Raw genomic sequence first — 126346 nt, forward strand, 5'->3', positions numbered from 1 at the left:
AAGGGTGGGTTGAAGGGTGAGAGAGTTGGTTAAAATGGTTAAGAGTGAAGCATCTCTCGCCATACCTCAATCATGAGATGTTGAAAAACTGCGGGGGCATTGCACAAGCCAAAAGGCATCACCAGGTATTCGTAATGTCTGTCCCGGGTATTGAAAGCAATCTTCCATTCATCCCCAGGACGGATGTGCACCAGGTTATAGGCTCCACGAAGGTCGAGCTTCGTGAATACTTTGCTCCCTGCAACCGATCAAGGAGTTCTGGAATCAAAGGTAGCGGGTAACGGTCACGCCTGGTAATGGTGTTTAGTCCTCTGTAATCGATGCAGGGACGGAGAGTTCCGTCCTTCTTCCCTACAAAGAAGAACCTGGCCCCAGCAGGTGACTTGGAGGGTCGAATAAATCCTCGGGCAAGATTCTCAGTGATGTATTTTGACATGGCTTGTGTTTCAGGAAGAGAGAGCGGGTAAACCCTCCCTCGAGGTGGCGTGGTGCCAGGTAGCAAATCAATAGTGCAGTCAAAGGGACGATACTGGGGTAACAGTTCTGCCTGTTCCTTCGAAAATACGTCCGCAAAATCTTCATACTGGAAAGGTATAGCTAGCGAGGCCGATCAGGCAGATCAGGCCGATCAGGCAGACAAGTGTTGAAACAATCTGGACTCCATGCTGCTACTTGGAGAGTGTCCCAATGAATGGTCGGAGAGTGTTTCTGGAGCCAAGGTAACCCCAGTACAATAGGGTGGACCGCCCTCTCCAGTACCAGGAAGGTGATTTGTTTGGTGTGAAGAAGTCTAGTCCGGAGAGTCAGTAGCTTGGTGATGGAAGCGATGCATCCGGAGAGTAGAGTACCACGAATGGAAGTGATCCAGAGTGGTGGGTTCTGAGGAAGTACCAGAAGCTGAAGTTGCTGTACTAGATCAGCCAGGATAAAGTTCCCACCTGCTCCGAAGTCAATAAAGGCAACCGTGGAGAAGGTTCCCCCAGGATATTCCAGGGTTACCGGAACAGTACATTGAGGAGCAGGATTAACACAGCCTAGGGACAGCTCCCCTGTGGCGCGCCTAGGCTTTGGCGTTTTCCAAACGCTCCTTACACTGGGCCAGGAAATGCCCTTTCCCGCCGCAATACAAACAGAGACTCATGGCCCTTCATTGCCTCCTCTCTTCTGGTGTTAGAGAGCTGTGGCCCAACTGCATTGGTTCCGCCCCCTAGGGATCCGAACGGGGAGTTGCCAGAGACTGTAAAGGCATTAAGGGCTTGGAGAAAGCAGGAGCCAGTGATACCGACCTTCTAGGTGGGCGGAACTCTCGAGATCTTCGTTGTAGCTGGCGATCGACTCTCCCTGCCAGATCGATCAAACTATTCAGATCGTCCAGGAGATCTCTGGCTGCCAGTTCACCATTTATTCGAAACGCCAAGCCCTCAACTTGGAAGCCAGCGACCAGAATTCAATGGCACAGTCTGCCAATGAACGAGATCCTTGGCGGAGTTGTAGCAGCTCCATGGTTGTAGTGGAATGACGCGCTGGTTCGTCAAATATCTGTTTAAAGTTAAGGATAAACTGCTGAAAGTTGCCCAACATGGGATCATTGCGTTCCCACAATGGCGAAGCCCAGGAATGGGCCTTCCCATCCAGCAAGGAGAGGATGTAGGCGACTTTCACGGAATCCTTCGGGAATTGCTTAGGAAGCAAAGCGAACCGGATGTAACACTGGTTCAAGAATCCACGACATAGTTTGGCCTCGCCTGAATAGTGTGGCGGCACCGGCAACTGTGTAGGAGCTGTAGATTCGATGACGGGAAGTGCCGGAAGTACCAGTGGGGCCTCCACAGGTTGGTCATACAGACGATTGGCTAAACGTTTCACCGTGGCTGCCAGAACATCCAAACAGTGCTGCTGTTGTTGAAGACGTTGTGCCATTCTGGGAATGGCCTGTAGACCAGAAATGTCCGCCGGGTCCATGGCCATGCAAACTGTTATGACTGGTGTAGTGGACCCTTGGGCCGGCCATGTGGAGAGAGAAGGCAAGACGTGAAGAAGGCTCCGCAGAGATGGAATGGCCGGGAATTGGCACGGAGCCAGGAGACTGAACAGGAGCTTCGCCCTGGAAGCCCGAGGTCCCCCCAGGAGGACCCTGTGAGGACCCGGACCGCTGGGACATAGGAGGGGTCTCCCGGAACGGAGGTTTAGCAGCGTGAAGGACAGTCCAAGTTCAGGGCTGGCAGCGGACAAGGGAAACCAATAGACGAACCAGAGTCAGAAACCAGGAAGACAGTCCGAGGGCTAAGCAAGGCTAAGGATGGGACGGAGACTGGACGAGCGAAGACTGGATCAAGGCTGGAGCAGGAACAGCAACTGGATACTCACACAGGAGTGAACCTCGTTGCAAGGCGATTTCTTGGAGCAGAGCCTGAGTTTAAATACCCTGCCAGCGTCTGACGTCACTCTTGTGGCCGGCCGAGGTTTCCCGCGCTTGCAGCTTTAAAAGCTGCCTCTTCGCGCACGCGTGCGTACCCAGTGGGCGGGGCCAAGTCCCGAATCTCGGTGGCATCTCCCTCCCGTGGAGACACTGTGCAGTGAGAGGCCTGTGCAGGCCTAGAATCACGTTGGAGGGGCCGGCAGACTGTCGGGGCAGGCACGGGAGGGTAAGAGCCTGGTCGCGGGAGCCGCAACCGGGAACGCAACACTAAGTGATGCTAACTTCGCAGTCTGCACTGCCCTGGCTTTCCAGGAATGGTAAGATCTGCAGAGACAGCAGGAACGTTCATTTGAGGTTCAGCCTATTGTCTAAGGTAACCCCAAGAGACCTTGGGGTTACCTTAGACAATAGGCTGAACCTCAAAGAATTTGTCAAGAACACAACGAAAGAATGCTATTACAAACCACACATTCTGAAAAAGTTGAAACCTCTCCTACATTTTCAGGACTTTAGAACAGTCCTCCAAACAATTCTATTTTCTAAAATCGATTACTGCAACTCTCTGCTTATAGGCCTTCCAGCCATCACCACCAAACCTCTACAAATGTTGCAGAACTCCGCTGCCAGGATTCTTACTAACACCAGCAGAGGTGAACACATAACACTCATACTAAAAAACTTACACTGGCTCCCTATCAGATCCAGAATCATTTTCAAAGTGCTAACAATAACACACAAGACCATCCATTCCCAAACATCGCTTGATCTAAGCTGTCCACTTCGTCCACATGCATCATCAAGACCAATCAGAACCAGTTACTTAGGCACCTTACACGTACCTTCAGCCAAGTCCTCACTCAAGAAACGTGCATTCTCGACTGCCAGCCCCCTCCATTGGAATGCCCTCCCCACGGACATTCGTCTTGAAACCTGTACTCGAACATTCAAAAAGAAACTCAAAACCTGGCTCTTTACAAAAGCCTTCACTTAAAGTTTTCGCTCAGAGCCACGTCCCAGAACTAGACTCATTCACGCATTTCATAATCACGTTAACCAGATGTCTGATGCCGCAACTCTTAATTGTATTTCTTGGTCTCATATTCCCAATCGTTAAATTTACAGCATGCTACACCAATACCTTTTAAGTCAGATGTAACCTCAGCTTTGAAGTCTACAAACCTTGAAGATGTAACCGTTAGTTCTTGTAGATTTAAACATTATTCTGAAGATGTAAACTTAGATTTTGAAGACTGTAATCTGTAAGCATTTGTATTTATTGTAAGAATTTGTATTTATTATTTAGCTATTTATTATTTAGCTATTTACATTGATCTGTTACCACTTGGTCCTGTTCTCTCCTTTACCTCAAGTTCTAAGTTCCTACAAAGTTAGCCTTGTTATTTTATACCCACTTGTTTGATGTAATTTTCCAATATTGGTTCTGTGTAAACCGAAGTGGTATGTACTAGTACATGAACTCCGGTATATAAAAGCCTTTAAATAAATAAATAAATAAATAAATTTGATGGCTGACCAGGAGTGACCCCCAGCTTTGCAATAATTTGCACTTGTTATAATCCATCCCCTGAAGCCATGTTTCTCCATGGGTGAGCTCATAAGCAGAAAAAAACATCACTTGATATGTATCACATATTGCTTGAATGCAATATGTGATTATTAAGTTATTCTTGTAATCTGTTATAGATAATGTATGACTCTGAGCAATATGTGCGTGGGTTATTTTTTGCCACTGACAAGCACTTGTCAGTGCTTACCAATTGGTCTCAGTAAGATCCTGTCCTTTCAGAGACCTCTAGCAAAAAACAGACCACAGTGATCTCTGGCCACAGTTGCAAGTCATAGGCCCAGTAGACTATCCCAGTTTTGCCCTGTTGACTCTGCCAGCTTGGGTAGAGAGGCAATTTAGAACCTTCCAGATGTTGTACTGATCACTCTAGATCCTCCTTTTACTGCAGCAAGATGTAAAGATGCTACACCCTGGATGCTCCAGAACTACCCTCAATGTGGGGTCAAGACAATTCTGATTTTAAATACAGAATAAGGATTCCTTCATTGAGAAAATCCCTTGCCTCTGCCATTTAGTTGGGTGGATGGGCAGACTAGATAGGCCTTTTTCTGCTGTCACGTTTATCTATTTCTATTTATTCTGTCCCAAGTTATCCTCCAGGGTCTGCGATTTCTAATTAGCAGCTGGTGATTCTGGGATACCTGGAGGATCACTTCTCATCTCTGAGGGCAGCTGCTCAGCAGAATCAGACAGCATGAATAATGGAGAGCTGAGACAGACAGCCTGCTGATGCTCCTACAGAATCTGACAAAATAACTCCTTGTTCCAGGGTAGAATCAAAGACAGATGGGGCTGGAAGGGCTGAGGACATCATCTAGAGGTCCAAGAGCTCTCAACCCAGTCCTCAGGACACACCTAGCTAATCAGGTTTTCAGGATATCCGCAATGAATATGCATGAGATAGATTTGCATGCACTGCCTCCATTGTATGCGTCTATCTCATGCATATTTATTGTAGATATCCAGAAAACATGGCTTATTTGTGGCTCTCGCGGACTGGAATTTGCCACCTCTGCCCTGCATGTTAAGGCTGGTGCCCATGTCTTCCTCTTTCATCTCTAAGAAGTGAATCTGGGGTTTAGTATATTTACTGGTATGTCTAACATTGTTCCTGTCCATTAAACACTCTAGAACAGAAATCCTGATCAAAAAGCAGGTAGCAATGAACCTGCCTGAGTCTCTGTCCTCCACTCGTATAACCCTCTTTCCTTTCTCCACCAGATACTGAGTGCACCTTTTTTCCTGGAGTTACTCTGCCTGCTATAATGAAAGTGTTCCAGGTGTGAGTGGAGTCAGGTGACAGAAAAGCGTTCTGCTGCTGATGCAGTCTTGAAAAGTTCATGTCAGAATTCATCTGGCCATGTATCCAGTCCTGAGAGGTGTATGAGAGGTTCAGGCTGCAGCTCTGACAGTGTTCATGCCATTTGCCATTGTTGTGTGAGCAGCCAGCACTGACCCTACATGTGTGCATCATGATGGTGAGAACGCAGGTGAATGGGGGAGGATCAGAGAAGGTTTACAGCCTCTGTTGCCATGGAGCTCCATCCAGGATTTGCTTACATCACTGGCAGTCCTATCTCCTAATGGAAGTGATGGAGAGCGAGAGAAGCAGCCTCTGCTGTCATCTCTCTCTCGCTCCCATTTTTCAATCTGTGCATCCCTGTATGTATTTCTCCATTTAGAGCATTAATGAGCATGTGTGTGTACTGAGATTAAAAGCCCTGGCATTAAAGCCATGCACAGAACAAATGGGAAAAAGAGGGCAGTACCAACAGATGCACAGATTTTGGAGACAGTGACGTCTGCAATATCAACAAGACAGGAAAAACAGCAAAGAGAAAAGAGAAAGCGCAAGACAGAGGGAAGTCTGCAAATCCCAGAGCACTGCAGAGGATGCATTTCATGGGTTGAAGCAAAGTCCCAGGGGCTGCTTCTTTTCAATGGATGTCGCCCAGGATTTGTTTTGCTCAGAATTCCCTTAAGATTACTGGATTTCCAGAACTACTAGACTCCCAGAACTTGGGGATCTGAGCAGATAGCTTCCCACAGTGCAGAGGTGGGCAGGTTACTGCTGGAATGATCTGTAATTGGTGGGAGCTTCGGACCCAGGACAATCTCAAGATATGGAGGTTTTACTTTGGAATTTACTGTGGTGCTTCCAGATGGAACTTCTCTATGGAACTGGAATTTTCCAAAACCAGAGACCACTTCCCAGAACCAGAACAGTGAAGACACAAGATTTCCCACTATCCTCTTCCTTTCCCTCTGCATCCACTTCCACTTCAGTGCCAACATTTGAGCTGGATGGCATTGACCCAGAGAGCTCGGATGCTGCCATGAACTTTCTGTACTCAGGGGATGCATCAAGTCTTTCCTGGGCCAACTGTTCCCAGAGATTCGAGCTACAGGACCTTGAAGGAGAGCCTGCGGAAACCTTCCATTCTTTTGTTCGTGGGGCAATGGATACCTTGGTACAGGCCACAAACTTTCTGAACATGATCTTCCAAACCAGCGACATCAGGGAGTCCAGTGTGAGGGAGGACATGGAGTGGTACCACGCCTTAGTACGGAGCAGCATTGAAGGGGACCCCAAAATCTACAGGGCATTGTTGACCTTTGATGCCCATCCCATGTCCTCTAAACCTCAAATTATACTTCAGGCTACCAAGGAGATGAACGAGATTCACCTACAGGAAGTCTCCTTGGCTTCGGACAAACTGCGAAACCTGAGCTGGGACAATGAATGGTTCAACAGCCTGAAATTCCAGATGGCCCCATCTTTTCACAAGACCATTCTCAGTAATGACCTCAAGAGCCTAGACACCCCCAAATGGAACAAGGGAGACAGTTATGTCATAGACAGCAGCCATATTAAGTGGTCTTACCCCTTCCTGGAATGTACAGAGAACAAATATGTTCCCAGCTGGATGGTGACCCTGTCAGCTGCATTCTATGGACTGAAGCCTGATTTGAGCCCTGAATTCAAGTAAGTAACTATATCTCAGTAATATATATGACCTTATATATATATCTGCAGCCTGTTTTTGTTGTGCTCTTTTCTCAGCATCTTTGCACAATGCATATAACCCAATGTCTATACACAGTATATGTGTCTCCATGACATACATTTATTTATTTATATACCATCATTCTGTTAACAATCATAATGGTTTACATCACAAAATAAAACAGTGAAAATATTATAATCAATAAAATCATAAAAATTACATAAGACTCAGTTTATATACAGTGCACTTTCTTGTTACATATTCACCGACTATTCAGCACAGGGGCCAAATCTGCTAAGGGTTTTCCCTCATTTTGTGTCTAAGACAAAAAACGTTTTGTACACCTGGCTCTTTGCCAACTGTTAAGTAGAGACGTGAAAAAGAAGGCTCATGGTTTCCTAATCTGCACAGATATGGCTACATAAAAAACTAAGGTGATCAGCAGGACATCATAGAAATGTGTAATATACAGAGACATGCACCTCTCATTTCCAAAGGTGGGTATGGAGACAGCATGCCTCTAACACACCTAACTTTACACCTATGTTTCACTTGGCCTAAATGTACATGCATACATGAACAGCCAGAACGTCAGACTTCTTGTATTCAGGAACCTTGTGTTTGAAACGAGCATGATCTAGTCAACATTACCAAGGCTCGTGTGTTTCAATAGTTCGGCCCCTTACTGAAAAAATTGTACTTGTTTAGATCTCTGAACCACAGTTAAAGAATCAAGTCTAGCTAGAGCATGCAGATTGCCTTTTGCAGGCAGCACAGGCTGTCTGCCTGTATTAGTCTACAAGCAAGGAATCTTCACCCTCTGTATATAGATATAAATATATAGTGATATAGATATGTTGGCTTTTACCATTAAAAAGATTGGAGGTACTCAACAAATATAAATTAAATTATGAAAATAAGTAACACCATCAATGTTCTAAAAAATAGTACATGAATATTTTGAAAACTTTCAATATTTAATATTAGAAACAGTTGGCAATTTTCAAACAGTATTGCTTATCAATCTTATACAAAAATTATTTAAAAAATGCAACTTATTGGACCTTACATACCTAAACATTCATACTATGCAATCCCTCCTCTCATAACATAAAATACACAAGAAAATCTAACACATAAATTAATTTACATTTGAAAAATCATGTTTTCAAATGTAAATTATATCCCTCTTATATTTGAACAAAAAAAAAAACAACAGAAAGTGCTTATAAACCAGTTGTAGCTTAATGTTTTAATGCATATGCAGCTAAGCATCACAGTTCAACCCCATGTATATAGACCAGTTCAAACTTAAAGTTTTAATATTTAATTGTGTGTTCAGCTGAGTGTAACAGTTCAATCCCTACAAAGGCCTCTGTTTCGCTGAAGTGCCGGCTTCATCAGGGAAATGTATTTTATTGCAGAACAAGTTGATAATCTGTTCATATCGAAAAAGTTCAGTTTAATACTTATGTATCAAAGCATTAGATTTTAGCAACGTTCTTCACAAAATAACTAGAACAATTCATCACAGGGAATACAGACTGTCTATATATATGAATGTTTGTATATATACAAACACACACACACCTGTCCTTGCAAAACGATCTCTGTGATCTTGGATTATTTCTAATTTTAAGTTCTATGTATAAAGATGTCAGAGTCTGAGGACCAGTAAGCGGCTGAGCTCTCTCTCTGAAGATCTGGATGTAAGGGTGGCAATGTGAGAGGCGTGAGAGGCTGTGAAGCTCTGGGTGTAAAGGTGTCAGTGTGAGGAGGAGCAGTGAGGGGCTGTGCTCTCTCTGAATATCTAGGTGTGTCTGTATCAGGTTGCATGAAGGAGCAGTGAGGGCCTGTGCTCTGTTTGAAGCTCTGGGTGTAAGGGTGTCAGTGTGAGGAGGAGCAGTGAGGGACTGTGCTCACTCTGAAGCTCTAGGTGTGTGGGTATCAGGTTGCATGAAGGAGCAGTGAGGGGCTGTGCTCTCTGTGAAGCTCTGGATGTAAGGGTGTTAGTGTGAAGAGGAAGAGTGAGAGGCTGTGATCCTTCTGAAGCTCTGGGTATAACAGTATTAGTGTATGGAGGAGCAGAGAGGGGATATGCTCTCTGTGAAGCTCTGGGAATAAGGTTGTCAGGAAGAGGAGAAGTGAGGGTTTCTGCTGTCTGTGAAATTCTGGGTGGAAGGGTGTCAGTGTGAGGAGGAGCAGTGATGGGCTGTTCTCTTTCTGAATCACAGGGTGTATCAGTGTCAGTTTATAGAGGAGCAGTGTGGGGTTGTGCTTTCTCTGACGCTGTGGATGTAAGGATGTCAGTGTGAGAGGCTGTGCCCTTTCTGAATCTCTGGGTCTAAGGGTGTTAGTGTGAGAAACAGACGTGAGGGGCTGTATTGTCTCTGAAACTCTGGATGAGTAGGTGTCAGTGTGTAGGGAGATGCATTGAGCCACTGTGCACTCTCTGAAGCTCTGGTTGTAAACATATCATTCTTTGGAGGAGCAGTGAGGGGCTGTGCTCTTCTCAAGCTCTGGGTGTAAGGGTATCAGTGTGAGGAGGAGCAGCAAGGGACAGTGCTCTCTCTGAAGCTCTGGGTGTAAGGGTGTCAGTGTGAGGAGCAGCAATGACGGTCTTTCCTCTCTATTAAGCTCTGTTAAGGGTGCCAGTGTGTGAGGGAGACCAGTGAGGAGCTGTACCCTCTCTGAAGCTCTTGTTGTAAGAGTGTCAGTGGATGAACAGCAGTGATGGGATGTGCTCTCCCTGAATATCTGATGTAAGGGAGGAGCAGTGAGGAGTTGTGCTCTCTCTGAAGCCCTAGGTGTGTGGGTATCAGGTTGCATGAAGGAGCAGTGAGGGACTGTGCTTTCTCCGAAGTTCTGGGTGTAAGGGTGTCAGTGTGAGAAGGAGCAGTGTGGATTTGGGCTCTCACTGAAACATTTGTTTTAAGAGTGTCAGTGTAAGGAACAGCAGTGAGGATTTCTGCTATCTCTGAAGCTCTGCGTGTAAGGGTGTCACAGTGAGGAGGACTAGTGAGGGGCTGTGCTCTCTCTGAAGCTCTCTGGGTGTAAGGGTGTCAGTGCATGTAGGAGCAGTCAGGGGCTGAGCTTTCTCTAAAATTCTGGGTGTATGAGTGTCACAGTGTGTGAGGAGGAGAAGTGAGAGGCTGTGTTCTCTCTGAAGCGCTGAATGTAAGGGTGTCGGTGTAGAATGAGGCTGTGCTCTTTCTGAAGCTCTGGGTGTATTGGAGTCATTTTTTGTTACTTTTTCTGAAGATGTATATAGAGGATAGGCCACATGGATTCAGAGTTTTCACCCAGACACAGATTAGTTTGAAGGCCAGAGGCCAACCTCTGAGTGAACTCCTATTTACTATCTTACACTGTGAAATGTTTACGAACAGGCAAGAGTCTGTTTATTTAGTTATTCCACTAAGTCTATGATGTGAAAGCTAGAAATTAACTTATACTAAAGCCTGAGAGAGTGAAGTCCACACAGCTGAAATTTGATAAGAGCTTATACGCCACTGCTCCACAAGCATTTTGTGGTATATAAGCAGAAACAGTGAGAGAGAAGGGACAGAGCCCTGGATGTGATAGTACAGGCTGATCCTTTGGAAACATAAGCTTCTTATGTCTATGTAGCAATTGTCATTATGTCCCATTACTTCTTTTGTGTAATCTGATTTTATTTGTTCTATCCTCCTATTGCTCAAAGAATCTCACTTTCTTAAATACCTGGAACTGTGATGTACTGAATCAAAGTTTGTCTGTGGCCCTTTGTGTACGGAGTCGGCTCCTGGGTCCAAGCCCCCAGGTATAAACCACGTAATTCTGTGTGGCTATCTGTTCAGGGAATAAGCTCCTGGGTTCAAGTCATCAGGTATAATCCCAGTAATTGTGTGTGTTTATATGGGATAAGCCCCTCAGGTAGGCCACAGCTGTGGACATTAGTGAGATTAGCCCTCCCCCCACCACAGGTTAGCACCTCTGGAAGAATTCCAGTGGGCACAGTCTGAACCCGTAACAGGGTGTCAGTATGAAAAGCAGCAGTGAGGGGCTGTGCTATCTCTTAAGCTCTGGGTGTAAGGGTGTCAGTGTGAGGAGGGGGAGCAGTGATGCGTTGTGCTCTATCTTAAGCTCTGGGTGTAAAGGTGTCAGTGTGTGCGAGGAGCAGTGAGGGGCTGTGCTCTGTTTGAAGCTCTGGGTGTAAGGGTGTCAGTGTGTGGGAGGAGCAGTGATGGGCTGTGCTCTGTCTGAAGCTCTGGATGTAAGCGTATCATTGTATGGAGGAGCAGTGAGGGGCTGTGCTTTTTCTGAAGCTCTGGATGTAAAGGTGTCAGTGTGTGGGAGGAGCAGTGAGGGGCTGTGCTTTTTCTGAAGTTCTGGGTGTAAGGGTGTCAGTGTGAGGAGGGGGAGCAGTGATGCGTTGTGCTCTGTCTTAAGCTCTGGGTGTAAGGGTGTCAGTGTGTGGGAGGAGCAGTGATGGGCTGTGCTCTGTTTGAAGCTCTGGGTGTAAGCGTATCATTGTATGGAGGAGCAGTGAGGGGCTGTGCTTTTTCTGAAGCTCTGGGTGTAAGGGTGGCAGTGTGTGGGAGGAGCAGTGATGGGCTGTGCTCTGTCTGAAGCTCTGGATGTAAGCGTGTCATTGTATGGAGGAGCAGTGAGGGGCTGTGCTTTTTCTGAAGTTCTGGGTGTAAGGGTGTCACAGTGTGTGGGAGGAGAAGTGAGGGGCTGTGCTTTTTCTGAAGCTCTGGGTGTAAGGGTGTCAGTGTGAGGAGGGGGAGCAGTGATGGGCTGTGCTCTGTCTGAAGCTCTGGGTGTAAGCGTATCATTGTATGGAGGAGCAGTGCGGGGCTGTGCTTTTTCTGAAGCTCTGGGTGTAAGGGTGTCTGTGTGTGGGAGGAGCAGTGAGGGGCTGTGCTTTTTCTGAAGTTCTGGGTGTAAGGGTGTCAGTGTGTGGGAGGAGCAGTGAGGGGCTGTGCTTTTTCTGAAGCTCTGGGTGTAAGGGTGTCTGTGTGTGGGAGGAGCAGTGAGGGGCTGTGCTTTTTCTGAAGTTCTGGGTGTAAGGGTGTCAGTGTGTGGGAGGAGCAGTGAGGGGCTGTGCTTTTTCTGAAGCTCTGGGTGTAAGGGTGTCAGTGTGTGGGAGGAGCAGTGAGGGGCTGTGCTTTTTCTGAAGTTCTGGGTGTAAGGGTGTCTGTGTGGGAGAAGCAGTGAGGGGCTGTGCTGTGTTTGAAGCTCTGGGTGTAAGCGTATCATTGTATGGAGGAGCAGTGAGGGGCTGTGCTTTTTCTGAAGCTCTGGGTGTAAGGGTGTCAGTGTGTGGGAGGAGCAGTGATGGGCTGTGCTCTGTCTGAAGCTCTGGATGTAAGCGTATCATTGTATGGAGGAGCAGTGATGGGCTGTGCTCTGTCTGAATCTCTGGGTGTAAAGGTGTCAGTGTGTGGGAGGAGCAGTGAGGGGCTGTGCTTTTTCTGAAGATTTGGGTGTAAGGGTGTCAGTGTGTGGGAGGAGCAGTGAGGGGCTGTGCTCTGTTTGAAGCTCTGGGTGTAAGTGTATCATTGTATGGAGGAGCAGTGAGGGGCTGTGCTTTTTCTGAAGCTCTGGGTATAAGGGTGTCAGTGTGTGGGAGGAGCAGTGAGGGGCTGTGCTTTTTCTGAATTTCTGGGTGTAAAGGTGTCAGTGTGTGAGAGGAGCAGTGAGGGGCTGTGCTTTTTCTGAAGCTCTGGGTGTAAGGGTGTCAGTGTGTGGGAGGAGCAGTGAGGGGCTGTGCTTTTTCTGAAGCTCTGGGTGTAAAGGTGTCAGTGTGTGGGAGGAGCAGTGAGGGGCTGTGCTTTTTCTGAAGCTCTGGGTGTAAGGGTGTCGGTGTGTGGGAGGAGCAGTGAGGGGCTGTGCTTTTTCTGAAGCTCTGGGTGTAAAAGTGTCAGTGTGTGGGAGGAGCAGTGAGGGGCTGTGCTTTTTCTGAAGCTCTGGGTGTAAAGGTGTCAGTGTGTGGGAGGAGCAGTGAGGGGCTGTGCTTTTTCTGAAGCTCTGGGTGTAAGGGTGTCAGTGTGTGTGAGGAGCAGTGAGGGGCTGTGCTCTGTTTGAAGCTCTGGGTGTAAGTGTATCATTGTATGGAGGAGCAGTGAGGGGCTGTGCTTTTTCTGAAGCTCTGGGTGTAAGGGTGTCAGTGTGTGGGAGGAGCAGTGAGGGGCTGTGCTTTTTCTGAAGCTCTGGGTGTAAGGGTGTCAGTGTGTGGGAGGAGCAGTGAGGGGCTGTGCTTTTTCTGAAGCTCTGGGTGTAAAGGTGTCAGTGTGTGGGAGAAGCAGTGAGGGGCTGTGCTTTTTCTGAAGCTCTGGGTGTAAGGGTGTCAGTGTGTGGGAGGAGCAGTGATGGGCTGTGCTCTGTCTGAAGCTCTGGATGTAAGCATAGTCCCCCCCCACCACAGGTTAGCACCTCTGGAAGAATTCCAGTGGGCACAGTCTGAACCCGTAACAGGGTGTCAGTATGAAAAGCAGCAGTGAGGGGCTGTGCTATCTCTTAAGCTCTGGGTGTAAGGGTGTCAGTGTGAGGAGGGGGAGCAGTGATGCGTTGTGCTCTGTCTTAAGCTCTGGGTGTAAAGGTGTCAGTGTGTGGGAGGAGCAATGAGGGGCTGTGCTCTGTTTGAAGCTCTGGGTGTAAGGGTGTCAGTGTGTGGGAGGAGCAGTGATGGGCTGTGCTCTGTCTGAAGCTCTGGATGGAAGCGTATCATTGTATGGAGGAGCAGTGAGGGGCTGTGCTTTTTCTGAAGCTCTGGATGTAAAGGTGTCAGTGTGTGGGAGGAGCAGTGAGGGGCTTTGCTTTTTCTGAAGCTCTGGGTGTAAGGGTGTCAGTGTGTGGGAGGAGCAGTGATGAGCTGTGCTCTGTCTGAAGCTCTGGATGTAAGCGTATCATTGTATGGAGGAGCAGTGAGGGGCTGTGCTTTTTCTGAAGCTCTTGGTGTAAAGGTGTCAGTGTGTGGGAGGAGCAGTGATGGGCTGTGCTTTTTCTGAAGTTCTGGGTGTAAGGGTGTCAGTGTGAGGAGGGGGAGCAGTGATGTGTTGTGCTCTGTCTTAAGCTCTGGGTGTAAGTGTATCATTGTATGGAGGAGCAGTGAGGGGCTGTGCTTTTTTCTGAAGCTCTGGGTGTAAGGGTGTCACAGTGTGTGGGAGGAGAAGTGAGGGGCTGTGCTTTTTCTGAAGCTCTGGGTGTAAGGGTGTCAGTGTGAGGAGGGGGAGCAGTGATGGGCTGTGCTCTGTCTGAAGCTCTGGGTGTAAAGGTGTCAGTGTGTGGGAGAAGCAGTGAGGGGCTGTGCTTTTTCTGAAGTTCTGGGTGTAAGGGTGTCAGTGTGAGGAGGGGGAGCAGTGATGTGTTGTGCTCTGTCTTAAGCTCTGGGTGTAAGTGTATCATTGTATGGAGGAGCAGTGAGGGGCTGTGCTTTTTCTGAAGCTCTGGGTGTAAGGGTGTCACAGTGTGTGGGAGGAGAAGTGAGGGGCTGTGCTTTTTCTGAAGCTCTGGGTGTAAGGGTGTCAGTGTGAGGAGGGGGAGCAGTGATGGGCTGTGCTCTGTCTGAAGCCTCTGGGTGTAAAGGTGTCAGTGTGTGGGAGGAGCAGTGAGGGGCTGTGCTCTGTTTGAAGCTCTGGGTGTAAGCGTATCATTGTATGGAGGAGCAGTGAGGGGCTCTGCTTTTTCTGAAGCTCTGGGTGTAAGGGTGTCAGTGTGTGAGAGGAGCAGTGATGGGCTGTGCTCTGTCTGAAGCTCTGGATGTAAGCGTAGCCCCCCCCCCACCACAGGTTAGCACCTCTGGAAGAATTCCAGTGGGCACAGTCTGAACCCGTAACAGGGTGTCAGTATGAAAAGCAGCAGTGAGGGGCTGTGCTATCTCTTAAGCTCTGGGTGTAAGGGTGTCAGTGTGAGGAGGGGGAGCAGTGATGCGTTGTGCTCTGTCTTAAGCTCTGGGTGTAAAGGTGTCAGTGTGTGGGAGGAGCAGTGAGGGGCTGTGCTCTGTTTGAAGCTCTGGGTGTAAGGGTGTCAGTGTGTGGGAGGAGCAGTGATGGGCTGTGCTCTGTCTGAAGCTCTGGATGTAAGCGTATCATTGTATGGAGGAGCAGTGAGGGGCTGTGCTTTTTCTGAAGCTCTGGATGTAAAGGTGTCAGTGTGTGGGAGGAGCAGTGAGGGGCTGTGCTTTTTCTGAAGCTCTGGGTGTAAAGGTGTCAGTGTGTGGGAGGAGCAGTGAGGGGCTGTGCTTTTTCTGAAGTTCTGTGTGTAAGGGTGTCAGTGTGAGGAGGGGGAGCAGTGATGTGTTGTGCTCTGTCTTAAGCTCTGGGTGTAAGTGTATCATTGTATGGAGGAGCAGTGAGGGGCTGTGCTTTTTCTGAAGCTCTGGGTGTAAGGGTGTCACAGTGTGTGGGAGGAGAAGTGAGGGGCTGTGCTTTTTCTGAAGCTCTGGGTGTAAGGGTGTCAGTGTGAGGAGGGGGAGCAGTGATGGGCTGTGCTCTGTCTGAAGCTCTGGGTGTAAAGGTGTCAGTGTGTGGGAGGAGCAGTGAGGGGCTGTGCTTTTTCTGAAGTTCTGGGTGTAAGGGTGTCAGTGTGAGGAGGGGGAGCAGTGATGTGTTGTGCTCTGTCTTAAGCTCTGGGTGTAAGTGTATCATTGTATGGAGGAGCAGTGAGGGGCTGTGCTTTTTCTGAAGCTCTGGGTGTAAGGGTGTCACAGTGTGTGGGAGGAGAAGTGAGGGGCTGTGCTTTTTCTGAAGCTCTGGGTGTAAGGGTGTCAGTGTGAGGAGGGGGAGCAGTGATGGGCTGTGCTCTGTCTGAAGCCTCTGGGTGTAAAGGTGTCAGTGTGTGGGAGGAGCAGTGAGGGGCTGTGCTCTGTTTGAAGCTCTGGGTGTAAGCGTATCATTGTATGGAGGAGCAGTGAGGGGCTGTGCTTTTTCTGAAGCTCTGGGTGTAAGGGTGTCAGTGTGTGGGAGGAGCTGTGAGGGGCTGTGCTCTGTCTGAAGCTCTGGATGTAAGCGTATCATTGTATGGAGGAGCAGTGAGGGGCTGTGCTTTTTCTGAAGCTCTGGGTGTAAGGGTGGCAGTGTGTGGGAGGAGCAGTGAGGGGCTGTGCTCTGTCTGAAGCTCTGGATGTAAGCGTGTCATTGTATGGAGGAGCAGTGAGGGGCTGTGCTTTTTCTGAAGCTCTGGGTGTAAGGGTGTCACAGTGTGTGGGAGGAGAAGTGAGGGGCTGTGCTTTTTCTGAAGCTCTGGGTGTAAGGGTGTCAGTGTGAGGAGGGGGAGCAGTGATGGGCTGTGCTCTGTCTGAAGCCTCTGGGTGTAAAGGTGTCAGTGTGTGGGAGGAGCAGTGAGGGGCTGTGCTCTGTTTGAAGCTCTGGGTGTAAGTGTATCATTGTATGGAGGAGCAGTGAGGGGCTGTGCTTTTTCTGAAGCTCTGGGTGTAAGGGTGTCAGTGTGTGGGAGGAGCTGTGAGGGGCTGTGCTCTGTCTGAAGCTCTGGATGTAAGCGTATCATTGTATGGAGGAGCAGTGATGGGTTGTGCTCTGTCTGAAGCTCTGGGTATAAAGGTGTCAGTGTGTGGGAGGAGCAGTGAGGGGCTGTGCTTTTTCTGAAGATTTGGGTGTAAGGGTGTCAGTGTGAGGAGGGGGAGCAATGATGCGTTGTGCTCTGTCTTAAGCTCTGGGTGTAAGTGTATCATTGTATGGAGGAGCAGTGAGGGGCTGTGCTTTTTCTGAAGCTCTGGGTGTAAGGGTGTCACAGTGTGTGGGAGGAGAAGTGAGGGGCTGTGCTTTTTCTGAAGTTCTGGGTGTAAGGGTGTCAGTGTGAGGAAGGAGAGCAGTGATGGGCTGTGCTCTGTCTGAAGTTCTGGGTGTAAGCGTATCATTGTATGGAGGAGCAGTGAGGCGCTGTGCTTTTTCTGAAGCTCTGGGTGTAAGGGTGTCGGTGTGTGGGAGGAGCAGTGAGGGGCTGTGCTTTTTCTGAAGCTCTGGGTGTAAGGGTGTCTGTGTGGGAGGAGCAGTGAGGGGCTGTGCTTTTTCTGAAGTTCTGGGTGTAAGGGTGTCAGTGTGTGGGAGGAGCAGTGAGGGGCTGTGCTCTGTTTGAAGCTCTGGGTGTAAGCGTATCATTGTATGGAGGAGCAGTGAGGGGCTGTGCTTTTTCTGAAGCTCTGGGTGTAAGGGTGTCAGTGTGTGGGAGGAGCAGTGATGGGCTGTGCTCTGTCTGAAGCTCTGGATGTAAGCGTATCATTGTATGGAGGAGCAGTGATGGGTTGTGCTCTGTCTGAAGCTCTGGGTGTAAAGGTGTCAGTGTGTGGGAGGAGAAGTGAGGGGCTGTGCTTTTTCTGAAGCTCTGGGTGTAAGGGTGTCAGTGTGTGGGAGGAGCAGTGATGGGCTGTGCTCTGTCTGAAGCTCTGGATGTAAGCGTATCATTGTATGGAGGAGCAGTGATGGGTTGTGCTCTGTCTGAAGCTCTGGGTGTAAGGGTGTCAGTGTGTGGGAGGAGCAGTGAGGGGCTGTGCTATCTCTTAAGCTCTGGGTGTAAGGGTGTCAGTGTGTGGGAGGAGAAGTGAGGGGCTATGCTCTTCTCCGAAGCTCTGGATGGCAGTGAGGGAGGAGCAGTGAGGGGCTGTGCTTTTTCTGAAGCTCTGGATGTAAGCGTATCATTGTATGGAGGAGCAGTGAGGGGCTGTGCTTTTTCTGAAGCTTTGGGTGTAAGGGTGTCCGTGTGAGGAGGGGGAGCAGTGATGGGCTGTGCTCTGTCTGAAGCTCTGGGTGTAAGGGTGTCAGTGTGTGGGAGGAGCAGTGATGGGCTGTGCTTTTTCTGAAGCTCTGGGTGTAAGGGTGTCAGTGTGAGGAGGGGGAGCAGTGATGGGTTGTGCTCTGTCTGAAGCTCTGGGTGTAAAGGTGTCAGTGTGTGGGAGGAGCAGTGAGGGGCTGTGCTTTTTCTGAAGATTTGGGTGTAAGGTTGTCAGTGTGGGGAGGGGGAGCAGTGATGCGTTGTGCTCTGTCTTAAGCTCTGGGTGTAAAGGTGTCAGTGTGTGGGAGGAGCAGTGAGGGGCTGTGCTCTGTTTGAAGCTCTGGGTGTAAGCGTATCATTGTATGGAGGAGCAGTGAGGGGCTGTGCTTTTTCTGAAGCTCTGGGTGTAAAGGTGTCAGTGTGTGGGAGGAGCAGTGAGGGGCTGTGCTTTTTCTGAAGTTCTGGGTGTAAGGGTGTCAGTGTGAGGAGGGGGAGCAGTGATGGGCTGTGCTCTGTCTGAAGCTCTGGGTGTAAAGGTGTTAGTGTGTGGGAGGAGCAGTGAGGGGCTGTGCTCTGTTTGAAGCTCTGGGTGTAAGCGTATCATTGTATGGAGGAGCAGTGAGGGGCTGTGCTTTTTCTGAAGCTCTGGGTGTAAGGGTGGCAGTGTGTGGGAGGAGCAGTGATGGGCTGTGCTCTGTCTGAAGCTCTGGATGGAAGCGTGTCATTGTATGGAGGAGCAGTGAGGGGCTGTGCTTTTTCTGAAGTTCTGGGTGTAAGGGTGTCACAATGTGTGGGAGGAGAAGTGAGGGGCTGTGCTTTTTCTGAAGCTCTGGGTGTAAGGGTGTCAGTGTGAGGAGGGGGAGCAGTGATGCGTTGTGCTCTGTCTTAAGCTCTGGGTGTAAAGGTGTCAGTGTGTGGGAGGAGCAGTGAGGGGCTGTGCTCTGTTTGAAGCTCTGGGTGTAAGGGTGTCAGTGTGTGGGAGGAGCAGTGATGGGCTGTGCTCTGTCTGAAGCTCTGGATGTAAGCATAGCCCCCCCCACCACAGGTTAGCACCTCTGGAAGAATTCCAGTGGGCACAGTCTGAACCCGTAACAGGGTGTCAGTATGAAAAGCAGCAGTGAGGGGCTGTGCTATCTCTTAAGCTCTGGGTGTAAGGGTGTCAGTGTGAGGAGGGGGAGCAGTGATGCGTTGTGCTCTGTCTTAAGCTCTGGGTGTAAAGGTGTCAGTGTGTGGGAGGAGCAATGAGGGGCTGTGCTCTGTTTGAAGCTCTGGGTGTAAGGGTGTCAGTGTGTGGGAGGAGCAGTGATGGGCTGTGCTCTGTCTGAAGCTCTGGATGGAAGCGTATCATTGTATGGAGGAACAGTGAGGGGCTGTGCTTTTTCTGAAGCTCTGGATGTAAAGGTGTCAGTGTGTGGGAGGAGCAGTGAGGGGCTTTGCTTTTTCTGAAGCTCTGGGTGTAAGGGTGTTAGTGTGTGGGAGGAGCAGTGATGAGCTGTGCTCTGTCTGAAGCTCTGGATGTAAGCGTATCATTGTATGGAGGAGCAGTGAGGGGCTGTGCTTTTTCTGAAGCTCTGGGTGTAAGGGTGGCAGTGTGTGGGAGGAGCAGTGATGGGCTGTGCTCTGTCTGAAGCTCTGGATGTAAGCGTGTCATTGTATGGAGGAGCAGTGAGGGGCTGTGCTTTTTCTGAAGTTCTGGGTGTAAGGGTGTCACAGTGTGTGGGAGGAGAAGTGAGGGGCTGTGCTTTTTCTGAAGCTCTGGGTGTAAGGGTGTCAGTGTGAGGAGGGGGAGCAGTGATGGGCTGTGCTCTGTCTGAAGCCTCTGGGTGTAAAGGTGTCAGTGTGTGGGAGGAGCAGTGAGGGGCTGTGCTCTGTTTGAAGCTCTGGGTGTAAGTGTATCATTGTATGGAGGAGCAGTGAGGGGCTGTGCTTTTTCTGAAGCTCTGGGTGTAAGGGTGTCAGTGTGTGGGAGGAGCTTTGAGGGGCTGTGCTCTGTCTGAAGCTCTGGATGTAAGCGTATCATTGTATGGAGGAGCAGTGATGGGTTGTGCTCTGTCTGAAGCTCTGGGTATAAAGGTGTCAGTGTGTGGGAGGAGAAGTGAGGGGCTGTGCTTTTTCTGAAGTTCTGGGTGTAAGGGTGTCAGTGTGAGGAAGGAGAGCAGTGATGGGCTGTGCTCTGTCTGAAGCTCTGGGTGTAAGCGTATCATTGTATGGAGGAGCAGTGCGGGGCTGTGCTTTTTCTGAAGCTCTGGGTGTAAGGGTGTCTGTGTGTGGGAGGAGCAGTGAGGGGCTGTGCTTTTTCTGAAGCTCTGGGTGTAAGGGTGTCAGTGTGTGGGAGGAGCAGTGAGGGGCTGTGCTTTTTCTGAAGTTCTGGGTGTAAGGGTGTCTGTGTGGGAGAAGCAGTGAGGGGCTGTGCTGTGTTTGAAGCTCTGGGTGTAAGCGTATCATTGTATGGAGGAGCAGTGAGGGGCTGTGCTTTTTCTGAAGCTCTGGGTGTAAGGGTGTCAGTGTGTGGGAGGAGCAGTGATGGGCTGTGCTCTGTCTGAAGCTCTGGATGTAAGCGTATCATTGTATGGAGGAGCAGTGATGGGCTGTGCTCTGTCTGAATCTCTGGGTGTAAAGGTGTCAGTGTGTGGGAGGAGCAGTGAGGGGCTGTGCTTTTTCTGAAGATTTGGGTGTAAGGGTGTCAGTGTGTGGGAGGAGCAGTGAGGGGCTGTGCTCTGTTTGAAGCTCTGCGTGTAAGTGTATCATTGTATGGAGGAGCAGTGAGGGGCTGTGCTTTTTCTGAAGCTCTGGGTATAAGGGTGTCAGTGTGTGGGAGGAGCAGTGAGGGGCTGTGCTTTTTCTGAATTTCTGGGTGTAAAGGTGTCAGTGTGTGAGAGGAGCAGTGAGGGGCTGTGCTTTTTCTGAAGCTCTGGGTGTAAGGGTGTCAGTGTGTGGGAGGAGCAGTGAGGGGCTGTGCTTTTTCTGAAGCTCTGGGTGTAAAGGTGTCAGTGTGTGGGAGGAGCAGTGAGGGGCTGTGCTTTTTCTGAAGCTCTGGGTGTAAGGGTGTCGGTGTGTGGGAGGAGCAGTGAGGGGCTGTGCTTTTTCTGAAGCTCTGGGTGTAAAAGTGTCAGTGTGTGGGAGGAGCAGTGAAGGGCTGTGCTTTTTCTGAAGCTCTGGGTGTAAAGGTGTCAGTGTGTGGGAGGAGCAGTGAGGGGCTGTGCTTTTTCTGAAGCTCTGGGTGTAAGGGTGTCAGTGTGTGTGAGGAGCAGTGAGGGGCTGTGCTCTGTTTGAAGCTCTGGGTGTAAGTGTATCATTGTATGGAGGAGCAGTGAGGGGCTGTGCTTTTTCTGAAGCTCTGGGTGTAAGGGTGTCAGTGTGTGGGAGGAGCAGTGAGGGGCTGTGCTTTTTCTGAAGCTCTGGGTGTAAGGGTGTCAGTGTGTGGGAGGAGCAGTGAGGGGCTGTGCTTTTTCTGAAGCTCTGGGTGTAAAGGTGTCAGTGTGTGGGAGAAGCAGTGAGGGGCTGTGCTTTTTCTGAAGCTCTGGGTGTAAGGGTGTCAGTGTGAGGAGGGGGAGCAGTGATGCGTTGTGCTCTGTCTTAAGCTCTGGGTGTAAAGGTGTCAGTGTGTGGGAGGAGCAGTGAGGGGCTGTGCTCTGTTTGAAGCTCTGGGTGTAAGGGTGTCAGTGTGTGGGAGGAGCAGTGATGGGCTGTGCTCTGTCTGAAGCTCTGGATGTAAGCATAGCCCCCCCCCCACCACAGGTTAGCACCTCTGGAAGAATTCCAGTGGGCACAGTCTGAACCCGTAACAGGGTGTCAGTATGAAAAGCAGCAGTGAGGGGCTGTGCTCTCTCTTAAGCTCTGGGTGTAAGGGTGTCAGTGTGAGGAGGGGGAGCAGTGATGCGTTGTGCTCTGTCTTAAGCTCTGGGTGTAAAGGTGTCAGTGTGTGGGAGGAGCAATGAGGGGCTGTGCTCTGTTTGAAGCTCTGGGTGTAAGGGTGTCAGTGTGTGGGAGGAGCAGTGATGGGCTGTGCTCTGTCTGAAGCTCTGGATGGAAGCGTATCATTGTATGGAGGAGCAGTGAGGGGCTGTGCTTTTTCTGAAGCTCTGGATGTAAAGGTGTCAGTGTGTGGGAGGAGCAGTGAGGGGCTTTGCTTTTTCTGAAGCTCTGGGTGTAAGGGTGTCAGTGTGTGGGAGAAGCAGTGATGAGCTGTGCTCTGTCTGAAGCTCTGGATGTAAGCGTATCATTGTATGGAGGAGCAGTGAGGGGCTGTGCTTTTTCTGAAGCTCTGGGTGTAAAGGTGTCAGTGTGTGGGAGGAGCAGTGAGGGGCTGTGCTTTTTCTGAAGTTCTGGGTGTAAGGGTGTCAGTGTGAGGAGGGGGAGCAGTGATGTGTTGTGCTCTGTCTTAAGCTCTGGGTGTAAGTGTATCATTGTATGGAGGAGCAGTGAGGGGCTGTGCTTTTTCTGAAGCTCTGGGTGTAAGGGTGTCACAGTGTGTGGGAGGAGAAGTGAGGGGCTGTGCTTTTTCTGAAGCTCTGGGTGTAAGGGTGTCAGTGTGAGGAGGGGGAGCAGTGATGGGCTGTGCTCTGTCTGAAGCTCTGGGTGTAAAGGTGTCAGTGTGTGGGAGGAGCAGTGAGGGGCTGTGCTTTTTCTGAAGTTCTGGGTGTAAGGGTGTCAGTGTGAGGAGGGGGAGCAGTGATGTGTTGTGCTCTGTCTTAAGCTCTGGGTGTAAGTGTATCATTGTATGGAGGAGCAGTGAGGGGATGTGCTTTTTCTGAAGCTCTGGGTGTAAGGGTGTCACAGTGTGTGGGAGGAGAAGTGAGGGGCTGTGCTTTTTCTGAAGCTCTGGGTGTAAGGGTGTCAGTGTGAGGAGGGGGAGCAGTGATGGGCTGTGCTCTGTCTGAAGCCTCTGGGTGTAAAGGTGTCAGTGTGTGGGAGGAGCAGTGAGGGGCTGTGCTCTGTTTGAAGCTCTGGGTGTAAGCGTATCATTGTATGGAGGAGCAGTGAGGGGCTCTGCTTTTTCTGAAGCTCTGGATGTAAGGGTGTCAGTGTGTGGGAGGAGCTGTGAGGGGCTGTGCTCTGTCTGAAGCTCTGGATGTAAGCGTATCATTGTATGGAGGAGCAGTGAGGGGCTGTGCTTTTTCTGAAGCTCTGGGTGTAAGGGTGGCAGTGTGTGGGAGGAGCAGTGATGGGCTGTGCTCTGTCTGAAGCTCTGGATGTAAGCGTGTCATTGTATGGAGGAGCAGTGAGGGGCTGTGCTTTTTCTGAAGCTCTGGGTGTAAGGGTGTCACAGTGTGTGGGAGGAGAAGTGAGGGGCTGTGCTTTTTCTGAAGCTCTGGGTGTAAGGGTGTCAGTGTGAGGAGGGGGAGCAGTGATGGGCTGTGCTCTGTCTGAAGCCTCTGGGTGTAAAGGTGTCAGTGTGTGGGAGGAGCAGTGAGGGGCTGTGCTCTGTTTGAAGCTCTGGGTGTAAGTGTATCATTGTATGGAGGAGCAGTGAGGGGCTGTGCTTTTTCTGAAGCTCTGGGTGTAAGGGTGTCAGTGTGTGGGAGGAGCTGTGAGGGGCTGTGCTCTGTCTGAAGCTCTGGATGTAAGCGTATCATTGTATGGAGGAGCAGTGATGGGTTGTGCTCTGTCTGAAGCTCTGGGTATAAAGGTGTCAGTGTGTGGGAGGAGCAGTGAGGGGCTGTGCTTTTTCTGAAGATTTGGGTGTAAGGGTGTCAGTGTGAGGAGGGGGAGCAATGATGCATTGTGCTCTGTCTTAAGCTCTGGGTGTAAGTGTATCATTGTATGGAGGAGCAGTGAGGGGCTGTGCTTTTTCTGAAGCTCTGGGTGTAAGGGTGTCACAGTGTGTGGGAGGAGAAGTGAGGGGCTGTGCTTTTTCTGAAGTTCTGGGTGTAAGGGTGTCAGTGTGAGGAAGGAGAGCAGTGATGGGCTGTGCTCTGTCTGAAGCTCTGGGTGTAAGCGTATCATTGTATGGAGGAGCAGTGAGGCGCTGTGCTTTTTCTGAAGCTCTGGGTGTAAGGGTGTCGGTGTGTGGGAGGAGCAGTGAGGGGCTGTGCTTTTTCTGAAGCTCTGGGTGTAAGGGTGTCAGTGTGTGGGAGGAGCAGTGATGGGCTGTGCTCTGTCTGAAGCTCTGGATGTAAGCGTATCATTGTATGGAGGAGCAGTGATGGGTTGTGCTCTGTCTGAAGCTCTGGGTGTAAAGGTGTCAGTGTGTGGGAGGAGAAGTGAGGGGCTGTGCTTTTTCTGAAGCTCTGGGTGTAAGGGTGTCAGTGTGTGGGAGGAGCAGTGATGGGCTGTGCTCTGTCTGAAGCTCTGGATGTAAGCGTATCATTGTATGGAGGAGCAGTGATGGGTTGTGCTCTGTCTGAAGCTCTGGGTGTAAAGGTGTCAGTGTGTGGGAGGAGCAGTGAGGGGCTGTGCTATCTCTTAAGCTCTGGGTGTAAGGGTGTCAGTGTGTGGGAGGAGAAGTGAGGGGCTATGCTCTTCTCCGAAGCTCTGGATGGCAGTGAGGGAGGAGCAGTGAGGGGCTGTGCTTTTTCTGAAGCTCTGGATGTAAGCGTATCATTGTATGGAGGAGCAGTGAGGGGCTGTGCTTTTTCTGAAGCTTTGGGTGTAAGGGTGTCCGTGTGAGGAGGGGGAGCAGTGATGGGCTGTGCTCTGTCTGAAGCTCTGGGTGTAAGGGTGTCAGTGTGTGGGAGGAGCAGTGATGGGCTGTGCTTTTTCTGAAGCTCTGGGTGTAAGGGTGTCAGTGTGAGGAGGGGGAGCAGTGATGGGTTGTGCTCTGTCTGAAGCTCTGGGTGTAAATGTGTCAGTGTGTGGGAGGAGCAGTGAGGGGCTGTGCTTTTTCTGAAGATTTGGGTGTAAGGTTGTCAGTGTGGGGAGGGGGAGCAGTGATGCGTTGTGCTCTGTCTTAAGCTCTGGGTGTAAAGGTGTCAGTGTGTGGGAGGAGCAGTGAGGGGCTGTGCTCTGTTTGAAGCTCTGGGTGTAAGCGTATCATTGTATGGAGGAGCAGTGAGGGGCTGTGCTTTTTCTGAAGCTCTGGGTGTAAAGGTGTCAGTGTGTGGGAGGAGCAGTGAGGGGCTGTGCTTTTTCTGAAGTTCTGGGTGTAAGGGTGTCAGTGTGAGGAGGGGGAGCAGTGATGGGCTGTGCTCTGTCTGAAGCTCTGGGTGTAAAGGTGTTAGTGTGTGGGAGGAGCAGTGAGGGGCTGTGCTCTGTTTGAAGCTCTGGGTGTAAGCGTATCATTGTATGGAGGAGCAGTGAGGGGCTGTGCTTTTTCTGAAGCTCTGGGTGTAAGCGTGTCATTGTATGGAGGAGCAGTGAGGGGCTGTGCTTTTTCTGAAGTTCTGGGTGTAAGGGTGTCACAGTGTGTGGGAGGAGAAGTGAGGGGCTGTGCTTTTTCTGAAGCTCTGGGTGTAAGGGTGTCAGTGTGAGGAGGGGGAGCAGTGATGGGCTGTGCTCTGTCTGAAGCCTCTGGGTGTAAAGGTGTCAGTGTGTGGGAGGAGCAGTGAGGGGCTGTGCTCTGTTTGAAGCTCTGGGTGTAAGTGTATCATTGTATGGAGGAGCAGTGAGGGGCTGTGCTTTTTCTGAAGCTCTGGGTGTAAGGGTGTCAGTGTGTGGGAGGAGCTGAGGGGCTGTGCTCTGTCTGAAGCTCTGGATGTAAGCGTATCATTGTATGGAGGAGCAGTGATGGGTTGTGCTCTGTCTGAAGCTCTGGGTATAAAGGTGTCAGTGTGTGGGAGGAGAAGTGAGGGGCTGTGTTTTTTCTGAAGTTCTGGGTGTAAGGGTGTCAGTGTGAGGAAGGAGAGCAGTGATGGGCTGTGCTCTGTCTGAAGCTCTGGGTGTAAGCGTATCATTGTATGGAGGAGCAGTGCGGGGCTGTGCTTTTTCTGAAGCTCTGGGTGTAAGGGTGTCGGTGTGTGGGAGGAGCAGTGAGGGGCTGTGCTTTTTCTGAAGTTCTGGGTGTAAGGGTGTCAGTGTGTGGGAGGAGCAGTGAGGGGCTGTGCTTTTTCTGAAGCTCTGGGTGTAAGGGTGTCAGTGTGTGGGAGGAGCAGTGAGGGGCTGTGCTTTTTCTGAAGTTCTGGGTGTAAGGGTGTCTGTGTGGGAGGAGCAGTGAGGGGCTGTGCTGTGTTTGAAGCTCTGGGTGTAAGCGTATCATTGTATGGAGGAGCAGTGAGGGGCTGTGCTTTTTCTGAAGCTCTGGGTGTAAGGGTGTCAGTGTGTGGGAGGAGCAGTGATGGGCTGTGCTCTGTCTGAAGCTCTGGATGTAAGCGTATCATTGTATGGAGGAGCAGTGATGGGCTGTGCTCTGTCTGAATCTCTGGGTGTAAAGGTGTCAGTGTGTGGGAGGAGCAGTGAGGGGCTGTGCTTTTTCTGAAGATTTGGGTGTAAGGGTGTCAGTGTGAGGAGGGGGAGCAGTGATGCGTTGTGCTCTGTCTTAAGCTCTGGGTGTAAGTGTATCATTGTATGGAGGAGCAGTGAGGGGCTGTGCTTTTTCTGAAGCTCTGGGTGTAAGGGTGTCACAGTGTGTGGGAGGAGAAGTGAGGGGCTGTGCTTTTTCTGAAGTTCTGGGTGTAAGGGTGTCAGTGTGAGGAAGGAGAGCAGTGATGGGCTGTGCTCTGTCTGAAGCTCTGGGTGTAAGCGTATCATTGTATGGAGGAGCAGTGAGGGGCTGTGCTTTTTCTGAAGCTCTGGGTGTAAGGGTGTCGGTATGTGGGAGGAGCAGTGAGGGGCTGTGCTTTTTCTGAAGTTCTGGGTGTAAGGGTGTCAGTGTGTGGGAGGAGCAGTGAGGGGCTGTGCGGGTGTCAGTGTGTGGGAGGAGCAGTGAGGGGCTTTGCTTTTTCTGAAGTTCTGGGTGTAAGGGTGTCAGTGTGTGGGAGGAGCAGTGACGGGCTGTGCTTTTTCTGAAGCTCTGGGTGTAAGGTGTCAGTGTGAAGGAGGAGCAGTGAGGGGCTGTGCTTTTTCTGAAGCTCTGGGTGTAAGGGTGTCAGTGTGTGGGAGGAGCAGTGAGGGGCTGTGCTTTTTCTGAAGTTCTGGGTGTAAGGGTGTCAGTGTGTGGGAGGAGCAGTGAGGGGCTGTGCTTTTTCTGAAGCTCTGGGTGTAAGGGTGTCAGTGTGTGGGAGGAGCAGTGAGGGGCTGTGCTTTTTCTGAAGCTCTGGGTGTAAAGGTGTCAGTGTGTGTGAGGAGCAGTGAGGGGCTTTGCTTTTTCTGAAGCTCTGGGTGTAAGGGTGTCAGTGTGTGGGAGGAGCAGTGAGGGGCTGTGCTTTTTCTGAAGCTCTGGGTTTAAGTGTGTCAGTGTGTGGGAGGAGCAGTGAGGGGCTGTGCTTTTTCTGAAGCTCTGGGTGTAAGGGTGTCTGTGTGGGAGGAGCAGTGAGGTGCTGTGCTTTTTCTGAAGCTCTGGGTGTAAGGGTGTCAGTGTGTGGGAGGAGCAGTGAGGGGCTGTGCTTTTTCTGAAGCTCTGGGTGTAAGTGTGTCAGTGTGTGGGAGGAGCAGTGAGGGGCTGTGCTTTTTCTGAAGCTCTGGGTGTAAGGGTGTCTGTGTGGGAGGAGCAGTGAGGTGCTGTGCTCTGTCTAAAACTCTGGGTGTAAAGGTGTCAGTGTGTGGGAGGAGCAGTGAGGGGCTGTGCTCTGTTTGAAGCTCTGGGTGTAAGTGTATCATTGTATGGAGGAGCAGTGAGGGGCTGTGCTTTTTCTGAAGCTCTGGGTGTAAGGGTGTCAGTGTGTGGGAGGAGCAGTGAGGGGCTGTGCTTTTTCTGAATTTCTGGGTGTAAAGGTGTCAGTGTGTGAGAGGAGCAGTGAGGGGCTGTGCTTTTTCTGAAGCTCTGGGTGTAAGGGTGTCAGTGTGTGGGAGAAGCAGTGAGGGGCTGTGCTTTTTCTGAAGCTCTGGGTGTAAAGGTGTCAGTGTGTGGGAGGAGCAGTGAGGGGCTGTGCTTTTTCTGAAGCTCTGGGTGTAAGGGTGTCGGTGTGTGGGAGGAGCAGTGAGGGGCTGTGCTTTTTCTGAAGCTCTGGGTGTAAAAGTGTCAGTGTGTGGGAGGAGCAGTGAGGGGCTGTGCTTTTTCTGAAGCTCTGGGTGTAAGGGTGTCAGTGTGTGTGAGGAGCAGTGAGGGGCTGTGCTCTGTTTGAAGCTCTGGGTGTAAGTGTATCATTGTATGGAGGAGCAGTGAGGGCTGTGCTTTTTCTGAAGCTCTGGGTGTAAGGGTGTCAGTGTGTGGGAGGAGCAGTGAGGGGCTGTGCTCTGTTTGAAGCTCTGGGTGTAAGTGTATCATTGTATGGAGGAGCAGTGAGGGGCTGTGCTTTTTCTGAAGCTCTGGGTGTAAGGGTGTCAGTGTGTGGGAGGAGCAGTGAGGGGCTGTGCTTTTTCTGAAGCTCTGGGTGTAAGGGTGTCAGTGTGTGGGAGGAGCAGTGAGGGGCTGTGCTTTTTCTGAAGCTCTGGGTGTAAAGGTGTCAGTGTGTGGGAGAAGCAGTGAGGGGCTGTGCTTTTTCTGAAGCTCTGGGTGTAAGGGTGTCAGTGTGTGGGAGGAGCAGTGAGGGGCTGTGCTTTTTCTGAAGCTCTGGGTGTAAAGGTGTCAGTGTGTGGGAGGAGCAGTGAGGGGCTGTGCTCTGTTTGAAGCTCTGGGTGTAAGTGTATCATTGTATGGAGGAGCAGTGAGGGGCTGTGCTTTTTCTGAAGCTCTGGGTGTAAGGGTGTCAGTGTGTGGGAGGAGCAGTGAGGGGCTGTGCTCTGTCTGAAGCTCTGGGTGTAAGGGTGTCAGTGTGTGGGAGGAGCAGTGAGTGGCTGTGCTTTTTCTGAAGCTCTGGGTGTAAGGGTGTCAGTGTGTGGGAGGAGCAGTGAGGGGCTGTGCTTTTTCTGAAGCTCTGGGTGTAAAGGTGTCTGTGTGGGAGGAGCAGTGAGGGGCTGTGCTTTTTCTGAAGCTCTGGGTGTAAAGGTGTCAGTGTGTGGGAGGAGCAGTGAGGGGCTGTGCTTTTTCTGAAGCTCTGGGTGTAAGGGTGTCAGTGTGTGGGAGGAGCAGTGAGGGGCTGTGCTCTGTTTGAAGCTCTGGGTGTAAGGGTATCAGTGTGAGGAGGGGGAGCAGTGAGGGGCTGTGCTCTGTCTGAAGCTGTAGGTGTAAGGGTGCCAGTGTAGGAGGAGGAAGTACTTTATCAGTAAATTAGAGAAATTTAGATCTTTTCCAACATACCTGATTTAGGAATGAGGTTCATCCCTGTCAAGGCATGTACAAAATAAACCCATTTGGAGAGATTATCCCATAAATGGTGGTTGGTGGGGGGTGAATTATCATGCTGAAGTGTCAGTCTTCCAATGTACCTGTTGCTTTCCACTTAGATCACCCACACCCCCCATGTCAATACCTCCTGAGTGCAACTACCCCCTTTTCCAGCCATGTCCTGGGCCATCACTCTCTCTGGCAGTCTCTATGGGCACAATATCTTTCCTCCCAAAGTCGAGCATTGTTACCACTGTAAATTTCTTTATTACCGAGCCTGGAATTGATTTATTTAGGTTCGGTTATCCAGTTTTTTTGAGGCCACTCAAAGCAGATAGCAACAAAAATAAAAGTTACATAAACAATTACACCCATCCGGTCCAAACCCAAATAGGTCATCCTCATCAAACCTCCCTCCAAGAAAAATCTTGTTACCAACCGTTCCTCTAAGAAAAGTATTTGACATGAAATCTTGTATATCAACCCCATCTTAACAACTCATCCATCCAAAATATCTAGCAAATTCTCATTGTATCGGTGAAATCCTCTCTTCACCTACTCCCTTGCCTTTCCCCCAGCATAGCTATCTCTCTCTGGCCCTAAATGTTGCCACTGACATATGTCTCTGCTGATTTCCAAACCATTTGTATCTTCATATTACACTTTTAGCCCAAAATACAAGAGGTGCTAAAGATGGGTCAGCAGCTGATAATATTGTTTATGTAGGTAGGTGTGATGTCACGAGAGCTGCAAGAACAGATCACGTCTTATATTCACATTTAAATTTGCACCTCTTTATCTGCTGCATTTGTTACTTTCCCTGGGTAGGTTATGGTCTGCAAAGTTTTTGAGGGCTGGGGGAAGAGAAGGGCTTGTTGGGTTGGGAACAGTTGTTTAGAGCATTATTATCCCAGGGTATGAGTGCATTTTTCCAACCATTTCTTTCTTGTTGCAGGGGTGTGGTCAGGCTGGATGTGAAGTTACAGACCTTGGCTATTAATCAGTGTGACAGCAGCCCCGGGTGGTTCACAGGCACCCATCAGTGTGATCTCAACAGTACAGAGGTAATTGGCATCTTCTCCCCATCCTGGCAAAGTCTCCTTTGGTGTATGGAGCCTCAAAGCCTCTGATCTCCCCTACAGGACTCACACCAGGGATTCACTGAAGCTGTAGAGAAAACATGATGTAACATCAAGCCCTTTGAATTCATCTCAGTGGTTTTTATATGTTCTGGCCATCCTGGGGGGTGAGCTAAGGGGACAAATAGGGTTGAGCGCCCTTGGCCCAACAATTTCCTGTCAGCTTGGGGACGGACCCATACATGTCAGCCTTCCAGAGCCACGTCCTTAGCTTCTTGAGAAAGTGAAAACCAAGGATGCACGGGGAGATATTGCTTCCCCTTCCTTGTGTAGTCCTGTGCTAATGGTACAGCCCTCCCCCCATCTCCCCAGCCTTTATAATAAATGTTGAGATTACTTACCTGATAATCTCCTTTTCCTTAGTGTATGCAGATGGACTCAAAACAAGTGGGTATAGTGTGCTCATGCTAGCAGTTGGAGACTGATCTGACATCAGCACGGGTACATATACCCCCACAGGAAGTGTAGCAAATCAGTAATCTTCCTTGCAAAAGCTTTTATGGATATATGTGTACTGACCGATCGATTAAATGAACAGGATTACCCTGACCAACTGATGGTAGCTGGAGACCGCCAGTGTACTCAGCCTGAAGGCGTCGACACGCGGCAGGGTGGATGCCCTATATAAGAAAACATGGCTTACCGTGAGTCGGCGAATCCCCATGTATACCGGCAGCCGGGGGGGATGCTGAGTCCATCTGCATACACTAAGGAAAAGGAGATTATCAGGTAAGTAACTCTTTACTGCTTGGTCTACCCGCTAACACTTTGAAACCACTACAATTATTACAAAATGCCACCGCGAGGATTCTAACCAAATCCAACAAAAGGGAACATATTACACCCATCTTAAAGAACCTTCACTGGCTCCCCATCAATCAGAGAATCTTCTATAAAACCATAACAATAATCCACAAAGTCATCAAAAACTCTTCTCCAATTGAACTCACTATCCCTTTACAACTACACACCTCTTCCCGTCCATCGAGGCTAGCCCAGAGAGGCACGCTAAAGGCCCATCCGCTCAAAACTTCACTTAGTAAAAGAGCTTTTTCCACCGCTGGACCTAAACTCTGGAACTCTCTCCCTCCTGACCTGAGATTGGAACAATCGACTCCCACCTTTAAAAAGAGACTCAAGACTTGGTTGTTTAATCAAGCATTCTCCTAATCCCAATAACTATTCTGAACTTTTCAATATTCGACCTCAGGCCCGACTGTCAATTCCGAATATATATTCTCCTATATTATATTGTATTTAAACTGTACTTTCCTTGCTCCGTTGAAGTTATTTATTGCTCTCATTAAGTTATTTTATTTATTTCCAAGTTAAATCTTCCCTGTTCTCTGTAAGACATTATTCTACATTCTGTCAATTTTATTGTTACAATGTACACCGAATTGATTAGCAACTTTGTTGCTAGAACTTCGGTATATAAAACTGTTAAATAAATAAATAAATAAATAAATAAGTAATCTCTACATTTCCTAGCATGTAGTAGATGGACTCAAAACAAGTGGGATGTACAAAAGCTACTCCTGGACTGGGCGGGAGGCTGCCAGAGGACCGTGTAGGATTGCCCTCGCAAATGCTGTGTCCTCCCTGGCCTGGACCTCCAGACGGTAGAATCTGGAGAAGGTATGGAGGGAGGACCACGTCGCCGCTTTACATATCTCTGCAGGCGACAGCATCCTAGTTTCTGCCCAAGAGGCCGCTTGAGCTCTGGTAGAATGAGCCTTGACCTGTAGAGGCGGTGGTTTTCCCGCCTCTACATAGGCTGCCTTGATAACTTCTTTGATCCAGTGGGCGATGGTTGGCCGTGAGGCTGCTTCCCCTTGCTTCTGCCCACTGTGAAGGACAAACAGGTGGTCCGTCTTTCGTACTGCTTCAGACATTTCCAGGTATCTGGACAGTAGTCTGCCGATGTCGAGATGGCGTAGCACTCGACCTTCTTCAGACTTCTTCAAACCTTCCGTGGTAGGCAAGGATATGGTTTGGTTGAGGTGAAAGTGGGAGACCACTTTGGGTAAAAAGGATGGAACTGAGCGAAGGTGGATAGCCTCTGGAGTGATTCTGAGAAACTGATCACGGCAGGACAGTGCCTGTAGCTCTGAGATGCGGCGTGCTGAACATACAGCCAGCAAGAACACCATCTTCAAGGTCAATAAACGGAGGGACAGGCCTTGAAGGGGCCTGAAGGCTGATCCCACTAGAAATTCCAATACTAGGTTGAGGTTCCACAAGGGCACTGGCCACTTCAGTGGCGGGCGAATGTGTTTGACTCCTTTCAGGAAACGTGAAACGTCTGGGTGTTTGGCAATGGTAGTGCCGTCACTCCAGGGACTGTAGCAGGACAGCGCTGCTACCTGAATCTTGATGGAGCTGAGGGACAGACCCTTCTGAAGTCCATCTTGTAGGAAGTCCAAAATGATAGGAATCTTAGCGGCATGTGAAGTGGTGCTGTGAGCGTCGCACCAGGCTTCAAAAACTCTCCAGATCCTGATATATGTTAGTGATGTGGAGAACTTACGTGCTCGGAGGAGTGTATCTATTACCGGCTCCGAGTATCCTCTTTTCTTCAGTCTAGCCCTCTCAATGGCCAGACCGTAAGAGAGAATTGAGCTGGATCCTCGTGGAGGATGGGGCCTTGCCGTAGTAGGTCCTGGTATGGAGGCAGAGGTAGAGGATTCCCTGCCAGTAGTCTTCTCATGTCTGCGTACCAGGGTCTTCTTGGCCAGTCCGGGGCCACTAGAAGAACTAGACCTCTGTGTCGCTGAATCCTGTATACAATGGCACCCAGCAGGGGCCATGGAGGAAAGGCGTATAGCAGGATCCCCTGAGGCCACGGCTGTACCAGGGCATCGATCCCCTGAGCTCGAGGATCCCGCCTGCGGCTGAAATATCTGGGAACTTGAGCGTTGGACCTGTCTGCTAATAGGTCCATGGCTGACGTCCCCCAGTGATCCACAATTATCTGAAAGGTTGTGGGTGACAGCTGCCACTCTCCCGGGTTTAGGCTTTCTCTGCTGAGGAAGTCCGCCGTAGTGTTGTCCTTCCCGGCGATGTGGACGGCGGAGATGTCCTGGAGATTTGCTTCTGCCCAAATCAGGGGAGTTATTTCTAGGGACACTTGTTGGCTTCTGGTTCCGCCCTGTCTGTTGATGTATGCCACCATGGTGGCGTTGTCTGACATCACTCTGACTGCTCTGTTGCGAAGTCTGTGGGCAAATCGCAGGCACACTAGCCTGACTGCCCGTGCTTCTAGTCAGTTGATATTCCACCTTGACTCTTCTCTGGTCCACCGCCCTTGGGCGGTGAGTTCCTCGCAGTATGCTCCCCATCCGTTCAGGCTGGCATCTGTGGTGAGCAGAATCCAGGTTGGGGAGGACATTTTTGACCCCCGGCTCATGTGGCCGGGCTGTAACCACCAGCGTAGTCGATTCCGCACTCTGGCTGGTAGAGGTAGGTATATGGTGTAGTTTTGTGATCGTGGGCTCCATCGAGATAGAAGGGCGCGTTGCAACGGTCTCATATGAGCCCGCGCCCATGGCACCACCTCCAGAGTGGATGCCACGAGGCTGAGGACTTGTAGATAATCCCGAGCTGTGGGCCGGCTGGCACTTAGCAGGACCTGCAGATGATTCTGGAGTTTTGACTTTCTCTTGGAGGTCAGGCTGACCTTGTCTTCATGGGTGTCGAATCGGACCCCTAGGTATTCCAGCGACTGGGACGGCTGTAGAGAGCTCTTGTTTATGTTGACTACCCATCCTAGGCTTTCCAGAAGAGCTATAACTCTGTTGGTTGCCCGGTGGCTCTCCTCCGGTGACTTTGCCCTGATCAGCCAATCGTCCAGGTAGGGATGGACGAGAATTCCTTCCTTCCTGAGTGCCGCCGCCACTACTACTATGACCTTGGTAAAGATCCGCGGCGCAGTGGCTAACCCGAAGGGTAAAGCACGGAACTGGAAGTGCTGATTCAGGACTTTGAAGCGTAAATAGTGCTGGTGATCCCAATGAATTGGGATATGCAGATAAGCTTCCGACAGATCTAGGGAGGTGAGAAATTCCCCTGGCTGTACTGAGTTCTTGACAGACTGCAGAGTTTCCATGCGAAAGCTGGGGACCCGTAGGTGTTGATTGACTGACTTGAGGTCCAGGACGGGCCTGAAAGTGCCCTCCTTCTTGAGTACTATGAAATAAATGGAATAATGCCCAGAATTTCTCTCTCCTGCAGGTACTGGGATTATGGATTTTAGGGCCAGGAGCCTCTGTAAGGTCACTTGTAGTGCCGCTTTCTTGAGAGGTGAACAAGGAGATTCCACAAACTTGTTCGGCGGAAGCCGAAGAAAATCCAGGTAATAACCTTCTCGGATGATGGCGAGGAACCACTGGTCCGAAGTGATCTCGACCCACCTGCGGTAGAAGAGGGTTAGCCTGCCCCCTATGGCTGCTACCCCCGATGGGTCGGCTGATTGTCATTGTGGGTTGCGGCCGGGGCCAGAACCCGAGCCGGCTCTCTTCTTGTTGTGCTTAGCCCGAAAGGGCTGGTTCCTGGTCTGAGAACGAGGTGCTTGATAGCGAGTCCTGTAAGGGTTGAAGCGCTGAGAGTTTCTACCTCTAGATGGTCTAGAAAAAGAACGCTGGCTCCTCCTCGACCTGTCTTCTGGTAGACGGGGTAATGGCGAGGCACCCCATTAGTCGCCCAGTTCTCGAGATCGCTGCCGAATAGTAGGGAACCCTTAAAGGGCATTCTTGTGAGGCGTATTTTGGAAGAAGAGTCGGCCGCCCAATTGCGTAGCCACAGCTGTTTTCTGGCTGCCACTGAGGAGGACACTCCCTTGGCTGCTGTACAGATGAGGTCGGAGGCTGCGTCAGTGAGAAATGCGAGAGCTGATTCCATATCTTCTCCCGGGGTGTTGTTTCTTGCTTGTGATAAACAGGAACGCGTCACCACGGTGCAGCAAGTCGCGATTCGTAGGGACATGGCTGCTACCTCAAAGGCCTGTTTCAGAATGGTGTCCATGCGTCGGTCATGGGTATCCTTGAGGGCCGCTGCCCCCTCAACCGGAATGGTCGTGTGCTTCACGGTTGCGTTGACTATGGCGTCTACCTTGGGGCACGCCAGCAGTTCCTTGGACGCCGGATCCAGAGGGTACATGCCTGACAAGGCCCGACCCCCTTTGAATGAGGCCTCCGGTGCCTTCCATTCCAAATTGATTAGCTGCTGTGCAGCTTGTAGGAGGGGAAAATGGTGAGCCGTTTGGCGCAGGCCCTCTAACAGGGGGTTCATCTTGGGGTCCCCTGGCGTATCCTGGCCCGGAATGGCCAGTTCTGATAGGCATTGTGAGACCAGGCCTGGAAGATCCTCTTTCCGAAAGAAGCGTCTCATGGTCCGATATGGTTCTATCTCCGAGGGAAGTTCACCCTCCTCGGGGGGCTCCTCATGCTCCTCGGAGTAATCCGAATCCCCATACCCGGGGCTGTCGGGTGGTGAGTAGCCGTGCCTAGGTCTCGAGGGTCCAGGGGCCGGGTCAACCGGGCCCATTCGAGGAGCAGACTGCATCTGGACAAAGGCGTGAATCCCCTTGAATAATTCCACCCAGGAAAGCGAAGCCGGATCTGGCCGTAGGGGCACCAGGTCTCTCGGGGTCCCTGGCTGCTCGCTGCGGCCTGCTAAGTCCGGAGTGTTCCCTGAGGAACCGCTGGGCTGGGACCGGTCCTGTCCAGGAACTCCCATGGCCTCCTCACATTGGGCACATAGTGAGTCTGCCTCCTCGCTCTGTGTGGCTCTGAGGTTGCATGCCGAGCAGAGGCTTAGAGCCTTCATGCCTGATTCTGGAGGTGCTGGCTCTGCGGACACCTGGGCTCTCTTATGCTCCATTCGCCTAAATTCAGTATCGCCCAATGATGTGCGCTTAATAAGTGCGTTCTAACAGCATGCGCCTATAACGGGCGTCTTATAATGGGCGCCTATGAACGGGCGTCTTATAAATGTGCGCCTATGAACGGGCGTCTTATAAATGAGCGCCTATTCTAATAGTGTGCGCTAAAAAACGTGCGCTTATCAATGTGCACTAACAACGTGCGCCTATCGCGTGCGCTTAGCAACGTGCACCTATCGCGTGTGCGCCTAGCTGGCGAAGGCAAGTAGGCAGGCAAAATGGCAACCTCCTTGGCGGGCTGGCCTCGTAGGCAGGCCCAATCAGTCCGCACTTCCTCTGAGACCAAGTAAAAATGTACGCCTTACCTTGTCTTTGGCGTTTCCCGGCTGCGACCCGGGCGGTCTCCGGCTGCAGGGGGAGAGGGTGAGTACCTTCACCGCCGCTCTTAAGGAAGTGCTCCCGCTGCCTCTAGGCCGCGCCAAAACTCGTCTCGCTCGGGGGCCAAGCCGCGCCCGAGCCCTTCTCACTCAGGGGCTAGGTCCCTGCCGCGAACCGGCCACCGGACCGAGGCTCTTACCTCCGAGGGACCACGGAAGTCAGCTCGGGAAACTCAACTGGGTGAGTGACCACCTGGTATCACCACAGGAGTGCGGGGCTCGTCTTCAATAGATTTCTGTAATAAATTTAGTTGTTAAGATTTGGAAACACGCTCAGCAAGCGTGAGGTAGCTCCAAACTGCTTTGGAGATGGAAATTACTGAATTGCTGCACTTCCTGTGGGGGTATATGTACCCGTGCTGACGTCAGATCCGTCTCCAACTGCTAGCACGAGCACACTATACCCACTTGTTCTGAGTCCATCTGCTACACGCTAGGAAATATCATTTTATCTGATTAAAGCTGGAAATATGGTGGGCTAAATCCTGCATTAGCTCTTGTGAAAATGTGAAAAATACACATCCCAGAAAGCAAGAAAACAGCTCAGGAAAGTCAGAAATGCTTTGTGTGCTGATAAAACTGTCCTTTTTACAATTCTTCCAAAGAAAGGAATAAAGGAAGAATTGCAAAAAAATTCAGCCCTGCTTCGACTGCCTCTTTACAATTATTGGAGTGCCTGCAGGACACGGCTGGGCCCTGGGCTTTCCACAAGGCTAGAAAGTCTCTCACTGCTAGATGACCACCTTGGGTCACTCCCTCCAGTAAGCCATTTCCACCAGAAAGCTAACTGCTCGCCTGCATGTCATGAGCTGCTGGTGTCCACATCACAAAAAGTCATGCTCCAGTCTCTATTGGGCACCCTGGCTGGCAGTCTCTGCCTGAATGAGCCCCTCCCCGCCCATGGGCAGTGTTTGCTGCAGAAATGGAGGCATCTGGTTTCCAGGACTGGCTATGTGGCTCCTTTCATTGGCATCAAATACAATAGAGCCTCCACCCCCTCTGAGCAAAGAGGAGTTTAGCACCATTCGTAAAATTACAGAAGGTAAACATAACTCAAGCCAGGAGCTATCGTGAGGCTCGCCCCCGTCAGAACAACACTAGTTGCAGAAATGTTACAAAATAAATGATAATACAATAGAAACTGTGGCTTAAAAAGCCCAGAGGAAGTTCACAGTTTCTAGGTAAAATAAAGAGTACTAATAATCAGGAGAAGTGGAAAATATCATGAATAAACCCCAGAAACCGCCAAAATATCATGGTCTCCATGACAACTAGCAGTCCTAACTATAAGAGCACAAATGAGTCGCCTAACTGCTGACATCATATCACAGACACCAAGGATGGTCCATCCCAGAGAGAGAGAGGCTGAGGGTCAGAGAATGAGGGTGCAGGTTAGAGAGAGAGAGAATGAGGATCAGGAAATAAGACTGAGGGTCAGAGAGAGAGAGACTGAGTGTCAGAGAATGAGGGTAGAGAATGAAGGTGCAGGTCAGAGAGAGATTGAGAAGCTGGGAAAGTAGTCAGGAAGAAAAAAAAAGCAAATATGGTAAAACAGGGGAGGCAAGATTTTGTTTTTAGATACGTTAGTAATAAAAGGAAATACAAAAGTGATACAAAGGTGAAGGAGAGAAATATATATTTCCCTGTACATACCCGGATCAGTCCAGGACAGCTGGGTTTTGCCTCCCCACCAGCAGATGGAGACAGAAGACGACTTCGCGGACTCTGTCCTATACCCCTGAGGTGCCACCTAGTGTCTGCCAGTATTCTTCTGTCTCCAGCAGATGGTGGAGGTGCAAAGCCTAGTGTCTCTTGGTGGTGCTAAGTTAGGGGTGTTTTGGTCTTCTTAGCTTAGTGCTGCTTTTTTGGTTTGTTAGGGATCTTGGTCAGGATTCCTTTAAATTTAAAAAAAAAAAAGGAAGATTTCGGCAGCAGGCAAGTAGTGCAGCGTATAGCCTCCCAGGGAGTTGTCAGGTCCTGGTGGGACCATCCCCCCTGGTAATCGAGGCTGCAGAGCAGAGGGTTGGGGACCCTACTTCTGCTGTGGCTCAGGGTGATGCCAGGGGTCTCGGCCACTCATCCTCGGCCAGCCTGGCGTTTTTCAGGTAAATGATAAAATTTAAAAAAATTTTCTAAATTCTTTTCAAAACTTGCCTGGAGTTAGAGCTTCCTCCGGCCGGGTGTTCGCTCCGTTTTCGCCGTTTTTTCGGCCCGTGGGGGACCGGGAAATCGCGCCGAATGCCGCAGTTCTTTTTTCGGGCAGCTAAAAAATCGAGCCCGGAGATATGCCGCGTGGTGCGGCCTGCTCTGCCTGTGGCAGTGCGCGTGCGCAGATTTCCCGTGCTGGGGTTTGCACGGCCTGTCTCTCTGGGAGGGGAGGGCTCCTCACAGGATTTGCTTGGTAAGGAGCCTGGGCAAGGCTCCAGATCGCGTCGGGAGCCCCAGAGGCCCGATTGTAGGGAAAAGGACCCGGCTCCATTCCAGCTGAGTGCTGGTTCGGAGGCTTTGTTAGGGACCTTCCGAGACCAGGAAAAGGCAGCGCTGAATGCACTGGGTGAGGGGTCTTCTCCTCCTCCGCTCTCCCCGAGGCCGGCTGCTCCTGGCGGGGGCATGGTGCTGACGGCTCCAACCGGGGTTTCCTCAGATGAGGAGGATCCGGAGTCTGATGGTTCTTCTTCCTCGTTCTCCCATTTTGTGGACATGATGCGCAAGTTCTTCAAAGCTCGTAAGTCGGGAAGGAGGTCACGCTCCAAGTTGCCCTGGGAGTCTTCAGCACGGAAACGGTCTAGGCAGTCGGAGGGGGCGGATGCCCGCAAGCCGAAGCGTCCTCTCCGGTCTCGGTCAAAGCTGATGGAATCTTCTCAATCGGGCTCATCGGAGGACGATCCAGCGCCCCCGTTGGCTCCAGGCGACGGGCAGGAAGAGGATCCTGAGCTTCACCCTCAGCCGGCCAAGCCGGGGGCAGTCCAGGCGGCGGACGGCGATGATCCCAAGGTGGTGTGTGCCTGTTTCGAAGGGATGAGCTGGGGCCGCTGATACCGGTCATTCTGGAGGAGCTCGCTATTGAAGACCCCCCTGAGGATTCCAGGGTTGGATCTATGGACCCCGTCATGGTGGGTCTTCGAGGTCCGGCTCGTTCCTTTCCCTTTCACTGGTCGGTCACGGACTTATTGTATAAGGAATGGGACAATCCAGAGCTAGGTTTGAAAGTCGGACGAGGGATGGAAAAATTGTACCCACTCCCAGAGGACGCGTTGGAGCTCCTCAGGCTTCCCAAAAATGATTCTGCGGTTGCCGCGGTCACCAAAAGGACCACTATTCCGGTAACAGGGGGGTACAGCCTTGAAAGACCTGCAGGATCGTAAGCTGGAGCTGCAGCTTAAGAGGATTTTTGAGGTGTCGGCCCTCGGAATCAGGGCAGCTATGTGTACCAGCTTCGCCCAGAGGGCTGGTCTCCGCTGGGTTCAGGATTGGCAGGCTGAGTCCGACCTATCTGGCGCGGCAGCAGATCGAGCTAGTCGGCTGGAAGTGGCAGTTGCGTACGGCGCTGACGCCCTGTATGATCTCCTGAGGACGTCTGCCCGGAGGATGGTCTCAGCGGTTTCTGCCCGCAGGCTCCTATGGCTCAGGCACTGGGCAGCGGATACGTCTTCAAAAGCGCAGCTGAGTTCCTTGCCATTTAAGGGGAAGCTCCTCTTCGGACAACAGTTGGACGATTTGATTAAGTCTCTGGGTGAGAACAAGGTTCACCGATTGCCGGAGGATAGGCACCGGTCCAAAAGTACCTTTCCTCCGCGAAATCGTTCTCGGGGGAATCGTCGATACTGGTCTTCTCGGTCCACCGGGTCGTCCTTTCGTCAGAACGTGCCCCGACAGGCTTCTTGGAATCAGTCCTTTCGGGGCTGTCGCCCAGCCAGGGACGGTGTCCCCCAGTCCCATGGGGGCTCCAAGGCTACGCAATGAAGTGCGGCCGGCCCACCCTTCCGTTCCAAAGATCGGGGGATGGTTGTCTCTTTTCCGGGAGGCATGGGCCCAACTGACGTCCGATCAATGGGTCCTAGGCATAATAGAGCACGGCTACGCCTTAGATTTTGCACTGCCAGTCAAGGACCATTACATAGTGTCCCCTTGCGCATACAGCCAGAAGCGCAGGGCGGTACAGGTCACCCTGCAACACCTGCAAGATCTAGGGGCCATAGTTCCAGTGCCCACAAGGCAGCTGCGGTGTGGGCGCTACTCCATCTACTTCGTGGTCCCAAAAAAAGGACGGGTCCTTTCGGCCCATCCTCGATTTGAAGCGAGTAAATCATGCTCTGAAGGTGCCCCGGTTTTGGATGGAAACGCTTCGCTCAGTAATAGCATCGGTGCACAATGTTGAGATTACTTACCTGATAATCTCCTTTTCCTTAGTGTAGACAGATGGACTCAGAACAAGTGGGGTATAGTGTGCTCGTGCTAGCAGTTGGAGACGGATCTGACGTCAGCACGGGTACATATACCCCCACAGGAAGTGAAGCCACTCAGTAATCTTCCTTGCAAAGCTGTTATGGATATATGTGTACTGACCGATCAATTAATTAGTGAAACAGGATTCCCCTGACCGATTGATAGTAGCTGGAGACCGCCAGCGTTCCCAACTGGAAGACGTCGACACCTGGTAGAGTGGACGCACTCACGTAAGAAGTGATAAGGCTTACCTTGAATCGGTGAAACCCCTGTATACCGGCAGCTGGGCGGGATGCTGAGTCCATCTGTCTACACTAAGGAAAAGGAGATTATCAGGTAAGTAATCTCAACATTTCCTAGCATGTAGCCAGATGGACTCAGAACAAGTGGGATGTACAAAAGCTACTCCCGAACTGGGTGGGAGGCTGCCTGAGGACCGCGTAGGACTGCCCTCGCAAATGCTGTGTCCTCCCTGGCCTGGACATCCAGACGGTAAAATCTGGAAAAGGTATGGAGGGAGGACCACGTCGCCGCCTTACATATCTCCGCGGGCAACAGCATCCTAGATTCTGCCCAAGAGGCCGCCTGCGCTCTGGTAGAATGAGCCTTGACCTGCAGAGGCGGTGACTTCCCGGCCTCTACATATGCCGCTCTGATAACTTCTTTGATCCAGCGGGCGATGGTGGGCCGTGAGGCCGCTTCTCCTTGTTTCTTCCCGCTGTGAAGGACGAACAGATGGTCAGTCTTTCGTACTGCTTCTGTCATTTCCAGGTATCTGGGCAGCAATCTGCCGATGTCGAGATGGCGTAGCAAACGCCCTTCTTCTGAATTCTTCAAACCCGCCGTGGTTGGCAAGGATATGGTTTGGTTGAGGTGAAATTGTGAGACTACTTTAGGTAGAAAAGAGGGAACCGTGCGAAGATAGATAGCCTCAGGAGTGATTCTGAGAAAGGGATCACGGCAGGACAGCGCTTGTAGCTCTGAGATGCGGCATGCTGAACACGCTGCCAACAGGAACACCATCTTCAAAGTTAGCGAACGGAGAGACAGGCCCCAAAGGGGTCTGAAGGTGGATCCCGAGAGGAAATCCAAAATGAGGTTGAGGTTCCACAGGGGCACTGGCCACTTCAGTGGCGGACGAATGTGCTTGACTCCTTTCAGGAAGCGAGAAACATCTGGGTGCGTGGCAATGGTCTTGCCATCCCTCCTGGGACCGTAGCAAGACAGCGCAGCCACCTGAACCTTGATGGAGCTTAGTGAGAGACCCTTCTGAAGCCCATCCTGCAGGAAATCCAGAACAATAGGGATAGTATAGTAGTCGCATGTGGATTGGTGCCATGAGTGTCTCACCAGGCTTCAAATACTCTCCAGATCCTTATGTAGGTGAGGGATGTGGAAAACTTGCGCGCTCGAAGGAGTGTATCTATCACCGGCTCCGAGTAACCTCTTCTCTTCAGTCTAGCCCTCTCAATGGCCAGACCGTAAGAGAGAATTGAGCTGGATCCTCGTGGAGGATGGGACCTTGACGCAGCAGGTCCCTGAGCGGAGGCAGGGGAAGAGGCTCCCCTGTCAGTAGTCTTCTCATGTCCGCGTACCAGGGTCTTCTTGGCCAGTCTGGTGCCACTAGAAGAACTAGGCCCCTGTGCCTCTGAATCTTGTCTATAAAGGCGCCCAGCAGGGGCCATGGAGGAAAGGCGTATAGCAGGGTCCCTGGAGGCCATGGCTGAACCAGGGCGTCGATCCCGTGAGAGAACGGATCTCGCTTACGGCTGAAGTATCTGGGTACTTGAGCATTGGACCTGTCCGCTAGTAGGTCCATGTCCGGAGTCCCCCACTGATCCACGATCATCTGGAAGGCTGTGGGGGACAGCTGCCATTCTCCCGGATTTAGGCTTTCCCAGCTGAGGAAGTCTGCCGCGGTGTTGTCCCTTCCGGCAATGTGGACGGCGGAGATGTCCTGGAGATTCACCTCTGCCCAAGCCATCAGCGGGGCTATCTCTAGGGACACCTGTTGGCTTCTGGTTCCGCCCTGTCGGTTGATGTATGCCACCGTGGTGGCGTTGTCGGACATCACTGACTGCTCTGTTCCGCAGTCTGGGAGCAAATTGCAGGCAGGCTAACCGGACTGCCCGTGCCTCTAGACGGTTGATGTTCCACCCCGCCTCTTCTCTGCTCCACCGCCCCTGGGCGGTGAGCTCTTCGCAGTGTGCTCCCCATCCGCTCAGGCTGGCATCTGTGGTGAGCAGAGTCCATGTGGGGGAGGACATCTTCGACCCCTTGCTCATGTGGTCGGACTGCAACTACCACCGTAGCTGGGTCCGCACTCTGGCTGGTAGAGGTAGATGCATGGAGTAATTCCGGAAGCGTGGGCTCCATCGAGAGAGAAGGGAGTGTAGTAGTGGTCTCATATGGGCCCGCACCCAGGGTACCACTTCCAGGGTGGATGCCATGAGACCGAGAACCTGCAGATAATCCCAAGCTATGGGCCGGCTGGCTCCCATCAAGGACCGTAGACGCGTCTGGAGTTGAAATCTTCTCTTGGTGGTGAGACTGACTTTGTCTGCCTGGGTGTCGAACTGGACTCCCAGGTATTCCAGTGATTGGGAAGGCTGTAGGCAACTCTTGCTCAGGTTGACTACCCATCCCAGGCTTTCCAGAAGGGCGATCACTCTGTTGGTTGCCCGATGGCTCTCCTCTCGGGATTTCGCCCTGATCAGCCAATCGTCTAGGTAGGGATGGACAAGGATTCCTTCCCGTCTGAGCGCCACTGCTACCACTACGATCACCTTGGTGAAGGTCCGCGGCGCCGTGGCTAACCCGAAGGGCAAAGCCCGGAATTGGAAGTGTCGTCCCAGAACCTTGAAGCGTAGGTAACGCTGATGATCCTGATGGATCGGGATATGCAGGTAGGCTTCTAACAAGTCTAAGGCCGTGAGGAACTCCCCTGGCTGTACTGCGGTTTTGACTGAGCGCAGAGTTTCCATGCGAAACCTAGGGACCCATAAGTATCGGTTGACTGACTTGAGGTCTAATACGGGCCGGAAAGTGCCCTCTTTCTTGGGCACCATGAAATAAATGGAATAGTGCCCAGAATCCATTTCCCATGCAGGTACTGGGATTATGGCTTTCAAGGACAGGAGCCTCGCCAGGGTAATTTCTAATGCTGCCTTCTTGTGGATTGGACATGGAGACTCCACAAACCTGTCCGGAGGGGTGTGATGGAAATCCAGATAATAGCCCTCTCGGATGATGGCGAGGACCCACTGGTCCGACATAATCTTGACCCATCTGGGGTAGAAGAGGGTTAACCTGTCCCCTATGGCTCCGTCCCCCGGATGGATCGGCTGATTCTCATTGTGAGGCGCGGCCGGGACCTGAACCCGAGCCGGCTCCCCTCTTGCGCGCTGCTTGGTCCGAAAGGACTGGTTCCTGGCCTGAGAACAAGGTACCTGGTAGCGACTCCTGTAGGGAGTGAAGCGTTGGGAGCTTCTACCTCTGGAGGGCCTCTGAAAGATGCGCTGGTTCCTCTTGGACCTGTCTTCCGGCAGTTGAGGTACTGGAGAGGCGCCCCCCATGTGCTGGCCAGTTTATCTAGGTCGCTGCCGAACAGGAGAGAACCCTTGAACGGCATTCTAGTGAGACGTGTCTTAGGAGGAGCATCGGCTGACCAATTCCGAATCCCGAGCTGCCTCCTGGCTGCTACTGAGGATGAGACCCCCTTGGCTGTTGTACGGACTAGGTCGGAGGTGGCATCCATAAGGAACGAGAGAGCTGACTCCATGTCCGCTGCCGGAGCATTGTTCCGGACCTGTGAAACAGGAACGCGTCACCACTGTGCAGCAGGTTGCGATTCGTAGAGACAGAGCTGCCATCTCAAAGGTTTGTTTCAGGATGGCGTCCAGGTGACTGTCATGAGCCTCCTTGAGGGCCGCCCCCCACTCCACTGGAATGGTAGTGCGCCTGACCACAGCGCTAACCAAGGCGTCCACCTTAGGGCACGCCAGCATATCCTTGATTGCTGGGTCCAGGGGGTACATGCCGGACAGGGCCCGACCCCCTTTGAACGAGGCCTCCGGCGCATTCCACACCAAATCTATCAGCTGTTGCGCCGCTTGCAGGAAGGGGAAATGGCGGGCTGTGGGACGAAGATCCTCCAACAGGGGGTTCTGCGTAGATGCTTCCATGGTGCTGGGGCCTGGAATAGCCAACTCCGTCAGGCACTGAGAGACCAGGTCGGAGAGATCTTCCTTGGGAAAGAACCGCCTCATAGTTCGATATGGCTCTATCCCCGAGGGAAGTTCCCCCTCCTCGGGGGGTTCGGACTCGTCCTCCAAGATATCAGGGTCCGCATGAGCCGGACTGCCTGGAGGCTGGTGCTCACGATAAGGGCGAGAAGGTCCGGGGGCAGGGTCAGCCGGAGCAGCAGCGGGTCCAGGACGAGAAGCCGACAGCATCTGTACAAAGGCGTGGATCCCCTTAAATAAGTCCACCCAGGAAATGGAAGCGGTCTCCAGCCGTCGGGGTACCAGGTCCCCCGGGATTCCTGGCTGTTCGAGACGGCCCGCTAGATCAAGGGTGGCCCCTGGGGAACTGTCGGTAAACCTCGGTTGAGACTGGTCCTGGCCCGAGGCTCCCACTGCCTCCTCACATTGGGCACAAAGGGAGTCTGGCTCCTCGCTCTGCGTGGCTCTAAGCTTGCACGCTGAGCACAGGCCAAGAGCTTTCACGCCGGAATCAGGAGGTGCCGCCTCTAGAGACGCCGGGGCGTTTAAGTGTTCCTTGGCGCCGGCGCTTATGCTGTCAGCAATATGCGCTCAAGAATAATATGAGCCCAAGAACAATATGCGCTCAATAATATGCGTTCAGCAGTATGCGCTCAATAATCAACAGTACGCGCTCAATAATATGCGTTCAGCAATATGCGCTCAATAATATACAATATGCGCTCAATAACATACTCTTAGCAATATATATGCTGCGTTGTGCGCCTATCCACAGGCGCCTATCCATGTCCGCCTATCTGTGGGCGCTCAATACCTGAACCAGGCAGACAAAATGGCGACCTCCACGGCGTGCTGCATGCAGGCAACACCGCCGATCCTCGTACCTCGGAGACCAAAAAGTAAGAGATGTACGCCTTACCTGATCCTCGGCGCTTCCCGGCTGTAACCCGGGCGGTCTCCGGCTGTGGGGGGGGAGAGGGGAAATACCTTCACCGCCGCGCTCGAGGAATTGCACCCGCTGCCTCTAAGCCGCCGAACTCGTCTCGCTCGGGGCTAAGTCCACGCCGGGACCGAGGTGCCTTTCAGCCAGGCCCGAGCCCTTCTCGCTCGGGGGCTAGATCCCTGCCGCGATTCGGCCACTGGACCGAGGCCTAAAACCTCCGAGGGACCACGGAAATCACATCGGGAAACTCGACTGGGGGAGGGACCCGAGGGTATCACCGCAGGAGTGCGGGGCTCGTCGTCTGAGAAATTTGGAAAGTAGAAAGTAGTATTGGAAAACACGCTCAGCGAGCGTGCAGGCTCTCCAAACTGCTTTGGAGACGGAAATTACTGAGTGGCTTCACTTCCTGTGGGGGTATATGTACCCGTGCTGATGTCAGATCCGTCTCCAACTGCTAGCACGAGCACACTATACCCCACTTGTTCTGAGTCCATCTGGCTACACACTAGGAAAGGGGGAGTTCTTAGCTTCTCTGGACCTGTCGGAGGCGTACTTCCACATCCCCATCCGTCCGGACCATCAGAGATACCTGCGGTTTGCGGTCCTGGGGCGCCACTTTCAGTTCTGTGCCCTTCCGTTCGGTCTGGCGACGGCTCCCAGAGTATTCACACCAAGGTGATGGTGGTGGTTGCGGCCGCATTGCGACAGGAGGGGATCCTGGTCCATCCGTACCTGGACGATTGGTTGGTTCGAGCGAAGTCAGAAAGTCTCTGCAGGGACGCGGTACAGCGGGTCCTCTGGATGTTGGGCTCCTTGGGATGGGTGGTCAACCCCACGAAGAGCCATCTGACCCCCTCTCAGAACTTGGTATTCCTGGGGGCTCATTTCGATACGGTCTTAGGGAAGGTCTTTCTGACGGAGGAAAGAGTCTGGAAGCTCATGCAACAGGTGACGGATTTCCAATCTCTCTCTCTTCCTATGGCCTGGGATTATTTGCAGGTCCTGGGCTTCATGGCCTTGACCATCGATCTTGTGCCGTGGGCATTTGCATCAATCGTCAGGGCGGCACCAGGAGCCATCCGGTGGCTGCGGAAGCACAGCTTTTGATCGCTGGGCGGAGACGCATCTTTACCGGATAGTGGCGTCTCACATTGCCGGCGTGGACAACGTCCAAGCGGATTTCCTCAGTCGCCACCAACTGGATCCCGGGGAGTGGGAACTCTCCAACGACGCCTTTCATTGTCTGTGCGACCGGTGGTCCACGCCAGCTATGGATCTGATGGCGATGCACCGCAATGCCAAGGCCCCTCGGTTCTTCAGTCGTCGGCAAGAACCAGGGGCATTCTCCTGTACGTGTTCCCCCCATGACTGTTGGTGGGCAAGGTCCTGCACTGCATTGAAAGGCACGCTGGAAAGATGATTCTCGTGGCCCCGGAGTGGCGAAGGCGCCCGTGGTTTGCGGATCTTTTGGCTCTGGCAGTAGACTGTCCACTGAGGTTTCATCCGTCTCCCACTCTACTGCGGCAGGGGCCCGTCTGTTTCACAGAGGCAGTTCGCTTTTGTCTAGCGGCATGGCTTATGAAAGGCGCCGGTTGAAGAGTAAAGGTTACTCTGATGCGGTGGTGGCCACGCTCTTACGTTACCGCAAGACTTCTAAGTCTATGGCGTATGTCCGAGTCTGGGGAGTGTTTGAGTCCTGGTGTATCGACCACTGTGTGCAGCTCGCCAAGGCGTCTATTCCAGAAGTTCTGGATTTCTTACAGGCAGGCCTAGCCAAGGGTTTGGCATTCAATTCGCTGCGGGTGCAGGTGGCGGCCCTGGGCAGTTTTCGAGGGAAGGTGCAGGGGGTGCCTCTAGCCTCTCACCCGGATGTGGTTCGCTTTTTGCGGGGCGCTAAGCACCTTCGCCCTCCAGTCCGGAGTCCTTGTCCTTCATGGAGGTTGAACCTGGTACTCAAAGCGCTTTGTTCGGCTCCTTTTGAACCCTTGCGACGGGTGACCTTGAAGGATCTGACCTTGAAGACGGTTTTTCTGGTGGCGGTTTCTTCCGCTAGGTGGGTGTCCGAGCTGCAGGCCTTGTTGTGCAGGGAACCTTTCTTGCGGATCTCCGAGGCGGGAGTCTCCTTGAGAACCGTTCCCTCTTTTCTCCCGAATGTGGTGTCCTCTTTTCATGTGAACCAGTCCGTGGAACTTCCTTCCTTTGCGGGGGTGGACTCTTCTTCTCCAGAGGCAAAGGAGTTGCAGAAGTTGGACGTGAAGAGAGCTCTGTTGTGCTACTTAGAGGTGACAAACTGTTTTCGGCTTTCAGATCACCTTTTCGTGCTGTGGAGGGGGCCCAGAAAAGGGCAGAAGGCGTCTAAGTCAACGATTGCCCGATGGTTGAAGGAGGCGATTTCCTCTGCTTACCTGGTTCAGGGTCATCCACTTCCTTCTGGCCTTAAGGCTCATTCTGCTCGTTCGCAGTCGACTTCTTGGGCGGAGTGCCAGCAGGTGTCGCAACAGGAAATTTGTAGGGCGGCCACCTGGCGGTCTCCGCATACCTTTGTAAGACATTATCGACTTGATGTCCGGGCTCCGGAACCCGGTTCCTTTGGGGCCAGTGTGCTCCAAGCGGGACTCTCTCAGTCCCACCCTGGTTAAGAAAGCTTTGGTACATCCCAGCTGTCCTGGACTGATCCGGGTATGTACAGGGATAGGAAAATTGGTTCTTACTTGCTAATTTTCGTTCCTGTAGTACCACGGATCAGTCCAGACGCCCGCCCGGGAAAAAGATGGAGAGCCCGCTCGGCTGGTGGCTGGTCAACTTCTATGCACGTTTTATTGTCTGTCCCTTTTGGGGCTCCATCTGTTGTCAACATATGTTATTCGTTACATGTGGTTTATGTAGTGTTTCATATCCTCTGCTCTGCGAAGGAGGTGGTTTTTTATGGTAGGTAGTTATGGTTTTTTGTATCTGTATTTCTGCTTGGGTACTGAATCATACTGGCAAACACTAGGTGGCACCTCAGGGGTATAGGACAGAGTCCACAAAGTCTTCTTCTGTCTCCATCTGCTGGTGGGGAGGCAAAACCCAGCTGTCCTGGACTGATCCGTGGTACTACAGGAACGAAAATTAGCGGGTAAGAACCAATTTTCCTTTATTTTATTTATTTAAAAATGTTTACATACCACCTTTACAAGCAAGATGATCAAAATGGTTTAAGAATAAGAAATAAAATATAAATGTAAAACATAAAAATAAAACAGAAGAAAAATTTACATAAAAATTGAGTTAATATAAAATAAATACATTAAAAGTAAAGTTTTTTTTTTTAAATCTTTTACCAAAAACAAGAGAAAGAAAAGTTAGTGCCTAAAAAACTGTTTAGGGCACATTTTATTTTGTTTTCATTGGATTTCTTCATTTAGTGGAATATTGTAGGCTATCTGAAAGAGGTAGGTTTTCAGAGATTTTTTTGATTGCTTTCTGTTGGACATCTGATGGAGTGAATTGGGTATGGAATTCCAGAGAAGAGGACCTGCAACTGAGAATGCACGCTTTCTTGTAAAATGTAATCTGGTAAGCTTTGGCGATGGGATTTCCAGAAGGTTTTTTGACATTGACCTAAGGTGTCTGGCTGGTTGATAGATGCGGAGGGTAGAGCAAAGCCAAGTAGAAGAAGAATTATAAATAAGCAAGTGAATGATTGTTAAAATTTTATATTGAATTCTAGATTTTATGGGGAGCCAATGAAAAGATTGAAGTACAGGTGATATATGATTTCGTATGGATGTACCTGCTAGAATGCGAGCTGCTGCTTTTTGAATCAGTTGTAATGGTTGCAAAGTAGAGTCTGATAAACCTAAAAAGAGAGCATTATAATAATCTAAACCGGAAAATACTAAAGACTGAAGAACAGTTCGAAAGTCAGGTTTGAAAAGAAGTGAAGTCTTTTTAATAAATGAATTTTATAAAATTATTTTTTTGTAATTGATGAAATATGATGGGTCATGGATAGATCAGATGTAGAGGCTGATGAGGAAAAAGGAAAATTGCTTAAACAGAAATATTTAATGTTCACTGTGGAAAGGCCTGGAGCAGAACCACATGAAACAAATACAAACAAGTTTGGAAGTGAGGTAAAACTCAATCGATTTTCAGAACGCATCCCAGCCATGGTAGGCCCACACCTGGGCCTACTCACCTCAGGAATCCAGCTGCCAGCTCCGGTTCACCTTCGCTTGAGGCGGTGGGCAGCCGTCTCTGCCCCTGAGCGCCTGCAGCCACGTCTGCCGCTTCTGACTCCTGCGCGGTTCCTCCATGCACCCAGAGGGTCTCCCTGCGCAGGCCGCAGAGTGACGCCGCCGTCCTGCTTCCTCTGGGCCCTGGCTTAGGTGCGCATATGTGCGCAACTTGCGCACTCTTAAAGGGGCCGCAGCAGGAAAGTAGCCCGTGGCCGCGGATGATGACATCACTGGGCCTCTGTATAAAAGGCAGGGCCCAGCTATGTGTTCCCTGCCTTGGCAACAGGTCTCCATGATTACTCTTGTGCTCGTTGCTCGTTCCTGTTCCTGTCATTGTTCCTGGTTCCTGTTCCTGCTTGTACCTTCATCTGCTCCTCATACCCTTGGACTGATTCTCTGGTATTGACCCCTGCTTCGTCTGGACTACGCTTGGACTGATTCTCTGGTATTGACCCCTGCTTCGTCTGGACTACACTTGATCTGATCTCCTGGCTCTGACCTCAGGTCTACTTCTGGTACTGTGCCTTCCTGCCACCTGCCCTGACTCCAGCTTGCCTTGGACTCTCCTTTATATCCTACGGACCTGTCCTCTCAGGCTTCGGTCTGTCTTTACCTGGATGCCCCCTGCTCTCCTCTGTTTCTGTTGACGTCTGGGTCTCTGGAACCCTGCCTCATCCGGACCATCCTCAGTCCTCCAATACCTCTGCTGGTTCCTGGCATACCCTTGTCTACATCAATTGAGCGTCATCACACGGAGGCCCACCTAAGTCCAGCCGGCTCCGGCACCCAAGGGCTCAACCTAAGGGGAACATGGTCTGGTATTGGCGAAGCTCCAGTCGGCCTCCGTCACCTCGCCTGCTCCGCTCCCAACATAGAAACATAGAAACATAGAAATGACGGCAGAAGAAGACCAAACGGCCCATCCAGTCTGCCCAGCAAGCTACGCACTTTATCCATTTTTTCCCCTTTTTTTCTCTCCCACCTGTTACTATTGGCTTCCAGTACCCTCCAGCCCTAATTCCCCTCCACCCCACCACCAATTTAGAGAGCAGCGCCGTATCTGCATCCAAGTGAACGTCCAGCTCAATTAGGGGTAGCAACTGCTGTAACAAGCAGGCCACACCCTTACCCCATACTCTTACCCACCCCTGTTTTTATTTTTTTGTTTGTTTTTTGTTTTCTTTTGGAGATAGCAGCCCTCCATCCTTCCGCTCCGTGAAGGTGGAACACCAACTACTGGCCACTGGCATCCCGCTCCGTGAATGCCTTTGTGGCTACTGCCGCTCCGTGCAGTGTTTTGCTGCCTCCTCTTTATTTACGCTCTCTAGACTTGATGGATCCACAGTGTTTATCCCACGCCCTTTTGAAGTCGTTCACAGTTTTAGACTTCACCACTTCCTCCGGAAAGGCATTCCAGGCATCCACCACCCTTTCTGTTAAGAAATACTTCCTGACATTAGTTCTTAGTCTTCCTCCCTGGAGCCTCAGCTCATGACCTCTGGTTCTGCTGATTTTTTTCTGACGGAAAAGGTTTGTCGTTGTCTTTGGATCATTAAAGTTTTTCAAGTATCTGAAAGTCTGAATCATATCACCCCTGCTCCTCCTTTCCTCCAGGGAGTACATATTTAGATTGTTCAAATTCTCTTCGTATGACATCCGATGAAGACCCTCCACCTTCCTGGTCGCCCTTCTCTGTACCGCTTCCATCTTGTCCTTGTCTCTTTGTAGATACGGTCTCCAGAACTGAACACAGTACTCCAGGTGAGGCCTCACCAAGGACCTGTACAAGGGGATAATCACTTCCCTTTTCTTACTCGATATTCCTCTCTCTATGCAGCCCAGCATTCTTCTGGCTTTTGCTATCGCCTTGTCGCATTGTTTCGCAGACTTCATATTATTAGACACTATAACCCATAGGTCTCTCTCCTGCTCCGTGCACATCAGCCCTTCGCCCCCCATCGAATACAGTTCATTTGGATTTCCACTCCCCATATGCATGACTCTGCACTTCTTGGCATTGAATCTCAGCTGCCATATCTTCGACCACTCTTCCAGCTTCCTTAAATCCCGTCTCATTCTCTCCACTCCTTCCGGCGTGTCCACTCTGTTGCAGATCTTAGTGTCATCTGCAAAAAGACAAACCTTACCTTCTATCCCGTCCGCAATGTCGCTCACAAATATATTGAACAGGACCGGTCCCAACACCGATCCTTGCGGTACACCACTTAAAACCTCCCTCTCTTCAGAGAGCGCTCCATTTACCATCACACATTGTCTTCTGTCCATCAACCAGTTTGCAATCCAGGTCACCACCTCGGCACTCACTCCTAAGCTTCTCATTTTATTCACCAGTCTCCTGTGTGGGACCGTATCAAAGCTTTGCTGAAATCCAAAGTAGATGGACATCGAGCGCTCTTCCTTGATCCAATTCCTTGGTACCCAGTCAAAAAAGTCAATCAGATTTGTCTGACAGGATCTTCCCCTGGTGAATCCATGCTGCCTCTGGTCCAGCAATTCTCCCGACTGTAGATAGTTCACTATTCTCTCTTTCAACAGTGACTCCATTACTGTAGTTGCTGTAGTTACCAGCCTCCTCTCTGTTCCCACTCTTGTGAAGCGGAACCACCACAGCTCTTCTCCAATCACTCGGCACCACTCCCGTTTCTAGGGATCTATTGAACAGGTCACACAGCGGACCCGCCAGCACATTTCTGAGCTCCCTCAGTATCCTGGGATGAACCTCATCAGGTCCCATGGCTTTGACTACTTTCAGTTTCCCCAGCTCTTCCCATACATTTTCTACTGTAAATGGAGTTACATCTACTCCACTCCCCTCCAGTATCTTGTTAACTAGGACGGTCCTTCTCCAGGGTCCTCCTTAGTGAACACAGAACAGAAGTATAATATCGTTTAATATTTCTGCCATTTCTTTGTCTCTCTCCACACATTGATCCTTTCCATCTTTCAATTTCACTATACTACTTTGAAATTTTCTCTGATGTATCTGAAAAATGTTTTGTCACCTCTCTTTACTTCCTTGGCAATCCTCTCTTCTGTTTGACTTTTTGCTCTCTTGATTAATTTCTTCGTCTCCCTCAGTTCTACCAGATATTCTTCTTTGTGCTCCTCTCTTTGGGATCTTTTGTATTTCTTGAACGCTGTTCTTTTAGCCTTTATTTTGTCAGCCACCTCCTTTGAGAACCAGATAGGTTTCATTTTTCTTTTGCTTTTCTTTACTTTTCTAACATATAGATTAGTTGACTTGGCAATTGCTCCTTTTAAATTGGTCCACTGTTGATCCACATCTCTCACATTCTCCCAGCCTTTTAGTTCTTCCTCCAGGTACTTCCCCATTTCATCAAAGTTTGTGTTTTTTGAACTGCAGAACTCGGGTTTTGTGCTTCTTTTCCGTATCTTTTTTGTGATATTAAACCATACCGTTTGATGATCACTGGTGCTGAGGTGGGCGCCCACCTGGACATCAGAGATGTTATTTCCATTAGTGAGCACTAAGTCAAGTATTGCTCCTTCTCTCGTGGGTTCCATTACCATTTGTTTGAACAAAGCTACTTGCAGGGCATCCACTATTTCTCTACTATTATTAGATTCTGCAGATGGGATTCTCCAGTCTACATCTGGCATATTAAAGTCTCCAACGATCACCACTTCTCCCTTCTTTCCTATCCTGTGGATGTCCAACGGGGGGACCCGTAGGGCTTGCCCTGTGAGTAGCGTCAACCCCACCTCGGGCCAAGGGTCCACCATCAGCGCAACATGGAGTTAACTAAACTGAAGGTAGATAAGGCAATGGTTCTGGTTGGGATACATCCGAGAGCATTAAAGGAACTTAGAAATGTCCTGGCAGCTCCGCTGGCTGACCTTTTCAATGCTTCTTTACAGTCTGGAGTAGTTCTGGAGGACTGGAAAAGGGCGGATGTAGTTCTTATTCATAAAAGTGGAAGTAAGGAGGAGGCTGGGAAGTACGAGCCAGTTAGTCTGAGCTCTGTGATGAGCAAATTAATGGAAGAGTAGCCTAGTGGTTACAGCAGCAGGCCATAAAACAGGGTTCACATCCCACTGTTGCTCCTTGTGAGCTTGGGCAAGTCACTTTACCCTGTTGCCTCACATACAAAATTAGATGGTAAGCCTTCTGGGGATAGGGAAATACCTACGGTACCTGAATGTAATCTGCTTTGAAGTTCCAAAAAGCAGAATATTAAAAAAAGAAACAGGATCGTGCAATTTATGGAATCCAAGATCTGAAGCAGCATGGTTTTACCAGAGGTAAATCTTGTCAGACGAATCTAATCAATTTTGTTGATTAGGTGACCAGAGAGTTGGATAAAGGAAGAACACTAGACAAATTTCTTGGTTTTCAGCAAGGCCTTTGATACGGTTTCACACAGAAGGCTTATAAATAAATTGTGCATCCTTGGTATGGGTCCTAGAATGACTAACTGGGTTAGAAACTGGTCGAGAGGGAGGCGACAAAGGGTAGTGGTAAATGCAGTTTTCTCTGACGGGGGTGTTACCAGGGCTGGCATAAGCATTAGTTGGGATAGACAGTGGCCTAGGGTGCCGGAGGTGGGCGGGGTGGCAGAGTATCCAGTAAGAGCAGCAGCTTCAAAAGGATAGACGAGAGGTGGTGCAGGTAAGGCACGGAACTGGAGGGTGTTTTCCATTTTTATGTATGTATTTCTTTGAGGAGCTGGGGCTGTTTGTCATGAAGAGAGAGAGAGATCACGTGATGTCATTACCACCTAGGGTGGCTGACACCCTTCCACTGGCACTGGTTGTTACTAGTGGTGAAGTGATTATCCCCTTGTACAGGTCCTTGGTGAGGCCTCACCTGGAGTACTGTGCTCAGTTCTGGAGACCGTATCTCCGAAGGGACAGAGACAGAATGGAGGTGGTCCAGAGAAGGGCGACCAAAAAGGTGGAGGGTCTTCATCGAATGACTTATGAGGAGTGATTGAAGAATCTAAATATGTACACCCTAGAGGAAAGCAGGAGCAGAGGTGATATGATACAGACTTTCAGATACTTGAAAGGTTTTAATGATCTAAAGACAATGACAAACTTTTTCCATTGGAAAAAAATCAGCAGAACCAGGGGTCTCGATTTGAAACTCCAGGGAGGAAGACTCAGAACCAATGTCAGGAAGTATTTCTTCACAGAGAGGGTGATGGATGCCTGGAACGCCCTTCCAGAGGAAGTGGTGAAGACCAAAACTGTGAAGGACTTCAAAGGGGCATGGGATAAATACTGTGGATCCATAAAGTCTAGAGGATGTGAATGAAGAGAAGAGGCATTTTATTTTATTTAGAAACTTTTATATACCGGCATTAGTGGGTACATCATACCGGTTCACATAATAACTTAAAGCTTGGAAAATACATTTCAACAAGGAGAATGTAACTGGGCGGGGGGGTAAAATAAATAGGCAGTAGGAAGGATAGATAAAACAAGAAAGTCATAACCAGAGAATACAATTGGTCTGGGGGTAGCTTGCGGGAATGACAGCTACTACCTGGAGATTAATACTCTTAAGAACATAAGAAAGAAGAAAATGCCATACTGGGTCAGACCAAGGGTCCATCAAGCCCAGCATCCTGTTTCAAACAGTGGCCAATCCAGGCCATAAGAACCTGGCAAGTACCCAAAAACTAAGTCCATTCCATGTTACCATTGCTAATGGCAGTGGCTATTCTCTAAGTGAACCTAATAGCAGGTAATGGACTTCTCCTCCAAGAACTTATCCAATCCTTTTTTAAACACAGCTATACTAACTGCAATATTCAATAAACATTCTCACTGTCAATGCGACTCCAGCATTGCTCTATGCTTCAACGGCAAGAGGAAATGTGGTAAAAAGGATTTGCATTCACAAAAAAAACGGGGAGTAGCTTGCTTGTTGCGGCGTTACTACCCCAAACCAAACAAGTCTGATACTTATTTATTTATTTATTTAGCACTTTTATATACCGACTTTCCAATAACAGAGTTACTGATCAATTCGGTTTACATTCTAAACAGAAACATTGACAAGTTAATGTCTTACAATGAACAGGTAGCAGGAACTTGGATACAGATATATGGGGTTAATAACATAACGTAAATGCTACTTCACTTTCAATGTATATCCAGCATAGTTCTCTGCTTCAACGGCAGGGGGGAAAGAGGAAAAGAGGATTTATATTCAGGCATCAACCAAGTACTGAATTACATAGTCTGGGTAAACAAATAATTATGGATGTAGCTTGCTTGTTACGGCAGTTTCTACCACGAATCAATTAAGTCTGATACTTCACTTGGAATACATATCCAGCGCAACTCACTGCTTCAACGGCAGGGGGGAATAAAGAAAAGAGGAATTATATTCAGACAACAACCAACAAGGACTGAATGGCACAGGCTGGATAAACAAATAAGCATGGGAGTAGCTTGCTTATTGCAGCAGTTACTACCCCTAACCAATTAAGCAAGATACTTTACTTAGATGCAGCTCCAGCAATGCTCTCTACATCAATGGCGGGGGTGGAAGGTAACTAGAACCAAAAAGTTACTAATAAGGGCCAAAAGTAACAGATAAGTATGAGAAAAAAAAAAGTGTGAAAGCTTGCTGGGCAGACTGGATGGGCCGTTTGGTCTTCTTCTGCCTTCATTTCTATTTTTCTATGTGTGTCTCAGAGATGAGTCCTAGGACTGGCTCTTGTCATCATTTTTGTGAGCGACACAACGGAAGGGTTGTTGGGAAAGGTTTTTCTTTGCCAATTATACCAAAATCTGTAACAGTGGGAGGACAGCCAGGAAGGAGTGGAAAACATGAGAAGAGATCTTGTGAAGCTGAACGAATGGTCTAAGGTCTGGCAGCTAAGATTTAATACTAAAAAATGCAGAATAATGCATTTAGGATCCAAAAACCAACAGAAAGTTAAAGTATTGGAGTGAAATTCTTCTAAGCACAAAGGAAGAGCGGTCTCTGGGGTGGTAATTGTATCTGATTAACTTGAGGAGGCCAAAACAGGTAGATAAAGCGAAGTCAAAAGCCAGAAAGATGATTAGAGGAATGGTCAGCAAAACCAGGAGGTGATATTGCCCCTGTATAGGTTTCTTGGTGAGCCCTCACTTGGTATACTGTGTACAATTCTGGAGACTGCACCTTGAAAACTATATAAACAGGATGGAGTCGGTCCAGAGGGTGGTCAGTGGTCTTCATTCTAAAGAATATGGGGATAATCTTAAAAATTTAAACATATATACCATACAGGAAAGTCAAGATAAGGAAGATACGATAAAAGACATTCAAATATCTCAACGGTTTTTATGCACAGGAGGTGAGTCTCTTTCAATGAAAAGGAGGCTTTAGAACAAGAGGTTATGAGATGAGGGTGAAATGCTAAGAGAAATTAGGGAAGCGAACCAAATTGGAGGTGCAGTAATAATGGGAGACTTCAATTACCCCAATATTGACTGGGTAAATGTATCATCGGGACACGCTAGAGAGATAACATTCCTGGATGGAATAAATGATAGCTTTATGGAGCAATTGGCTCAGGAACAGACAAGAGAGGGAGCAATTTTAGATCTAATTCTCAGTGGAGCACAGGACTTGGTGAGAGCGGTAACGGTGGTGGGGCCGCTTGGCAATAGTGATCATAATATGATCAAATTTGATTTAATGACTGGAAGAGGAACAGTGTGCAAATCCAAGGCTCTCGTGCTAAACTTTCAAAAGGGAAACTTTGATAAAATAAGAAAAATTGTTAGAAAAAAACTGAAAGGAGCAGCTACAAAAGTAAAAAATGTTCAAGAGGCGTGGTCATTGTTAAAATACCATTCTAGAAGCACAGTCCAGATGTATTCCACACATTAAGAAAGGTGGAAAGAAGGCAAAACGATTACCGGCATGGTTAAAAGGGGAGGTGAAAGAAGCTATTTTAGCCAAAAGATCTTCATTCAAAAACTGGAAGAAGGATCCAACAGAAGAAAATAGGATAAAGCATAAACGTTGGCAAGTTAGATGTAAGACATTGATAAGACAGGCTAAGAGAGAATTTGAAAAGGAAGTTGGCTGTAGAAGCAAAAGCTTCAGTAAAAACTTTTTTAAATATATCCGAAGCAGAAAGCCTGTGAGGGAGTCAGTTGGACCGTTAGATGATCGAGGGGTTAAAGGGGCACTTAGAGAAGATAAGGCCATCGCGGAAAGATTAAATGATTTCTTTGCTTCGGTGTTTACTGAAGAGGATGTTGGGGAGGTACCCTTAATGGAGAAGGTTTTCATGGGTAATGATTCAGATGGACTGAATCAAATCACGATGAACCTAGAAGATGTGGTAGGCCTGATTGACAAACTGAAGAGTAGTAAATCACCTGGACCAGATGGTTATACACCCTAGAGTTCTGAAGGAACTAAAAAATGAAATTTCAGACCTATTAGTAAAAATTTGTAACCTATCATTAAAATCATCCATTGTACCTGAAGACTGGAGGATAGCTAATGTAACCCCAATATTTAAAAAGGGCTCCGGGGCGATCCAGGAAACTACAGACCGGTTAGCCTGACTTCAGTGCCAGGAAAAATAGTGGAAAGTGTTCTAAACATCAAAATCACAGAACATATAGAAAGACATGGTTTAATGGAACAAAGTCAGCATGGCTTCACCCAGGGCAAGTCTTGCCTCACAAATCTGCTTCACTTTTTTGAAGGAGTTAATAAACATGTGGATAAAGGTGAACCGGTAGATGTAGTATACATGGATTTTCAGAAGGCGTTTGACAAAGTTCCTCATGAGAGGCTTCTAGGAAAAGTAAAAAATCATGGGATAGGTGGCGATGTCCTTTCGTGGATTGCAAACTGGCTAAAAGACAGGAAACAGAGACTAGGATTAAATGGACAATTTTGTCAGTGGAAGGGAGTGGACAGTGGAGTGCCTCAGGGATCTGTATTGGGACCTCTACTTTTCAATATATTTATAAATGATCTGGAAAGAAATACAACAAGTAAGATAATCAAATTTGCAGATGACACAAAATTGTTCAGAGTAGTGAAATCACAAGCAGATTGCGATAAATTGCAGGAAGACCTTGTGAGACTGGAAAATTGTCCATTCAAATGGCAGATAAAATTTAATGTGGATAAGTGCAAGGTGATGCATATAGGGAACAATAACCCATGCTATAATTACACAATGTTGGGTTCCATATTAGGTGCTACAACCCAAGAAAGAGATCTAGGTGTCATAGTGGATAACAGATTGTAACCGTCGGTTCAGTGTGCTGCGGCAGTCAAAAAAGCAAGCAGAATGTTGGGAATTATTAGAAAGGGAATTATTAGAAAGGGAATGGTGAATAAAACGGAAAATGTCATAATGCCTCTGTATCGCTCCATGGTGAGACCGCACCTTGAATACTGTGTACAATTCTGGTTGCCACATCTCAAAAAAGATATAATTGCGATGGAGAAGGTACAGAGAAGGGCTACCAAAATAAGGGGAATGGAACAGCTCCCCTATGAGGAAAGACTAAAGAGGTTAGGACTTTTCAGCTTGGAGAAGAGACGGCTGAGGGGGGGATATGATAGAGGTGTTTAAAATCATGAGAGGTCCAGAACGGGTAGATGTGAATCGGTTATTTACTCTTTCAGATAATTGAAAGACTAGGGGGCATTCCATGAAGTTAGCATGCGGCACATTTAAAACTAATCGGAGAAAGTTCTTTTTCACTCAACACACAATTAAACTCTGGAATTTATTGCCAGAGGATGTGGTTAGTGCAGTTAGTATAGCTGTGTTTAAAAAAGGATTGGATAAGTTCTTGGAGGAGAAGTCCATTACCTGCTATTAAGTTCACTTAGAGAATAGCCACTGCCATTAGCAATGGTAACATGGAATACTTAGTTTTTGGGAACTTGCCAGGTTCTTATGGCCTGGATTGACCACTGTTGGAAACAGGATGCTGGGCTTGATGGTCCCTTGGTCTGACCCAGTATGGCATTTTCTTATGTTCTTATGAGGGTGAAAGGGGGTAGATTCCGGAATAATCTTAGTAAATATTTCTTTACAGGGAGGGTGGAGGATGCATGGAACAGTATCCCAATGGAGGTGGGGAAAACAAATGGTATCTGAATTCAAGAAAGCATGGAGATCTCTAATGAAATTATTGAATTATAACACTAAATTTATTGGATGGGTCAGCCATATAGTCTTTTTCTACTGTCATGTTTCTCTGTTTCTAGACTGAGGGTAAGGGAGGAGTGTCAGGGAGTGAGACTTTTCAGCTGGTGAGTGTAGGGCCAGTGGAAGGGTATTAGATGGGCTAGGGAAAACTTCAGCCATGCACCCCCAACCTCAGGAGCATTTCTCTTCTTCTCTCTGCCCCTGAAGCAATCTTCTTCTCCTCCCACAAACCCCAGGAACCTTCCTCTTCCTTTCTCCCCATTTTCCGAGCAGGTAATGGACTTCTCCTCCTAGGCTATGCTGAGAAAGCATCAGCGAGCATTTTTGCTGACTCTCGCCACAACAGATGAGGTCCTGGAAGCACGGCTGGCAGCTTCAGTGCTGCCATAAATCTAGAAGTGAAGCCAGCTTGGAGAGTGCTGGGAGAACAAGGGAGCTAGATGAAGTGGCAGAGAGTTCATTGGCAAGCTCTAGCTGCTATATCGCATCTCGGGCCCAAACAATGCCAGCCTGGTCCAGTCCTGCTACTGCTGTCCCCAAACTGTGGTGCTCTAGGTGACCACTTAATGCTTCCACTAGCCCTAGGTGGACAGAAGATGAGGTCGGTGTGCAGCAATAGCTGCCTAGGTGAGGACAGAGTGCTGTAGCCATGGTAATTCTAGTGACAGAAACCCAGCAACACAAATCAACAAAAGCAACCAAGATACCAACCAGTGAATCAAGTGGGGCCAGCGAGCAGTGGGAGACCCTGGGGAAGAGGGAGGAGAGGATGGGGGTCTGCCTTGCCAATGCCGACAACAGGTACCCAACTTTTACCTGGGGTTAGGAGCAGGCTCTGTTCTGGCCCAGTCAATGCATTCAAGCCAGCATTACTAGGGCAATGCATGAGAGGTGCAGCTCATATATAACGTGTAAGACTTGGCTTATCTGTCCTATGGTGCTAGGCATTGGTCTTAATGGATGTCATTAGCTTTATCAGCAGCTGTGATTTACTGACCTCGTTTATTGGTATTTTAATAATTGTTTAGAATTAATTTCACAGTTATATGGGTGAGGGGAAGGGGTTAAAATTAATTTGGAGAGAAACGTGTGAGCATTCTCCTTTCAGTGGAGGGTCTCCCCTCATTAGAAAGCGGGAGGGGGCGGATCTGTGTGTGCAGTGGTTTAATACAGGTTTCATAGCTGGGAGGGTGTGGGATCAAGTCTAACTTCTAATTATTGCTCCCTCAGAGTCGGCCCCTTACTCTGAAATTATAATTATTGTACAGCTGGAAGCCACCCCATGTTTTCACTAAATGAGAGAGGAAAAGGGAGATGCACTTTTGTTTGTTTCAAGCTACAAATTATAGGAACACATCCCTTTCTGTTTTCTTTTTCTGTCCATCTTGGTTAAATACCAGAAACCCAGATGTGAGTCCTACTGAGAGGGGTGGGAAAAGGTGTTAGGAGCTGTGGCAAAGGTGGAGGAAAAGGAATGGGAAGGTAGCGCTATGGATAAGAACATAAGAAAATGCCATACTGGGTCAGACCAAGGGTCCATCAAGCCCAGCATCCTGTTTCCAACAGTGGCCAATCCAGGCCATAAGAACCTGGCAATTACCCAAACACTAAGTCTATTCCATGTTACTGTTGCTAGTAATAGCAGTGGCTATTTTCTAAGTCAACTTAATTAATAGCAGGTAATGGACTTCTCCTGCAACAACTTATCCAATCCTTTTTTTAAATACAGATACACTAACTGACTGATCTGAATGTAACTGAAGAAAAGAGAGTCAAACTCAGGCTGATGCAATATTGGCTCATGTAAAATGGGTGCTCATGATTGAGCACCCGGTCTCCTAATGCGCTCCCAGCCACCTCTACTGGGCATACAATGCATTATTTAAATGAAGGGTTGCGCTAAAAAGGAGACACTAGGGGAAATGGTGCGACCCGAGCGCCTCCTTGGCATCAGGCGCACAGGAGAGATGGCTGTCAGTGTGGGCTGGGAAAAAGCGTGCATTCCCCCACGCCACCAGTACAAGATACACACACAAGATACATGGCCTGGACCATCTATCCTGTGCGTCTATATTGGGCGCCCAGAAATTTTGTTTGATTTTTTTTTTTTTTACTTCAATCTGCTTTCTGTGGTTCTTCCTACTTAGTATAGCGATGATACTAAGTGGAGGAATCACAGAAAGCAGGAATTTTTCTTTTTATAGTGAGCCCTTGAGTGTGGCATACCCTTTATGCCAGCCCTGGGCTGGCTTAAAATTTGCTGCATTGCAATGGCCACTCGGAAAATTTTTTTAAATCACGGGGATTAGATTGGATAAGTTCTTGCAGGAGAAGTCCATTACCTGCTATTAATTAAGTTGACTTAGAAAATAGCCAGTACCGACATGATGTTACTAAACGAATGGCGGTATATAAAGAACCTCAAATAAATAAATAAATAAATCTACCTGGAATTTACATGTGATGAACACTATTAGCTACACGCTGGATTGGATGCATGTTTTGGATGCGCGAATGCCCGTATTGCATTGGGGGTTATGGACGCACATCCAAAGCATGCGTCCAATTGCATGTTAAGCTGTGCGCTGGTGGCAGCACACATTATTGCATCGGCCTGTTTGTGTTCTCACTAGTAATCCTGACTCTCTTGTCAGATTTGTGTCTTACTTTTAAGATCAAGAGCATTTAAAAGAAATTAATCACTAGAAAAAGTCTGCAATAGTGTGAATGGGCAGTGTGCAAACTTCCACACACAGCTCTGCCAATGTGTGCTTCACTCTTGCCCCACAGCACTCCCTATTACAGTACAGACTCTCACACAAAGCTCTGCCAGTGCACCTCACTCCTGCCCTGCAATGCCCCCTGCTATTCCAGTAGAGACCCTCACACACAGCTGCCAATGCACCTCACTCTTGCCCTGCTGCACTCCCTGCTATTCCATTACAGAGACCCTCACACACATCTCTGCTAATGCACCTCACTCTTGCCCTGCTACATTCCCTGCTGTTCCAGTACTGAGACCCTCACACACATCTCTGCTAATGCACCTCACTCCTGCCCTGCTACATTCCCTGCTGTTCCAGTACTGAGACCCTCACACACATCTCTGCTAATGCACCTCACTCTTGCCCTGCTGCACTCCCTGCTGTTCCAGTACTGAGACCCTCACACACATCTCTGCTAATGCATGTCACTCCTGCCCTGCTGCACTCCCTGCGGTTCCAGTACTGAGACCCTCACACACATCTCTGCTAATGCACCTCATTCCTGCCCTGCAGCACCTCCTGCTATTCCAGTACTGAGACCCTCACACACAGCTGCCAATGCACCTCACTGTTGCCCTGCAGCACTCCCTGCTATTCCATTACAGAGACCCTCACACACATCTCTGCTAATGCACTCACCCTTGCCCTGCTGCACTGCCTGCAGTAGGGGAGGAGAATTAAGAATTAGGGTTGAAGGTTTGAATGGACAGGTGAAGACTAACATCATTCATCCAATTTCATCTCTGTATCTCACCATTGCTCTGTTGTGCTTTCAGCCCTCCCTAACCTCTTTCCTATTCTTCAATCTGTGCCATGCTCAATTATACTGAGTGTAGAACCTGCTAATGCTGGATTAGCAGGCTTGGCTGTAGTATCCATTTATTGCTTAGAACAGAATCTGTACATGAGGATTTCAGTTTAATTCCTAAAATGTTTAACCAGTAGTGTCTAGTTCTTTTCTTAAAAGTGACAGCACACACTCTGGTTGGTGGAAACCCTGTGGATGTAGCTCTGATAGGCTAACCAGAGGCCCTTAAAAAACAGAGAACGATGTAGGCCATAGGAACCCCATGGCAGATATTACACCAATTTGCCAATGGTGAGGTGACCAGCCAGCTATGCAAGGCACCTGGGTTTGGGGTTCCCACTTGGAGACTTCCGGGTTTAGCAGCCTGTGACTGTTGGGGCCTGGAGGACATTGAAGGGCTGATGGCTGCACCTTATGGCAGGTTACTGAAGGACTCGCTCTGCAGGTGGTTTCCAGCCCCCAGTCAGGAGGAGATATTTGATTAGGGAGGCAGGGTAAGGACATTTCAAGTAAGAAAAAGCTGATGAGGCTGCCACATTTCTTTCTCTACAGTGTGCGCCCCAGGAGAGTGCAGGCTTTGTGCTTGGAAGGTATCTGTGTCTCTGTAAACCCGGATTCTATGGTACGTATTAGCTTGGCAACTCCAGACTCCTCAGCAGCCCTCTGACACCAATCATGGGAGCTTTTCAAATGCACCTTTTTTTTTTTCTTCTTTCTAGGCACAGAGAACTCATCCCAGTATGACGCAGAGAATGCCGGCAGCTTGCAGCAGTGTCGCCCTTGTCAAGAAGGCTGCGTGACTTGTACGGACGACACGCCATGTTTGGTGCAGGAAGACTTGGCTCTGCGAATTGCCGTCCTGTCCTTCCAAGCCTTCTGCATGCTGGCCGTCTTCTTCAGTATGCTGGCCTCTTACCACTTCCGGAGCAGCAAGGCAAGGCCGCGACCTGTCCCTTGGTATTGTAGCGGTCCTCCCATGCTATCTATCCAGCCTTTAGCAGTAGCACATGCCACATGGCTCTGGGCTACCACCTTCTTCCTCCTGAAGGAAGCAGAATGACCCTACCATCTGCTGCCAGTTGCTCAAGTGAGCAGCCTATTAAAAATAATCCAAAATAGGTTGCGCATGGTGGGGCACCTTGCCGCCTCTTTGTGATTCAGGCCAGCTTGGATTTGCTCCTAAATTTTCATTTTTTCCTTTGTCTCACTAATAAGGTTTGCTCTCCCCTCGTGGCTTCTGGTTGAGACCATGAGACCTGGAGCCCAATAGAAGGAAGTTGGTAACTTTCCCACTACAAAGGGGGAACTAGCCGACACTGTTTCCCATACAATAACCAATATAATTAACCTTTCCCTGAACGAAGGATCAATCCCAGATATTCTTAAAGGTGCAATAATCAAACCCATAATTAAAGAAAAAAAAAAACAGTGATCCAAATATACTAAGTAACTACAGACATGTCTCAAACCTACCCCTACTTGCTAAATTGATTGAAAAAACAGTACAAAAACAACTAGCGGAGCATTTAGACAACAACAACATACTTTACCCCTCACAGCACGGCTTTAGAAAACACTATAGCACCGAAACATTACTAATCTCTCTAACGGACAACGTACTACGAGGTTTTGATAATGGGAAGCACTACATCATGATTCTACTAGACTTATCAGCAGCGTTCGACACAGTAAACCATAACACTACTAAAAAGACTAGAAGAAATAGGCCTAAAAAACAAAACAATAAAATGGTTCAAATCTTACCTAAGTAACAGATTTTTCCAAGTCCAGATTAAAAACACAATATTAGACAGAATTGAGCTAAAAAATGGAGTACCTCAGGGATCCGCACTCTCGGCGACACTTTTTAACATCTATTTGCTGCCTCTATGCCACCTACTGGCTGGACTAGGTATCATACACTACATATATGCAGACGACATCCAATTAATACTACCAGTAGAGGACACAATTGATAAGACATTAAACCTAGCATTGAGGTACCTAGAAATAATTAAGCAATTACTAAACCAAATGGAACTAGTAATTAACATTGAAAAAACTGAATTTATACACCTAGAGCGGAAACACTCTGAGATAATTAAAAACCCAATCAAACTTAAAAACAATCAAGAAATAGTACTAACCGAGAAGGCTCGGAACTTAGGAGTAATAATTGACACGGAACTCAGCCTGAAGCAACACATATCACAAAAAACTAGAGAAGGATACGCCAAACTAATGGTCCTCAGGAGGCTTAAACCCCTATTAACCCAAGCGCACTTCCGAAAAGTCTTACAAGCACTTATATTCTCCAGCACAGACTACTGCAACACTCTATTTCTGGGTCTACCATACTTAACAATAAGACCTCTTCAGATATTACAAAACTCAGCTGCCAGAATACTGACTGGTAAAAACAAAAGGGAACATATTACTCAAACACTGGCCAAATTACACTGGCTGCCAATAGAACAAAGAGCGCAATATAAAACACTATGCACAATTCACAAACTGATTAACGAAGAAAAAGCAGACTGGTTAAACACAGCACTACGCTTACACGTCCCACAAAGAAATCTTAGATCAGCCAACAGAACTCTACTAACCATCCCCTCAGTCAAGACAGCAAAACTTACCCAAGTTAGAGATAGAGCCCTTTCCTTAGCCGGACCAGCATTATGGAACTCATTGCCACTCGAAACAAGATTACAAAGTGATTTAAAAAGCTTTAAAAAAAAGTTTAAAAACATGGCTTTTCAAAAAAGCATTCTACAATATGAATGGGGAACAAGAAGTTTAAAGGAATAAGCGAATGTACATCTACTCTAAGCTAAAGTCACCCTATTAGCATAATTGTCTATTCATCACTATAGAATAATTTAAGAGACATGCAGTTTAAAGTTCAATTATTATATGATTTCCTATTAATCATATAAAAGACAAGATCCAGATCTCACATTATATACCTTAGATTATGAAATTGTTACCGTAAATGTTTTGGCACTTTGGTAGTAAGAATTTAATCAAATACATACATGCGTGCCGCCCTGTAAACCGTTGTGATGGTGCAATACTAAACGACGGTATAGAAAAGATTTTAAATAAATAAATAAATAAACAAACAAACTCTGCACCTCCAACAGAGCAACACAAACCCAGCCAGACCAGGCTGATCCTGAATAAATTTAGATACAAGCACAGTGTCAGGTTTCCATGCACTGCATCCTGCTTCTCAATGTTTACAGAGGAGGTGGCCGGGTTGGGGGAAGGACTGAGGAGTCTGTGTCAATATACCCTTGCCTAGGAAATTCCGGTACTTGAATTTTCATTACAGTAGGCTTTGCCCGAATCTATGCTCAGTCATTTCTGGAACACTAAAACCAGAAAGAAGCAAAGTATAAAGCTAGCATCAGTTTGTAAAGTTGCACGATGCAGGGCAGTAGTGTTCACACTTTCTACCTGCTGCCTTTCCTCGTGTGCACAGAAAAAAAACTGCAGCAGGTGCTTAATCCCATTCCCATGCAATCCCAGGCCTATTGTTCAATAATTGTCTTCCAGGATTTTTTGCTCACAAAAAAATTGAATTTTTGCAAGCTAAAAGTAGCAACACAGCTAGCCAGCTCCAGGCAATTCCTTAGACAGAAATCTTATTCCCAGCCCCAGCATCTGCAACCCAAACTTAGGAATCCACATGGGCAAGTTCTCCTTATTCCTCCTTTTCGGAGAATAGCATCTGCTTGTATACAAAAAGTATCATGCAGTTTGCAAGATTTGCAACCAAAAGCACACTCAAATGAGACAAGAAATAGGCCCAGATTTAGGCATAGGCAACAAGGTGCCCAGGATGCCAAATTTTGAAGGCACCAACTATCTAGGCCAAAGAAGAACCTGCTTCTATTTTCTTTAAGGTCATGTGCTGGCCCATCTTCAAAGGGGCACTGCCATAGCACCCTGCCTATGTATGCCAAAATCTTAAATCTAGCCCTGGCAAAGAAGGGTCTCAGAATTACAGGTCATGCAAAAGTCTGGCTGCCATGGTACTGTCAGCCAGGAGGCCCAGCTCTCCAGCCTGCTGCTTCACCATCTGAAGACCAGTGGCCGTGCACTGTTAGCTGCTGCTGTTCTGCTTTCAAGCCTTATTCTCAAAGCGTTCTTCATTTTCCCATTATAAAAGCAGCAATTCAACTCTCAAGAGCCAGAGAGTCAGCTGTGTACTACCTGAATGAGCTGGATGGGATTTGTATTTAAGGCAGTGCAGATGTGGACAGATCCTAAGCCCAGGACCTGTCCTACATTTCATGTAGTGGCTGGTAAAGCTCTAGCATCTTCCTTGCCCAAGTTCCTCGCTGAGGACTTTAAACTTCTCTGCTTCCTTTCTGTCCACAGCGGATCAGGGCTTCGGGGGTGCTGCTGCTGGAGACCATCCTCTTTGGGTCTCTGCTCCTCTACTTCCCGGTAAGCACAGAAAGGAAAATTGGTTTTTACCTGCTAATTTTCATTCCTGTAATACCACAGATCAGTCCAGACCAGTGGGTTATGCACTCCCACCAGCAGATGGAGGCAGAGAAAAAAAAATTCGAGGCAATACCACTAGTTCCACCTGCAGCTCCTCAATATTGGTCGATCCCCAAGCGAAAAACCACTGGAACCAACTTCAAACTAACTTAAACAACTATTCACCCCAATCAAGGCGAACATCAAAAAACAGGAGGGTTGGATTCCCCTAAAGTAGGAAACCCTACCCGGATTTTCGTTAATATTGGCATCAAAATTATTTCCTTCAGAATTCTTCAGTACAGTAGCTGACCCAAAGGTCAGCCCATCTTTCGGCAGTCACGTCTGGGCGAGCCTCTGGACTGATCTGTGATATTACAGGAATGAAAATTAGCAGGTAAGAACCAATTTTCCTTTCCTGAACATACCCAGATCAGTCCAGACCAGTGGGATGTACCAAAGCCACACTACTCTGGGAGGGATCCCAAAAGACCCGCTCTTAGAACCCGTTCCCCAAAATTGGATTCCTCCGGCGCCCTTACGTCCAAGCGGCAATGCTTGGAAAAGGTATGCAGAGAGGACCAGACTGTGGCTCTACAGATCTCTTGAGGAGAAACTAACTGGCACTCCGCTGAGGTCACCTGTGCCCATGTGGAATGAGCTTTCAAAACATCTGGAACGGAACAGCCATTGCTAATGTATGCCGAACCAATGGTCTCCTTCAGCCACCGAGACAGAGTGGCCTTGGATGACTTGTCCCCCCACTTAGGACTACCAAACAGGACAAACAAATGATCTGACTTCCGAAAAGGATTGGTGACCTTCAAATAGCGCAGGAGGAGTCGGCGAACATCCAATAAATGCAGGTCTCTATACATTGCCGAGTTGCGGGACCAGTCCGGGAAGCCAGGGAGCTCTACTGACTGATTAACATGAAACACAGACACCACCTTCGGCAGAAAGGACGGCACCATGCACAAGGATACCCTATCCGCCGAAATCTGTAAAAACGGGTCCCGGAAGGATAGGGCATGCAATTCCGAAATGCGCCATACTGAACAGATTGCCACTAAAAAGACCGTTTTCAGTGTCAGGTCCTTGACCGAAGCCTGCCCCACCGGCTCAAAGTGAGGTACACATAAAGCCTGCAGGACGAGGTTCAGGTTCCACTCTGGACACAGTTTCTGAACAAGTGACCTCAAATGCTTTACCCCTTTGAGGAAGTGAACGACATCTGAGTGGCAAGCCAGGGATTTGCCGTCTATTCATCCCCTGAAGCACCCCAGAGCTGAAACTTGAACCCGGATGGAGTTGTACGCCAGGCCCTTGGAAAGTCTCTGCTGCAGAAAAGCCAGAATGAGGGGAACGGATGCCGACCCCGGCCCAACTCCTTGTTGCGCACACCAGGACTCAAACACCCTCCATACTTGCATGTAAGCCATGGAAGTGGAAGGCTGCCTGGCCTGCAGCAGAGTGGCAGTCACCGCCTCTGAATACCCCTTCAGTTGTAGGCGTCACCTCTCAATAGCCAGACCACAAGAGAGAGAAGCGATCCTCCCAATTCGAAAAGATTGGTCCCTGACTCAACAAATCCGGCAAATGTGCCAGACGTAAGGGACCGTCCATGGCTAGTCGTATCAGATCCGCGAACCAAGGGCGCTGAGGCCACTCCAGAGCCACCAGCACCACCTGACCCGGGTGCTGTTCCACTCGTCTGAGAACGCGACCTATGAGAGGCCATGGAGGGAAAGCGTACAATAGGATTCCCGAAGGCCATTTGGATACCAGTGCGTCGAGACTCACGGATCCCAATTCCTTCCGTCAACTGAAAAATTGCGACGTCTTCGCGTTGAGTCGGGTCGCCATGAGGTCCAACTGGGGAGTTCCCCATCAGGCACAAATGAGGTTCCACGCCCCTCCGGACAGCTCCCACTCTCCTGGGTCCAGCTGTTGTCTTCTTAGGAAGTCCGCTTGGACGCTGTCGACACCCACCACTTGCGAGGTAGCGATGCCCTCCAAATGGCGCTCGGCCCAGTTGACGAGGAGATGGGCTTCCCGGGCTACGGCTGGGCTCTTGGTTCCTCTCTGAAGGTTGAGGTATGCCACCATGGTGGCGTTGTCCGAAAACACGCAAACCATCCACCCCTGTACCAGATCCAGAAAAGCCTCCAAGGCCCTGCGGACTGCCCTGGTCTCCAGGCAGTTGATGGACCAAAGACGTTCCGATTCCAACCATATGCCTTGTGCCGCTTTGCCTAAGCACACCGCACCCCAGCCTCGCAGGCTGGCATCTGTGGAAACCACCATCCAATCCAGAGTTTCGAGGGACATTCCTTTCTGCAGATTGGTGTCTACTAACCACCACTCCAGGCTGGATCTGGACTGTGAGGTCAGGGGCAGGGGCAGGCGCACTTGATATTGCTCCGTCACTGGACTCCACAAGGACAGGAGAGCCCGCTGCAATGGTCTCATGTGAGCAAAGGCCCATGGGACGAGCTCTAGCGTCGAAGCCATGGATCCCAGAACCTGCAGATAGTCCCAGGCCGTTGGAGTCCGCGGCCCCCGAAAACTGGTCACCTGCTGTTGTAGTTTGAGCCTCCGGTCCTCCGTTAGAAACATCTGGCCCAGGTGAGTGTCGAAGCGAGCCCCCAGATATTCCAGGACCTGGGAGGGAATCTAGTGACTCTTGGGAAGGTTGATCATCCAGCCCAATGATTGCAGCATGTGAGTCACATGAAGAATAGTCCACCGACAATCTTCCTCCGACTTTGCCCGGAGGAGCCAGTCGTCTAGGTACGGGTGCATCAACACCCCTTCTTGCCTGAGGGCTGCCGCCACGACTATCAAAACCTTGGTGAAGGTGCGGGGCGCCGATGCTAGACTGAAGGGGAGCGCACAAAACTGGAAATGCTGCCTCAGGATTGAGAACCGCAGAAACCGCTGATGATCGCTCTGAATTGGGATATGGAGATAAGCCTCTGTTAGGTCCAGGGAGGTGAGGAACTCTCCCTTGTGCACCGCCACAATCACCATGCGCAGGGTTTCCATTCGAAAGCGCAGAACCTTCAGACTCCGGTTCACTTGCTGGAGGTCCAGGATGGGGTGAAAGGTTCCTTCCTTCTTTGGCACCACAAAGTACACGGAGTACTGACTGGCTCCCTGTTCCGCCCCTGGAACTGGAACAATGGCCTGCAGGCTTAACAGACAGCGTAGCATGTCCTCCACCACGGCATGCTTTTTTCGGGAAGAACAGCGAGACACCAGGAAGGTGTCCCTCGGAGGGTGTGAAAATCCTAAGGCGTAGCCTACGTGGATCACCCGGAGAACCCACTGGTTGGTTGTGATCCTTGCCCACTCCTTGTAAAACTGGGACAGCCGATCTCCTACAGCTGTCTCCGAGGAGTGGGTGATCCTGATTTCATTGTGAAGATTTTCCGGCCCCAGAGCCCTAGTCGGCACCTCCCCTTGCTGCTGGGTTGGCTCCCCAAAAGGACTGTTGTCGCCCTGAGAAAGGTCTGGATCTATAGGAAGAGGAGGAACCCCCCTTCCAGACAAATCTCTTGGAGTCTCTAATCCGGCTCCTTGGGGCAAATGCTTTCCGGAAGGGCTTTCTATCCTCCAAGAGCCTATTGCCTTTGGACTCTCCCAGCTACTTCACCAGCTAGTCCAGGTCCTCGCCAAACAGGAGCTTCCCCCTGAAGGGGAGATTGCACAAGCAAGCTTTAGAAGAAGAGTCAGCCGACCAATTCCAGAGCTACAGCAAGCGTCGGGCCGCCATCGAAGAGACCATGGAACGCGCCGATGTTCGTACCAGGTCATACATGGCCATCTGCCGTGTATACCACCCCCGCCTCCAGGTGAGCTGCCTGCACCTGGGACATGACCCACCATCTGCTGGAGACAGAGAAATACTGAGGAGCTGCAGGTGGCACTAATGGTATTTATAGCAGTGCCTCGAAGTATTTTCTCTGCTTCCATCTGGCTGGTGGGAGTGCATAACCCACTGGTCTGGACTGATCTGGGTATGTTCAGGAAATAAAGGTTAACACATAAAAATTAAAACAAATAATCAGGTGATCCCATTTTATTGGGCTAAGTTAAGACATTTCTTGAAGAGCTTTTGAGAGCTAATGCTCTCTTCCAATAAGCTTGTCAGGAACTTTTTGCTGGCATCTGGAGGAAGACTACTGGTCATTATAAAAGGGTAAAGCACCTTTTTTCATATGCAGGCACCTCTGGCATGGGGATGCAATATTATATTCCTACAGGATAGGGCGATTAATCCTGTGTGCATGAAAGTTTGGGGGGAGGAGAGGCCTAGACTTCACTCCTAATTCATTTTCCATTGCCAGCACCTGCTTTTCAGAATTAACGATCACTATTGTTACATTTTTTTTTACCATGTAGACACAGGGTTTTTATTTGATACTAGACTGGGGCAAGAAGTGTAAGATGTCAGTTTTACACATATGGCACAGAATTCTTAGGAAAAGGGGAAACCCCAGGAAGATGCTGCGTGGAGTAAGAGGGGAAAAGCTCTAACAGATGAGGAGGAAATCAGACCACAGCCAGCTGCTGAGCCTCTTAATTGGACAGGATCAAGCAGCACCCTCCCCCCCCAAAAAAAGCTTGGCTGTGAATCAGAAGAGGCCCAAGGGAGTGGGGGTGGAGACCAGAAAACATATCTGAGAGGATTTCCCTTTTAATGACACACAGGTCTTTATCCTATACTTCAAGCCAAGTGTTTTCCGCTGCATTGTGCTGCGCTGGGTGCGTCTGCTGGGATTCACCATTGTCTATGGAACCATCACGCTGAAGTTGTACAGGTAGAGTGTATGAGGGAAAGGATGCAGAGCTCTAATAATTCACACCCACATCTGTAAACCTGCCGTTGTCCGAGGGGGTGGGGGGGACAGTGAGCATACCCCTATGGCCCAGGGCCTACTCTTTCCCACACACAGCAGAGCACATGGGCAGCAAAAGACCCTGCAATCTGTTTGTTCAGCTCATGAGAACATGCCATACTGGGTCAGACCAAGGGTCCATGAAGCCCAGCATCCTGTTTCCAACAGTGGCCAATCCAGGCTACAAGTACCTGGCAAGTACCCAAAAACTAAGTCTATTCCATGTTACTGTTGCTAGTAATAGCAGTGGCAATTTTCTAAGTCAACTGCAAGGAGAACAGCTGAAACCACCCACTGAACAAGCCTGAATGTGTGCACACACCGAACACAACCCATCCTCTTCTTAGCCCTACTGTCCCAGTAGCCAACAGCATTCTCCAATTCATCTGCTGCTCTTGCAGGGTACTGAAGGTGTTTCTCTCACACACCGCCCAACGTGTCCCTTATATGACCAGTGGGAGAGTGCTGAAAATGCTGGGAGCGATTCTGCTGCTCATCTTCTGGTTCCTGGTAGCCTGGACTGTTGGGATGCTGGAGAACATTGAGCGGAACATTCCACTTGTGGTCCGATCCCAGACTCCTGCTGGCCTGGAATTCTATCTCTGCGATCATGACCGTTGGGACTACATGATTGCTGTGGGTAAGGATCCAGCTCACATGATGTTCATGCACTAGGAAGGATCTGGACAGGGGGAGCAAGGCTAGGTAACTTCTGGAGTACCACAAACCGGTCCACTTTTCAGGACATTCACAATGAGTATCCATGAGATAGATTTGCATATAATAGAGATAGTCCATGCAAATATACTTCATACATATTCATTGTGGATATGCTAAAAACCAGACCCATTTGCGGCACTCCAGAACCAAACTGCCTACCTCCACTTTAGAGATTCAATAATGTAGAGATTACTTACCTGATAATCTCGTTTTCCTTAGTGTATGCAGATGGACTCAAAACAAGTGGGTATAGTGTGCTAGCAGTTGGAGACGGATCTGACGTCAGCACGGGTACATATACCCCCGCAGGAAGTGCAGCAATTCAGTAATCTTCCTTGCAAAAGCTTTATGGATATATGTGTGACTGACCGATCAATTAAATGAACAGGATTACCCTGACCGATTTATAGTAGCTGGAGACCGCCAGTGTTCTCAACCGGAAGGTGTTGACACCCGGCAGGGTGGATGTCCTATATATGAAAACATGTCTTACCGTGAGTCAGTGAATCCCCATGTATACCGGCAGCCGGGCGGGATGCTGAGTCCATCTGCATACACTAAGGAAAACGAGATTATCAGGTAAGTAATCTCTACATTTCCTAGCGTGTAGCAGATGGACTCAAAACAAGTGGGATGTACAAAAGCTACTCCCGGACTGGGTAGGAGGCTGCCTGAGGTCCGTTTAGGATTGCCCTCGCAAATGCTGTGTCCTCCCTGGCCTGGACGTCCAGACGGTAGAATCTGGAGAAGGTATGGAGGGAGGACCACGTTGCCACTTTACATATCTCTGCCGGCGACAGCATCCTAGTTTCTGCCCAGGAGGCCACCTGCGCTCTGGTAGAGTGAGCCTTGACCCGTAGAGATGGTGGTTTTCCCGCTTCTACGTAGGCCACCTTGATAACATCTTTGATCCAGCGGGCAATGGTTGCCCGTGAGGCCGCTTCCCCTTGCTTCTTCCCGCTGTGAAGGACGAACAGGTGATCCGTCTTTCGTACTGCTTCTGACATTTCCAGATACCTGGACAGCAGCCTGCTGATGTCGAGATGGTGCAGTATTCAACCTTCTTCTGACTTCTTCAAACCTTCCGTGGTTGGCAAGGATATGGTTTGGTTGAGGTGGAAGTGTGAGACTACTTTGGGTAAGAAGGAAGGAACCGTGCGAAGATGATAGCCCCTGGAGTGATTCTGAGAAACGGATCACGGCAGGACAGCGCTTGTAGCTCTGAGATGCGGCACGCTGAGCACACGGCCAGCAGGAACACCATCTTCAAGGTTAACAAACGGAGGGACAGGCCTCGAAGGGGTCTGAAGGAAGGTCCCGCTAGAAATTCCAAAACTAGGTTGAGGTTCCACAGGGGCACTGGCCACTTCAGTGGCGGGCGAATGTGTTTGACTCCTTTCAGGAAACGTGAAACGTCTGGGTTTGTGGCAATGCTGTAGCCGTCACTCCTGGGACCGTAGCAGGATAGCGCTGCCACCTGAACCTTGATGGAATTGAGGGACAGACCCTTCTGAAGTCCATCTTGCAGGACATCCAAAATGATAGGGATTTTAGCAGCATGTGGATTGGTGCCGTGAGTGTCGCACCAGGCTTCAAATACTCTCCAGATCCATATATATGTTAGTGATGTGGAGAACTTGCGTGCTCGGAGAAGTGTATCTATTACCGGCCCCGAGTATCCCTTTTTCTTCAGTCGAGCCCTCTCAATGGCCAGACCGTAAGAGAGAATTGAGCTGGATCCTCGTGGAGGATGGGACCTTGCCTCAGCAGGTCCCTGTGTGGAGGCAGGGGTAGTAGACTCCCTGCCAGTCTTCTCATGTCTGCGTACCAGGGTCTTCTTGGCCAGTCCGGGGCCACTAGAAGAACTAGGCCTCTGTGCCGCTGAATCTTGTGTATAATGGCGCCCAGCAGGGGCCATGGAGGAAAAGCATATAGCAGGATCCCCTGAGGCCATGGCTGTACCAGAGCATCGATCCCGTGGGAGAGAGGATCTCGTCTGTGACTGAAGTACCTGGGTACTTGAGCGTTGGACCTGTCCGCTAGTAGGTCCATGCCCGGAGTCCCCCACTGATCCACAATCATCTGGAAAGCTGTGGGCGACAGCTGCCATTCCCCCGGGTTTAGGCTTTCTCTGCTGAGGAAGTCTGCCGTGGTGTTGTCCTTCCCGGTGATGTGGACGGCGGAGATGTCCTGGAGATTCACCTCCGCCCAAGCCATCAGGGGTGTTATTTCTAAGGATACCTGTCGGCTTCTGGTTCCGCCCTGTCGGTTGATGTATGCCACCGTGGTGGCATTGTCCGACATCACCCTGACTGCTCTGTTTCGCAGTCTGTGGGCAAATCGCAGGCAGGCTAGCCTAACTGCCCGTGCCTCTAGTCGGTTGATGTTCCACCCCGACTCTTCTTTGTTCCACCACCCTTGGTCGGTGAGTTCTTCGCAGTGTGCTCCCCCATCCGTTCAGGCTGGCATCTGTAGTGAGCAGGGTCCAGGTTGGGGAGGACATTCTTGATCCCCGGCTCATGTGGCCGGGCTGCAACCACCACCGTAGCTGATTCCTCACCCTGGCTGGTAGAGGTAGGTGTACGGTGTAGTTCTGTGATCGTGGGCTCCACCGAGATAGGAGGGCACATTGTAATGGTCTCATATGAGCCCACGCCCATGGTACCACCTCCAGAGTGGATGCCATGAGACCAAGGACCTGTAGGTAATCCCAAGCTGTGGGCCGGGTGGCGCTCAGCAGGGCCTGCAGACGATTCCGGAGTTTTGATCTCCTCTTGGAGGTCAGGCTGACCTTGTCTTCCTGGGTGTCGAATCGAACTCCTAGGTATTCCAGCGATTGGGAAGGCTGTAGGGAACTCTTGTTTGTGTTGACTACCCATCCTAGGCTTTCCAGAAGAGATATAACTCTGATGGTTGCCTGGTGGCTCTCTTCCGGTGATTTTGCCCTGATCAGCCAATTGTCCAGGTAGGGATGGACGAGAATTCCTTCCTTCCTGAGTGACTGCGCGGTGGCTAACCCGAAGGGTAAAGCTCGGAACTGGAAGTGTTGGCCCAGGACTTTGAAGCGTAAGTAGCGCTGGTGATCCCGATGGATTGGGATATGCAAGTAGGCTTCTGACAGGTCCAGGGATGTGAGAAACTCCCCTGGCTGTATTGCACCTTTGACTGACCGCAGAGTTTCCATGCGAAAGCTGGGGACCCGTAGGTGTCGGTTGACTGACTTGAGGTCCAGGACGGGCCTGAAAGTGCCCTCCTTCTTGGGTACTATGAAATAAATGGAATAATGCCCAGAATTTATCTCCCATGCAGGCACTGGGATTATGGCTTTTAGGGACAGGAGCCTCCGCAAGGTAACTTCCAGTGCCGCCCTTTTGAGGGGTGGACAAGGAGATTCCACAAACTTGTCCGGAGGGAGCCGAAGAAAGTCCAGGTAGTACCCTTCTCGGATGATGGCGAGGACCCACTGGTCCGAGGTGATCTCGACCCACCCTCAGATGGGCCAGCTGATTCTCATTGTGGGGTGCGGCCGGGACCCGAACCCGAGCTGGTTCTCCTCTTGTTGTGCTTAGGCCAAAAGGACTGGCTCCTGGCCCGAGACCGAGGTGCTTGGTAGCGAGCCCTGTAAGGGTTGAAGCGCTGAGAGTTTCTACCTTTGGATGGCCTAGGAAAAGAACGCTGGCTCCTCCTCGACCTGTCTTCTGGTAGACGGGGTAATGGAGAGGCGCCCCATCTATTAGCCAGTTTCTCGAGATCGCTGCCGAACAGGAGGGATCCCTTAAAGGGCATTCTTGTGAGGCGTGTCTTGGAGGAAGAGTCGGCCGCCCAATTACGTAGCCAGAGCTGTCTCCTGGCTGCCACCGAGGATGACACTCCCTTGGCTGCCGTACGGACTAGATCGGAGGCTGCGTCAGTGAGGAACGAGAGGGCTGATTCCATTTCTTCTCCCAGGGTGTTGTTCCTAGCTTGTGATAAACAGGAATGCGTCACCACGGTGCAGCAGGTCGCAATTCGTAGGGACATGGCTGCTACCTCAAAGGCTTGTTTCAGAATGGCGTCCATGCGCCGGTCATGTGCATCCTTGAGGGCCGCTCCCCCCTCCACCGGAATGGTGGTGCGCTTCACAATTGCGCTAACTAAGGCGTCTACCTTGGGGCACGCCAGCAGCTCCTTGGTTGCCGGGTCCAGGGGGTACATGCTAAATAAGGCCCGACCCCCTTTGAATGAGGCCCTCTAGCAGGGGGTTCATTCTAGGTTCCCCTGGGGTGTCCTGGCCCGGGATAGCCAGTTCTGACAGGCATTGAGAGACCAGGCCTGGGAGATCCTCTTTCCGAAAGAAGCGTCTCATGGTCCGATATGGTTCTATCCCCGAGGGAAGTTCTCCCTCCTCGACGGGCTCGTCATCTTCCTCAGAGCAATCTGAATCCCCATAAGTGGGGCTTCCGGTTGGCGAATGGACGTGCCTAGGTCTTGAGGGTCCAGGGGCCGGATCATCCGGTACGTAAGGACCCATTCGGGGATCAGACTGCATCTTGACAAAGGCGTGAATCCCCTTGAACAATTCCACCCAGGAAAGCGAAGCAGGATCTGGCCTTAGGGGCACCAGGTCTCTCGGGTTCCCTGGCTGCTCACCGCTGCCTGCTAGGTCCGGGGTGTTCCCTGAGGAATTGGCAAGTACGCTGGGCTGGGACTGGTCCTGGCCTGGAACTCCCAGGGCCTCCTCACATTGGGCACATGGGAGTCTGCATCCTCGCTCAGTGTGGCTCTGAGGTTGCATGCTGAGCAGAGGCTTAGAGCTCTTATGCCTATTTCTGGAGCTGCCGGCTCTGCGGACGCATGGGCTCTCTTATGCTCCATGTCGTCTGTTATCTCCTCCCAGCTGGAGTATGCGCCTTGTAATATGCGCGAAAGCTGTGCGTCTACTAATATGCACTTATCAACGTGCGCCTGTCCACGGGCGCCTAGCAACGTGCGCCTATCAACAGGAATCAAGGTGTCTTCAATGTACGCCTTTATCGAATATGCGCCCAAGTATTTTTCGGGCGCCTAACATATACGCCCGAAGCCTATGCATGCAGTCTGGCCTGAGTGCTAGAGCGAGGCGGCAAACCAGGGCAGATGGCGTCGGCGAGCAGGCAGGCAAAATGGCGACCTCCTTGGCGGGCTGCCACGTAGGCAGACCCCGCTAATCCTCGCTTCCTCGGAGACCAGCAAGTAAAGATGTATGCCTTACCTTGTTTTCGGCGCTTCCCGGCTGCGACCCGGGCGGTCTCCGGCTGCGGGGGGAGAGGGTAATTACTGTCGCCACCGCGCTCGAGGAAGTGCACCCGCTGCTTCTAGGCTGCGCCCGAACTCGTCTCGCTCGGAGGCCAAGTCCTCACCGGGACAGAGGCTGCCTCTATGCCGTGCCCGAGCCCTTCCCACTCGGGGGCTAGGTCCCTGCCGCGAGTCGGCCACCGGACAGAGGCTCTTACTTCCAAGGGACCACGGAAATCACCACAGGAAACTCAACTGGGGGAGGTACCGAATGGTATCACCGCAGGAGTGCGGGGCTCGTCTTCAGGTAGGTCTCTTCTCTGAATTTAGTCGTTAGAATTTGGAAAAACGCTCAGCGAGCGTGAGGTAGCTCCAAACTGCTTTGGAGACGGAAATTACTGAATTGCTGCACTTCCTGCGGGGGTATATGTACCCGTGCTGACGTCAGATCTGTCTCCAACTGCTAGCACGAGCACACTATACCCACTTGTTTTGAGTCCATCTGCTACACGCTAGGAAATGTTTTTTTTTTCTTTTTTTTTTTTTTTTTTTTTTATAAAAGGGACACAAATTTTGGAAAAAAACAAAACAAGGGTACAAATTTCACAAAAACAGATTAGATCTGAGATTTTACTTAACAAAAGCAAACATTCAACATACATTATAGAGCTGACCTGAACAATAAATTTACTAAAAGCTGAACGCCACCCAGCACTGAGCCCTTCCTTACCTCCTCACCATAATAAACACAAGGGCAAGCAGTGCCCCCTGAGCCTGTCTGCTCATGCTGCATTTGTATGCTCCTCCCTGCCATTATTCTCAGGAGTACAGCCCACTGCTATAGTACACAATAGCTGTATGTTCTGTCTTTGGAGCCGATGCAATACAGTGCGCTCACTCGAGCACACTGTTTAACCCACTGTCTGATGTGGGTTAAATAGGCGCTAATCCACCCCCTAATGCAACAGGGGGATTAGCGTTAATAGCTGAGCGCATGTAAAAGAAGTACAGAAAAACAGTTTTTTCTGCTTTTCTGTACTTCTTCAGTAAAAAAAAAAAAACCTCAGCAGACCGCCAAGTTATTGAAGACCAACGCCAGTAAACTCGGCGCCTGTTTTCATAACCGGCCATCTGCCAGTAATGAAAACGGATGCTGCTCGGCGTCCATTTTTATTACTAGTAGACGGCTGGTTATGAAAACCGATGCAGAGTTTACCAGTGGTCTTCATAACCAGCAGCCACCGCGGGGTTGCGTTAGCAAGGAGACACTAAGGTCACGCAAGCGAGCCTAGCACCTCCTTGCTAGCGCGACCCCCTAATTTGCCTATTCCCTGTACGTACCTGGATCAGTCCAGACAGTGGGTTATGTCCCCAATCCAGCAGATGGAGTCAGCACAAGCTTTGAGGGGGCGTATCCATATATACTACTACCCCCTCTGCAGGAGTTCAGTATCTTCTGACTCCAGCAGATGCGAGTAGGGGAATCAGGCTTCCCCTCCTTTTTCTTTACTTTCTTGCTTGATTATGGCTTGTTGTTGTCTTTTTCTGTGGATCAAGTTTGTATCAAGTTTGTATTAAGTTTAAAAAAAAAAAAAAAAAAAGTAAGGCAGAGTTCTTTCAACTTCTGGGGAGTGGCTTATCTTCTTTGTCTCTTCTCTGCGGCCTTGCTGTTTATTTCTCGTTGCAGCCAGGGGTAAGTTTGTTTTTCCTTTGTAGTTTTTTCCTTCACAGCTCAGCCCCCGGTGCCCGCAAAAGCCGGTGGAGCCGGCCTCTTCGCTCTTTACTCCCTCACCCGCGGCCATTTTACAGCTCCTCATGGGCTGCTGAGCCATTTAGAGAAAGATGTCTGGGGCGGGTCGTGAGGCCGGGAAGGCCCCCCCGCGGCACCCTCCTCTATTTTCGGACAGCGGGCAGTGCGGGCCGACCGGGCCCCCCCGCAGCGGCGCTTTTGTGCGCGTGGCCCCCCCCCCCCCCCGTGGCTTTTTCTTTTCTCCTACAGCGATCCCGATGCCGCGGCCGTCCCGCTGTGCGGCCTGCGGAGACCCGGGGTCCCGGATTTCCCGGGAGGGCATCTGTGCACGATGCCTTCCCGGGGGGGAAGGTACCTCACAGTCCCTGACTGATTTCTCTTTTTTGCCCGGGCGGCGCGGGCCGGCCACTCCGCCATTTTTGGCGGGAACGGCGGCCATTTTACATTCTGAGCGCCCTGAGGCGCAGGCCACGAGAGGGAACGGATCCCTGGAGGCCACAAGGGAGAACGGATCCCTGGAGGACTCTACCAGCGGGGGTGTTCCCCCGATTTTGGTGCAGGAACCAAGCACCCAGAGCCAGGGAGCAGGAACCACGCCGCCCCCGAAGCGCACCCGAGCAGGCCGGGGTTCTCTCCGGAGTTTATCCTGCTCATGCATACCGCTTATCTGCAGGGGCTGGAAGCACCTGTGTGACCCCCCCTCCTAAGATCCCTCTGATGTCGCCCTCGACGCCGGCCCCCCCCCCCCGACCCTCCGGGAGTGGGGCCTCCCGCCTTCCTACCCGGGTCCGATCCACGCCCACGGCAGTGGGGGCGGTGCCAGACCCAGCGGGACATGGACTTGACCTCCCTGACGGGGGACAAGGGGACAGCACGCAGGAGGGGGATGGTCCGCGTACCCTATGCCTCTTCCAGAGGGAAGAGCTGGACGACCTCATCCCGCAGATCATCCAAGAATTAGATTTGGACCCGCCACCAGACCCGCCTGCCCCAGTAGCTCCCGCTGTCGTCACTTCTTCAAGGAAGGGAGATCCTGTCCTGGCGGCACTCCGGCCGAGGGCTCGGGCTTTTCCCATTCATGACTCGTTTTTACAACTTCTCACCAGGGAATGGGACACCCCGGAGGCCTCCCTGAAGAGCAGCCGGGCTATGGAAAAGCTGTACCCGCTCCCCGAAGATTTTCTGGACCTCATCAAGGTCCCAAAGGTGGACTCCGCAGTGCGGTGGTCATGACGAGGACGACTATCCCAGTGACGGGAGGTGCGGCGTTGCGGGACACACTGGATCGTAATTTGGAAGTTTTCCTTAAGCGGTTTTTCGAGGTCTCCGCTCTGGGTATGCGGGCGGTGATGTGCAGTTCGCTTGCCCAGCGGGCTAGTCTCCTTTGGGTGCAACAACTCCTCACGTCTCAGAACCTGCCGTCCGATGAGGCTGCCCAGGCAGATCGGCTAGAAGCCGCAGTGGCGTATGGGGCGGACGCCTCGTACGACCTTTTTCCGGGTCCTCGCAAGGTCCATGGTTTCGGTAGTGGCAGCACGACGACTACTGTGGCTACGCAATTGGGCGGCTGATACGTCCTCTAAGTCGAGTCTGGGCTCTTTTCCCTTCAGGGGCAAGTTCCTCTTCGGGGAGGATTTGGACCAGATCATCAAGTCCCTGGGGGAGAACGCTGTTCATCGGCTGCCGGAGGATAGTTTTCGACCATCCAGAGCATTTTTCTTCTTCTCGGACCAGAGCCAGAGCGCAACGGCGCTACAGGGGATACAGACAGGCGGGCTCCTGGTCATCCGCCCCCAGGTCTCAGCCCTGGTCGCGCTCCTTTCGCGGGCGTCGGCCCGCACGCACTACTCCCGGAACCGGGAACCCCTATACCAAGTCTTCACAATGATGCCAGTCTCGCCCACTCCCCTGTCCCCAGGATTGGGGACCGACTAACGTATTTCTACGCGGAGTGGGCACGGATCACCTCGGACCAGTGGGTCCTGGATACCATAAAACACGGCTACGCATTGGAATTTGTCCGCCCCCCCGCAGGGAAGGTTCATCTTTTCCCCCTGTGGCTCGGACCTCAAGAGAGGAGCGGTGCAGCTGACTCTGGACAGACTCCGGGAGATAGGCACTATTGTGCCGTGCCCTTCGGAGAGGTGGGCTCGGGCCACTATTCCATCTATTTCGTCGTACCAAAGAAGGACGGTTCCTTCCGGCCTATCCTAGACCTCAAGGAAGTCAACAAATCCCTTCGAGTCGTTCGGTTCCGCATGGAAACGCTCCGGTCAGTGATTGCGGCGGTGCATCGGGGGGAGTTCCTCGCCTCCCTGGACTTAACGGAGGCCTACCTGCACATTCCCATCCGCCCGGACCACCACCGTTTCCTTCGTTTCAAAATTCTGGACCAGCATTTTCAGTTCACGGCTCTCCCGTTCGGATTGGCGACGGCGCCGCGCACCTTCACCAAGATCATGGTAGTCGTGGCGGCAGCTCTCCAGAAGGAGGGCATCCTGGTTCATCCTTATCTGGACAATTGGCTCCTCCGGGCGAAGTCATTCGATCATGGACGCTCAGCGGTGACTCGAGTAGTACGGTTTCTACATTCCCTGGGATGGGTAGTGAACTTCTCCAAGAGCTCCTTCATGCCCTCGCAACGCTTGGGTTTTTTTTGGGGGCGACCTTCGACACCCTACTGGGCAAAGTTTTTCTGCGCCAGGACAAAGCTCAATCCTTGCGGGATCACAGACGACGGTTCTCTGTGTTACCAGAGCCCACCTCCTGGGACTACCTGCAACTCCTGGGAGTGATGGGGTCCACCATCGACCTTGTACCTTGGGCTTTCGCGCACCTCAGGACCTTACAGTGGGCGCTCCTCTCCGTTGGAAACCAGTATCGCAGGACTACCAGATGATTCTCCCGCTCCCGCAGAATGCCAGGGACAGTCTGGGCTGGTGGTTGGATCCGCCGAACCTGGCCCGTGGCGTGTCCCTCGATCTGCCAAATTGGGTGGTGGTGACCACCGATGCCAGTCTAGCAGGCTGGGGTGCAGTCTGCGATCGAAGCGCCACGCAGGGGATGTGGTCCACGGTGGAGGCGAAGTGGTCAATCAACCGTCTGAACACCCGAGCGGTCCGGCTAGCTCTGCGACATTTCCTCCCACTTCTTCGGAACCGGGAAGTCAGAATCCTATCGGACAACGCTACCACTGTGGCCTACATCAACCGACAAGGAGGCACGCGCAGCCCGCAGGTCGCGCTCGAGGCGGCGCTGCTGATGCAATGGGCGGAGCGTCATCTCATCCGGCTAGCGGCCTCGCACATCGCCGGTGTGGACAACGTCCAGGCGGACTTCCTCAGTCGTCAACTGCTGGACCCCGGAGAGTGGTCTCTCTCCGACAAAGCGATGCAACTTCTCGTCCATCGGTGGGGGGCCCCCCACTTGGATCTGATGGCGTCCGCTCTCAACACCAAGGCTCCACGCTTCTTCAGTCGCCGGAGAGAGCGCGGCGCGGAGGGAGTGGATGCCCTGGTCCTCCCGTGGCCGCCACATCTTCTGCTCTACGCTTTTCCACCATGGCCCCTGGTGGGCAGGATGCTCCGCAGAATAGAAAGCCATCAGGGGACCGTGGTTTTCGTCGCCCCAGAATGGCCCAGGCGACCCTGGTTTGTGGACCTGCTACAGCTGGTGATCGACGGGCCAATCAGGCTGGGGCACCTCCCCCAGCTCCTACATCAGGGCCCGGTATTTTTCGAGCAGGCAGAACTCTTCTGTCTTGCGGCCTCGACGTCGGCAGCCTATGTTCGAGTCTGGAAGGTGTTTGAGCTGTGGTGTACCAGCCAGGCCACGAGACCCGCTAAGGCTTCTGTACCTCAGATCCTTCAGTTTCTACAGGCGGGGGTGGAAAAAGGGCTCGCCTATAATTCACTACGGGTTCAGGTGGCCGCCCTTGGTTCGCTGTTGAGCGATGGGGCTCTCTTCTACAGTATCCTGACATGCTCGTTTTCTCAAGGGTGTCAAGCATATGAGTCCTCCGTTACGGGACCCTTGTCCCTCCTGGAGTCTTAACCTTGTGCTTCGCTCCCTGTCGGGACCACCGTTCGAGCCGCTGCGCAGCGCAACGATAAAGGATCTCACTCTCAAGACTGTATTTCTTGTGGCCATCTGTTCCGCTCGACGCATCTCGGAGCTGCAGGCTCTGTCGTGTAGAGAGCCCTATCTCCGTTTCTCCGACTCTGGAGTTTCGCTTCGCACTGTTCCCTCCTTCCTTCCGAAGGTGGTTTCTGCATTCCATGTGGACCAGACGGTGGAGTTGCCGTCCTCCTCTTCCTCAGAGCCGAAGTCTCTCCGTCTCTTGAATGTCAAGCGCACTCTGCGCCTCTATCTGGAGGCTACAAATGAGTTCCGGACCTCTGACCATCTCTTCGTACTCTGGGCCGGTCCTAAGAAGGGGTCTCAGGCCTCGAAGACTACCATTGCCAGATGGCTGAAGGCCGGCATTGCTGCTTCCTACATTGGGGCGGGTCGGACTCCCCCACCCGGAATCGTAGCGCATTCTACACGTTCTCAGGCGGCTTCCTGGGCGGAGGCTCACTCGGTATCCTCTCAAGAAATTTGTAGAGCAGCCACCTGGAAATCGTTACACACGTTCTCGAGGCACTATCGTCTGCACCTCGCCTCTTCGGTCTCTGGACACTTTGGCGAGCAGGTTCTCCGAGCAGGCCTCGCAAGGCCCCACCCGATTTAGGGAAGCTTGGGTACATCCCACTGTCTGGACTGATCCAGGTACGTACAGGGAAAAGAAAATTATTACTTACCTGCTAATTTTCGTTCCTGTAGTACCATGGATCAGTCCAAACGCCCACCGCGTTTGGGTTCTTGATCCTGCTCAGCTCTGCGCTACTTCTTGCTCGCAGTGTTCTGTGTCTTCACAGTCGTTTCTTTTCGCTGTTTTTCACAGCTCCCTACAAGTTGGTAGGATGTTTGCAGTTACTTGTTGTGGTTACAATTGTTTTCATTATCTGTTTCCACAAACTTGATCCTTCGGGGGTTTCTACTCTGGCTTTGATATACTCGATACTGAACTCCTGCAGAGGGGGTAGTAGTATATATGGATACGCCCCCTCAAAGCTTGTGCTGACTCCATCTGCTGGATTGGGGACATAACCCACTGTCTGGACTGATCCATGGTACTACAGGAACGAAAATTAGCAGGTAAGTAATAATTTTCTTTTGCATGGCACCCCCTCGCGGGCGCCATGCTTGCGTTAAGAAAGCGGGCGCTGAAAAGTCAGTGCCCGCTTTCCGCAAAAATTATTGCATCGGCCCCTTTTATCGGTCTAGCCACCACCCCTCCCCATTCAAAAGCCCCTTAGCAGCTCCAGGGCTGGACTGCCTCCTCAGTTACACGCTGACTGTACCACTGTAGTAGCAGGCATCTTCCTGCCCTCTTCGAGCTTGAGCAGACTACCTGTGGCCTTTACCCAAATCAGAGCTAGCCCATGTCTTAGCTTGAACCACAGACTGGGCCCTAGTGTTATAATGGCTCTGACACTATTTTTATACTTTTTTCAAAGCATTTTTCACAAAAAAATAAAGGAGCATAGGCCACAGCCAATGACTTGTTCGTCAAACCTTCACAATTTCTAAAAATCTGTCCCGCCTATATCATTTTGTCCAAGTGCTTTAGGGTAGCTTTGTTGTTTTTTTCTGAGGAGTGTAATTGCCTTGCAAGTAAAGCACATTTGACTTCCCAAGAAGTCTATTTAAAATGACCATCATGGTAGGACTACACCCAAAGCTCAAAGGTTTGGGTGGGAAGAGAAGGGCAGTAAACTCATCCTCCCCAAGCTCTAATGCTGTTAAAAGTTATATTTCTCTTTGTGCACATGGTGAGAACGTGATGATTTCTGCCTGCTGCTCTTGCTCCTCACAGCAGAGTTTCTCTTCTTGTGCTGGGGGAGTTTTCTGTGGTACACGACTAGAACGGTGCCCTCTGCCTTCCATGAGCCCCGCTACATGGGTGTTGCTCTCCACAATGAGATGATGATCTCAGCCACGTTCCACGTCAGCAGGTGAGCACCTTTTTCTTCCGTTATAGCTTTCAAGGGCAGCAGTGCTCCTTACCTTGTGGCATGTCTAGAGGCCAAGAAGCAGGAATCCATTCTGCAGGGTGCTATAGACAACACAATCCTCGAGCAGGCTCCCAATCGAAGCAGGGTTTGTGGCCCTATGACAGAACCTCTTACCCACACCTCTAGGCTGTTTTCTACATCACGTTCTCCAGGAAAAGAAACCGCCCCAGAACAGACACTCACTCAGGGGAACGTATTCAGCCAAGAATGCATACATATTGGGTTGCAGGAACTGGTGGATGGCAAAGGAAAACTGGTTCTTACCTGCTAATTTTTGTTCCTGTAGTAAAACGGATCAGTCCAGACTGCTGGGGTTTTGCCTCCCTTCCAGCAGCTGGAGACAGAGAAAAAAGGCATCCCTCTTAACACGGTGTGCCACCTGTGTCCCTTCAGTATAAACATTACCAAAGCAGAAACAACAAATTTAAAACCAATGGTTAGATCAAGCAAGGACAAGAGGAACACCAACTAAGTACATGTGAGGAGTACTCTGTAATCTTCATCCACTTTTTTAATCTTCTGCCATATCTAGGAAATCTGACAAAATTTGCTGTGAATAGACAAAAAACCAAGCGGACTCTCAATACTGAACTCCACCACTACCTTGATGGGCGGGTGTCTGGGCTGATCCGTGGTACTACAGGAACGAAAATTAACAGGTAACGACCAATTTTCCTTTCCCTGTACGTACCCGGATCAGTCCAGACTGCTAGGATATACCTAAGCTTCCCTAACTGGGGTGGGACCTGGAGAGTCCCACTCGAATAACACTGCCCCCAAAACAGTGGACATCCGGTGCCTGAACATCCAAATGATAACGTTTGACAAAAGTGGGCAGAGACTTCCAAGTCACTACCCTGCAGATTTCTTGCAGCAATACTAACTGACACTCTGCCAAGGAAGCAGCTTTTGACCGGATCGAATGAGCTTTTAGAGTGTCCGGAACAGGTTGGCCATGGTAAATATAAGCGGAAGCGATAGCCTCTTTCAACCAACGGGCAATAGTAGCTTTAGACGCCTCATGTCCCTTCTTAGCACCACTCCACAGAACAAAAGATGATCCGAAAACCGAAAGGCATTGGTCACCTTAAGGTAACGCAAGAGACATTGCTTAATATCTAGACGCCTCAATTCTCTAGCGCAGTGGTTCTCAACCTTTTTTCTGTCGGGACACACCTGACATATGGTTCTCACATGCGTGACACACTGACCCATGATCGTCACGGGGCTAGATGTAAAAGTACAGTTTGCATCCACGGGAACCCCCCCCCCCCCCGACCCACAATAACGGATGTAAAGCAGAATTATGACATTCCCCATACAACTCACCCTACAAAAAAGATATTCTGGTTCTGGTGTCATCTCAGTAACAGCAACTCAAACTCCTTCTACTTCCAGGCTCAATAGCCCTATTTATGAAAAGACAGCAGTTTACCACCAATGCATGTCCTCTTGAGAAAACACAACAAATAAGACTGATACAAACGCTTACATGCTAGTAAAATATCTCATCTCGGTAACAGACACAGAACCGACCTAACATACTCCCAGGATCTGTAGTAATGCACATAAACTAATCCGCACACAATTACACCTGTATTATGGAATACACTCAAACAGGAGCAACCCTATCTATGAAAAGGCAACACTACAAATATTAAATCAGGCCCTAATAACCAATACACCTCTTATTAGGAAAACAAAACTAGCAAGCAGCTATAGATCCCCACACAGAAATAATTGTAAAACTATACTAATAAGCAGAATAAATGTTTCAAAACAGCTATGAACAGAATAACATCCAACAATTAAAAACTCATAAAAACTATTAAAATTCTCCAAACACCAATAAAATATTTCAAAAAAAGCAGACATATCACATAATATTAAATAATTAAAATGGCAGTCAATCAAGAAAAATAAACTTAAAAAGCCACCTTTACTTACCCCCTCCAGCAGCTCTCCTACTCCTCTTCCATGCAGGCCATAGCACACACCAGAAGCAGCAGTAGAAGCTAAGCTCTATACTCATGGTCCTCTTCCTTAGGGCCCATGTCTCTCACACACACACCATACCAGTCATGCCCCCATGACCAGTTTCTGTCTCTCACACACCAATCATCTCCCAAACAGTCTTTGACACACACACCAGCCACCTTCCTGAACAGTTTCTCTCATGCCATACACACACACAGGCTTCCCACTCCTGTGTTCTACTTACATATACGGGCTTCTCACTCTCATAATCACTTTCTCTGTCTCACACACACACACACACACACTCACCAGTCTCTCACTCCCATGCTTGTTCTCTCCACATGCACAGGCTTCTCATTCCCATAATCACTTTCTTTCTCTCACAGACACACACAAACACCTGTCACCTGATCTCTCTCATGCATACACACACACAGGCTTCCAACTCCCATGTTCTCTTTCAGATATACAGGCTTCTCACTCCCATGCTGTGTCGCACACACACACCCCCAGGTTTCTCACTCCCATGCTCACTCTCTTCACATGCACAGGCTTCTTGTTCCCATAATCACTTTCTCTCTGTTACACACACATACACACCAGTCTCTCTCTCATTTCCATGCTTGCTCTCCACTGCACAGGCTTCTCATTCCCTGAATCACATTCTCTCACATTCACACACACCAGTCTCTTTCTCTCACACACATAGTCACCTTACCAACCAGTCTCTCGCTCATGCATGCACACACACACACAGGCTTCACACTCCCATGCTCTCTCTCACATAATCAGGCTTCTCACTTCCATGCTTTTTCTCTCACACACACACATCAGTCACATCCCTGTCTGTCTCACACTCTCACATACACATCAGTCATCTCCTTGAGCAGTCACTTTCATTGTCTCTCACATATACACACACACATCAGCTCTCTGACCAGTTTCTCTCAATCACACACATGCTCTCAATCAAATACATTCTCTCACTTACACACAGTCTCTCAATCACACACACATTCTCTCACTTACAGGCTGGCTGGCTGCTTCTTTCTCTTTCTCTCATTCACTTCCTCCTCCACCCCCCCCCCCCCCAAAATGGTAGCTGCAGCAGCCTCCTCTTCCAGCCTCCGCAGGCCAAGAAAGAAGAATCCCATCGGTGCGGGAGGCTCATGCTGCTGTCTCCTTTCTCGATTACCGGCTGCTTCAATTGCTCGGGGGCCGATGCTGCAGCCGCCGCTGCTACTTTATCACGCGGCACGGTCTTTCTCCTTCCCGCGCACCGCGTATCACTTCCTGTTCCGGGTCACGGGGGGGGGGGGGGGCGCGGGAAGAAGAAAAGGCCAGCCGCGGGTGCCACAGCTTCTTCTAGCACTGCTGCTGTTCCCACTGGGCTTGAACGTTCTGATAGCCCGGCGGCAACAGCAGCAGGGAAGGAAGAGCAGCGGGAGAGACTGGGAGCACGCGACACACCAGCCGGTGCTTGGCGACACACTAGTGTGTCGTGACACACCGGTTGAGAATCACTGCTCTAGCGTGAGGAGCGATCTAAATCCGGAAAGGCTGGAAGTTCCACCGACTGATTTAAGTGAAAAGCAGAGACGACCTTCGGAAGGAAGGACGGAATCATCCTGAGCGATACCCCGGAATCAGAAAACCGTAGAAAAGGTTCCCGACAGGAAAGGGCCTGAATCTCAGAGACCCTCCTAGCGGAGCAGATAGTGACCAAAAACACCGTCTTGAGGGTTAAATCCTTCAAGGTAGCCTTCTCTTGAAGGGCTCAAAAGAAGGTTCACATAACACCCAGAGCACCAAATTTAGACTCCAAGACAGACAAATGGAACAGAGCGGCGGGTTCAAGTGCTTTGCCCCTCTCAGAAAATGGACCACATCAGGGTGTGCCGCCAGAGACATCCCATCAACCTTGACTCTAAGACACCCCAAAGCTGCAACCTGCACCCGGAGAGAACTAAAGGATAACCCCTTATTGAGTCCCCTCTGTAATAATGAAAGAAGCTGTGGTACCGAAGCCCTTGCTCGCCACACCCAAGAATTGAATACTTTCCATACCTGGACATAAGTCAGAGAAGTAGAGGTCTTCCATGCCCGTAAGAAAGTGGATATGACATCATCAGGATACCCTTTCTTTCTCAATTGCCTCCTCTCATAAGCCAGGCCGCTAGACAAAAGCAATCCGCCTGATCTAAAAATACTGGACCCTGATGCAGCAAGTTTGGAAGATGACTTAGGCGCAGAGGACCATCCACAGGCAGGTTGGCGAGGTCTGCAAACCATGGCCTCCGGGACCACTCCCGTCCCTGGGTGAGTTTCTATTCTCCTCAGAATCTTGCAGATGAGAGGCCAAGGAGGAAAGACAGAGCAGAACATCATGGGGCCAAGCAAGGACTAGGGCATCTACTCCCTCCGTGCCATGCTCCCTTCTGCGACTGAAAAAGCATGGTGCCTTTGCCTTTTTCTGAGTCGTCATCAAATCCAAGAAGGGAGTGCCCCATCGGCGAGAGATGAGCGTCATTGCCTCAGCGGATATCTCCCACTCTCCAGGGTCCAGGAAATCCACTTGTACGTTGTTGATCCTGACTATGTGAGAGGCCGCCAACAGAGCTAGATAGCGCTCTGCCCAGGCCATCAGCTTGTCCGCCTCCAAGGCTACCGGATGACTCTTTGTTCCTCCTTGACGGTTGATGAAGGCCACTATCGTCGCACAAGACTCGAACCATCTGATGGCAGACAAGAGGAAGAAACCTCCGCAATGCAAATCGAACTGCTCTTGGTTCCAGGTGATTGATGGACCACTGAGCTTCCTGGTGTGACCACTGGCCCTGGGCTGTCTGGGATTGGCACACGGCACCCCACCTGGAGAAACTGGTGTCCGTGGTCACGATCCCCCCCCCGAGGGACCTCCAGTTCCACCCCTTGCTGCAGGTGGTCTCGGACCAGCCACCAGCCAAGACTGGAACTGGTGGACTCCGGGAGAGGCAAAGGAACCTGGAATGAACATAAGAACATATGAAATTGCTATGCTGGGTCAGACCAAGGGTCCATCAAACCCAGCATCCTGTTTCCAACAGAGGCCAAACCAGGCCACAAGAACCTGGCAAGTACCCAAACATCAAGAAGATCCCATGCTACTGATGCAATTAATAGTAGTGGCTATTAGCAGGTCCGCTAACCTTTAAAAAGGAGATAGAGCAACTTTTAAACTAGAACAAAGGGGACAGTCGACAGTCGCTCAGCAGCGCATGGTTCGGAGAGAGGTATCTTCAAAGGATACTAATGATGCCTTAGAATTAGGGCATCCTGACAGTGAGGTTCCGTTCCAATAATAAGAAAAGTAGTCCAAGTGCCTGAGCTAAAAAAATTCTAACTTATCCCTATCAATTAAAAAGCAGAATGAAAATACAAACAAAAAACAAACTTTGAAATGTTTGTATGCTAATGCCAGAAGTCTAAGAAGTAAGATGGGAGAATTAGAATGTATAGCAGTGAATGATGACAAACTTAATTGGCATCTCAGAGACATGGTGGAAGGAGGACAACCAATGGAACAGTGCTACACCGGGGTACAAACTATATCGGAATGACAGACAGGAGCACCCGGGAGGCGGTGTGGTGCTTTATGTCTGGGATGACAGAGTCCAACAGGATAAACATCCTGCACGAGACTAAATGCACAATTGAATCTTTATGGGTAGAAATCCCTTGTGTGACGGAGAAGACTATAGTGATAGAAGTATACTACCATCCACCTGGTCAAGATGGTGAGACTGACAGTGAAATGCTAAGAGAAATTAGGGAAGCTAACCAAATTGGTAGTGCGGTAATAATGGGAGACTTCAATTACCCCAATATTGACTGGGTAAATGTATCATCGGGACACGCTAGAGAGATAACGTTCCTGGATGTAATAAATGATAGCTTTATGGAGCAATTGGTTCAGGAACCGACGAGAGAGGGAGCAATTTTAGATCTAATTCTCAGTGGAGAATAGGATTTGGTGAGAAAGGTAACGGTGGTGGAGCCACTTGGCAATAGTGATCATAATATGATCAAAGGTTTTAATGATCCAAAGACAATGACAAACCTTTTCCGTTGCAAAAAAAATCAGCAGAACCAGGGGTCACAATTTAAAACTCCAGGGAGGAAGACTCAGAACCAATGTCAGAAAGTATTTCTTCACGGAGAGGGTGGTGGATGCCTGGAATGCCCTTCCGGAGGAAGTGGTGAAGACCAAAACTGTGAAGGATTTCAAAGGGGCTTGGGATAAGCACTGTGGATCCATAAAGTCTAGAGGATGTGAATGAAGAGAAGAGGCAAGGGGAGGCTTGCTTGCGGGAATGACAGCTACTACCTGGAGATTAATATCCTTATTCAATAGACATACACACAGTTAATGCGACTCCAATATTGCTCTATGCTTCAACGGCAAGAGGAAATGTGAAAAAAAGGATTTGCATCCACAAAAAAGCAGGGGAGTAGCTTGCTTGTTATGGCGGTTACTACCCCAAATCAAATAAGCCTGATACTTCACTTTCAATGCACATCCAGCATAGCGCTCTCCTTCAACGGCAGGGAAAATGAAGAAAAGATGATTTATATTCAGCATCAACCAACAAGGAATGAATTACATAGTCTGGGTAAACAAACAAGCATGGGTGTAGCTTGCTTATTACGGTGGCTACTACCCCGGATCAATTAAGCATGATACTTGACTTGGAATAAGTATCCAGCGCAGCTCACTGCTTCAGCAACAGAGGGAATTAAGTAAAGAGGATTTTTATTCAGACAACCAACAATGGCTGAATTGCACATGCAAAGTAAACAAATGGGAGTAGCTTGCTTATTACGCCGGTTACTACCCCAAACCAATTAGCTAGATACTTCACTTAGATGCAGCTCCAGCACTGCTGTCTGCATCGATGGTGGGGGTGGAAGGGAATTGGAACCAAAAAGTTACCAATAAGGGCCCTGACCTCAGTGGTCAGAGTAACAGATTATGAAAACAAATAGGTGTGAAAGCTTGCTGGGCAGACTGGATGGGCCGTTTGGTCTTCTTCTGCCGTCACTTCTATGTTTCTATGTAAATTTGATTTAATGACTGGAAGGGGGACAGCAAGCAAATCCACAGCTCTCGTGCTAAACTTTCAAAAGGGAAACTGATAAAATGAGAAAAATAGTTAGAAAAAAAACTGAAAGGAGCAGCTACAAAAGTAAAAAGTGTGCAAGAGGCGTGGTCATTGTTAAAAAATACCATCCTAGAAGCACAATCCAGATGTATTCCACACATTAAGCAAGGTGGAAAGAAGGCAAAACCATTACAGGCATGGTTAAAAGGGGAGGTGAAAGAAGCTATTTTAGCCAAAAGATCTTCATTTAAAAATTGGAAGAAGGATCCAACAGAAGAAAATAGGATAATGCATAAATGTTGGCAAGTTAAATGTAAGACATTGATAAGACAGGCTAAGAGAGAATTTGAAAAGAAGTTGGCTGTAGAGGCAAAAACTCACAGTAAAAACTTTTTTAAATATATCCGAAGCAGAAAGCCTGTGAGGGAGTCGGTTGGACAGTTAGATGATAGAGGGGTTAGAGAAGATAAGGCCATCGCGGAAAGATTAAATGATTTATTTTCTTCGGTATTTACTGAAGAGGATGTTGGGTAGGTACTCGTACTGGAGAAGGTTTTCATGGGTAATGATTCAGATGGACTGAACCAAATCACGGTGAACCTAGAAGATGTGGTAGGCCCGATTGACAAACTGAAGAGTAGTAAATCACCTGGACCGGATGGTATACACCCCAGAGTTCTGAAGGAACTAAAAAATGAAATTTCAGACCTATTAGTAAAAATTTGTAACCTGTCATTAAAATCATCCATTGTACCTGATGACTGGAGGATAGCAAATGTAACCCCCATATTTAAAAAGGGCTCCAGGGGCGATCCGGGAAACTACAGACCGGTTAGCCTGACTTCAGTGCCAGGAAAAATAGTGGAAAGTGTTCTAAACATCAAAATCACAGAACATATAGAAAGACATGGTTTAATGGAACAAAGTCAGCATGACTTTACCCAAGGCAAGTCTTGCCTCACAAATTTGAAGGAGTTAATAAACATGTGGATAAAGGTGAACCTGTAGATGTAGTGTACTTGGATTTTCAGAAGGTGTTTGACAAAGTTCCTCATGAGAGGCTTCTAGGAAAAATAAAGAGATATGGGATAGGTGGCGATGTCCTTTCGTGGATTGCAAACTGGCTAAAAAATGGAAACAGAGAGTAGGATTAAATGGACAATTTTCTCAGTGGAAGGGTGTGGGCAGTGGAGTGCCTCAGGGATCTGTATTGGGACCCTTATGTTTCAATATATTTATAAATGATCTAGAAAGAAATACAAGTGACGTAATCGAATTTGCAGATGATACAAAATTGTTCAGACTAGTTAAATCACAAGCAGATTGTGATAAATTGCAGGAAGACCTTGTGAGACTGGAAAATTGGGCATCAAAATGGCAGATGAAATTTAATATGGACAAGTGCAAGGTGATGCATATAGGGAAAAATAACTCATGCTATAGTTACACAATGTTAGGTTCCATATTAGGTGCTACTACCCAAGAAAGAGATCTAGGTGTCATAGTGGATAACACATTGAAATCGTCTGTTCAGTGTGCTGCGGCAGTCAAAAAAGCAAACAGAATGTTGGGAATTATTAGAAAGGGAATGGTGAATAAAACGAAAAATGTCATAATGCCTCTGTATCGCTCCATGGTGAGACTGCACCTTGAGTACTGTGTACAATTCTGGTCGCCACATCTCAAAAAAGATATAATTGCGATGGAGAAGGTACAGAGTAGGGCTACCAAAATGATAAAGGGAATGGAACAGCTCCCCTATGAGGAAAGACTAAAGAGGTTTGGACCTTTCAGCTTGGAGAAGAGACGGCTGAGGGGGGATATGATAGAGGTGTTTAAAATCATTAGAGGTCTAGAATGGGTAGATGTGAATAGTTTTTTTACTCTTTTGAATAATAGAAAGACTAGGGGGCACTCCATGAAGTTAGCATGTGGCACATTTAAAACAAATTGGAGAAAGTTCTTCTTTACTCAACGCACAATTAAACTCTGGAATTTGTTGCCAGAAGATGTGGTTAGTGCAGTTCGTATAGCTGTGTTTAAAAAAGGATTGGATAGGTTCTTGGAGGAGAAGTCCATTACCTGCTATTAATTAGGTTGACTTAGATAATAACCACCGCTATTACTAGCAACGGTAACATGGAATAGACTTAGTTTTTGGGTACTTGCCAGGTTCTTATGGCCTGGATTGGCCACTGTTGGAAACAGGATGCTGTGCTTGATGGACCCTTGGTCTGACCCAGTATGGCATGTTCTTATTACCTAAGTAAACTTGATAAATAGCAGTTAAGGGACTTCTCCTCCAAGCACTTATCCAAACCTTTTTTGAACCCAGCTACACTAACTGCACTAACCACATCCTCTGGCAACAAATTCCAGAGCTTAATTGTGCGTTGACTGAAAAAGAATTTTCTCCGATTAGTCTTAAATTTGCTACTTGCTAACTTCTTGGAATGCCCCCTAGTCCTTCTATTATCCAAAAGTATAAATAACCGATTCACATCTACTCGTTCAAGACCTCTCATGATCTTAAAGACCTCTATCATATCCCCCCTCAGCTGTCTCTTCTCCAAGCTGAACAGCCCTAACCTCTTCAGCCTTTCCTCATAGGGGAGCTGTTCCATCTCCTTTATCATTTTGATTGCCTTCTCTGTACCGTCTCTATCGCAACTATATCTTTTTTGAGATGTGGCGACCAGAATTGTACACCATATCAAAGTGCGGTCTCACCATGGAGGCATTATGACATTTTCCATTCTATTAACCATTCCCTTCCTAATAATTCCTAACATTCTGCTTGCTTTTTTGACTGCTGCAGCACACTGAGCCGATGATTTCAAAGTATTATCCATTATGATGCCTAGATCTTTTTCCTGGGTGGTAGCTCCTAGAATGGAACCTAATATCGTGTAACTACAGCAAGGGTTATTTTTCCCTATATGCAACACCTTGTACTTGTCCACATTAAATTTCATCTGCCATTTGGATGCCCAGTCTTCCAATCTTGCAAGGTCCTCCTAAAATGTATCACAATCCGCTTGTGATTTAACTACTCTGAATAATTTTATATCATCCACAAATTTGATAACCTCGCTCATCGTATTCCTTTCCGGATCATTTATAAATATATTGAAAAGCACTGGTCCAAGTACAGATCCCTGAGGCACTCCACTATTTACTCTTTTCCACTGAGTATATTGTTGGGATTACTACCTGATAATCCCCTTTTCCTTAGTGTAGACAGATGGACTCAGAACAAATGGGATAGTATCCGTGTGCTAGCAGTTGGAGACTGATCTGACGTCAGCACGGGGGTGTATATATCCCCACAGGAAGCGTAGCTATTCAGTAATCTTCCTTGCAAAAGCTGTTATAGATGTGTGTACTGACGCTCAGTTAAAAAGTGAAACAGGATTCCCCTGACTGATTGATAGTAGCTGGAGACCGCCAGCATTCCCAACCGGAAGGCGAGGACACCTGGTAGAGTGTACGCTCTTATGGAAACAGATGACATGGCTTACCTTGAATCGGTGATACCCATGTATGCAGGCAGCTGGGCGGGATGCTGAGTCCATCTGTCTACACTAAGGAAAAGGGGATTATCAGGTAGTAATCCCAACATTTCCTGGCGTGTAGCCAGATGGACTCAGAACAAATGGGATGTACAAAAGCTTTACTCCCAGCCTGGGCGGGAGGCTGCCTGAGGCCCATGTAGTACCGCCCTCGCAAATGCCGAGTCCTCCCTGGCCTGGACATCCAGACGATAGAACCTGGAGAAGGTATGGAGGGAAGACCACGTCGCCGCTTTACAGATTTCCGCAGGCGATAGCATCCTGGATTCTGCCCAAGATGCTGCTTGTGCTCTGGTAGAATGAGCCTTGACTTGTAGAGGCGGAGACTTCCCGGCCTCTACGTACGCTGCTCTGACAACTTCTTTAATCCAGCGGGCGATGGTGGGCCGCGAGGCCGCTTCACCTAGCTTCTTCCCGCTGTACAGGACGAACAGATGGTCCGTCTTTCGTAGGTCTTGTGTAAGTTCCAAATATCTGGGCAGCAACCTGCCAATGTCGAGATGGCGTAATAAACGCCCTTCTTCAGATTTCTTCAGACCCGCCGTGGTAGGCAAGGATATGGTTTGATTAAGATGAAACTGTGAAACCACCTTAGGCAAAAAGGAGGGAACCGTACGAAGATGGATAGCCTCCGGAGTGATTCTGAGAAAGGGATCACGGCAGGACAATGCTTGTAGCTCTGAGATGCGGCGGACTGAACATACAGCCAGCAAGAACACCATCTTCAAGGTTAGAGAATGAAGAAACAGGCCCCGAAGGGGTCTGAAAGCGGATCCCGCGAGGAAATAAAAAACAAGGTTGAGGTTCCACAAAGGCACAGGCCACTTCAGTGGCGGACGAATATGCTTGACTCCCTGCAGGAAGCGAGAAACATCCGGGTGCTTGGCGATGGTCTTGCCATCCCTCCTGGGACCATAGCAAGACAGCGCAGCCACCTGAACCTTGATGGAGCTGAGGGAGAGACCCTTCTGAAGTCCATCCTGCAGGAAATCCAACACAATAGGGATTGTGGTTGCATGTGGATTGGTGCCGTTAGTGTCGCACCATGCTTCAAATACTCTCCAGATCCGGATGTATGTGAGGGATGTGGAAAACTTGCGAGCCCGGAGGAGGGTATCAATCACGGGCTCCGAGTAACCCCTCTTTAATCTAGCCCTCTCAAGGGCCATACCGTAAGAGAGAATTGAGCTGGATCCTCGTGAAGAATGGGACCTTGATGTAGAAGGTCCCGGAGAGGAGGCAGGGGAAGGGGCTCCCCTGCCAGTAGCCTTCTCATGTCCGCGTACCAGGGTCTTCTTGGCCAGTCTGGCGCCACTAGAAGAACTAGGCCCCGGTGTCTCTGAATCTTGCGGATGACAGCGCCTAGCAGAGGCCACGGAGGAAAGGCGTACAGTAGAGTCCCTGGAGGCCAAGGCTGAACCAGGGCATCGATTCCGTGTGAGAACGGGTCGCGCTTGTGGCTGAAGTATCTGGGTACTTGAGCGTTGGACTTGTCCGCCAGTAAATCCATGTCCGGAATTCCCCAATGATCCACAATCATCTGGAAGGCCGTGGGTGAGAGCTGCCACTCTCCCGGATTTAGGCTTTCTCTGCTGAGGAAGTCCGCCGTGATATTGTCCTTCCCGGCAATGTGGATGGCGGAGATGTCCTGAAGATTCACCTCTGCCCAAGTCATCAGAGGGGCGATCTCCAGAGATACCTGTCGGCTTCTGGTTCCGCCCTGACGGTTGATGTATGCCACCGTGGTGGCGTTGTCGGACATCACTCTGACTGCTCTGTCCTTCAGTCTGTGAGCAAATCGAAGGCATGCCAACCGGACAGCCCGGGCCTCTAGACTGTTGATGTTCCATGCTGACTCTTCTCTGTTCCCACCGCCCTTGTGCGGTGAGTTCTTCGCAGTGTGCGCCCCAGCCGCTCAGGCTGGCATCTGTGGTGAGCAAGATCCACGTGGGTGAGGACATGTCCGACCCCCTGCTCATGTGGTTGGACTGCAACCACCACCGTAACTGGGTCCGCACTCTGGCTGGTAGAGGTAGGTGCATGAAGTAGGTCCGTAGACGGGGGCTCCAGCGAGAGAGCAGGGCGTGTTGTAGAGGTCTCATATGGGCTCTCGGCCCAAGGTACCACTTCCAGAGTGGATGCCATGAGACCAAGAACCTGCAGATAATCCCGGGCTGTGGGCTGACTGGCTCCCATCAAATACTGGATATGCTGCTGAAGTTTCAACTTTCTCTTGGTTGTGAGACTGACCGTGTCTGCCCGGGTGTCGAACTGTACTCCCAGGTATTCCAGTGACTGGGAAGGCTGTAGGCAGCTCTTGCTGAGGTTGATAACCCAGCCCAGGCTTTCCAGAAGGGCTATCACTCTGTCGGTGGTCCGAAGGCTCTCCTCTCGTGATTTCGCCCTGATCAGCCAGTCGTCTACGGTATGGATGGACCAGAATTCCTTCCCGCCTGAGTGCTGCCGCTACCACTACTACCACCTTGGTGAATGTCCGTGGTGACGTTGCCAACCCGAAGGGCAGAGCCCGAAACTGGAAGTGGCGGCCTAGAACCTTGAAGCGTAGGTAGCGCTGATGATCCGGATGGATCGGGATAGGCAGGTATGCCTCCGACAGGTCTAATGCCGTGAGGAATTCTCCTGGCTGTACTGCGGCCTTGACGGAGCGTAGAGTTTCCATGCAAAACCTCGGGACCCGTAAGTATTGATTGACTAACTTGAGGTCCAGGACAGGCCGAAAGGTACCCCCTTTCTTGGGTGCCATGAAATAAATGGAATAATGGCCAGAATTCACTTCCCAGGCAGGTACTGGGATGATGGCTTTCAAGGACAGGAGCCTCGCCAGGGTAGCTTCCAATGCTGCCTTCTTGTGTATGGGACACGAAGATTCCACAAACTTGTCCGGAGGGAGATGATGAAAGTCCAGATAATATCCCTCCCGGACAACGGCGAGAACCCACTGGTCCGATGTAATCTCGACCCATCTGGGGTAGAAGAGGGTCAACCTGCCCCCTATGGCTCCGTCCCCCAGATGAATCGGCGGATTCTCATTGGGAGGCACGGCCGGGACCCGAGCCTGGGCCCGCTCCCCTCTTGCGCTGCTGGGTCCGAAAGGACCGATTCCTGGCCGGAGGACGTGGTGCTTGGTAGCGACCCCTGTAAGGAACGAAACGCTGGGAACTCCTGCCCCTGGAGGGCCTTGGAAAGGCGCGCTGGCCCCTTCGGAACCAATCTTCCGGCAATCTGGGCACTGGAGAGGCGCCCCATGCACTGGCCAGTTTATCAAGGTCGCTGCCAAATAGAAAAGAGCCCTTGAAAGGCAATCTGGTGAGGCGTGTTTTAGAAGGCGCATCAGCCGACCATCTTCGGATCCAGAGCTGCCTCCTGGCGGCTACGGAGGATGAAATCCCTTTAGCTGTTGTCCGGACCAGGTCAGATGCCGCATCCGTAAGGAACGAAAGAGCGGATTCCATGTCTGCCGCTGGAGCGTTGTTTCTAACCTGTGACAAACAGGCACGCGTCACCACCGTGCAGCAGGTGGCGATCCATAAAGATAAAGCTGCCACCTCAAAGGCCTGACGCAGAATGGCGTCCAGTCGCCGATCATGCGGCTCCCTGAGGGCCGTCCCCCCTTCAACCGGAATGGTAGTGCGTTTGACCACAGCGCTAATCAAGGCGTCCACCTGAGGGCACGCCAGCAGGTCCTGGATAGCCGGTGCCAATGGGTACATGCTCTTCAGAGCCCGATCCCCTTTGAAGGCAGCCGCTGGAGCCGCCCATTCTAAATCGATCAGTTGTTGCGCCGCCTGTAAGAATGGAAAATGGCGGGCCGTAGGACGAAGACCTTCCAGCAGGGGGTTCTGCGCAGAGGGTACCGAAGCGCTGGGACCTGTAATATCTAATTCTGCCAGACACTGAGACACCAGGTCGGAGAGATCCTCCTTAGGGAAGAACCGCCTCATGGTTCGATATGGCTCAGTCCCTGGAGGGAGGTCCCCCTCGTCCGGGAGTTCGGACTCGTCCTGTGAGACCTCCTGGTCTGAATGATCTGGGCTATCCATCGGTGGGAAGTCCCGCTCGCGATAAGGTCGTGATGGTCCAGGAACCGGATCCGCAGGAGCTGCTGCCGCAGCAGCCGCCACAGGCGCAGCCACCGCAGGAACTACAGGAACAGCAGGAACCGCAGGGCCTGGATGGGCAGCCGTTTGCATCTGTACAAAAGCATGAATTCCCTTAAAGAGATCCACCCAGGAAATGGAAGCAGCCTCTAATCGCCGGGGTACAAGCTCCCCCGGGATGCCTGATTGGTCGAGACTGCCCCCTAACTCCGGGGTAGCCCCTGGGGAACTGTCCACAAATCGTGGTTGAGACAGGTCCTGGCCCGAGGGTCGCACGGCCCCCTCACATTGGGCACACAGAGAATCTGGCTCATCCCTGCGCGTGGCCCTAAGGTGGCATGCAGAGCAGAGGCCAAGGGCTGCAATGCCTGAAGCAGGCGGCGCCGTCGCTGAAGACTCTGCAGTGTTCTGATCCATTGAACAATAGGCGCTAAATAATAATATGCGGCAGCAATAGGCGCTTAATACAACAGGCGCTCAATGAGAATATGCGGCAGCACTAGGCGCTTAATGCAACAGGCGCTCAATAATAATACGCGGCAGCAATAGGCGCTTAATACAACCGGCGCTCAAGAAAAATATGCGGCAGCAATAGGCGCTCAACAAGAATATGCGGCAGCAATAGGCGCTTAATACAACAGGCGCTCAATAATAATATGCGGCAGCAATAGGCGCTTAATGTGCATTCAATAGGCTTTCAGCAATAAGCGGTCAGCAATATGCTCACAATAGGCATTCAATAAGCTTTCAGTAATAATCGGTCAGCAATATGCTCTCAATTGGCATTCAATAAGCTTTCAGTAATAAGCGGTCAGCAAAATGCTCTCAATAGGCATTCAATAAGCTTTCAGTAATAAGCGGTCAGCAATATGCGCTCAATAGGCATTCAATAAGCTTTCAGTAATAAGCGGTCAGCAATATACGCTTAATGTGCATTCAATAAGCTTTCAGCAATAAGCGGTCAGCAATATACGGTCAGTGGCATTCAATAGTCGCTCAGCAATACACCGGAAGAAAGCCGCGCCTATTATGGGCGCGGAATACCTGAGCAAGGCCCCACAAGGGCATCCTCCACGGCGTGCCACGCCGCCGATCCTCTGTGCTTCGGAGACCCGTAGGAAGAGATGTACTCCTTACCAGCTTCGGCGCTTCCCGGCTGGAACACAGGCGGTCTCCGGCTGCGGGGGAAGGGATCACCTCACCACCGCAATTGAGGAAATGCACCCGCTACCTCGTCCACGCCGGGACCGAGGGCCTCGTATACCTCACTCGGACTGCGTCCGGGGACTGCGTCACTGCCGCGCTTCGGCAGGACCGAGGACTTTCCCACCGGGGGAGCACGGCAATCACCCCGGGAGCTCGCTGCGGGAGGAACCCTTGGGTATCTACCGCAGGAGCGCGGGGCTCTAAGTCGAATAGACAGGAAAAACAAAGTAGAATCTAGAATGATAAGAAAAGAGAAAAATTAAAGTAGTCTTGGAAAGCACGCTCAACTAGCGTGCAGGCACTCCAAACTGCTTTGGAGACGGAAATTACTGAATAGCTACGCTTCCTGTGGGGATATATACGCCCCCGTGCTGATGTCAGATCTGTCTCCAACTGCTAGCACGCGGATACTATCCCATTTGTTCTGAGTCCATCTGGCTACACGCCAGGAAATGACCATTTAATCCTACTCACTGTTTCCTGTCTTTTAGCCAGTTTGTAATCCACGAAAGGACGTCACCTCCTATCCCATGACTTTTTAGTTTTCTTAGATGCCTCTCATGAGGGATTTTGTCACATGCCTTCTGAAAATCCAAATACACTACATCTACTGGTTCACCTTGATCCACATGTTTATTAACCCCTTCAAAAAAATGAAGCAGATTTTTTTAGGCAACACTTCCCTTGGGTAAATCCATGTTGACTGTGTTCTAATAAACCATGTCTTTCTATATGCTCTACGATTTTGATCTTTAGAATAGTTTCCACTATTTTTCCCGGCACTGAAATCAGGCTCACTGGTCTATAGTTTCCTGGATCGCCCCTGGAGCCCTTTTTAAATGTTGGGGTTACATTGGCCACTCTCCAGTCTTCAGGTACAATGAATGATTTTAATGATAGGTTACAAATTTTAACTAATAGATCAGAAATTTCATATTTGAGTTCCTTAAGTACCCTAGGATGCATACCATCCGGATCAAGTGATTTGCTACTCTTTAGTTTGTCAATCTGGCCTACTACATCTTCCAGGTTCACAGTGATTTGGTGATTTCAAGGGTGATGAGTCATCTGACTCATCACCCTTGAAAACCATCTCCGGAACTGGTATCTCCCCAACATCCTCATTAATAAACATGGAAGCAAAGAATTAATTTAGCCTTCCCTAAGAGCCCCTTTAACACCTCTGTCATCTAACGGTCCAACCAATTCCCTCACAGGTTTCTTGCTTTGAATATATTTTAAAAAGTTTTTATTATGAGTTTTTGCCTCTATGGTCAACTTCATTTCAAATTCTATCCTTGACTGTCTTAACAATGTTTTACACTTAACTTGACAATACTTATACTTTATCCTATTTTCTTCAGATGGATCCTTCCAATTTTTGACCGATTTATTTTGGATAAAAGAGCCTCTTTTACCTCACCTTTTAACTATGCCGGTAATCATTTTACCTTCCTTCCACCTTTCTTAATGCGTGGAATACATCTAGACTGCGCATCTAGGATTGTATTTTTAAACAATGTCCATGCCTGTTGAACACTTAACCTATGCATCTGCACCTTTCAGTTTTGTTTGTTTTTTTTTTGTTTTTTTTAACTATTTTCCTCATTTTAACAAAGTTTCCTTATTAAAATTTAGTATTAGAGCTGTAGATTTACTTATTGACCCCCTTCCAGTTATTAGTTTAAATTTGATCATGTTATGATCACTATTATCAAGTGCCCCCACCACCGTTACCTCTCTCACCAAATCCAATGCTTCAGACATTGGGTCCCAGCGGGAAAACAAAGCTCTCTGTAAAGGTCACATATGAGCAAAAGCCCAGGGGACCAGTGGACACCATGGAGCCAAGAACCTGAAAAAATCTCAGACCCTGGGTACCTGCATAAACAAGAGATGCTGAACTTGAGACGTCAGCTTGGCAATCCATTCCTGCATGAGATACACTTTGCCGACCTGGGTATCGAATCGTGCTCCCAAGATGTCCAGGACCTGGGAAGGAATCAGGTGGCTCTTGGGATGATTGATGACCCAACCGAGAAAGCGGAGGCGATGTAACACTTTGTGGACAGCCAGCTTGCAGAGGTCTTCCGATTTTGCCCAAATGAGCCACTAGTCCAGATACGGGTGAACCAGAACCCCTTCCTATGGAGGGTTGCCGCCACCATCACCATCACCTTGGTGAAGGAATGGGGGGCGGTCAACAAACCGAACGGGAATGCTCGGAACTGATAATGCTTCCCGAGGATCATGAAGCGCAGAAACCTTTGATGATCCATGTGGATTCCAATATGCAGATATGCCTCTGTCAAATCCAGTGAAGCTAAAAAATCTCCGCTGCGCACGGCCACAATGACGGAGCGCAGAGTTTCCATACGAAAGTGTGGTACCTTGAGAGCTTTGTTCACCTTCTTCAGGTGCAGAATCGGCCAAAAAGAGCCTTCCTTTTTGGGGATCACGAAATAAATGGAGTATCTCCCAGTCCTGTACTCGTCCGGGGGGACGGAAACGATGGCCCCAAGATCTTCTAACCGGCAGAGAGTCTGACTTACTATCTGCTTTTTCACCGGGGATCCGCAGGGAGATACCAAAAACAAATCTTGCAGAGGCCAAGCAAATTCTAAAGCGTAACCATGTTCTATGATGTTTTGAACCCACTGATCCAACATTGTGACCACTCCTCGAAATACAGGGAGAGCCGACCCCCTATAACTGGGACGGAGGAATGGGCCGGCGCTATCTCATTGGGAGGACTTAGAGGCCGAGGAGCCCTGCGTGACCCCCATCGTGGGTAGATCTGAGTCTGCGAAAGGAGTGAGACCAGGCCTGGGATCTCGTCGATGGTTGTTGCTGGCCAAAGGAGGGTGTCTTGTTCTGACGAAAGCGTCGCGGACCTAAAAAATGAGAGTGGGAAGGAAAGAAATTCCTGGGGCCCTTAGGTTTGGCTTCAGGGAGCTTATGCACCTTATTGTGCCCTAAAGGACTTGATCAGCTGTTCCAGGTCTTCTCCAAAGAGGAACTTGCCCTTGAAAGGGAGTGCTCCCAGCTGAGACTTTGAAAAAACATCGGCGGACCAACTGCGGAGCCAGAGGAGCCTCCAGGCTGAAACCACGGACACCATAGTTTGGGACGAAGTACAGAGAATATCATATAAAGCATCTGCGCTATATGCCACTGCCGCCTCTAAACACTCAGCCTGCTCTGCTTCTTGAGGGGAAAGGTCCCTAGCACTGAGGAGCTGTTGAACCCACCTCAGGCTCACCTGTTGCATCAGACTGCTGCAGTCAGCCGCCCTAACACCGAATGCTGACACCTCGAAAATCCTTTTGAGATGGACCTCGAGCTTCCTGTCCTGGAGATCTTTAAGAGCCGCCACTCACACCACTGGAATAGTCGTCTGTTTGGTGACAGCCAACACCGAAGCATCCACCTTTGGAACCTTGAGAAGCTCCAAGGATTGCTCAGGCAGGGGATAGAGCTTATCAATTGCTCGCCCCACTTGCAGGCTCGCCGCCGGAGTATCCCACTCTCGGAGCATAAGTTGCTGACGTATCAGATGTAAAGGAAAAGTCCTAGCCGGACTACGAAGGCCTGCCAGGACAGGATCCACTGTGTCATGACCCGGGACCTCCAGAAGGGGTGCAATCCCTAGCTCATCTAGGACTTGTGGAACCAGCAGATTAAGATCATCCCTCTGGAACAAACGAAGCACCCTCGGGTCATCACTTTCCACCGGAACAGACTTCTCTGGTTTCTCGTCCAGATCCAACCGGGGAGGGTCTGGGGTTGGGAGGTCCTCCAGGGCCGGGAAATCCAGCGGGTCTGAAGCCTCCAAAGCTGGACCCCCCTGATCTCAGATCTTCCTAATCCTAGTAGCCCCTTGAGGATCTACCCGCTGGGGTATCTTCCGAGGAGGGGGCTCCGCAGTCTGGTGGTACGCCGCTAGGCCACCCTGCTGGGATAGGCTGTCCATATAGGCTTTGTGCATTAAGAGCACAATAGTCGGTAGAAAAAGGAGCAAGACTTGTTAAATCCCCCCCAGGGGGTCCCCAAAATGGCAGAAGAGTCTGGCAACGAGTTCCTGAGGACTGTCCGGGCTCAATTCAGAAAGTGGAGGAGGGTCCCCTCCCCCTGCTGCCTACGTTGCCGTGGCAGCAAGGGAATCCAAAATGGCCACCATTCCTGCACTCAGCAGGAATGGATCAGGCCGATTCCCCCAGACAGCGGCTTACCCGCACCGTGGGACTTCGCTGAAGGCCTCCCTGCCACGATCCCAGCTGCACTGGATGGACCCTCCTCCCCCGGGGAGAGAGCAGAAGCAGAGGCTATCTCAGGAGAGCCGTGTAGCCGTCTCCCTGCAGGCCATGCATCGCGATGCAATTGGCATGGCCAGCAAGCCAAAAGGCGCAGGAGCAAAGAAAAAATTGAAAAAAATTGCCTTCAGAGCCCAGGAGTAACGAAAGCAGCCGAGAGGTCACAAAGCCAGTGGGAAATCGCACCAAATCAAGAAATGGCTCACCGATTTTTTTTTTAAATGGCCTGCCCAGAGGAATAGGACTTATCTGGAAACAAGGGGGAGGGACCGGACCACCAGTACATACCCCTGGAATCTTGCCGGGCAGTGCCTCGCTGGGTAAATGAGCTGTTAGGACCGCCAACCCTTAGCTCTGCCTGCAACCAGGGGGGATGGTCCCACCAGGACCTGCCTACCCCCCCCCCCCCCCACCCAAGCGAGGAAAGGTACTCCTAAGCCTTCTTCTCTTGTTCCTTTGTTGTTGTTTTTTAACCCTGCTTGATCAAGTATTAGCCAGGGAAGAAAACCCCTCTCTTTTCTTTTTTTTTTTTTTGTGATTTGAGTAGTATTAGCAACTTTAGATCAGGACCCTAGGTTCTGCCACCTTCATCTGTTGGAGACAGAGAAATACTGAAGGGATGCAGGTAGCCCACCATGTTAAAGTGGGGTGGCCTTTACGTTTTTCTCTGCCTCCATCTGCTGGAAGGGAGGCAAAACCCAATAGTCTGGACTGATCCAGGTATGTACATGGAATACTGTTTTATTCTTTGATCCAGTGTTTCTCTTTATGAACATGAGACCATGACTTCTCTCTTTTGTCTTTCCTTCTCTAGGTTTATCATGGTACCTTCTCTGCACCCCGACTGGACACTATTGCTGTTCTTCATTCACAGTCACGTTACTGTCACCCTTACGTTAGCACTACTCTTCATTCCAAAGGTAGTTTCAAAACCTGTATCAACCCTCTTGCATTTCTCTCATTGAATCTTGTGCTACCCTTTCCTCGATAGCCTTTTTTAATCATTATACTTACCTCTGTCGCTGTACTTTTCATAGCATTTGGCTAGAAACTGGGAGGTTTTGAGCCCTGAGTAGTAACACCATCTATTTGTTTGTGTAGTTCCTGCATGCAGGAACACCCCTGCGGGAGGAAATTGCAGCTGAGGTGTATGAGGATGAGCTGGACCTAAGGCGCTCTGGCTCCTATCTGAACAGCAGCATCACCTCAGCATGGAGTGAACATAGTCTTGACCCAGAGGACATTCGGGTAGGTGGCACACTTAGCACCTTCATCTGATAGGAGAAACACAGCCTGAGAGCAACTTCAAATCACGCAGGCATAAGCTAAGCAGAAGAGTAGCAGGATCATTGTTAGAGCAACAGGCTGAGAACCAGGTAAGCCAAAGTTCAAATCCTGCTGCTGTTCTTGTGAGCTTAGGCAAGTCACTTCACCCTTCATTGGCTCAGGTCCAAACAAATTGTGAGCCCTCTGGGGACAGGAAAATATCTACAAATACACGAATGTAAAGAAAAATTGGTTCTTACCTGCTAATTTTCGTTCCTGTAATATCACAGATCAGTCCAGACCAGTGGGTTATGCATCCCTACCAGCAGATGGAGTCAGAACAAAAACTTTGGCCACTGCCACATAAGCGAGAGTCTCACCTGCAGTCCCTCCGTATTGGCCTGTACCCATGCCCAACAACTAACTTAACTAAGGAGCAAAGGGGGTTAGAACCCAAAACACAACAGCCAACCACTCGCCTGTACCGGAAGAATAAATACCACTAGACCTCCTCGGAACCTGCTCCATCAAGAGCATCTGCAATAGTACAAAGAAAAAAATTCTTCAGCAAAACATTACATCTCAAGGAAGTCTTTCGGAATCTGAAATGGTGGTGGGCCTCTGGACTGATCTGTGGTATTACAGGAACGAAAATTAGCAGGTAAGAACCCATTTTCCTTTCCTGAACATACCCAGATCAGTCCAGACCAGTGGGACGTACCCAAGCCACCCTAGACTGGGCGGGAACCCGAAAGACCAACGTGCAATACACTCTCACTGAAGGACGATTCATCTTGCGCCCTAACATCCAAACGATAATGCTTGGTGAAAGTGTGAAGGGATGACCAAACCGCCGCTCTGCAGATTTCCTGTGACAACAGAAGCTGACATTCAGCCCAGAACGTAGCCTGGGCCCTAGTGGAATGAGCTCTCAGACCCAAGGGGACCTGTCGCCCTCGGGCAACATAGGCCGAGCAGATAGCCTCCTTAATCCACTGCAAAATAGTAGCCTTGTCACCTTTTCAGGTCCGCCGAATAAGACAAACAGATGACCTGAACGCCAGAAGTCATTGGTAACCTCCACATAGCGCAAAAGAGCGTGACGCACATCCGAAAGATGAAGAGCCTTCTCCTGAGGGGAATCCCGGGACCTCTGCAGAAATCCCGGCAGGTCCACAGTCTGTTTGACATGAAAGGCAGACACCACCTTGGGAACGAAGGAAGGAACCGTGAACAGCAAAACTTTCATCGTAGATCCTAAGAAAAGGACCCCGACACGACAAAGCCTGCAACTCTGAAATCTGTCGAGCAGAACAAATGGCTACCAGGAAAACGGTCTTCAAGGTCAAATCTTTAACTGGAGCCCTGCGTAAAGGCTCAAAGGGAGCTCCTCAAAGCATATGAAGCACCAGGTTCAAACTCCAATCTGGACACAACAGGCAGATAGGAGGGCATAAATGTTTGACTCCCTTAAGGAACCGGGTAATATCCGGGTGAGGCATCAGCAAACGACCTTGAAACCTGCCCCGTAAGGTACCTAAGGCTGCTACCTGGACCTGAAGGGAATTGAATGTCAAACCCTTAAGCCAACCCCTGTGAAGGAAATCCAACACCTGGGGAACATCCGTCGATAACAGATCCAAGGAGCGCTGAAGGCACCATGCCTCAAAAAGCTTCCAGACTCTAACATAGGCCATAGAAGTAGCCGGTCTTTGTGCTTGAAGAAGAGTGGAAATGACCTGCTCTGAATATCCCCTCAATCGCAATCGTTGCCTCTCAAAAGCCAAGCCGCAAGATAGAAGTGATCCTCCCGATCCGAAAATATGGGCCCCTGAAGGAGCAGGCGCGGGAGACGAGCCAGTTGCTGGGAACCTTCCAGAGCTATTCGAACCAGGTCCGCGAACCATGGACGATCCGATGCCAGAAAAACCTTGCCTTGGGAGGTATCGAAAAGCGCTCCCAAGTAAACCAGCGACTGAGTTGGCTCCAAGTGACTTTTCTGGACATTTATGATCCAGCCGAGCAACTGCAAGGGAACATTTATTTATTTATTTAGGATTTTTATATACCGACATTCTCGATACAAATATCAAATCAGGTCGGTTTCCATAGAACAAAAACTGTCGCGGATAAGGCGTTACATTAAACAGTTATTCTGAACATAAGAACGTAATTAATAAGTATAAAAATAAACTGAAAAAATATAACAATATAAATATAAAGTAGACAACAATAACTCTTCCATTAACGTGAATAAAGTTATAAAAATAGCTAAAAATAAATGGTGAGTTAATTTGAGATAAACAGGTAACAGTGAATACATGGGGGGCATGAACAAGAGAAGTGCATGAGCTAATGGACTAATATATCAACAAAAGGGGTCTTTCGAAGCGAGTGGGTTATCCAGATAAGGCGTGTTCGGGCCCTGAGGAGATATGTGCGGTCATGGAACTTGTAGTGGACTATTTTGTTCTTTGACCGGTGTCAGAGTGTTCCTGCGATTCCGGAAAGGCTTGCCGAAAGAGCCACGTTTTTAGGTTTTTCTTGAAAGTTGGATGGCATGTTTCTTGTCGAAGATCCGGCAGTAATGAATTCCAAAGGGTGGGCCCGGCTGTGGAAAGTGCTTGTTTAGTTAGTGAAGTTTTGATCGGGGGGAGCATATAATGAACCTTTGTAATTATATCTAATAGGTCTTTGTGACGTGTGAAGGCGGAGTTGCGAGTTAAGATTTAGGTGAGCGATGCCCATAATATCCTTGTGAATCATTGATAAAGTCTTGAAGTTGATTCTGGCTTTTATAGGAAGCCAGTGGAGGCTGTGGAGAATAGGTGTGATGTGGGCTCTTTTGTTAGTGTTGGTGAGTAGCCTCGCCGCAGCGTTCTGCACCATCTGTAGGGGTTTTGTAGATAAGGCCGGAAGACCTAACAGTAGAGAGTTGCAGTAATCTAACTTAGACAGAATTAAAGACTGAACTACAAGACGGAAACATCACCCTCTGGACCGATATCTCGCAATCCTCCCGTGACTTTGCTCGAATCACCAGTCGTCCAGATATAGGTGAACTAGGACTCCCCCTCCTTGGGAAGGAACGCTGCTACGACCACCATGACCTTGGTGAAGGTGCGTGGAGCCGTTGCAAGGCCGACAGGAAGAGCTCGAAACTGGAAATGTTGACCCAGCACCTTAAACCGCAGATACCGCTGGTGAGGTCCAAGGACACGACAAACTCCCATTTGCACACCGTGGCCACCACCGTCCTCAAGGTCTCCATGCGAAAACAGGGGACCCAAAGACACCAATTCACCTTCTGCAAATCTAGGATGGGGCGAAAAGTGCTCTCCTTTTTGGGAACCACAAAGTACAATGAGTACCGTCCCTGGCCCTGCTCCGCTATGGGGACCGGGACAATGGCCCTGAGGTCAAGCAGTCGTTGTAGGGTCCCTTTCACTGCCTCGCGCTTGCCCCACAAAGCTACTTGGGACCTCAGAAAGGCCTCCTCAACTGGGCACGAAACTTGAGCGTAACCGTCCCTGATTACTTCCAAGACCCAGTGGTCCAAGGTAATCCTTGCCCCACTCCATGTAAAAGCTTGACAATCTGCCTCAGACAGCTTCGATGGAATGGGTGCCCCTATCTTCATTGGGAGTACTTTCCACGACCAGTGCCCTGGCCCGCGGACTCTCTACCTGGGCGACAGCCTCCACAAAAGGACTGCTGATGCCCCAGGGCTGACCTGGACCCCGAAGGAGCTGAAGGCCTATGAGAGTCCCGAAAACAAGCTCGAGGAGGAAAAACCTTCCCTGAAGGTTTCCTATCCTCTGATAACTGGCTGCCCTTTAACTCCCCAGGTAACTTTACCAACTGATCCAGATCCTCCCCGAAGAGAAACTTGCCCTTGAAGGGAAGGTTACAAAGCTGAGACTTGGAAGACAAATCTGCCGACCAATTTCGCAACCAGAGGAGTCTACGAGCCGCGACGGCGGATACCATACTACGCGTTGAGGCTCGCACCAAATCATAAGACGTCTGCGACATATACAACACCCGCCTCTGGTTGGGCAGCCTCTAAGGGCCCACCATCGCCAGCACTCGGATCCACGGATGCCTCTTGGACCCAACACAGACAGACCATCTGCATGAGGCTGGCACAAATAGCCGCCTGAAGACTCAGAACGGAAATCTCAAAAACTCGCTTGAGTTGGATCTCTAGTTTGTGGTCCTGTATGTCCTTCAATGCGGCAGCCCTGGCCATGGGAATGGTGGTCTTCTTTGTCACGGCAGACACCACCACATCTACCTTTGGCACCTTCAGGAGGTCCAAAACATCCTGCAATAGGGGGTAAATCTTCGCCATCGCTCTGCCCACTTGCAAGCCTGCATCTGGCAAGTCCCTCTCCCGGTTAACCAGTTTTTGAACCTTCTTTGGCAGCGGAAATTAGGTCATTGGTCCACGAATCCCATCCAGGACCGGGTTAACCCCTTCGCTGTCAGACTCGTCTTGAGCCACCTTGACTTCCAGAACCTCCAAGACCTGGGGGATGAGATGCCAGAGCTCCTCTTGCTTAAACAAGCACACCACCCTGGTATCATCGTCCTTGGACGATGGCAGCTTGTCCGGATCCGGGTCGTCCTGGGTCCCATCGCCCATATCATGTGGAAACCCTGGATCGATCCTGATCCAAACCTGAAACTGTGGTGCCCCCCAGCGAAGCCAGCAACCTATCTTCAACCTGGGTCCCCTGTTGGTCCTTGAATGTTGTTGAAGATCAGAGGGCCCCCTGGATGCTTGCTTAGCCTGAGGTTATGATGTAATGTCCGGCCGTGCTGCTCTTTTCAACGCTGTCTTCTTCCTAGTCAGGAAAGCCTGGTGAAGCAGCAGCACAAACTCCAGGCAAAACTCCCCTGGGTCCTCACCCCCATCCCAGCTGAGAGGTCCGATAGTCCAGAGTCATCCCCAAAGGAGAAAACCTGCACAGGGGATAGAATGGGAGATGCCTCCTTGTCCCTCAATATCTGACGAAGGGGGAGGGGGGGGCATTGGCGGAGGAACGTAGACCTTACCTGATAGGCCTCTCTCCCATGAAGTTCCTTTCTACCCTGTGCTACAGGCAGAACAGAGGGAATCCACATCTAGGGCCTGTCCTGTCGCGCCACATGCGCAGGCCGCCATTTTAACTCGGGGCACCACGGGCCGGCCCGTGCAACCACGCAGTTGTCGGCAAAGAAAACAAAAACTGAGCCAGGAAACCTCTGTGCAGCAAAGCTAAAAATAAGCCTCTCCCTGCAAGGCAAAGCTCAGAATCTAGAGGCCGGCCGGCGAGAGACGTACAAAGAAAATAACATGCGTGAAGGCTTCCCCCCACCGGTCGACCTACCTGCAGCCCCGGGACATCGACGAGACCCCGGATGTCTAGCTCCCCCCCTCTCCACTGGGCCCGTCCCCCAAACAGACTCCGCTTACCTTGAGGAGAATCCTCTGCTGCTTTTTTATTTTTTTTAAACTTTAGTCAGATACCCTAGGAGTCTGAGGGAAACCGAGGACAGGGAGCCTCTTCAGTGGTTGAGGGAACCAGGAGCACCTGGTTGTCGAAGCCACTGGAGCTTTGCGGATGAGACTCAGGCAGGGGTGTCCAAATCCCTGGTCTCCCATCTTCCAACACCTCAGGGAGCAATACCACTAGCCCTGTTTTTTTTTTTTGTTTTTTTTTTGTTTTTTTTTTATTAACAAAGACTGCAGGATTGCACCTCTACCATCTGCTGGAGTTAGAGAAATACTGAGGGACTGCAGGTGGCACTCTCGGGTATGTAGCAGTGCCCAAAGGTTTTGTTCTCTGACTTAGTCTGCTGGTAGGGATGCATAACCCACTGGACTGGACTGATCTGGGTATGTTCAGGAACTCACCTTTAGCTCTGATTTGTAAAAGGTGCATAATAAAATACAAATGAAAAAAAAAAAGATGAAAAGAACAGGTCTTCACAAAGCAAGAACCACCCTTAATCCTTTTTTTTTTTTTAATAATTTTATTAGGGAAATAAAATAAAACAGTTATTTGACTATATAATTATCTTAAGCTGTCCCACATGAATCATCCCTAAATCTGATCTTCTACCTCCCCAGTCTTCACTAGCACTAATCAGATAAGTCTTTAACAGCCTCATAAATCAGCCAGCAGGTTAAAGGGGTCTGTAGCAAGTGAGCTCCTGCATGGGAAAGGCTCAGAGAGTTCCCATTCCTTGCATATTCACCAAATGTATCACATATTCAATAGTTACCATTTGTACAGACAAAAGATCTCTCAATATTTGAGTCTTACATACAATTTGAGAAATTAGATTTCCTCTTATCTGTCTTTATATATAGGATGAATTAAAAAAACTGTATGCGCAACTGGAAGTCCACAAAACCAAGAGAATGACTGCCAGTAATCCCCACCTTCAGAAGAAGAGGAGCTCACGGAGGGGCCTGGGTCGCTCCATCATGAGACGCATCACAGAAATCCCAGAATCTGTCAGCAGGCAGTGCAGCCGCGAGGAGAGAGAAGGGTCTGCAGGAAGTGGGAGGGGAAGCTACCCTGGCTCCTACAAAAAGAAGCCGTTTGATTGCAGCAGCTCCAGCATGAAGATGAAAGAAGAGACCCTGAAGTACAAGATGTTCTCACTCAGGAAATCTCACAGTACATATGACCATGTGAGGGACCAGGAGAATGTGCCAGCCTCGCCCCCTCCCTGCCTAGAGAGTTCCTCTAGAGATATCTCCCTTAGGGACTCTCTGATGAGAAAAAAACTGGCAAAGAAAGCCTCTGAGAAATCCAACAGTGATTCATTAGAAGATGGTCCCCTGGTGTACAAGTCAGCCAGCGCTCACAATCTCTTAACAGACAAGAAGCCTTTTCACCCAAAGCCATATACTCTGCAGAAATCACTCAGTGTCATTAGCAGTGCCAAGGAAAAGGCAGTGCTCTTAACCAATAAATTGTCCAATGTAGAAGATTGCTCTAAGCATGCAAAGGAAGAGGAGCACAGAAAAACAGCAGATGGAGAAACTGCTAGTCCCACCGTGCCATTAGCAGTAAGTGAGGGGAGTCACGAAGAGGAGGGCCAAGCATCCGAAACAGTGAAGCAGCAGCAGACCAGTCAACTTCATGAAGAAGCTACAAGTTCTCTCCTGAAAGATCTCTTTGACAAGGCTGAAGTTTGCCCATGGGAAGTACAGGACCTTCCAGCCACATCCTTGGAACCCAAGGTCCATAAGCACGTCACTTATGCACCAATCACGTGCCACGCTGCCAACCATTCCCAGCAGTTAGGGAAGCTGCAGTTGCTCTGGCAGCCAAACATACACCACAGCAGAAACGACCCAGGGCCCAGGGGATATCCAGCACCATCACACCCAGAGGATACGGCTTCACCTTCCAAGCACTCTAAAGAAGTTTGCTTAGAAGAAACTAAAGAACTTTCAAGCAAGACTAAAAACATGGAGCTACACGACAGTTCCAAACCAGAACTGAAAAGAGAGGACTATATAGACCTCCTGCAGTGTTCTTCTCCATATTCTATAAAAGTCACCCCAGGTACAGCATACTCTGTTCCTGTGGTGCAAGGCATTCCCATCTCACCTCCCAACCATGATAAATCCAATCCAGCAAATACTTCAACAAAAACCCAAAGTTGTAAAAAGCCCTCTCATAAAAACACCCTCAAAAGTTTAGTGTTAGTGATGCGAGCATTTAAAGGCACCCCCCTAGGGAAGGGCAGCTTCAATGACAAAGAAAGGAAAGGAAATGAAGGAAGGGAAGGGAACTGTAACACAAACACAGGCACTAGAAATGAGGGGGCCAAGAGGCTGGACACAGAAATAGCTCCCAGTGCCGAGGCAGAGCAAAAGCCCATGGGCAGAAATTCCAAACAAACAAGCAGTGAACTACTAGCACTCTGCCCTCAAGAGACTGAAGAGATAAAGCAGCAGAAGTCTAATATGTGTGGGGGCTTCCCTTGGGCAGCAAACATAAAAGCAGATGTCAGTTCCAATGTGCCTTCCCATGGCAAGGTGGGCAGGAAAGCAGAACGAGCTGACTCAGCAGACACTGAACTAGGAAAGAAGAGCTTCAGCAGCTATCAAGAAACAATCTGCCCTTGGGAAAGCACAGCCCCCACAAGCCAATCCAGTGTTTTCCCAAGGAAAGCAGACAGCATCGACACCAACAGGGATAAGATCTGTCCCTGGGAAAGCATGGAAATCAAGGAACCATTAGGGCGACTGAGCAAATCTGCAAGTAGAGCTTCCACAGAAGCTTACAAAACTTCAAAAAAATTAGACAGCATGGACAAGAGAGATAAGATTTGCCCCTGGGAAACTACTGAAGAGGATGAGCATGATCAAGCAGATGTGGATCCATGGGAGAGTAGGAAAGCTCTAGGAGATGAAGAAAAAACAAAAAATATGCATAGAGAAGGTGCTTCTCATGGTACAAACAAGAAAAGCACAGAAAGAATTGTGTCAATAGAGCAGGAAGAAGATAGAGCTCCCAGGAGAATGGACAGTATCACCAGTCAATGGGAAAGCATCAGCCCCTGGGAAAACATGGACTCTCAGCCATCTCTCGAGGCACTAAGCAAATTTGGAAGCACTTTTCACCAAGGCAAAAATATTTCCAGAAAATCAGAAAGCACAGACAGTAAAAAGGATGAAATTTGTCCTTGGGAAAGCATGCACCTGTCAGGAACACTGAGTAAATCTGCCAGTGAGATCTTGGCTGAATGCACAAGTATTTCCAAGAAATCAAACAGTGTTGATAGCAAACAAGATGAGTTTTGCCCCTGGAAATCTGTAGAGACAGAGATCAGTGTCCAAAAGGAAATGTATTCTAGGGAGGGGGAAGAGAGACTTCCTAGAAAAGCTGAAGCACAGACTATGGGTGTAATCAGCAAATTCACCTGCAAGCTCCCACCACCCAGCAAATTACAGAAGTCAAGAAGCAAACACGAGAATATAAATCCTTGGGAAAATGAAAATTTAAAACCACTTACAAAAACAATGAGTAAAAGTGAGGGAAGAATGGGTGATCTTTATCCAAGTGCAGATCATGCCAAGCGTCTTGTAAGAAAATGGAACCATTCCTTACATAGAAAAAGTACTGATCTACATCCCTGGAAATCAGAAGAAGATACAATCATAATAAAAAGGACAAGAGTGTGTCCTGAGGCAGGCCCAGAACTATCATCTTCCATACAAACAGAAAATAAGGCCAAGGATCAGATACTTGATACTAACAGTCAGGTTAAATGTCAAACAAAAGTAGAGCACACAAAGACAGCATTCTGCCCTTGGAAAGTGGAAGAGGACATTAGAAAGGCCAAACAGGACTGGAGAGAACTCAGCAAATGTTTAGAAGTGTGCCCCTGGGAGGCAGATGTAGCTTCTGCTAGCAGCGCTGCTAGTCAGAGCAAAGCAGCTGCGACTCCAGGAGATGGCACCAACATCCCCAAGCCAACAGTAAGGCCAGAAGTCTGCCCTTGGGACTTTGAGTAACACTGAAGTTGAGAATTGGAAGAGTAAGACCTCAGAGTAGCAACCATTTCCCCTGTGGATTAAGAAAGTGGCCCAGAACTCCTTGGCTCCAATTAAGAAGCCCAGATCTGCAAATGGCTTGTAAAAGGCAAGGTAGAGCAGGCTTCCTTGCAGACATGCTTTGTGCAACTCTGCATCTGGAGGTCGTCAGAGGAACTGAGCATCTAGCTTTCAGGGTGCAGGTGTACTTCTCACCAGAGACTTCCCATATTTTCTGTAACAGTTCATATAACATATTTTGTTAATATAAGAACATCCCACAACACAAAGAGCAGCTGCTATAGGCTACACATGCCATCACAAGCCTTGAGCAGGGACACATACCCACTATTCTAATCTTCAATTTACAGAAAGAAAATGTAAGCAGCAAATCCATCTGTAAGCTAAAGTAAGATTACTCTTCTGCCCAAGTGAGTCCAAAATGCTGTACATTCATAAAGCAGCCTCTAGTGCCAGCATTTGGATGCTGCACAGTAATGAGCACATCAGAAGTGTGGAATTGGTTATTAGCAGCCACTCATACTTGGGTACCAAAGGGCAGAGAGCTGTAAGTGACAATACGCTGAATCTAAGCCTTGGTGCACTGCACTCACTACAAAGGAAAATTGGTTCTTACCTGCTAATTTTCATTCCTGTAGTACCACGGATCAGTCCAGACAGCTGGATTTTGCCTCCCTTCCAGCAGATGGAGACAGAGAAAGTTTGAAGGGCACCGCCTCTTAACCTGGTGTGCCACCTGCTGCTCCTCAGTATTTACTCGTATCCAAGCAGAACAATAGTATTCAAATAACCATGTAACTCAATTAACTTCCCTCTACCCCTTTGAACGAGCAGAGGACAAAGAACCGAACTTCGAAATGTGAACAGGGAACCTCCTTGAAACAATATAATAGCCTATACCAGTGGTTCTCAACCTTTTTTCTGTTGGGACACACCTGACAGATGGTTCTCACATGCGTGACACACTGACCCATGATCGTCACGGGGCTAGATGTAAAAGTACAGTTTGCATCCACGGGAAACCCCCCCCCCCCCCCCCCCCGACCCACAATAACGGATGTAAAGCAGAATTATGACATTCCCCATACAACTCACCCTACAAAAAAGATATTCTGGTTCTGTTGTTATCTCAGTAACAGCAACTCAAACTCCTTCTACTTCCAGGCTCAATAGCCCTACTTATGAAAAGACAGCAGTTTACCACCAATGCATGTCCTCTTGAGAAAACACAACAAATAAGACCGATACAAACACTTACATGCTAGTAAAATATCTCATCTTGGTAACACACAGAACCGACCTAACATACTCCCAGGATCTGTAGTAATGCACATAAACTAATCTGCACACAGTTACACCTGTATTATGGAATACACTCAAACAGGAGCAACCCTATCTATGAAAAGGCAACACTACAAATATTAAATCAGGCCCTAAAAACCAATATACCTCTTATTAGGAAAACTGAACTAGCAAGCAGCTATAGCTCCCCACACAGAAATAATTGTAAAACTATACTAATAAGCAGAATAAATGTTTCAAAACAGCTATGAACAGAGTAATATCCAACAATTAAAAACTCATAAAAACTATTAAACATTCTCCAAACACCAATAAAATATTTCAAAAAAGCAGACACATCACATAATATTAAATAATTAAAATGGCAGACAATCAAGAAAAATAAACTTAAAAAGCCACCTTTACTTACCCCCTCCAGCAGCTCTCCTACTCCTCTTCCATGCAGGCCGTAGCACACACCAGAAGCAGCAGTAGTGGCTAAGCTCTATACTCATGGTCCTCTTCCTTAGGGCCCATGTCTCTCACACACACACACCATACCAGTCATGCCCCCATGACCAGTTTCTGTCTCTCACACACCAATCATCTCCCAAACAGTCTTTGACACACACACACACCAGTCACCTTCCTGAACAGTTTCTCTCATGCCATACACACACACACAGGCTTCCCACTCCTGTGTTCTACTTACATATATGGGCTTCTCACTCTCATAATCACTTTCTCTGTCTCACACACACACTCACCAGTCTCTCACTCCTATGCTTATTCTCATTCCCATAATCACTTTCTTTCTCTCACACACACACAAACACACACCAGTCACCTGATCTCTCATATGCATACACACACACACACACACAGGCTTCCCCCACTCCCATGTTCTCTTTCAGATATACAGGCTTCTCCCTCCCATGCTGTGTCACACACACCAGGTTTCTCACTCCCATGCTCACTCTTCACATGCACAGGCTTCTCATTCCCATAATCACTTTCTCTCTGTTACACACACACACACGTCTCTCTCTCATTTCCATGCTCGCTCTCCATGTGCACAGGCTTCTCATTCCCTGAATCACATACTCTCTCTCACATTCACACACACCAGTCTCTTTCTCTCACACACACCGTCACCTTACCAACCAGTCTCTCTCTCATGCATGCACACACACAGGTTTCCCACTCCCATGCTCTCTCTCACATAATCCGGCTTCTCACTCCCATGCTTTTTCACACACATCCCCACAACACCAGGCTTCTTACTCCCATACCCAGATTTCTCACTTCCATGCTTTTTCTCACACATACACACACCTCAGTCACCTCCCTGACTAATGTCTCACACTCTCACATACACATCAGTCATCTCCCTGAGCAGTCACTTTCATTGACTCTCACATATACACACATCAGCTCTCTGACCAGTTTCTCTCAATCACACACACATTCTCTCACTTACACACAGGCTGGCTGCTTCTCTCTCTCTTTCTCTCACTCACTTCCTCTCCCCCCCCCCCCCCCCCCCAGCACAAATGGTAGCTGCAGCAGCCTCCTCCTCCAACCCCTGCAGGCCAAGAAAGAAGAATCCCATCGGCGGTGGGAGGCTCATGCTGCTGTCTCCTTTTCCTATTACCAGCTGCTTCGATTGCTCGGGGGCCGATGGTGCTGTCGCCGCTATTTTTTCACGTGGCACGGCTTTCTCCTTCCCGCCCACCGCATATCACTTCCTGTTCCGGGGCACGGGGGGGGGGGGGGGCACGGGAAGAAGAAAAGGCCAGTCGCGGATGCCACAGCTTTTTCTAGCACCGCTGCCGTTCCCGCTGGGTTTGAACGTGCTGATAGCCCGGCGGCAACAGCAGCAGGGAAGGAAGAGCAGCGGGAGAGACCAGGAGCACGCGACACACCTGCTGAGAAACGCTGGCCTAAACCATTCTTCAGAAAAGGCTAGAAATAATAGAACAGTTTCAGCAGGCTCTCTCCACTCAACCCTGAAACCACCCCTGGAGGGTGGGAGTCTGGACTGATCCGTGGTACTACAGGAACGAAAATTAGCAGGTAAGAACCAATTTTCCTTTCCCTGTATGTACCCAGATCAGTCCAGACAGCTGGGTTATACCCAAACTTTCCTAAGTATGGCGGGACTGCGAGAGCCCTGCTCGAATGACACTGGCACTGAAATCACTGGCATCCGAATCCTGGACATCCAAACGTTAGTGACTAGAAAAGGTGTGTAGAGACTTCCAGGTAGCTGCCCTGCATATCTGTGGGAAACCAGTTGACATTCCACCGAGAAGGCCGCCAGCGCTCGTGTGGAGTGAGCCTTCAGTCCGACCGGGACAGGTCGACCAGGGCATATATGCCCCGATGCAATAGCCTCCTTTAACCAACAAGCGATAGTAGTTTTGGATGCCTTCTGACCTCTCTTTGCTCCGTGCCACAGCACAAACAGGTGATCTGATAATCGGAAACCATTGCTACCCTCCAGATGGAGCAACAAGGCCCGGGAACATCCAGCCGTCTCAGATCCCTCGAATGTTCAGCTTGGAGAAGACACGGCTGAAGGGGGATATGATAGAGGTCTTTAAGATCATGAGAGGTCTTGAATGAGTATATGTGAATCGGTTATTTTCACTTTCGAATAATAGAAGGACTAGGGGGCATTCCATGAAATTAGCAAGTAGCACACTTAAGACTGACTGGAGAAAATTCTTTCACTCAATGCACAATAAAGTTCTGGAATTTGTTGCCAGAGGATGTGGTTAGTGCAGTTAGTATAGCTGTGTTTAAAAAAGGATTGGATAGGTTCTTGGAGGAGTCCATTAACGGCTATTAATTAAATTTACTTAGGGAATAGCCACTGCTATTAAGTGCATCAGTGGCATGGGATCTTCTTAGTGTTTGGGTAATTGCCAGGTTTGGCCTCTGTTGGAAACAGGATGCTGGGATTGATGGACCCTTGGTCTGACCCAACATGGCAATTTCTTATGTTCTTCAGTTGTACATCCGAAAAGGCTGGAAAGCTCCACGGACTGGTTCAGGTGAAAAGCTGTGACCACCTTAGGTAAAAATGATGGAACTGTGCATAGCGAAACTCCGGAATCAGAGATGCGGAGAAAAGGCTCCCTGCAGGATAAGGTCTGAAACTCAGACAACCCTCCTGGCTGAACAAATGGCCACCAAAAAAAACTTTTAGCATAAGATCCTTCAAAGACGCTTTCCTGAGTGGTTCAAAGGGGACTTCGCACAATCCCCGGAGCACCAAGTTCAGATTCCAGGAGAGGCAGAGACTGAGTCAGTGGGCGCATGTTTCACCCCCCAGAGAAAATGCACCACATCAGGATGAGTCGCTAGAGAAGAACCCTGGGTAGGGCCCCTCAAACATCCCAGAGGTGAAACCTGAGCCTTCAGGGAATTGTAAGACAACCCTTTCTCGAGTCCGTTCTGCAGAAAGGAAAGAACCAGAGTCACCGAAGCTCGTCTAGGTTGGCACCATGTCTCAAAGACCTTGGACGTAGATGTTTTCCGAGCCTGCAGCAGGGTAGATATAACCTCCTCTGGGTAGCCTCTCTTTCTCAACTGTCTCTTCTCAAAAGCCAGGCCGCAAGACAAAAACGATTCAACTGATCGAAAAATATAGGGCCCTGGTGCAGGAGATTTGGAAGATGACCCCGTCGCAGGGGCCCTTCGCGGCCACTCGGGAACCAAGAGAATCACTCATTCCAGGTGAAGTTCTATCCTCCTGAGTATCTTGCCCACTAGCAGCCAAAGAGGGAACACAGAGGAGAACGCCGATCGACAAAAGTACTACCAGAGCATCGACTCCCTCTGCGCCATAATCCCTTCTGAGACTGAAAAAGCGCACAACTTTGGCACCATCAGGTCCACATGAGGCTCGCCCCCATCTGCGACAGATCAGGTGCATAGCAGTTTCAGACAGCTCCCATTCTCCTGGGTCTAGCTGCTGTCTGCTGAGGAAGTCCACTTTTATGTTGGTCGATCCCGCTATGTGAGACGCTGCCAACATCTCTAAATTTTGTTCCACCCAGGACAATAGCATTGCCGCTTCGAGAGCAACAGGACGACTCTTGGTTCCTCTTTGTCTGTTGACATAAACCACAGTCGTCGCATTGTCTGATGATACTCGGACTGCCTGATTGTGCAGTAGGGGGAGGAAGCTCTCCAGTCGAACAGCCCTTGTCTCTAGGTGACTGATTGACCAAGCCGCCTCCACCGGTGACCACCGACCCTGACCCACTCGGGACCGACACACTGCCCCCCCCCCCCCCCAAAGTCAAAAAGGCTGGCTTCTGTTGTCATCACCATCCACCGGGGTATCTCCAGATTCACCCCACGCTCCAAATGGCCGTGGGCAAGCCACCATGAAAGGCTGGACCTGGCGGTGGCTGTAAGTGGTAGCAGAAGGTGGAATTGTTCCGACAGCAGGTTCCAGCGGGCCAGCAACATAGCTTGCAGAGGTCTCATGTGTGCAAGGCCCTCAGAACTAGCTCTAAGGTAGATGCCATGGAACCAAGAACCTGTAAATAATCCCAGACTCTGGGCACCAAGGCTTGCAGCAAACTCCAGACTTGGCTCTGCAACTTGCAAATCCTGTCCTCCGAGAAAGGCCTTCCCCACTCGGGTATCGAAGCGCGCTCCCAAAAGTTCCAGGACCTGGGAGGGGACTAAACGGCTCTTGGCGAGGTTGACTACACAGCCCAGGGACCTCAGGCGACGAAAGACCACATCCACTGCCTGGGAGCATAGAATCTCTGACTTTGCTGGGATAAGCCAATCGTCCAGGTAGGGATGCACCAGAATCCCCTCCTTCCTTAGGGCCGCCGCTACCACCACCATAACTTTGGTGAAGGTCAGTGGCAAGGCCGAAAAGTAGAGCACAGAACTAGAAATATTGCCCCATGATCATGAATCTGAGGAACCTCTGATGGTCCTGTTGGATCCCAATATGGAGATAGGCTTCCGTCAGGTCCAGGGATGCTAGATATTCGCCCTTTCATACACTGCAATGACAGAGCGGAGCGTCTCCATCTGGAAGCGGGGGCACCTTGAGTGCCACATTCACCTTCTTTAAATCCAGAATGGGGCAGAAGGTTCCTTCCTTCTTTGGGACGACAAAGTAAATGGACTAACGTCCATTCCCGTACTCTGATTGGGGGGACGGGAACGATGGCCCCAGGGATCGGAGTCGACAGGGGGTCTGGCGAACTATGAATTCTTTTTCTGGAGACTTGCAAGGGGACACCAGAAACATGTCTCGTAGCGGACGAGCAAACTCTAATGCGTAGTCATGTTCTATTATGCTGAGAACCCACCGGGCTGACGTAATCTTGACCCACTCTTGGAATAAGAGGGTTAGACGGCTCCATATGACAAGGTCCGCAGAGTGAGTCGGCCACAACTCATTGTGCAGACTTGGCCCCGCTGGACCCTAGTCTTGCGCTGTCCCGGGCTGTCTGACATCCACAATATGACTGTGACCAAGGCTGGAACCTCCCCGAGGCTTGCCTCTGGTCCGAGTTCTGGGCCCTGCTCTGACGAAACCACCTTTGGTCACGAAAAGTGGGAGCGGGTGGAGGAGAAGGGCCTCTGTCCTTTAGGCTTATCTTCCGGGAGTTTATGGACTTTGTTCTCGCCCAGATTCTTGATCAGCTGCTCCAAGTCGTCTCCGAAAAGGAGTTTGCCCTTAAAGGGGAGTGCCCCCAGCTGAGCTTTGGAGGAAAGGTCCACTGCCCAATTCTGGAGCTACAGCAGCTTGCATGGAGAAACCGCGGTACGCAAGGAAGTGCGAAGCAAATCAGAGGGCATCCACACCATATGCCACTATAGCCGCCAAGCGTTCGGCCTGTTTCACCTCCAAGGGAGCAACATCCTTGATGCTTTGCAACTGCTGTACCCAGCGGAGGCTTGCCCGGACCATGTAACTACTACAAACCGCCGCATGAATGCCCAGGGCAAAAACTTAAAATATCTTGAGATAACCCTCCAGTTTGCGATCCTGGAGATCCTTCAAAGCCGCTGATTCTGCCACAGGAACAGTTGTGCGCTTGGTGACCGCCGTAAGGGACATATCCGCTTTCGGGAGCCTCAGCAGCTCCAAGATATCCTCAGGCAAAGGATATAGTTTGTCCATTGCCCTGCTGACTTGGAGGCCCGTCTCTGGGATATACCACTCACAGAGCATGGCATGCAGAGGAAAGGTCATAACGGGCCCACACAAGCCTGCGAGAACAGGATCCACCTTAAATGGGCTTGGTTCCAATGGCGATTCCGCAATTCCAAGCTCCGCCAGGACAAGTGGAGTGAGGGGTGCCAACTAGTCGTGCTGAAATAATCGCACCACCTTAGTCATCCCCCTCCACAAAGGGCAATCAATCAGGCTCGGCATCAAGGTCCAGGACATCAGGGGGTAGAGTGGGGTCCACCGGACCCTCCCCCGGGTCTGAATCATCTGGGGAGGCCTCCCAGGTGGCCCCCTATGCCATGGGGCCTACACTTTTCGGATCCTGGTCGCCATCGGTGTGTCATCTGTCCTGGGAATCTTAGCAGGCGGACCCGTGGACCCCAGGGATTTGGGACTCCTCACTTGGGAGCACCACTGGCCAAAAAGGTGCATTGAAAGAATAAACCCGGGTGAGAAAACTGCAGGACCCCCTAAATTCCCCTCCGGGGAAA

The 126346-nt window shown here is 49.8% G+C and overlaps 1 protein-coding gene across 1 annotated transcript; it reads left to right on the forward strand.

The window, feature by feature from the left end:
* The first annotated feature begins 6169 nt into the window (after window positions 1–6169).
* On the forward strand, window positions 6170–118315 carry GPR179 (G protein-coupled receptor 179). Its single transcript, XM_029572252.1, is given in 11 exon segments — window positions 6170–6993; window positions 29863–29971; window positions 64503–64608; window positions 64676–64884; window positions 68340–68408; window positions 73164–73273; window positions 73753–73991; window positions 86995–87133; window positions 108335–108440; window positions 108622–108768; window positions 115148–118315. Coding segments are annotated over 11 exon segments (5226 nt in total).
* The last annotated feature ends 8031 nt before the right edge of the window (window positions 118316–126346 follow it).

The sequence above is a fragment of the Rhinatrema bivittatum genome, chromosome 12 (assembly GCF_901001135.1).
Source record: "Rhinatrema bivittatum chromosome 12, aRhiBiv1.1, whole genome shotgun sequence".
Lineage (NCBI taxonomy): Eukaryota > Metazoa > Chordata > Amphibia > Gymnophiona > Rhinatrematidae > Rhinatrema > Rhinatrema bivittatum.